General features: G+C 36.3%; 4 protein-coding genes, 1 long non-coding RNA gene and 1 pseudogene across 9 annotated transcripts; 4 read left to right on the plus strand and 2 right to left on the minus strand.

Moving 5' to 3' along the window:
* Positions 1-1045: 1045 nt before the first annotated feature.
* On the plus strand, positions 1046-19611 carry LOC132311706 (putative lysine-specific demethylase JMJ16). 4 transcript variants are annotated; one of them, XM_059809752.1, is made up of 15 exons: positions 1046-1161; positions 1255-1406; positions 3132-3191; positions 6579-6648; positions 6756-7042; positions 7165-7236; positions 7915-7992; positions 8090-8617; positions 8768-8992; positions 9905-10066; positions 13490-13858; positions 14177-15665; positions 15780-15883; positions 17853-18050; positions 18957-19611. In XM_059809752.1, the coding sequence occupies exons 5-15, from the start codon at positions 6761-6763 to the stop codon at positions 19278-19280; spliced, it is 3831 nt and encodes a 1276-aa protein (XP_059665735.1). In that variant the 5' UTR covers positions 1046-1161; positions 1255-1406; positions 3132-3191; positions 6579-6648; positions 6756-6760; the 3' UTR covers positions 19281-19611. The 4 variants fall into 4 exon arrangements, with proteins under 4 accessions (XP_059665735.1, XP_059665736.1, XP_059665738.1 ...); XM_059809753.1 differs by lacking the exon at positions 3132-3191; XM_059809755.1 differs by lacking the exons at positions 1046-1161; positions 1255-1406; positions 3132-3191 and adding an exon at positions 2260-2466.
* A 947-nt stretch (positions 19612-20558) lies between these two features.
* LOC132311707 (tubulin-folding cofactor B) lies at positions 20559-36977 on the minus strand. Its single transcript, XM_059809757.1, has 8 exons — positions 36823-36977; positions 34257-34408; positions 32869-32987; positions 28631-28692; positions 28299-28340; positions 26623-26756; positions 23324-23393; positions 20559-20995 (listed from the first exon to the last, which is right to left on the minus strand). Exons 1-8 carry the CDS (start codon positions 36922-36924, stop codon positions 20948-20950), a joined length of 729 nt encoding a protein of 242 aa, XP_059665740.1. The 5' UTR covers positions 36925-36977; the 3' UTR covers positions 20559-20947.
* A 6257-nt stretch (positions 36978-43234) lies between these two features.
* LOC132311708 (uncharacterized) lies at positions 43235-46037 on the plus strand. The gene is made up of 2 exons (XM_059809758.1): positions 43235-45162; positions 45650-46037. The coding sequence occupies exons 1-2, from the start codon at positions 44548-44550 to the stop codon at positions 45746-45748; spliced, it is 714 nt and encodes a 237-aa protein (XP_059665741.1). The 5' UTR covers positions 43235-44547; the 3' UTR covers positions 45749-46037.
* Positions 46038-54998: 8961 nt separating this feature from the next.
* LOC132311709 (uncharacterized) lies at positions 54999-59222 on the plus strand (annotated as a pseudogene).
* Positions 59223-65429: 6207 nt separating this feature from the next.
* LOC132314199 (LRR receptor-like serine/threonine-protein kinase EFR) lies at positions 65430-78917 on the plus strand. The gene is made up of 6 exons (XM_059813092.1): positions 65430-65573; positions 66280-66417; positions 76994-77729; positions 77784-77996; positions 78093-78311; positions 78613-78917. Exons 1-6 carry the CDS (start codon positions 65430-65432, stop codon positions 78915-78917), a joined length of 1755 nt encoding a protein of 584 aa, XP_059669075.1.
* Positions 78918-83505: 4588 nt separating this feature from the next.
* On the minus strand, positions 83506-114754 carry LOC132311710 (uncharacterized). 2 transcript variants are annotated; one of them, XR_009483083.1, is made up of 6 exons: positions 114233-114754; positions 113278-113325; positions 107233-107280; positions 105386-105432; positions 101525-101657; positions 83506-83914 (listed from the first exon to the last, which is right to left on the minus strand). It is a non-coding gene; the product is annotated as an uncharacterized LOC132311710 (long non-coding RNA). The 2 variants fall into 2 exon arrangements; XR_009483082.1 differs by lacking the exon at positions 107233-107280 and having other exon boundaries at positions 114233-114752.
* Positions 114755-144179: the final 29425 nt, after the last annotated feature.

Genomic DNA, 144179 nt, shown 5'->3' on the forward strand with positions numbered 1-144179 from the left:
CTGCTCCATTCCTGAGATAGGGTAAGCCCCTTCAACAGCAGATCTCGGGTACCATCGTCCAGAGTTTTGGGGGCAGAGTTTTCGCCATTGCTTTGCTAAATCGACAAAGTGACGAATCAAACCCAAAATCAGCAAAAGAAGGGCTTGTGCTTTAGCGATGGCTGGCTGCTATGTACAACCAGAATCTCTTGGCAGTATTATACTATCCGATCCACCCGATGAGACTGACTCCCTTATTATAAAGGATAATACCATTCTCTCAAGAATTCTATTTTCGTGTTACCCTTGAATTCATTAATGAAAAATTCAAACAATTGATTAAATAATAGGCATATTGATTGTATTTTTTTAAAAAAGTATATCGTAAATTTCTTAATTTTTAATTTTCAATTTAACGCTTAACCAGACCCATCATCAACTCCTCACCGTGTACGGCCTCCCAAAGAATCTTCTCTCAAACGATGTCAAGTCCTACACTCTCCTCCAACACCATGTTCATCATCTAATTTTTAATTTTCAGTTTGACGCTCCACCAGATCCATCATCAACTCCTCGTCGAGTACGGCCTCCCAAAGGATCTTCTCCCAAACAATGTCAAGTCCTACCCTCTCCTCTAATGTTATGTTCATCATCTAACTTCATGTTATGTTCACGTTTTTTTTTTTTTTTTTTTCAATATATATTTTAGCTCTTGTATATATTGTATCACTTTTGGGGATTTCTAGTTCAATTGAATTTTTCTTCATAAACTGTGAAAAGAAGAATGATTGAAAGGGTCGATCTAAAATTAGGAATGATTTAGTTTTATCTTTGGTATCTTTAGCACACAAATAAAATGTTAATAATTTAGGTAATTATGTGATAATGTAAGATTTGGAATAGGTGTAGACCAATTGATAGAGTATCATTACTCGAATATAAATATTATCCATTAAAAATTAGTTGTATATTTATGATTGCACCACGCCACCGTACCTACTTACCCAGTGCTAGATCTGTTTTGATACGCAAAAAACCACGCTTCTAGTGTCTGCAGCAACCAAGTCGGTCCTAATTGGCAGGTGACTTGGCCCCCATAAAATTCAACGCATGGTCAGAAGTTGAAAGACAAAAAAAATGGGCCATATCCATTTTCACGGTTAACCCGAAAGAAGACGATCCGTAAAATTCATTTCATCTCATTCTCTTAGTTTCTGCGATCTGATTAAATTATGCTTATGGTTTGATTTGCGATCTGATTAAATTATTCTTCAGGAAATTGTAGCTTCGCCGATTCGATGAAGAAGACAATCAGCGGAAGGAGAGCAGCGCCGGTACTGTGAAACTTTCGAAGCACAAGGAATCCGGCAAAGTTCGGCTTGTTATGCGGCAATCGAAGACTCCCAAGATCTGCGCCAACCACATCGGTATGAAATTTTCTCTGGAGAGAGAGATATTAGCTGGTTGGTTAGACAGAGAAACACAATTATCAGATCTACTGAAGAGAGAGAGAGAGGGAGAGAGAGATTTTCTGGTTTGGTAGGGAGTGAAACACGAGAATTCTGCTGGGGGAGAGTGATTTGCAGGTTGGGGTGTCTAGTTCGAGGGATTTTTCAGATTTGCTGGAGACCGACACGGGTTATGGTTCTACGGGTTAACCCGTTAAAAATAAGTTTGAACCATTTCTTATTTTTATTATTTTATTATAAAAATAGTAACCCTACTAAACCGATAGGGTAGTACTAGATAGAGTCGGGTTGAGCGGGTGGCTTAGTTGTCAGCGGTATTCTTCTTTTGAGTGGAAGACGAGAAAAATTGCGTAACGGGCGCAAATAATGTACCGTACAAAAAGAAAATTTTCTCATATTTGACTTATTATATCTTCTGATAAAAAATATATATATATATAAATACGGTCCCACAAGCATTTTTTTTTTTAAAGAATTTAATAAAATTTCTATTTCTGAAAATGATAAAATTTATGAGTCATAGATTTGAACACTTAAAAAAATAATAAAAAAGCTATTTTTATCCATTACAATTAAAAATCTTTGTTAGAAATCTATTATAATTAAAAATCAATTGGTTCTTCTCTTTTAGGTGTATCTCAAAGATGGTGTTCATTTATGATATCAATTACGGAGTATAAACTTTATCAATTTTTTAATATTATACAAATTTTTATTATATAGAAATATAATACTAATAGGAGTCACATTCATACCTATTTATATATTTTTAAAATTGAAGCAAATTCATACCCATTTATATATATTTTTTCTCCCATATTTAAAACATTACCATATAATCCAGAGTCCATTGGTATACACTGGAATTCACGCTTTTTAGAATCCAAACAAAAGAAGACCCAACCGTTCTTACCTTTCACGCAACTTTAAAAGCAACGCATTAAAGGACACTTCCAAAATATCTCCAATATCTCGCGCTTTTTCCCAAATTCTCTTTCCAGATTGACCACTCTCACAGGTGATGTATTCTTGAAACACCATTAGTAATCTCATTGGTCCAAGATTGTCCAGAAAGATGAAACAAAACCAATTTTAAACCAAATTCTGATTTGTTTTAGAAATTGGGTTTTAAATATTATTGAGAGAAACATAAATAAGAATAACCATAAAATTCAGCCTCATGGTCTTTAATGAAAAGGGTACCCACATCATATTATATGTATCTTGTCTAGGATTAGGGTTTTCTAAAACACTTTCTGATTTGGTATTTTTCAATTCTTGTTCCGAATTCCAATGATTTTATCATAGGTGTCTTATCCAAACTTCATGTGAATTGGGCTTTTGGATTTTTTTGCCCCAATCTTCTTTTCAATTTGGGTTTTTTTGACCACTTCGCTGTAAGATAATTCTAAATAGGCTAGAAAGTGGTTTTGGGTCAAAGGATTTGTGGGTTTGGTATATGGTTTTATGGGTGCCCACTAGGTCAGTTTTTTCTGTAACAAAAGGTGATTGGTGGGTACCATCTTCTTCAGACATCTGGGTTTAGGATCAGATCTGCTGAATCTGATTTTCAATTTATTTTTTTTCTTATTTGCTTTATTTTTGAATTGAAAAAAATACCCAGGATTGGGTTTTGCTTTAGGTTCATTGAATTTGCTTGTTTTAATCAATATCTGTTTGTAGTCATTGGAGTTTGATCTGCTTTAGGTCATTGGACAATTCAGATTCTTGGATCAAGAATGTGTAAGTCCATTGATTTTTCTTTAATAATTTAATTCAAATATTGTCATTATTCTATTAATATTTTTTCCCCTGATAGTTATGACTTTGCCAGTAAAATTGTTTTTTAATGCCTTATCGATCATTAATTATGTTGAGAAATTGCTTGATGATGTTTAGTTGTTCCTGCTGATATAGGCTTTTATACAATTTTCTGTTTTTTAATCAAATCAATGACTGTAGTCTCGGTTTTGAGGTTGAGAGATGAATTAATTTTAGGATACTATATGGAGAGTTTGATGTTATTCAATGAAAAAAGTTATATTATTTCGTGGAGAACAATTCTGCACCATGTCTGATGAATTTTTAATATAGCTGAAAAGTTAATTCTGGATCTGCAATCTGTTTTGGTTTCTAAGAATTTATTGACGCAGAACCAAATTATTGACATGGATAAAGCTCATCTAATAGGAAAAAAGGAGTTGCTCACTCTGATTCTTAATTAAAGTTGTTAGGATATTTACCTTTGAAAGAACCAAAAACTTTTACTATTGATTTGTCAGATATCTACAATTTTATGCTTAGGCATATAATAAGAAGCCTAGAAAATACTGTCAATTATTTTTCGTTTATGTGCCAAAACATGTTGACCTAAGTATAAGTTGTATAACATTATGTTAACTAGTTTGTTGCTGCGTACACTGGGAATATCATGATATTCTGTGTATTTTGTCATCATCAAATGCAAAAATGTTGCATTAGATAATATTTTAGATATCTAATGAATCTTCTGTGTACATTTATTTGACATTCTAGAAGGAGAGTTGAGCTTTGGGCATTTTATAAGAAGTTAGTTTCAAATTATTTTCAGAATGTCGAGGCAAGTTTCGAAGGCTTATCATGGATGTAGAGAGGCACATAGGTGTAGATGTTAGGAAAAAGGTATGGTGGGAGATTGGGATGTGGACTGTAATGATATATGGGTTGGCTACATTTTATGGAGGCAATCTGATTAGTGCGGATCTAAGGCTTGGTTTTTGTCGTTTTTGTAAAAGTTTTCATAAAACGTCGAAATTTTGGAACGCTTTTTGAATGTAAGTGTAAAATTAATTGGAGGAGGAGAAGAGATATGTGATATTGTGGCCCGAATTTGGTGCCGGGTCGCATTGTGACCCGCTTATGACCCGACGACCTGTTGGATGAGCTTTGTGTGGGCCCAAGCCCACCAAAATTTGACACGGTTCTTGCTCATGGGTCGTGGACCCTAATTATTCTCTTGTAGCCCGATATACAAGGGCGCTTAGGGTTTGGAGTGGTGGACAAGAGAGACTCTGAAATTCATACAGAAATAGAGTGAGGGGCTGAAAACTTATAATCTCTGATTTTACACATAGTGAAAACTTTCGCTGGATCCCAACTGTGGACGTAGGCTGTTGCCGAACCACGTATAAATCTTTGTGTTCTTTGTGGGGCGTGTTTACTTTTCTATTGTGATTCTTGATTCAACTTGAGTTCGTTGCGTTTGTCATAACAAGATATTATAATTTTGTTCATCAAAGTATCATTCATATGTTGACATGTTCTTGTGTGTTTTTGTCAATCTCTTATACCCTCATTGTCTTCTTTCTTTTAGTATTTTGTATTGGCATGTCCGTAGCGGATATAATTGTCTGACTAAATGCATTAATGCAACATGCATAACGACATTCGCACAGGTGTTAGTGTTGAAAATAGGTGATACGATACCTTTCATTTTTGTTGAAGCAGTATGTAGCTGAAATTGAATATCTTTGATGTCAGTTATTGGTATTGTTCAGCTTTTAGAAACAACCTGGCAGCTCCCTTTGAGGAAACTTATTGTGGAGAAAGATACTAAGATAAGAAATGGGGTTTTCAAGAAGGTAGGCAATAAAAGGAGAGAACTTGTCGTGTTGTCGTCGTCATCACCATCCTTGTGATTTCACCACAGGAATCGGTTTGGTCATGGAATTATATAAGCAATGTCTATTACAAGGCATGTCTCCTATTATATTTAGTTTCTTAAACTCATTCTTAATTACTTTGTCCCATGTTAGTTTTGGTTGTTAGGATATTAGCACTTAGAATTGGTAAATTCCATAACAAAAGCCAGATCTGTAACTTTTTGTTCTATTTATTAAACTTTCAGAAGTTGGTTTAATTAGCTAGAGTTGGAATTCACCTCAGATCCATGGACTCTGAAAATATCAAACTTGTCTGCTGGCTGATATGGTCAACTGTTGGGATTAAAGCATGTGGCACTGCAGTCTTTGCTATGTTTCTGACTCAACTGTCAAAAACCATCTAAAGTTTTGGGTGTCGAGAAGGCACAACTGTAGTATTATGTATAAATACGCTTTATACTGTCAATAGATGTTAAAGGCGTGCCTAGGCTCCAAAAAAGCCCCAGGCTTGTCAAGGCTCAGCTAGAGTGCCTCAACCTAGTACAGCCCAGGCCCCTTCAGTCTGGCTCACATAAAGCCCTCAAGCTTGCTCTTTTTAGTAGGTTCTAGGCTTGGAAAAAAGCGCACTTCTTATTTTTTTAGTGATTTATTTGTAATATTTCTTTTTATCTTATGACTACTAAATTAGAATGTTCTAAATCATATCATGATCATATTTAAAGGATCATAATTTTCAACCTTATATGAAATATTTGACAAAATCCATAAATTTATGATTCACTACTTACATTAAGTGCATTTAGTGCTCGATTCTGAATATTTATGATAATAGATGTTTAAAGTTTTGCATAATCATAGTTTTTAATTTTTTTCAGATTTATAATCACATTTAATTTGGTTAAACTCATATGCATTTGAAATGATTTATGAGCATTAATTTACCTGATTTTCGTAGTTGACATATCAAAAATCCCATTTTAAAAGATTTATTTATTATTTGTGTCACATATCTTGAATTTTTCTGATTATACATTGATTTTACTGAATTTACATGCAAATAGAAAAAATATATGTATGTTGATTTAGCTAATTTATTGAATTGATATGTTGAAAAAATTTCTTATTTTGATTTGATAAGTTTGTGTTGCATAGTTTATTTATTCTTTATATACTTAACATTAATATGCATTATGATCACACATGCGCTCTCCTTCAGTCAGGCTTGCGCCTTGCGCTTAGGCTCCAGAAGACCTTTGGCGCTTTAGTGCGCCTTGAGCCTTTAACAACTATGTCAACTGATTCTTTTATCATAATGATATTAAATTGAGATTGTACCTTTTGATCGTGTTCTCTCTCTCTCTCTCTCTCTCAATTGGATGCAGATAAAACCTTTTTATAACTATTAATAAGGTGATTGGGATATTGAGTAAGTTTTTTAAGAAGATGACAATGGTAATTACATATCCTGAGTTCAACTGTTTACCTGCAGGATTCATTGGACAAAAGTTGCATGCACGCGCCCCTCAGTAGTTGTTTCTATCATTCCATTTAGTCTTCTGGTGAGGATAGTAGGCCCTGAGTAATGAAATTTATATTTAACAAAAAAATTGAACACACCATGTGAAAAGCTGTTTATAATGTATTTTTATTTTTTCTTACTTTACAGTATTGATGGGGACAGAACTTGTTAGACCTTGTGTCAAAGAAGAGAACATGGATATTCCATCAATTCCACCAGGTTTTGAGTCACTTACATCCTTCACCTTGAAGAGGGTCGAAGATAATGAAACCATGACTAGTTGCTCGGCCTCTGTCAGTGCTACCGAACCACAGTCAGAAACTGAGTTTGATTGTAGTGATGATGCGAAGATTATGAGGTCTCGTAGGCGTAGACCTTGGATAAACTACAGCCAATTTGATAACAGTTCTGGAGATGAGGGTGACATTGAGCAGGTTGATCAATTTTGTGTTCCATTTTCTTAAATGTATATTTTTCATACCGGATATCGACATTATATGGTTTCAGTATAGATGATGGGATACTATAGTATCTCACATTTCATTTACATTTGCAGAATCTCCCTCTAAGGCCCCGCCTCCCAAAAGGGGTCATCCGTGGATGTGAGGCATGTAGTGACTGCCAAAAGGTTAATCTTTCAAATTAACCAATCTCTCCATTTAAAACTGTTCGCTGGGCCTGATCCAATTGGCAGGGCTCCTTTACCCACATTCTACCAGTTTTGCAGTCATCAAGATTCTAGCTAATCAAGTGCACTATGTCATTGTGCATAACGAATCACTAAGGCTACGTTTGGCTAGATGGAAATTAGTGGTGGAAATTAAAAGTAAAAGAAAGTGAAGTGAATGAAAAGAAAATAAAATTTTCATTGTGCATTCGATTATGAGAAATTACCATTTTATAGTTTGAATAACAAGGAACTTACCATAAAAGAAAGGGCATTATTGTATCTTCATAAAACTCAAGAATTCAAAATTTTCTTGTGTTTTTTGTAGGAAAGATAGGCGGTTATGAAAAGTAATTTTCCCTCAAAATTTTCATTTTCTTGCTAACAAACTCCGGAAGTGTTCAGAAAATTTCCATTTCCTTCATTTTCTTGTTATTTCCATTTAACCAAACAAAGCCTAAGCAATCCTAACATTTGCAGAACAGCAAAATGGCTGAGTACAACAGACTAGTGATTGCAATGATGTTAAAGGAGCTTAACCAAATACAATCCGTATATGATAATTCGTTATTATGCTTGCTTACTTAGCACATCTTTGTCTTTTGATATGTTTAAGTGATATATGAATTTTTGGAACAGGTCACTGCTAGATGGCATCCAGAAGAGGCTTGCAGGCCTGATCTTGAGGATGCTCCCATATTTTATCCAAATGAAGAGGTTCTTATTTTCACTTGTAACACGATTTATTTTTTCCATTTTCTTATTTCCCTCATACATTTAGATTTCTGAATGATCTAATCAAGTTTATATCCAGGAGTTTGAAGATACTCTAAAATATATAGCAAGCATACGCCCTAAAGCAGAAGCATATGGAATTTGTCGTATTGTACCTCCTCCTTCATGGAAACCTCCTTGCACTCTTAAGGAAAAGAATATATGGGAGAAATCAAAATTTACTACCCGTATCCAGAGTGTTGACAAGCTTCAGAATCGGAGGTCCATGAGAAAGTTGTTGAGGGTTTATAATCATAAGGGGAGGAAAAGAAGACGATGCATGAAAATGGGGTCAGATAATGGGAATGGTAGTGGAGAGATTTTGGGTCCTGGTGGAAAAGGAATTTATGAGGCCGAGAGGTTTGGGTTTGAACCTGGTCCAGAGTTTACACTGGATGCCTTTAATAAATATGCAGATGATTTCAAGGTCCAGTACTTCAGGAAGAATGAAAATAATGCAGATTTGAGAGGTAACATAACAATGATACAAGAGCACTTGGAGCCCTCAGTGGAGAATATTGAGGGTGAATATTGGCGGATTGTGGAGAAGCCTACTGAAGAAATTGAGGTATGATGTGAGATGTTGGTCTGCTTGTGGAGATCTTATTTATCTTCTTCTGTAATTAGTTCATTTCATCTTAACGTTGGTTCTATGCTCTCTTTCTCACTCTCGCTTTCTAGCTCTCTCCAGCTTAAATTGTGTCGTCTTCTATCGTAGGTGCTTTATGGGGCTGATTTGGAAACAGGGGTCTTTGGCAGTGGGTTTCCGAAACTGTCCCATCAAGTTGCTTCTGCTTCAGATGGAAAGTATGTGAAGTCAGGCTGGAACTTGAATAATTTCCCCAGGCTTCCAGGTTCTGTCCTCTCATATGAAAGCAGTGATATATCTGGTGTTCTGGTGCCATGGTTGTATATAGGAATGTGCTTTTCATCATTTTGTTGGGTAAGACCAAAGGGCCCTTTATCAGTTTCATAGAATGAATTGTTGATCCCTTTATTAACTTTGCATTATTCGCCTTTAAAGGTTGAATATTTAGATTCTGCATGTACATTTAGATTTGTGCGTGCCGGCATGGTGCATATGTGATGATTTAGCTTAAAGGGTAACCTTGTGAGGACATCTTTTTGGAAATTATACATTAAATAATTAAAAGTGATATGTATAGTCGAGAAATTCATAATAAGATTAATTCACCATATAGATTGTTCTAGTTCTCAATTGAGTCAGTCCATTCCATTTTCACAAATCAATCAAATTAAGACATTTCTCAAGGGATGGTAACTAGTAAGTACATTATTAGAAAAAGTTGGTTTTGTGTCGTCATGACTTTCATGTTTATGATCCAACATGGTATTTGAAGCTTACTGTTTCAGTGAAACCAAAAGAAATGAATGGATCATACACCAGGAGAAAACAGTAGTATTTAATGATTTGTTTGGTTGTGTTAGATGAGCCTACCCTTTAGGGTTGTTGCTTGATGTAATGGTAAAAGTTTGGACATCCAACTGTGATAGGTTTAAGTTTGAGAGCAATCAAATTATGCATATAATGCTAAAAGTTAGGTATATAATTTATCTTTCCCATAATGTTGTTCTGGTTGGGCCACTGCTGACAAGCCTCTTTAAATGGATATAACCGCTTTAATCACATGAATTGCCACTTTCTGGATATTGAATAGCATTAAAAAATATTCCTTAAATTGTGCATTGGATAGTATGAGATAATTATTCTTCCTCTCTCTCTCTCCTCTATTTCGGGGAAATGAGAATTTTTTTTTTTGTTACTAATTGCTGATTTTTTTTTTTTTTTTTTTTTTTTTTTTTTTTTTTTTTAAAAAAAAAAATTTGAGAACAGCATGTTGAAGATCACCACTTATATTCATTGAACTATATGCATTGGGGTGCTCCAAAGATTTGGTATGGTATCCCAGGTAGAGATGCCCTTAAATTGGAGGCAGCTATGAGAAAGCATTTGCCTGACCTTTTCGAGGAACAGCCCGATTTGCTTCATAAGCTGGTGAGCAAATATTTCTGCATGACCAACAATGTCATTTGATGTTTTGAAACTAGTGTATTTGGCTTTGCTATACCAGCTTTTGTTGAAATATGTCAGATTGTGCAGCCAGTCAATTTTGCTCTCAATTCTTAGTTGTATTTAAAACATGATATGCTTTCCTTTGATACAGGTAAATACACGTTATCATGAATCTTCATTACCATGTTATGTTATTTATTTGTGGGTGTGTGTCCCATTAGGGGTCGTTGCTTGGTGCTGTCATAAGAGTTTGAATTGCCAAGTGTGATAATGTGGATCTGAGTTGAGGGCAGCGGCAGCCACTTTGTGCAAATAACGCCAAAGGTTAGGTGTACCAAGTCTGCCCCTTCGTCAGAGTAGTGGCATTTATTATAAGTTTGTGTCTTATACTGGGGCTTGATTTTTAGGGGTGGCAACTTGACGCGCCCCAGCTGGTTTCTGCTTCTAATGGGATGGAAATGGTATTTCTTTAAACGGGTTAGGGGTGGGTATGAGATTAAGCTATGTAACCTGAATGGGTTTGGGGCAAGGACGGATACATGGATAACCTGCCCCGCCCTGATTATATAGAAAAATTACATTTATACCTTTTTTTAATTTAGTATCCCTTAAATACTCACACACACACGTGTGTGTGTGTGTAATATCTCTTACGAGTTAGGGTTTCTTATTTTACATCCTATTCTAGCACAATCGCCGCCGCCCTCCCCATTTGGCAATTCCCTAGAGACCATACAACTCGTTGCTCGCAGGCCACTCCTTCCGATCAACCACCCTGGCCATGGCGTGTGTGTGTGTAATATCTCTTACGAGTTAGGGTTTCTTATTTTACATCCTATTCTAGCACAATCGCCGCCGCCCTCCCCATTTGGCAATTCCCTAGAGACCATACAACTCGTTGCTCGCAGGCCACTCCTTCCGATCAACCACCCTGGCCATGGACCAGATCATTTGTACTCTCTCTCTCTCTCTCTCTCTCTCTATATATATATATATATATATATATAATATGTATGTGCATACATATAGATGAAGAACTCTCTCTCGCTCTCTCTCTCGCAACTTTCATGGGCTCTCTATTTTCACCCACAACTGAAACTTCTTTCTCCCTCTATTCTCTTTCTATATTTATTCATCCATATATCTATGTTGTCCTTATAAAAAAAATTCTATATCTATGTTGTCTTTCATGTTTCTTTGTTCACTTCTCTGGATCTCCTTATTGTTCTTGTGTTTTTTTCTTTCATGATTTTTTGGTCAGAACGGGGATGGTATTTGTACTTCCAACCCGTTCCGGATTTATAACAAGGTTGGGATTAAAAAATTATTATCTGGGCTGGGTAGGGTTTAGTCAAAACCGTTCCGAACAAACCCCGTTGCCATCCCTACTGATTTTTGTTTGTTAAGTCTAGTTCTTGATGTCCTCTGAAGAAGGAAAAAGAGAATCTTGTTCTTCATGTCTTCTGAATCTTTCTTCTTGTTTTCTTACTGATTTTTGTTTGTTAAGTCTAGTTCTTGATGTCCTCTGAAGAAGGAAAAAGAGAATCTTGTTCTTCATGTCTTCTGAATCTTTCTTCTTGTTTTCTTGCTCTGTTTCATTTTCAATTTTGTAGTTCATTATATATATTTATTTTAATTCTCTTAATGGAGAATGCAAGAAATCATTTTACAATTTACATTGTCCTTGAAGATCTAGACCTTTCTAAAAAAAAATTTGGTACAAAACCAGAGTTATGTTCTTCCCCAATATCCTGTACGACTTTCTTCTGCATTAACTTCTAACTAAGTAAAAAATATAGGAAGATTTGATTATCTATTTATTGATATCATAAAATACTAAAAGAACTGCTTTCTCGCAATTAAATTGGTGTCACTCTAGTCTTCGTCTCTTTTACCGTTTTATGTTGGTTATATTAGTAAATTTTGCTGTGTAATTCCATTTGGAATGAGGTTCTCATTTAATCCTTCCAATTGAAGTTCTGAAATTCGTGTAATGAGTAGCACACGTGCACAAATAATACTTGGCAATAATGTACGTTGAATACTTTCAAATTGCATTAATTTATGTCCCTTGTTCTTTTATTTGTACTAAAAAAAATTTGCACTAATGCTCATCTCTTCCATCGTCGGAATTTTGAATAGGATTCTACTGTTTTGCTTTTGGCATTTAACTGGAACTTAAAACCTGTTCTTACTGGATTTTTTTGTTAGTTTACATTGTATTTTTTTCCCAAACTTGAATAAGTGATGCACTTCAACATGGTGGAGATTGGAGACAGACTTACCTATTATAAGTGGTTGATAGCAATGTGACCATGCCACTCTCCACCCCTTAATCTGCTGGTTGCCTCCCCAACTTTTCCCTGAAATCCTTGATAAAGGTCTAATGAACTGCCAAATTGTTAGTTGATTAAATTTTTTAATCACTGAATCTGCTTTTGTTCTGTCCAATTGCTCGGCATTACTAACACTCTAGCCAACAGAGCTTTAATCCCAACCACTTGGGTTTGGCTTGTTTAGCATTAATAATGTCTGCAATAATTTTCCAAAGAACTCTAGAATTATCTTATTCTATTATTGTTATTATTCCAGAATTTTTTTTTATGTGTTACAGGCCCACTTTTGTAAATTATTTCCTTAATTTATTGAGGATCACTTCTTTTTCCCTTTAAGAATTATCAAGTACATATATGTCTTGGCTTTCTGATATAACTCATGCAAAAGAGAGAAAGATACTTTCTCCCTTTGTTTCTTACATTTATTACCTTTGAAATGCTGGGATTGATGTCAATCAGTAACCAATATGGCTGTGCATTATGTGTGACCTAATCAGGACTCATCAAACATTTTCAGTTCCTGTAACCAATATAGAAGTCATCTTTTTTGCTTTCTGAATCAACTAATTTGTGTCAGAGGAGTGATTTTCACAAATTAAAAATATTTTTGTGAATTTGCTTCCCATTGTGACTTTGAGTTTCTGAAATTCCTTTTGTAATTAAAATAAAATTTATATATAGAAGAGGTTTGAAAATAGAATGTAAAGAATGCAAAGCATTCAAACTTTTATTTGGTTTCTCATGTAAAATCTTTGCTGATATAAAATCAAAATGGGTTGCTTGTTTCTCTCTCTCTCTCTCTCTTCCCTCCCCCCTCCCCCTTTTCTTTCGATGGGGGGTTTGGGTTTGATAGCAGGGGCAAAAAAGTTTTTGACTAGACTGGATCCGAGGATTTTTGTGATAACATGATTATATGATTTTTTATTAGGTTCACTTCATGTAAAGTTGTAGTTATATCTGGAAATCTTATGTTGGCTGGTTCAGATTAGGAAATGTGTTTCTTTCCTCTTGTATTTATCCTCATATGCTATTATAAATTATTGTTTATGATCAGTATATTATTGTGTAGGTCACACAACTTTCCCCCTCCATACTAAAATCTGAGGGAGTACCTGTTTATCGGTGTGTTCAGAACCCTGGAGAATTCGTTCTGACCTTCCCTCGAGCGTATCATTCGGGGTTCAACTGTGGTTTCAATTGTGCAGAAGCAGTAAATGTAGCTCCAGTTGATTGGTTGCCTCATGGGCAGAATGCTATTGAACTTTATAGTAAACAGGGCCGAAGGACTTCCATTTCTCACGATAAATTGTTGCTTGGGGCAGCAAGAGAAGCAGTGAAAGCACATTGGGAACTTAATTTACTGAGAAAGAATACTTCAGATAACTTAAGATGGAAAGATTTCTGTGGAAAGGATGGGATCTTATCAAAAGCACTCAAGGTAAAGTCTTGTGTCTTTCATCACTTGTCTTAATGTGTTCAGGGCTAATACAAATATTCAGTTCTAAAATTATTCTGGCCCATAGTTAGTGTGTAGCTGGATTTTTTATTTATCTATAAAAAATTCAACTGTTAAAAGATTATATGATTAATAAAAAAGATGAATACAATTAAACTCCTAAGAACCGTAAATTATTGTAGTGCTTGAAGCAATGCAATAAAATATGCGCTTCAACACCGAAAGTGTGTACAGTTATATCCTTGGTGCCTTCTATTGCTGTGTTTTCTTTGACTTTGTTTCTATATATATTTTACCTAGGCACGCATTGAAATGGAGCGGGTGAGGAGGGAATATCTTTGCAATACTTCAAAGGCAGTGAAGATGGATAGTAGTTTTGATGCCACCAGTGAGAAGGAATGCAGTGTATGCCTGTTTGATTTGCACCTGTCTGCTGCAGCCTGTCAGTGTTCACAAGATAGGTTTACATGCTTGAATCACGTGAAACAGTTGTGTTCATGTCCTTGGAGTACCAAATTTTTCCTCTTTCGCTATGACATCGGTGAATTAGATATTCTGGTTGAAGCTTTGGAAGGGAAACTGAGTGCAGTATACAGGTGGGCAAGACTAGATCTTGGACTGGCCCTGAGTTCTTATGTATCCAAAGACAGTTTACAGGTCCCTAGGCATTTTGATAATTTATCTAATTCCTCAGAAGGATCAGCACTGAGAGAATTGAGTTCTTCAACACCAGTTACTTCTTTGAAAGAGATGAAAGGGAAAGAAAATACTACAGAAATCCCACATTCAACTGGGATAATTGACAGGGCAAGTTTACTACAAAAAGAGAAGCCAGATGGAATTGTATTAGCTTTGGCAGTTACGAAGGCATCATCTAGATTACCCAAGTCTATGCATGACATTGAGGTTGCAAATTATGGCTCTCAGTTCAAGAAAGAAGGATCATCATCTTCCTTACCCAAGTCTTCACATGAAATTGAGGTGGCACATGATCGCTGTAAGAAAGAAGGATCCTTTCATTTGGCTCCTGCTCTCAAAACCTCGTTGTGTAACTTCTCTCAAAAGGATATGTCGCATACTGACAGCTTGGCTGCAGAGAAAGCTGATCTACAGAAGCCTTCATTTACGGGGAATGATAATGTTATACTCCTCAGTGACGATGAGGGTGAGGAGTCAAATGTGCCACTTTCAGAAAGAGAAATTAGAACTTCTGTGAAACACACTGAACACTCTGAGAGATTGGCAGGTCCTAGTAATATGGTGAGTCAAGGTAATTGTACAACAGATCCAATCTTAGCAACCCCCACGACTAATGCGGCTGTGATCGGTGAAGGGGATGCTAGTATGTTACCCGATGGGGAAAGGAATATTTATTCTAGATTAGAGTGTGTAAAAAGTGAAGATCATCAAGAAGGTGAATTGGTTCTTGGATCCAATCCAAAGAATCTTTCACACCTGGGAGTTTCTACCAATGCAGATTTTGATAAAAATGTGAACACAGCAAATGTAGGGAGTTCCTTTACACATGCACAGCCATGTGATACTGGAAAACCTAACAATGAAGACAGACACGTGGGTTTGAATGCCAGACCAAGATTACCAGACAATGTACAGATGGCATCAGGAAACCCATCTTGCACTCAAAATAATGTGGACAGGTATTTTCGGCAGAAGGGCCCTCGTATTGCAAAATTAGTGCGGCGAATCAACTGCAATGTTGAACCATTGGAATTTGGGGTTGTGCAGTCTGGAAAATTATGGTGCAACAGCCGGGCCATTTTCCCTAAGGGTATGATGCATATGTATCAATCACATAGCTTGTATTTTTTAGGTGGATATTTGACTCGAAGCATAAGCTAGAGGAACATAATTTACTTCATATTGTTTTTTCTCCTTAATGCAGGATTCAGGAGTAGGGTAAGATACATAAGCATTTTAGATCCAACAAATATGTGTTACTACATTTCAGAAATTTTGAATGCTGCACGTGATGGACCTCTGTTTATGGTAGTTGAAACTCTTCTGTTCTTTTTATTTTTCAGTTATTTATGGTTTATACCTAGTTCTTGTCTCAGTATATACACTGTTCTATTTTTGTCTTATTAAATGGTATCATTATCTTGTTACTACTGCTTCATCTTAATCCCAAATTATGTGCACACGGATTAATTCCTTGTAAAGTTTGTCGATGCCTTGACAAATATATATGCATATGTATATAATTGACTTGTTTGCATTTATTGATTTTGCTTGTTTACCAAGTTTGAAAAACAAGTTTGTTTTGAACATTCTGTCAGTTTTCTGCCTCATCATCACGATTAATTCGTGATAATTGACGTATAAAACATGCAAGAACAAAGAAGTTGAATAAATGTTTTGAGATATCTAAGCTACTTCTGACTGTTGAATCTTACCATGTATCAAAGGACAACATATATACTTTAGTTCTGTATATTGGTTTTGATCCCTGTTGAAAATTTGAACCTTTATTTTCTGTTTCTTTTGACATAAAATGTTTTGCAGAAATTTTTTCCTGCAGTTTTAGGCGTTTGATTGCCTTTAAAGTTTTTTTCAAAACTTTTGGAGAAAATGATGATAATTTTCAAAACCTGAAAATGACTTGGGGATTTATTCCGCAAGTCATTTTTCAAATATATAATTGGAACTAATAAAAAATGTAAGTTTATATATATACCTGTTTTTGTAAATACAACATATAGTGTGTCTTTATATTTTACACACTCACACATGCAAATTTATATGCTTTGCATACATAAATACACACACACACACACACACACACACACACACACACTCTTATATGCATATTTTCATTTATACTTGCTTGCATGGATGCTAGCAACTTACATGTATGCTAATGTTAAACGCTTAAGTTCTTCTATATGTACATGGGTATATAAGTGAAGTGACTATCATGCATTTTCTAAGAATCGGTAAATTATTTTTAAAATTTGAACCAAATTCCAGAGAATAAGAAGGAAAATGATTTAGTTTTTCATGCAAAATATTCTACATAATTTTTTTATTCAGTGTAAATATTTTACATCAAAACATAGGGAGCAGTGGGGCCATTCTCTTTTGGCTTTAAACATCTCATTATAAACTGTTGATATATAAATAGGATGTGTTTTCGTTAAATGATTTTCTAGCGTAGAAGAAATCATTGTATGTATTTGTATTCCCAAATGAATGCATATTTATGAATTTTGGAAAATGTTGTACCTGTAAGATTGATATTGTCTCGAAAAAACCAGACATGTAGAAATACATTAACTTTAAGGGACAAAGAAATTTAGAAAAAGCATTTGGAAGGGACTAGTAAATTTTCAGTAGACTGCATTTACTGTTACTTTTTTGGTAAGACACGCTTCAGAAAATGTGATAATTAGAATCTAGTGGTGACTTCACTTCTAGACAAAGTGTGTATAAACCGTTTGAATGTTGACAGTTCATTATGTGCCAATATTTTCATGTTGTTGTTAGCTCTATGTTGTGAATCTTAAATACCACATGTCAGGGTGTTAACTTGTGGCTACTTAGAGTAGATGGTATTGATCAGTTTAATTTAAGGGAATGGACAAAATTTTCTATCATTTGTAATTTGTTTTGTTGGGGTCAGGGGAGAGACTACTCCTCTCTTGAGGAGATTGTTGACTTTATGAGTTCTTTGAATTCATAGGCTCCGTTTTGTCTTTGTATAGTTTGGGTCGCGTTCCCCTTTTTGAACGCTTTTAATTCAATTTACTTATCAAAAAAAAAAATTTAAGGGAATGGACAAGGGGAAAAAAAAAAAGGGAAAGAGGAAAAGAATATCAATAGTGAATTTAATTGATATAAATATAGTCATGTTACATTAAGATATGCAAATTGTGACGTATTTGTATTAATTATCGTCTTCAAGAGTAGAGCTCTGATAAAATGATGCTTCTTTTTAACACATTGTTGACTTTTTCAGGTTTCTCTAGAGCAATGTCCAAGTGAGGTTTTTATTCATATTTCAGCTGCTAGATGCTGGGAAATGGTTAGAGAGAGAGTAAATCAAGAGATCACAAAGCAACACAAATTGGGAAGAATGAAGCTGCCTCCTTTGCAGCCTCCTGGAAGTCTCGATGGCCTGGAAATGTTTGGTTTTTCTTCACCAGCAATAGTGCAGGTAAACCCACCCTCAGAATTAGTGTGAATACCTCAATGCATTTCTCGATGGAGAAATTATGATTCTTGTTTGAGTCCCTTGCACCTAATTCCCATGCATCTTTTACGATGTGCACTTAGTAGTACTTCCAAGATTTTATTTCCTGATTAGATTTGTGTAGAATATAGTTTATATATATGATGGAAATTTTATTTTTATTTTGGTAAATATAATGGAAATTTTATTTCCTGGTATTTTAAAAGAAAATTTGCTCTATTATTTTTATCTGAATCAGAAATATTTAAGTTATATTTGAAATATTAATGTGTCAAACTCATCCTTTGTAAAGTAACTACCTGAATTTTTTTCTTTTAATAAATAATTGAACATGCACTAAAAAAAGATCGTTTGAGTTGGAGTTTGTTGCATATATTTCTGTTTTATGTGATTTCGATAAGAAAAATCATACAATCAAAAAATACAACTGAGGTTGGAAGAAGATTGTAAAAAAAAAAAAAAAAAAAAAAAAAAAAAACCACAACTGAGGCTGGAAGGAGATTGATGAACCCCCTCAAGAAAACAGGTGTCATCCCCTTTATTCCTGAATTGTAATTTACAAGAACAGATATCTATTTAGGTTGGAAGGAGATTGACTAACACCTCAGAACAAAACAGACCTTCTTGTCATCAGAAACTGGAATCCCCTTTTTTGCTTACTTCCTGTGCTTGTGCTTTTATGTTTTTATCCTTTTTTTAAAGTGAAATTTTTTTAAGTTCTGCCAGTAGACATTCCGATTCTTCAGACCATTGTGAATTTTGAATTTCCTCTCTCACACGGCAATCTTCTCAATAACGGAGAACTTTTACATGTTAAAAGAATTATGTTCCATTCCTTTTTTTTTATTATTATATATATTTCTTTTATAGGCTATTCAGGCAATGGATAGAAATCGAGTCTGTACAGAGTACTGGAAATCTCGACCCTTAATGCAGATTCCACAACATTCTCAATCTGAAGATGATGGAGCCAATATCATTGTGAAGTCTGAGATATCAAATGATGCCGAGGACAGGAGGAGCAACCCTTTGCCTACTGGAATTGATACCATACTCAGTGGCCTATTCAAGAAGGCGAATCCAGAAGAACTACACTCACTGAACAGCATTTTAAGTGACAACAATAGACCAAACACTGATCAAGGTCTAGTGAGTCGGCTCCTTAATGAAGAGATTCACAAGCGCCTGAGATGATTCATACTTTTGGTCTCGTGATTTTTGGGACTGGACTTACCATGACAGTTGCGATTTTGTAAATGCCGAGAGCCCTTTTTTCGGGTCTCTCATATACATCTTCCCACCCAGGGATCTCATAAATTTTGTACCATCTTCTTGTAGCAGAAAACCCAGAAATTTCTTCTGGTTGATACTCCCACCTTTTTTTCTTAGGGTGTCCACATTCATTTAGCAGGGGCAACCAATTAGTTCCATTTTTTTAATTTTTCTACAACAGTTGTATAAACTGAAGTGCAGTCTCACCTTTTGTTCAATAAATCTGAGATGGGTTAGAAGATATTTACTTGAATTTAGCATCGACTATGAATTTGCATTATGTTTAGATTAAAAAGATTGCAATATGTGGGGATCGGATTAGATGTTTACAGAATTGTATACAAGTTGACGTTCATATTATAAGCTTTTGAGTAATCCATGTCCTGATTTTGAGTTGCCGTAGCAGTTTGTGCCATGAGCTTATCAACGGTGAATAGAAGTGGTTTTGGGAGTGCCAAACTTGAAGTGTGGCTGATTTTTTTTCGATAACCGGGATGTCCGGAGCTTTTGTCCCCGACTAATCCACAGGCCACGCAAGGCTAGTGCTTTAAATTCTCTTGCCCAAAATACGGTATTGGTCAATAATGACAAATTTAAAAGTCATTTTTAGCCCCAATTTTAGAACCGTTGTGAAATTTATCTACAAATTCACCCTTTTTGGTAAGCATCCACAGACTCCCTTTAATCTTTCATATGAAAAGAAATATGATTAAATTGCCTAGATATGGTTTCTGCGTCATGTTATATCTAACCAATTGGTAAAACTTTGAAGTACCATTTTTCCTCAAATTAGTCCATCCAATACCATCCTCTCAAATAGTAGCACTTGTGTTTTGTGAACTGTGAAGATTAAAATTGGTTTCATCGTTCAAACATTTCCCATTTGTTTATCTAAATACCCAGACAGCTGTTTTTTGTTTTTTTTTTTTAATTAATAAAGTTGAAACAGTTTCTGTTTGTTGTGATTTAGGTTCTACAACAAATCACAGCTCAAAAAATGGATACCTGTACTTATTTATTTATTCGTTTCATTTTCAATGCACACTTTTACCATTATGCTACAACACTTAGGAAATGCTCTTCCTCCACCTGTATCACAACACACACACACACACACACTTATAGACAAAAAAACCAGGGCTTACCACAACTGGTGCTATCAATCAGCTATTTTCCTACTTATGGGAACACAGAAATCTCTAATGCAAAAATAGCAATCTAATTTACAGCATAATGGTTGGTTATATCATCAAATCTTTTGGCATCCATTAAACCCTCAATCACAATCTTTGTTCTTCTACAAGGAAGCGTGTAGCAAATATTATCAAATACTGGTTACACGCTTTAGCAAATAGTTGTATAATTTCTCCCACGCTTCAAACACCTCAAGGACTCCTACGTTTTGTAAAAAAAACTACTTGCGTCATCCTCACAATTGGAAATGTGAGGTTCCAGCCACACAATGGCAAAGCTGACTCAGCCCAAATATCATTGCTTGTGATGAAAAAAGGGTCACTGTTTGAAGATGCTACAAACAGTGGCAATATTCATGTTCAAAACAGCAACTGCAACAGTTTCTTCACGACTTCTTATATTTCCTCTTCCTCAAAGGGATCTCGTTCAGGGTAGTCACCAACCTGGGAAATATTCAGATTGAAACAACATTCAAACCACTAAATAACTAAGTAAAATAATACAACCAAGCCGCTTAATTGGGGACACTTTTTCTTTGGCTAAGGGTATTGGATGTAACAACATGGGGTGAACAACCAAAAGTATTGATGACATAAAAATATTTTTAAAATATATATAAAGAAAGAAAGCATACATACCAGCTGCAAACTTAAATTGCATTTAAAAGTTAAAAGAGCAATTATGTGAAGTATAAAAACGTGTATTTTCTCACCACCACAGTAATAAGAGCGAAACATCTCACAAAGAAAAATCAAGAAACCTTTAAATACAGCGTATGTCTAAAACTTATTGTGAAGTTACTCCAACTATATCATGTATGTGTTGCCTATAGTTCAGAGGAAATTTAACCTATAATTAATGGACAGGGCTTCACTCAGTTGCACTCTCACATATAGACAAACAATTCAAAACATGAACTTTTCCTTTAAAAAAAGGCAAACTTGTGCTTTCTTGTGGTGTGCCGTGCTAAATTGTGTACCATTACTGACGATTGTATATTAAAATACAATCATACTCTCATTTTGTTTTTATATATCTAAAATTCCCTTGCCAATATATCTCTTACCTAGAGCGGGTTGCTCCATTGTGACCTGAAAATCACGGGATCAAAATGGGATGCAGTCTCTCCACATGTTGAGGTAAGATGACGTACGTGTGACCCTCCCCAAACCCCACAATAGTGGAAGCTTCATGCAATGGGCTAGCCATTCTTTTTCTTTTATATATATCTCTTACCTCACATTTCCTTGGAGAACTAGGGTTCCTATTTCACACAGCCACCACCCCCCACCCCACTCCACTCTTACTTTCCCCCCTTTCCCCTCACTTCACTCACGTTTCTCAAGCTTTCATCCATTAGTCTACCTAAGATGACCACTACAAAGAAATTAACGGGCACTAGAATGGTCCACCTGCCTATCAAACCAGTCTGGCCTCTAATGACACCAAGTCCTGACTATGTCATATTAGGAAACAGGCACTAACAAAGAAAGGAGAGGATAGTTTTAACTGTTTATCGTGTTTAAAAGATTAGAGAGAAAAGAAAGGAAATCATAATGGTAGTCCTTCATCGTGTTTGAAAATGATGGTTGAGAGAAAAGAAAGGACTGGTTTATTTTGAAAGTAGTAAGAAAAAATATAAATTCATTTGTTTTAAGAAATAGGGGCAAAATAGGTAAAGCACACTAGGTCTCCCATCTTTTCTCTCCAAAACAGTCCACTTTAGGAAGGATAGCAAAACCATTATTCAAAGGGTCAGGGTATCCCTCCTAATTCTCTCATTTCCCTTCTCATTTTTAAAACAACCACAAGAAAAGTTCTCCCGCTTTATCCTCTCATTTCTTCTCTCTCCACTTTCCTAGAGGAAGAAATAATAATAGTACAGATTAAGCAAAACAAAACAAAAGAGCCAAAATATGTACTCCATCAAGTCTCAATCTCCATCATCATCTTTGTTCAGATTAACTACATAACCAAGAAAAAAAAAAAAAAACAATATATATCATCAAGTGTAAATGCACACATTAAATTGCAAAAAGACCAGAATTTAAGTAGATGAAGGATCAAGCAGAGCACAACCAATTCAATAAATGTTCAGAATAATTTCACACCCATGGGATCTATTCCAATCATGCAATTTATTCATTATTAACACAAACTGATGGATATCCAAATATTATAAAATGAAATAGGGTAGAACTCTGATTTCATCTAGAATTAAAATGTGTCAGGTGCATGATAAGAGATCCCTCAAGTTTCATAAATTTTTTTTTTTTTTCATTTTAAGGAATTCATATAAAGATTCAAAATATAGAACTTAAAATATATTTGTTATGCAAGCCTCAGGCGCGAAAAAGCAACCATTAAAAGTGCAAGATGCATTTTGTGCATTTCAAATGGAAATGATAAGGATGTACATTATTCCATTTCATCCTAAAGGAACAGTTCCAATAACCATAAGTCATGGAACAAAATTTTAAAAACTAGCCTCAGTTTTAACGCTGTCACTGGTTGCTGCCAATTACAATTTTCATAAGTTAATTTTGGACTTTAAAGTATTTGAGAGCTTCAATCAATTCATTTCAGTCAACCAGTTCTGCTTACCGCATGTCAATTGCACTTTCTTATATCTTAAAACAGTATGTTAATAAGAATATTTTTTTTTTCCAATTTAAACATGGTCAAATCAGATTATAATTTATAGTGAAAATTCACAAAATTAAGTTATATCTCCCAGATTTAAGAAAGAGATGAATTTGTTGCCCACAAACCTTTACTTTGTCTGGTCTGACCAGTGCACCATGAAGTGGAGGACAATCAAAGTAACGTGTTCCTTTCACCCTGCAATATGATTGAAAGAATTTCACTAATGCACAACTCAACAAACATGACCTATGCAGAGAAAAGAGAGAAATTTAACATGTCTAGCACTAATGAAAACAGTTGCCACCTCTGTAGACGTCAAGTAGCAGTGTAGCAGACCTTCAATGTAGTTTTGGTTCAAACAACTTAATGAATCATAGACTATTAGGTGATGCCTGGTTAAAATTTCTATCCTTAAAATGATATTAGGTTGTTTTTTGTTAATGCAATTTTTCAGGGAATGAAGAATCCCAAAAGCAATAAATGTAAGAATTTCCTCTGTTGTAGTCCCAATCTGCAGACTCATAATAGATGCAATACTTGGATAAGAACAAGGCATGGAAAGACCTTCTAAGTCAATGACATTGCAGTTTCACTTTGAAGCATGAGGACTTTGCGATGTGTTCATGCTAAGAATTAAGCTGCTAATGATTAAAATTCCAATGAGCTTTTTTTCCTCATGGTCTAGGTTTGCAGGAAGATATATTACGGTAGCAGATGCTTTGATGAAGTACTCTCACTTTGCAGAGGGGAATCAAAAATTTGATCACTAAAAAGATGTTCCATTTGCAAAGGGGTTCCCTTCTCTAACTATTCTAGAAGATAGACTTATGTGTCCTTTAACAAGTTTAAGGGGATACACCTGGTGTATAAAATTTTAGTTTCAAAATTGATTGTGATATCCAAGATGTTAAATCTCATTGAGTTAGTTTTTCCACTTCTCTCTCAGTGAAAACTACAAAGATAAGATTTTTTGCTAATCAGATTCATTATGTGACTCCCACCATGATTCAGTAGTTGTTCTATAAGTTTGTTCCTTGTATCCACTTCCCAATCAGTAACCTTACTTCACCAAAAAAGAAATATATATTGTGCTGTTGTGGCCCGAATTTGGTTCCAGGTCGCACCTCGACCCGATGATGGAAATTTTTTTAACAATGTTTGTTGCTTCAGGTCGTGGATCCTGTTTAGTACACTCCTGTAGCCCGATATATAAGGACGTTTAGGGTTTGGAGTGGGATTTTTGAGATAGACTGAAAACCGCAAAAAAGAGGGTGAGAGCGAGGGTTTGGGGATTCAAAATTGTAATCTCCTGTTTTTCGCATAATGAAACCTTTCGTTGGGTCTTCACCGTGGACGTAGGCACAACTTGTGTCAAATCACGCTAAATCTTTGTGCTTTTTGTATAAGGCATGTTTACTTTTTCCTGTCATGTTTCGTGATTTGTTCTTTGTTCGCAGCATTTGTCGTACATATAAACAAACACACACATAATTACAGGATATTTAATGCAGAATCCATTTCCTTTCAGATATTTCTCGCATTGGATTGCTTTCTTATATAGGATATTTAACGCAGGCCCAATTAATATGCAAGGGAGATAAGTTTGTCGATTGCTGTCTATTATGTGTTGGAAGACCATCTCTTTCTTTCTTTCTTTCTTTCTTTTTTTTTTTCCCCCCTCGAATGTAGAACTTGTATGTTTTCAGTTTGGGAGAACTGAGGCTTCACCTCATCTCCCCCTACTAGCTAGCAGCCTCGCATGGTGAAGCCCTTGACTCTTTCCTCCCCCCCCAAACTCAAATCTATAACTTATACGTTTTCAGTTTGGGAGAACCGAGGCCTTCCCTCATCTCCCCCTACTAGCTAGCAGCCTAGCACGGCGAAGCCCTTGACCTAAGAATTGGCCCTCTACTCCACTTATAATGTCAATGCAGGAAAAATAACAGAAGAATATCTTATCAAATTTTAAACAAGCTATAAAGGTGTGGAGTGAATCAAGGACCTCACAGATATTTGGGCATATTCTATAGTCTTTGTGAAAGTTTCTTGGCAATTATGTTGATTGATATTATCATTGGCTATCAGCTGTTCCTTTTGTTGCTTCTTTTTTATTAGCAGTCATCCTTTTGTGCTCTTTTAGGCTAGAGGTGACCTCCAGCTACCCTTTCCCAGAGATTTCTTTATATAATTTGCCTTTGATAGAAAAGAAGTTCTCATGGGTCCCTCATAAACTCTTCAATTGGATAGGATAAGTCAAGTCCCTGAAATTCGGGGTGGGTGTGTGTGTGTGTGTGTGTGTGTGGGGGGGGGGGGGCCGGGGTGTGTGTTGTTTTGTTTAGAATAGGTTAACCTCTTTTAACATAAAAAATAAGCAAGTAAATTAGGCATAGTGCTGAAATATAATGCATAGAAAGCATCCAACAAGAACATCTAATTTTATGCGGAAAATTCCTTCGAAAAAAGGGGCACCTGGTTCAAGTAGATCACTAAATCCTAGAATCACCAAATGTTCCTCCACAAACTCTCTATACTTGATTAACGAATCTGCTCCTCAAGTGATGCCCTTCAACTTGTGTTTGATCTCCTCTTAACAGCTTCTAATCCTTGTAGGTTGTCTGGGATTTTCTATGTGTGGAACTATTTGATGCACTGGGATTAATCATAGATCAACACTCAAAGACACTCACCATCTAGATGATATGATGGTGAATGGAAGAAACAAAATTTAGCAATTAGATTGCTAGGATGCATTCTAAAATGCCTCTTAATGCTTAATGATGCTCTCTCTCTCTCTCATAAAGCATAGGGTCCTTTATATAGGAGATTGAGGCTGAAAGAATTAGGGTTTTAGAGTTTGAAACCTTTTTGGAAATTGCTATTCCACAGAGTTCAATATACCAAAGATCAGGTTAAATCGATCACCTAGTCCAGTGAGGTACAATTGATCCTCCTATCAATCGAACTTCCCTACACTTAAAGTTTTTTATTCAAAAACACATGCATTTGAAAATAAAAATGTAGTGACCAAAACATGTAAATTATAATCCCTAATCATGTTTAATATTGAGAATGCATGATTTTGCATGTTTTCATCCACACGAGGCTAATACATTTAAACTACAAAATAACTCAACAATGCATTGTGCATGGATAAAAAATTGTAACAAATGAATTATTCTATTTTGGGAGTGAATGTCCATGTTTCGTGTGCAACACTTCATTGGCTACGAGATTGCATTTCTGTATCAACTTATTAATGAACCACCTCAGCAATTAAAGTTTAAAAAGTTGCTCTTTACTTGTTAATACTAACAACAAAACAATATAGTTCAGTGAATGATACTAGGCACTATAAGCAGTTGAGTAGACAAATTCCAAAGTTAATAAGGAACATCTAGAAAATGAGAATTTGGAGCAGACATACATGCCATCATGTTTCCCCAAAGGTTCATCATACTGTACTCCAACCCAGAAGCCAGGTGCAAGAGTTTCTGCTCTGCCCACAAATTTAATGACACCTCTTTTCTCCCCTGGTTCAACTTGACATCTATCTCCTACCTTAATTGGTGAAAAAACCGAAGTTACAACAAAATAATGCTCAATAACAGTGGTCGGGTCAAATAATAGATAAGAGAACAATCGCTTAATGTAGGAGAAAAGAATGGCAATTAAGAATACTTTTCACTCTTACTGCATATAACAAAAGAAAATTGATAGCTTAAATATCAGATGTGCCCACATACACATGAAAAGTTCAAATTTCCACTTGGTGTAAAATTTGAGTTACGTTACCCCCATTGATGGGGGGAAAAATTAACGACTGGTATATCAGGGAAGTCCTAATTGCAACAGATGAATATACCATACAATATAACCATGGAAAAAAAACTAGTATTTGCAGATGAGCCCAAATTCAAAGAGACCATTCTAAATGGTTTTAGCTTGGCACATAAGTTCTGAGTGTCAAACTTACATTATATGGTAGTAAATGCTCTAAATTATTAACTGATTGCTCCGGAAGCAATTGTACAATCTTTAATGATGCAGTTTTGCAATACGAAGTAAACCTAGTACCACAAAGAAAAATACTCAATTACTTATTCATCACCTTAATTTCAGATAGTGTTCTGTTGCTGTAGATTATCCCAATTAAGGTTAGGAATAACTGAATAACAGGTACCCCAAGCATTTATTTTTTCAGGCACATTTTTAAGCAGCAAATGGGATTGTGTAACCAACAGGGTGCTGAAAAGGCACCCCATACTGGAGGTTTATAACTTAATCATGTCCGGCGTTTGACACCTCTCATTCGGTCCCTCAACTCCCTCTCATTGTTATAAAAAAAAAATTACCAAGTCAGTCCCTCTGTCACTGTTGTCTGCCGTTTATTAAACAAAATCAGCATATTAAACCCAATTCTATGCTGACGGAAACAAACATATTCTGCACTAGACTGACAAACATATTGCAGTAGTCTGGTGCTATATTAACCTAAAGTGGCACAAAATGGTCCTAATCAATTTCTAGAGGCCATAGTTCTGGTTGAGCCACAAGCCTCACTGTCTTTCCTTTATGTTTAAACCCATGTCAATTTGGTCTTCGTGCTGCCCAAGCAAAACCATGATGCCTTGCCTTATCTTACTATATAAGCTCCAGTCAATGTGGACCATACCTCTCTTATTATTGGTTTAGTTAGTAATCATCATCGTGCATGACTATTTCCCATATTAAGAGTTAAAAAACACCCAAGTATGACACATGATCGTTTAAAAGGTTTTATCATTTATTTTTCACAAATTAAGAGGCGCTAAAAAACTACAACTACAACTACAAACTAGGAATAGTGCATATGCACTCTTAGGATATAACATAGCTTTCCATTGAGTTTAGTGAATAAGATTTCTAAACACCTTCAGAGAAGCTAACACCGAAGATGATGGTAGTCGCAGTGCTGATTTTCACTCAGTATTAGAAGATTGTCTACCATATAATAAGGTATCAACATGGTCTTTTTTTTTTCGTTTTCCAGCAATACAAATTTCAAAGGCCAGGCCCAAAAAAAAAAATGTGTTTCAGTCAAAATAAATGAATTAAACAAACCTTGATTTTTGAACAAAGGTCTTCCATGTAGTTGTCTGATATCTGTTTCAGAAGGTTGAAGTATTGAGAATAAGTACAGACCCATTTGTAAATCACAAATAAACAATACGCAGACAATACTTCAAAACTTAAAATAACCAGACCCCCCCTCCCCCTCCTCCAAAAAAAGAAAAAGATAAAGAAAAATGAAAAAGGAGAGCCAAAAGTGAAGGATGAACAGGGCAGCTACGGATCTAATCAACTACAAATACTAGATAGTGTCACCAATGGGAATTAAACAAAACTATCCACCTCATTAGTAGAGTATAGCAAATAAAATATGAGAGGCTTACTTTAGTCTCATGAGCTGAAGGATTTTGGTGTGCCAATTTTTCTTTAAATTTTCTAAAAGTACCTGAAACATGAAACAACCTCTTAGCCGGAGCTACTGACGTGATTAACTACATTACTTCAATCACTAAGCACAGCATTTGAGCAAGAACAAAATCCTGCCCTATTAAATTAATCTGCATTCACATCATAATGAACTAGTTGTTGACTTTAAGATATAATCAAATCAAGAGTAAGTGATAAAGAAGAAGAAAAAGAGAAGAAAGCAGATGAGAGAAAAAAAGAGAGAGATGGGGAAAGAGAGAAAGAATGAAAAAATACTTTCATCCTTCCACCACATTCTATTTATAATAACAAGTTTTAGAAATTACACATAAGCCCCAACATTATATAAGTACTAACAAATAAGCCTCTAACAACACTCCCCACTCAAACTGGTGCAAAGATATCTATCATGCCCAGCTTGACTAACATATTTTGCAAGCAAGTCTTGCTTACACCCTTAGTCAAAACATCTGCAACCTAATCATGTATGTTGATGTATGGAGTACAAATCAGCCCAAGAAGAAGCTTTTCCTTGATGAAGTGTCGATCGACTTCAATGTGCTTTGTCATGTCATGTTGAACTGGATTGTGGGCAATGCTAATAGCAGCCTTGTTGTCATAATACAACTTCACTGACTAGCGAACAAGATAACCCAACTAACCCAATATCGTACGTAGTTATAACAACTCACAAACTCCATGTGCCATGGTTCTGAACTCAGCCTCTGCACTAGATCTAGCTACTACAAATTTCTTGCTTCGCCATTAAACAAGATTACCTCCAACAAATGTACAATATCCTGAAGTAGATCGTCGAACTATCATAGACCCTGCCCAATTAGCATCAGTATAGGCTTTAACATGCAAGTGGCCATGACTGCCAAACAATATCCCTTTACCAGGTGAACCCTTGAGGTAACGAAGAACACGATGAACTGCCTCAAGGTGAGGTGTACGTGGAGCATGCATAAACTGACTAATCACACTAACATAGGCAATATTCGGACGCGTGAGAGATGAGTAAATCAGTCTCCCACTGTACAGGATCCCGAGCATTGGAAAAAAAAGGAACAGACTTAAAAAATGTAACATCCATGGAGACAAAGCAACGATGAATGGTAGGTTTATAACACCGATACCCTTTTTGAGTGGCGGAGTATCCAAGGAAGACACATCGGGTTGCCTTAGGGTCCATTTTGTCCTTGCGATGATGAATGTGAACATAACAAACACAAACAAACACTTTCGGAGGGACAATAAATAAGGCAGTGTCATGGTGTAAGATAGAGAAGGGGGATTCATAGCTAAGAACCTTAGAAGGCATGCGATTGATAAGGTATGCAGTTGTTAAGGTTGCATCAGCCCAATAAATTTTAGGCACTCCCATCCTAATTAGAAAAGAACGGGTCACCTCCGTAATATGACGGTGTTTTCTTTCAGCTACACCGTTCTGTTGTGGTGTATCGACACAAGAGGTTTGATGGACAATCTCATAATCAGCAAAAACGGGGGCAAGACCACCATACATAAAGTATCAGATCGAAGGATTTTGAGGGGACAACCAAACTAAGTACATACCATCCGATGAAAGGTTTTAAAAATGGAATGAACTTCATCTTTGGCTTTTATAAGATAAAGCCAAGTAAATTGACTAAACTCATCAACAAACATAACAAAGTAACGAAAACCAAGTACCGAGGTAGTAGATTTAGGACCCCAAGCATCAGAATGAACAAGCTGCAAAGAAGCTGTACTTTTATTAACACTGATAGGATAAGAAACACGACATTGTTTGACAAGAACGCATGTTTCACAATTTAACTCAAAAGATTCAACAAAAGCAAACTGGAGAAGCACACGCTTCAAAATAGGAAGAGGTAATTATGCCATCGCATTAACAAATCTTTATTGACATTACTATTCCTAACACTAGATTGATTTGCAACATAATAAGAAGTTGGCCTAACATTCAACAAAGACCAGCCATTGTCCTCAGGTCCACTTCCAATCGTCTTCCCCGTGTTCACTGGCAGATCCAAGGGGGGGCTTGGGTGTGCTCAAGCCCACCCAAAAAAAAAAAAAAATTTATTACTAGTATTAGCCCACCCAAAGAAATATTAGCCCACCCCATTGACAATTTCTGGATCCGCCCTTGCTCGTGTCCAAGTCCTGAAACACACAGTGAGATGGAAAAAAGGTTACACTACAATTCAAGCCTTTTGTAATGTGACTGGCAGAAAGGAGGTTATTGGTAAACTTTGGGATATGAAGAACAGAGGATAAGGTAAGATTAGGAGAGGCAAAAACAATGCCCTTCCCCGCAATGGAGGTGAAGGTGCTATCATCCACTTTAACCTTATCCTTACCAGAACATAAACTGTACGAAGAAAAATCAGATGCCATACCAGTCATGTGATCAGTGGCTCCTGAATCAATGATTCAGGGTGGCCCACCAGATAATGTGGAAACCTGATGTGCCGAATGAGAGGTGCCTGTCTGAGTGAAGTTAAAGGTGGAAATGGAGGAATGTTGTGCTAGTAGATTTTGGAGAGCATCAAGTTCAGCCCCGCGTAAAGAACTCAGTGGCCCTAAGGAGGCATGACAAATAGAAGCAGTCTCACGCTCTGCAGTATGTGCCGTAGATAACCCCCTAATGGATCTGCGGGACATGTGGATATGATTAACATTACTTCCTTGCAAACAAATCCCATATTGGAATCTCTTCAAAACCCTTCACACCCACTAGGGTTTACACAAACTTGTCCTAGGGTTTCAACTACACACCTAGAGCTTTACAAACCATGCTCTGATACCATGTTGACTTTAAGATATAATCAAATCAAGAATAAGTGATAAAGAAGAAGAAGAAGAAAAAGAGAAGAAAGCAGTTGAGAGAAAAAGAGAGAGAGAATGAAAAAATACTTTCATCCTACCACCATATTCTATTTATAATAACAAGTTTCAGAAATTACACATAAGCCCCAGCATTATATAAGTAATAACAAATAAGCCCCTGACAACACTAGTTTCGAAGCAATATTATTGCATTAACAAGCAAAAAGTTTACAAGATTTACATATACTTAGAAATATTTTTAGTTTTAACCCCTAGACCCAAAAAACAAATATATGTATTACAATGAGAAAAGAGAATGTACAATGAATTAGGGAAAACAATATGACTCGTCTTGAATCCATGCAATTTTTTTTACCACAGAGGACCAAAATACAACATGAGACATAACCTCCCTAATCCAATTGAAGACTCCATGCTGTTTCCAGTTGGATCATAAATTTTGGTTCTGAGCAGAGAAAGGATGAGGTAGTCATTGTACCACAAACTCTGTAACATGAATTGTAGGTGTCTCTGTCACCATTTTTTTTTTTTTTTTCCTTATGAACTTGTAACATAATAAAGCCAAACTCATATGCATGATAATTTTGCAGTTCCTCTTTTACTTTGGGAAATGTCAAACACTGCATTAAAGTAAATGACAGAAAATGCGAAAGAATTACAGCAAGATGAAAAATACTATATTTGAATTAATTATGGACAGTACTTGTCTCCTATTTACATGTGAGTTGGCCCTTTCCCTTGCCTCTTTTATTTTCTAGGAATTTCTGCATTTACTGGGTTTCAGTTCATGACATAATATATATTTTTAAAACATTAAATAGAATAGGGTTATTCTGTAATTTTGGTATTTAAAAGGGGCAAATTGCACTTATATCCCAGGCCTATCCCAAACCCAGTTTGGGTCTAAATTGAACTACCAAGCCTGCACCTAACCCTGTTTATAGCATCCCATCCCTGTCCCATTAGGGCACAATTGTCATCCCTAGTCTAACCAACTCTAAGAAAGTAAATATTTGACCAAATGAAATATTAAAATGGAGATGTTTATCTACACAAGTTCCTGCCTTTGGTATGCAAAATAAAATTTTATAAAGGTGTGCCGTCCAGTTAAATTGAAATACCAAAACCACACCCTAACCCTCTTTATAGCATCCCATCCCATCCCATTACGGCACAATTGTCATTCCTAGCCTAGCCAACTCTAAGAAAGTAAAAAGTTGACCCAATGACTTTTATACTCTTAATAAGCCAAATGAAACATTAAATTGGAGATGTTTATCTACATTCTACACAAGTTGCTGCCTTTGAGTATACAAAATAAAGTTTTATAAAGTCTTACCATCCAATTTATCATAGGCTTCTTCAGATATTTGGTACTTCTCCACTAGTGAAGTGTCTTCCAGCCAGCCACCAGAGGTCACTGATGATGGGTCGAGATCTATGACATGCAGCCGATAGCTACAATAATAATACTAATAATTAATAAATAAATAAACAGAGAAAGAGAGAGAGAGAGAGAGAGAGAGAGAGAGGCCTATCAACAAAAGAGAAGCCAAAAAAAAAAAGTATATTGACAAGAATGCAACAAAGATATTTTAGAAAAGAAGAAGATACAATTATCATTAAAAACAAGGAAAAAGCTTTTTCACTGTATGGAATTGGGAGTTTCTCTCGTACTTCAGTTTTGCCTTCGGACAATGTTAAATGGTAACAAATGAGATTGTGATGCAAATGATAGATTGGGGTTGATTGAAAAATGACCAGCTTAAAATGTTTCAGTTCTAGTCAAAAGAATGGTGGATTTTCAATCAGAAAAGTCTACAAAAGGACCTATGGTGTGTGTTTTTTGTTGATTATATAGTTTTAGTAATTTTCTCTAAGAATTATTTAAGTTTTATTAGATGTAGCAACTCTAGATCTGTTGTCGGATTCAAGACAATGTGCTTTAGAATCATAGCATTTTAGGATAGTCATGATTTGAGGATATATATGTTTTTCATTCAGGAAACAAAAAAAAAAAAGAAAGACCATTTCCTGGGATTTATCAATTGGAAGGAGGAGAGATCAATGACTTTGTTGTACTTGGAACTAAAGCAAATGGATCAACTTGATAAATGCTTCCAAAGTGTTATGTAATCAACAAATAATTTTTTAAAATTAAATACAGTTACAAGACAGGGAATTTGCGGTACTAGAAATTGTTCTTTTAAGAAACTGTCCATAAAACAATCATTTAAAATAACAATGATGAGATGGATGACCGGCCAAAATATATATATATATATATATATATTTAAGAAGATGCCATGGTATCACCAATGGAGAGCAAGATGAGAGGCAGCCAACTGAGGAGGTTTAGCAAAGAGCAACAAAGAAAATTTACTGCACTAGTATGATATTAATGAGGCATAAGTCAAAGGTGATACAAAGACGTGAACGAGTTAAAAAACAATGCAAGTTCAGAATTATGAGATATGAAATGATACCCTACCATTTAACTAAAGCTATCACCTTAGATCCTAACATGAAAAAGACTAGTGAAAGTTGTTGAGATAAGGCCCTATTAAGTTGAAATGACACAGGCTGTTAACTGTCAAATAGGTGTTCCGGAGCTTTGAAAATATCTACATTATTATTATTAATATTATTATTATATTTTTATTTTTATTTTTTTAACTCCCCATCATATAGGACAGAAAGAGAGGTCTAAAAAAAAAAAATACTAACCCATCTAGTGGAGAATAAAAACCCAAGGGCTGCAAATTATCAGTTAGATCCGAGATTTTAGCACCAGTGTCATCATAGAGTTCAACAGACATTGAATTAACAGAAGTACCACATTTTTTCCACAGCTTCTCCTTTACGGCTTCCACAGACATCTGAAAGCAACAAGACCAAAAAAGAGGTTGTCAATCATAACATAAATATCGTGAGGAATTTGAGTTTCACACGTTAAGCATTTGACTTCCTTATAATAAAGGCACACAATTAAAAGCAAAAAATAAGTAATGTTGGGGGAGAAATCCACACAGTCCGATACGACACCGTTTTCCTGCAAAGAAGAGAGTAGAAGATCGATGAATCTTGACGGCACCGGTGTGGTGCCTGCCAAGAGCTCTCCGACGATCAAGTCAGTCACCGGAGGTCTAAAAGAAAGGCAGGGATTTAATAATCGTTTTTTTGTCGTACCTTTATTGACTGGTAGGATCTCCTTCTTATAGTCGCTCTCCCTCAGTTCATTTGCGGGATCAGAGGAGATCCGCTTGTGCAAGATCAGAGGAGATCCGTTTACTGCCAGATTTGTCGGGGATTTGATTTACCCCTTTTACTTCCTCAAATTGTGCCAAGGTTATCCTTACCTTGTTGAACCACATCTTATTTCATTATCCTTGATAATAAAATATTATCATTCTACTGGTCAACACTTAGTTGCCTCTGTCGTCAGGTCAAGGTAGGTTAGGTTTATTTTTCCCTATCAAGTAACATGGCTATACTTCAACAGATCAACCATAATGTGTTCCAAAAGATGCAACAGAGAGGAAAATGAGAATGGTATAATCCAGAAATCGATATAGTAAAGACTGAATGGTACCTATAGACTTTATTGCACAATAATGCTTTATGAATAACAAACTTAATCCCTTTAGTCATTTAATAGGTGGTATGGGCATATTCTACACCACCTATAGATGCACCCGCGAGGAGAGGAAGATTGGTGTGCATAGAAAGCAAGAGACAAAGAGGTAGACCAAAACTAACATGGAATGAAGTGATAAGAAATTATTTTTAAGAATTAAATCTAGTAGGAGATATGGCTTATGATAGGAAAAGTGGAAAAAGAGAATCCATGGGGCGGACCCCATTTGTACGGGATAAAGGTAAGGATGATGACATCAGCATCATGCCATTGTTAAAATTCAACAAACTTCTCTAAATATAACTCAAACATGAACTGAAAAAAACCAAACATAAATAGCAAAACTCTATGGCTTAGATCAAAACCCATTAAAAAGCATAGAAACTCAACTCTTACTATTTTAACCTAATATATAAAATATTATGTTTTAGACATGAACATTTCTAAAAGAGCGTGGATTTCAATATTGATTCAAGAGCAACGGTCAATATATGAGTGACCTGAATATTAGAGCAGGGAGCAGTAGTTGATTGCAGTTTCTTACATCGAAGCAATTTTGGCATTTACAATTTTATAATTCAATAAGAACGCAATTTGAAACATATGCAATAATGCAATGGGAATGTGTTTCAGTGTGATGCGAACTCACATTGCGTGCGCACACACACACACAAGTAGAGGCCAATGACCACACAAGTAGGAACAGTATGAGGTCCAGTTAAAATTGAAAGCAAGAAAAAAGAAAAGGCATTAGAAAACAATGGTCAAGGTGGTGAGAAATGACATGGTTGTCCACGTTTTAACATGGATATAGCCCAGGAGAGTACATGGAAGACAAAGGACTCTGAATTTGTACATTATATTTTCTACGGTTTCATTTAAGTATTTGATAATATTATGAAAGTACATATTCAAAAATAATATGATTGCCGAGAATGACGACACTGAATAGCAAAAGTAACCCCACTCTTCCCAGCTACCACATTCAGCACACATGGAACCTAAAAAAATAATGCTCTGCTCATCCCAGCTACATGGACCATGAGAATGACCACACTGAATAGCTAGAGGGTTATATTGCCTTCACACCACGTTTAGGATCAATTTGAGTTGTACATTCTATAGCCAATAGAACACCCACTTTCCATCATTTGATCCAATCATGCAGTACCAAGGAAAGGACTAATGCCTTTTTCCCAACAAAACAAGAAAAGCCCAGTTCTTTTAAATGCTCCCTCTCTGAGTAACAAAATAATAATAATAATAATAATAATAATAATAGAAGAAGAAGAAGTTCAGAAACCATGTTACAAATTGGCACCAACTAATCATATAAATTAAGCAATATAATCAATGTTTTCTAAGAACTCAATGAACATCGGAAGGGCTAGGGTTTCCTCTTCACCTTATCACTGAAAATCAACAGTTGAACTAAATCTGATAAACACTTCATTTCATGCTATTGAATCTTCCCAGAAACTGAATAAATTACTTGCAACATATATATGTATGTATATATATATATATATATATATATATATATATATATATATATGGATTGAAAGGACCTAAAATTTGAATGTGCATTGAGACATTTGAAGCCTCGTGAAATCATAAATTGAGTTGAAAGTACAGTTTAACAAAGAAATTTCGTACCTGAAGTGAGAAACGAACATCAGGAGAAAAGGACTTGATATTAGAGTGAGTTATACGCAAGAGAACTGAATCGTCACTCTGAATCTGTAACAGAGACGCCATGGCCTTCCGAATCCGACCCTGCTTTAGTTTTTGCGTCTTTTTCTATCAATATATATATATATATACACACACACACACTGATATATTTATTTATAATATGTATAAGACATAATTATGATAGCATTTGTTCGAACAAATTACATTTCAAATTCGAAATATCCTCCATTTATGTAAACAATAATAATAATAATAATATTTTTTTTACATTCAAATTCGAAATTACATTTGTAAACAATAATAATAATAATAATAATATTTTATTTAGAGTGGGTTTGGACGGGTTTAAAATGGGTTGAATATGAATGGATCACTAATCCATTCTCAATTCATCAATAATGAGTCATAAATAAGTAAGGACTTAAATAGGCGAGTCAAAATGAGTTAACCCATTTCAACCTATTTTTATTTATTTTATTTTATTTTTTATTTTTACTTTTACAAATTTTTTACTTTCCTACCATCCATGGCTAAAAAAAAAAAAATTAATAATTTGTTCTTACATTAAATTTTTTATTTCAAGCATTACAATTTTTTTTTTTCCTTTTTTCCTTTGGAAAAAATCACTATATAACTTAATCAACAATATTAATTAATTTTTTGATATCAAGAGTTATAATATATTTTTTGAAATTTATTTTGAGAAAAGTCACTGTACAACTTACTCAATAACATTAATTACATATATTTAAAAAAAAAAAGAGTTTTGAGCAAGAATTTCAATTAATTGTGGGTCATTTATTTTATACAATAAAATAAAATTTAAAGGAAGAGAGAGAGAGTGTGTGTGTGTTATTATAGGAAAAAAAGAAGAAGAAAAAAACCAACGAGGAAAGGGAATGCAAGAAAAAAAAAAAAAAGTAAAGAAAATAAGTAGTGAGGTGGGAGAACGCAAGGAAAAATAAATAAAGGGTAAATTGCAGCGACATCCCCTCAGGTTTACCTAAAAGACACGTAGATACAACTTAAGTCATTTTTGGACAGTAACACCTTCCAGGTTTGCAAACTTAGACAATGACGCCTCATTCTATAAAAAAGGAGCCAAACACAGCCTTAATTGACATGAAATGTCTAATATGCCCTAAAATATATTTTAATTCTCTCATAAAATGACCAAACTACCCTTTCCTTATCTTTCTCGTTTCATCCATTTTTGCCAAACACAGATTCGTCGTTCCAATCCAAGAAAAACAAAAAACACAGAGAGAACAACCCATTTACAGTCCATCTTGCTCGCCAGCTGCCGTCTGAAGCTCTCTGCCATCGCTTTTACAGCCCATTGTCCTCACCGTTCAGCCATCGCTGATTCATTCCGAGTCACTGATTATCACCGCCTCATCGGAATCGCGATTTCTTTAGTAGTGGATTCGCTGCCATTTCGGACTAGCTGTTTCCACTGGCCGAGCACACCGCCGTCCATGTTCTGAACACATAGCCGTCCACAGTTCACCGCTACCACTACTCCACCGTCGAACCGGGCTCTCCACAGCCCATCACCGATCAGATCATCCACGGTCGAACCGTCCTTGTCGCCACCGAGATCTGATGTCGGACAACCTCCTCATCGCGACTGTAATATCCCTAATTTTAAAAGGATATTTCTGGTATTTAATCTTTGATTTAATTGCATTTTTATTTGATTAATTGTTTAATTGTGGTGATTAAATTGAATTAATTGAGTTAATTATTAATTGGATTTAATTAATTATTTGAATTAATTGGCTTATCTGAGTTAATTGTATTTTTTTTATTTAATTGATTTATTGGTTTTAATTAATTATTTAAATTAAATTAAGTGCTCAATAATATGTAACTTGGATTAATTACTTGTTTAATTACTATACTTGTTTAATTGTTTTACTTAGTTAATGTAATGGTTTTTTTTTTCTTTTTTTTCTTTTTTTTTTTTTTTTTTTTTTTTTATGGTTACAGTTATAATTACTATAATTATAATTCACGTATAGATGAGCTGCCGTAGGATTAGAACTGAGATAGTTTCATGGGCCGATTAGGATGGGGATTAGGGCTTAGTCTCTGATTATTTTATGGACTAGGGTATTAATATACAGCTATTAATATAAAGCAATACATGGTTTAGGGTTTGGAAAACAGAAACACATAAGTCTGTAAACCACAAATAGAGCCTCTAATCTTGTAGTGAAAACCAGAGAGATACAGAGAGAACTGGAGTGAGAATTTGGGTGGTTCACAAAGCAGAGTCAAGGAGGGAAGTTTGGTGTGTGTTACTGGACTACAATAGGAGCAGTAAGGGTGGTTTAACACAACCAACATTGCCAGAGAAGATAGAGACAACAATTAGAGCTTTTTATCCAAAGTTTCAAAAGGCAAGTCTCTGTTCTTCTCTTTCCCTTTAATTCGTGTTCTGTGCATGCCTAGTTAGACTTCAGGGATTTAATTAAGGCTAAAAAGGATTTAAACCAACATAATAACATGTCTTTTATGCATACATGAATTTTGTTTAATCTCGTGAATTAACTGCTTTAAATAATCTTTGATGTTCTGCTATTTATTTCTTCTGTGGTTTACGATTAAGCTTTGCTTTAGTTGAGATTAGTAATGCGATTAGATGCCTTGAAACTAATCTGGGACTGAGTTTGAACCCTAGAACAAGTTCTTAGAATAGTAATTAATTGCACTAACTTAGTCTGAATTAATTTGTTGTGACTTGCTTAAAATTTTCAAACGGAGGTTTTGTAATCGTTGCTTTAAAACTTGTGTTCCATACATGTTCTAATTGGACATCAGTGGTCTAAAATTTATTTAGGATTAAGATTGAACCCAGAATAAGAATTAGAACACATTACGGAGGTTCTGTAAATCACTGGAGTTGAAGCAGACGAAGCTAGAATGGACGAGGGCTGCTAAGAGGAGGGAGAAAAGGCTCCCAAACCTCTTAGAGCCGGCTCCCAAAGGGGAAAGTCGGCTCTTGGTGTCTTGGAGCCGACTCTAGGTAGAAAAAATGGAGCAGGCTCCCATTTTAAGAGCCTGCTCTCTTTTGAAAACACAGTAACGTGGGTTTTTAAGGACTGTTTGGTTTTCTGGGTTTATGCACTTGATTTAAATTGTTTTAAATGATGTGTAGGACTGTATAAGGCTGGTATTATGGTGGAAAAATATAAATTCATAATTGGATGGAAGATCAGAGTAAGAAAAACCTAAGAGAAAACTGGTAACTTGAACATTGTTTTGTTAATTTTATTTACTGGAATTTAGCAAGGTTTTTATATATAATCTAATTATATATAAATATATATTTTTCCAGTGTTATAAGTATGGTGAATTAATTATATTTAACTGTGCCTAGTTTGGATTTAATTGATACATAAATTGTCATAATTGTATCGGTTTATCGACTGTTTTGGAGGATTGGAACGCTATGATTTATTTTAGCAGATTAAATAATTGGAGCTTGATTTTTAGGGTCTATAGTGAATACCTAAAGTCGTTATATATGTAGTAAACTGTACTGATGCATATTTTGGAGAACTGTCGATAAATTAATTAAATATTATTTTTATCAATTATGTGGATTAGAGGACTGTATGCACCGGTATGGGACGGTGGCATACTAAGGATGGATTAGTTCAGATACTAAGTCCTACCTAAAATAAATTAAGGTGTGGAATAACCATAGAGGTTAAGTCCAACCCTTATTAGTGTCAGGTCAGTAAGTAACTGAATAACATAACTTGGTTTCTTGGGATGGATCGTAATACATATATCAAGCCACTACAACAATTGGATGATATCTTGTATTAAGATGAACACAGACTTTATATACTTATTATATGCTACCATGGTATGAGCTTGAGTCTCAGGACCATGGTTAGGGCGCGTATATTGCCTATGATGGATAACTGGACATAGGTGTTGTTCCCTGATAGGTCTAGGTACACATGACCACGTAATGTGCGATTTGCATGGTATCTCTACTCAGGCTGAGACAGACCTATTGGACTAGTGAGCGTCCTATAGTGTGTAATATATACATATATGGACTACTTTAGATATTGTTGAGTCTATCTAGGATGTATCTGCGTATCGGATTCCTGTTTGGATTGTATCAGGACTTGCATGTGGGCCTGACCCATTCTTTTATTTTTCAGGTGCTTGTCAGTTCCAGGGTTAGAGCTTGGTCGTGCAGAGCAGATTCAGACTTTTATTCCACCGACTACGTAGGACTGCTTACTTTTTAGCTTTGGATCGTATTTCAGTTATTTCATTCACAATTAGGATTTTTATTAGGGGTCCACTAGATGGATTCCCAAGTTGTTAATTAATTTGAGGTTTTGGAGTTTGGATTTTAATAATTATATTTTAAGGATTTTCATTATAATTCAATTCAACTATTTTTTATTTACTTCTTATTATTTCATCTTGTATTATGTGTTCATTAAAATATTAATTATTTGATATTTCCTTCGGGTTTGGGCCTGGGCCTGATTAACTCGTGTCTCGGATCTGAGGGGTATCACAATGACAAAGGCGATTTAAAGGTTGCGGATTTCAGACTCGGTGCGATCACGAACCAGATCCGACCGCGGTTCATTCCACACCCGTAAGTCCTGTCGGTGTCATCCTTGAACATCGGCGGTAGGTTCTGTGCATCGTGGGTGTGATAGGGTGGTGGTTCATTTAGGAGTGGTTGTGGACGGTGGTGGTGGGTCGAAATTGGTGGTGGGTTCATTTGGGCATGGTTATGGACGATGGTGGTGGGGCAAAATTGGTTATGGGTGTGATGGGGTGGTGGCTGGTTCATTTGGGGGTGATTATTGACGGTGGTGGTGACTGGTGGGTTGAATATGGTTGCGGGGGTGGTTTTGGATGGTGGTGGTGGGTTGGATATGGTTGTGGGTGTGATGGGGGTGGTGGGGTGTGTGTAAGAAAGGGGATTAGGCCTAATTTGGGGGGTTCCTAGTTGTGGACGGTGGTGGTGGTGGTGGTGGTGTTTGGGTGTGATAGTTGTGAAGTGATCCAAACACAGAATTGAGGGTCATTTTGGTCAATTCATAGGAAATTATAAAATTAATTTATTCAACTTTGAAGTCAAAGTATAAACATGTACTTTCATCACGTTTTGGGTGTCTTTGTTCGGTTTAGCAAACTTGGGGGGTGTCGCTATTCAAAAATGGCCTAAGTTGTATCTACCTGTCTTTTAGGCAAATCTAAGGGGGTGTCACTGCAATTTACCTATAAATAAATAAGAAGAAGCAGGGAGAAGAGAAAAAAAAAAAAAAAAAGGAGGAGAGAGAAAAAAAGATGAAAAAAAAAAGAAAGATAAAAGAGAAGGAAAGAGGCAGAAAACGGAAGAGAGCGAAATGAAGGAGAAAAAAAAAGAGGGTTTTGTTTCAATGGGTTAAGATGGGTACCCACTCTTAACCAATTATTGATCATTGAATTGTATGGGTATCCATTTTTTACCTATTGTTACCCACTCAATTAAATTTGGGTGCCCAAATGATTTAGGTGGGTCTGGGCAGTTTAATGGGTTTGGACTTAAATTGTCACCCCTAACCACCACCAATAATTACTTCCGCATTCGGTAATAAATTTACACATACATAATTACTAATAATTCAATAAAAATAAATATAAATAATTGAATTTTAGTAAAACAAAATCTAATTAGAGAAAAAAATATATAATTTATTTAAGTGAATATATAACAACAATTCTATATCAAAATATATCAATAAGTCAATTTCGGTATTTCAGTATATTAATTTATTTAATAATATGGTAACAGGAAATACTAATAATAATAATATAGTAGTAGGAAATATTGAAATTCAATAAAATGAAATCTAATTAGAGAAGGAAATATGTAGTATGAAAAAATTTATTTAATAAAATAGTAGTAGGAAATAATAATATAATAGTAGTAGGAAATCTAATAAGAGAACAAAATATAGAATATTTAAAATCAAAGTTACTAAAATTCAATAAAAGAATATCTAATTAGAGAAGAAAATATATAATTTATTTCAACAAATACATAACAACAAGTCTATATCAAAATATACCATTAAAATTCTGAATTAAGAGTTCTATATACAAATTATTTTTATATTTAATTTTTTATAATTTATTTTAAATTTTTATAATGTTATTTATTTCAATAAATACTATTATTTATATATTCTTATATATATTTTTGACCATTTATAAAAAAATTTATTAATATTATTATTTTTTTTACGTGGGGTAAAATCACATAACCCCCCTATATTATCATTTTCGTGCAAAAAACCTCCCATGAAAATTAAACACCTCCCTAAACTATAAAAAGTTAAGTTGGGATCAACTCCAAGAGTCCCAACATGTCATATAATATAATAGCGCTTTTGATTGTGAAATATGTATAGGTACTGTTTCTGTCTGCATATACGTGTATTTAAATGTTTTTATGCACGTGTATTCTTCAAGTTTCATCTGTATATACGTGTTGTATGGACGCATGAAAAATCACGTTATTGGCCCAGTTACAAAAATCCTATTTTCCTGTCCCAAGTCATTCTTGAGCCAAGTCTTCAGTTTAATTTGTCATTTAATAATTAAGTTTCGATATATATATATATGTATGTATATAAGTTAAGTAAGGGCTTAACGTGCTATTAATGTGCTATATCTCACCTCATCCCGAATGGTATCAGAGCCTAAAAGATCTATAGGAATATATAAGTTTATCCAAAAAATTTAAATATTTAACTTACTATTTGGTTTTTAACTTTACCACTAGGATTTGGTTCTCGACAGTTCTAAAAGCTATTGTCTTGAAGTCTAGGAATATATAAAGATTTAGTTTTAAGTTATAAAACTATATATATATATATATACACATACAAACTGAAGCCTTGCCTAGTTGCCAAGAATTGTGTTTGGATTGTCACTGTAATAGGTTTTGTGGGTTCGGTATCTATGGAGAAAATAAAGTTTTAAATGAAAAAAGGCAGCCACAAAGGTTAGCTCGAAGCTTCTCATTGGTGCAAAAGCCAACAAAGTCCTCCTTGCAGAAGCTGGAAAAGACTTTGATGATTTCCTCTTCAACCTACTTTCTTTGCCATTTGGAACCGTTGTCAGGCTCCTTGCTAACGAAACCATGATTGGCTGCATTGGAAGCCTGTACCAAAGTATTGAAAACCTGTACCAAAGTATTGAAAACCTGAATGAAGCTTACATGCAGCCCAACCAACGCAAGGACTTGATCTTGAAACCCAATGGACCAACTCCTATGGCTAATGTTCCGCTTTTGTTGCCCAACTATTGTGTACCCTCAGCGGCTAGATAAGTTCTTTTGGTTGAGATTCCATCTATCTTGATGAATATGATCAATCTTCATACCTCATTTCTTATTTCTTATGGAAAGTTGAAGGTGCATTATAATTTAAGCACTGCTATTTGTTTTGTCAGGCAACTGTCGCAACACTCCGGCCTCCTTGTAGGGCAGACCACTCATGATGGGACCGGAAATGGGGTTGTGAGTGTTGTGACAGTCGCCTGAAGTTTTCAAGTTACATCTAATTGTCAATGTGAAAGTTCTCAATCTTAAGCACCTACTCATAAGTAGATTGGCTTGGGACACTTTTGTTCTAAACAGTTACAGCCATGGCAGCAGGGAAAAAGGTCAGCTTGAAGCTTCTCATTGATCCTAAAGCCGGCAAAGTCCTTTTTGCAGAAGCTGGGAAAGACTTTGTCGATTTTCTCTTCAACCTACTCTCTCTGCCGGTTGGTACCGTTGTCAGGCTTCTCACTAGTGACACCATGGTTGGTTGCATTGGAAATCTATACCAAAGTGTTCAAAACCTGAATGAAGGTTACATGCAGCCTAACCAAAATAAGGACTTGCTCCTCAAACCCACTGCACCAACTTCGGTACCTAATGTTCCTCTCCTGTTGCCTCGTGATTGTGTATCCTCAGCAGCCGGAAAGTTCTACAATTGTGGAGGAGGTCACTCGTACATGACGAACAAAGCAGGGACAAGGTGTCCCTCAAGTAAACATGGCATGTCAACAGAAATACCATTTGTTGCTCCAGCTAATGAGGAGGTGACTTCAACTGGTGAGGGTGGTTATGTTAAGGGCTTAGTTACCTACATGGTGAGCGATGATTTGTCTGTGACGCCAATGTCTATGATATCTGGCGTTTCCTTGCTGAACAAGTGCAATGTTATGAAAATGGATGAGCTTGAAGAGAAGGTGGTTGAGTTTGGCATGGATGAGGTAAGATAATTCTCTCTATAGTGTTCTGTCTATTGGTGGATATATAAATATATATATATGATGCTAGAAACATAGATCACTAGTTTTTGCACCTAAGGATTGAAATTGTCTCTTGGCACAATTCATTGAGAAGAATTTTGATTTTTGTTTTTGTTTTTGTTTTCTTTTCTTTTTTAAGCATGTTATAGAAAGTTAAGGGAAGGTGCTATCTCTGGAGCTTTGGTTGCTTCAACAGGGTTATTTAATTAAAAAATTTCTGTCAGCTGCTTTTAAATGATAATATAAGCATCCTAAACAGCTCTTTCTTACCATTTGAATTCAAAAATCATTATTATGAAGAAAATTTCTTATAATTTTATCATGATAAGTACCTCATATTTGTTGGAGTTACACTGACAAAAAAATTTTAAAATTTGTTTCTCCTCTGACATGTGAGATTTATAATAATCCTAATTGTATTTTTCATTTTTTTTTTTTTTTTTTTAAGGCTTTGGATTTGTTGAAGGGTTCTTTACAGTCAAAGGCTGCGCTCACTTATGTCTTCCTTGGGAACAAGGGGGTCAAGGATACTGGTGGAGCTAATTGATGCAAAGCTGATATGGAGTTTTTTTTGGTTTTTTAGGCTTTTGGAGGTAGTTTAAACAGAGATCAAGTCAAGTTGATTTTATTTTTCTGGGCTGTATCTATGTTTTTTTGGCTGTATAGTTTACACAGCAAGAGATGTTCATACTCTCTTTCAGTTGAGACGATAAAAATATTAAACAATTTCTCCTTCGCAAGTGATATATTAGGCTCGACACAAGAGTTTCATTTCTTCACCTTATGGGTGTAGATTGATGGAATATATGAATTTATCAAAGTTTTGATTTGATTTAGTCTGCTAAAGATTTTGAATTGACAATTGGTTGGGTAGGAGGATAGGAAAAACAATATTTTTATTCTTTTTTTCAAGACTACACGAGTAAATATGCTGCATTGAAGAAAAAATCCTCAAGATTTTTTTTTTTCTTTTTCCTCGGCTTGTCAAGTCCTGCTTACACAATATCTAACATGCCTTTATTGACATAAAAAATATGCTGCATTGAGGAAAAATTGCCTTTTTTTTTTTTCTCTTTAAGTTTGGACTATGTCTGCAGGTGTGGCAAAAGAATTATTTGCACCTAAGAGAAATAGATAATGAGACACTACAATCCAAATCTAAAGAATTATTTGCACCTAAGAGAAATAGATCATGAGACACTACAATCCAAATCTATTCCAGCTAGGCCAACCCCTTGGTTTCACTGCTCTTACTCTTTTCATTGCAATAATACTGTTTCTGTTGTTCCCAAGGCAATTAGCCTTCAATCTATTATTCCAATACCCTCTCTCTAATATTGGAATTCATGCATTAATTTTTCTTGTTCGGCACAAAATAATTGAGCTGTTGATTATAGTTTTGTTTTGTTTGGGAGTGTACTGAATTTATTCGTTTCAAAACAAATAATGGAGCCTATTTGTTACAGTTTTGTTATATTTGAGAGTACGAATAGGCATATTGGAATTAGAATTGTAGGAAATTTAGTTGAAATCAAACATTTCTTTTATATAATTGTATATGCATGATTTTAAAGCCCACAAAGTCCTTTTTGCAGAAGCTGGGAAAGACTTTGTCCATTTCCTCTTCAATCTACTTGTTGGAGTTGTTGCACAATCAACCGGATGTTTTGATACCAATTGTTGTGGCGAAACACGAAAAATAAATAACGATATTTGAAAAATAATCAAGCAATCACGAAGAATAAAAAAAATCACACACAAAAAAACAAAATATACATGGTTCATCTAAAATTTAAGACTAGATCCATGGAGCGCACCGAACAAATTTCACTATGAAAAATATGAAGAATTACAATGGAGAATTTTCTCTCAATTGCCCTCTCTTGTGTTAGTACAAAGTAATCAATCATACAACAAGTATGATTATCCTCTCTTTTTTTCTTCTCACTATTTTCACCACACCCTAAAATCTGATTAGAGTTGATATATATAGTCCCAAACAATTTATCCTACAAGAAATTGTCTTTTGCATAGTCTAAAACCAATAAGGAAGTTAAAACAGATCGGGAAACTAAAGTTACCAAAGATTGGCTACCAGTTCAAGATAGCCAGAGAAGATTCCTTCAGAGATTGGCTACCTGATCAAAGATGGCTACCGGTTCTCAATGGACAGAATAGAAAAAGTCATAATCTTCAAAAGTTGAACCTGTTCCTTGATTGACTACCAGTTCAAATTGGGAATAATGTAAACTTCCTAAAAATCTTTCACAATCAGACTCCACAAAACCACAACAATCTCCTTTGGAGGCTAGAGCACTTGTAAACTGATTCCATCTTCTTTTCATGCATGTCCCATGCATGTCGGTGCGCTTATCTCTGTCTTCAAGCTTAAAGACCGATTAAAGCTGGGCACAACTTTAGTTTCTCTATGGTCACTGTCTTGGTCAATATATTAGCCGGATTCTTAGTGCCAAGTATTTTCTGTGTTAATACCCCATTTTCTAACAAAGATATGATGAAGTGATACCGAAGTCCTATATGCTTAGTCTTTGAATGAAATGCTGAATTCTTTGCTGAATTCTTTACCAGATGTACTATCATCGTGCAAAACATTCTTCACCTGTTTGAATCCCAACTCTGTCAACAAATCTTGTAACCAAATCATCTCCTTGTTGGCCTCTGTCATCGCCACATACTTTGCCTCTATAGTAGATAACGCTACAATCCTCTATATTTGCGAAATCCAACTAACTGTAGTTGTACCCACCGTGAACGCATACCCGGTAGTACTTCTTCTGTGGTACCTCGTAGATATCTCAATATCCACTTCACTGCTTCCCAGTTTAGCTTGCCCGGATCTTTCATAAACCTGCTTATTGCTTCCACTGCATATGCAATGTTCGGTCTTGTGCACACCATGACATACATCAAACTTCCAATGGCTGAGGCATATAAAATTTTAGCCATGAAGTTTTTCTCATCCTCTGTCTTCGGACACTGATCTTTAGATAATCGGAAGTGACTAGCTAAAGGGGTACTTACCGCCTTAGCATTATTTATGTTGAACCTCTTCAGAACCCGTTCAATGTACTCGGCTTGAGACAACTGTAAAGTACCTTTCTGCTTGTCTTTATCAATCCTCATTCCAAGAATTTGTTTCGCTGCACCAAGATCATTCATTTCGAATTTACTAGACAACTGTTTATTCAATTTGCTGATTTCTTCAAAATCAGAACCTGCCACTAACATGTTATCAACATAAAAGTAGAAGGATAATGAAACTTGACTTAAACCTCTTGAAGTAGTAACAATGGTCAGCAGTGTACTTGTTATAGGCATGTCGCTTCATAAAACCATCAAACTTTTTGTACCACTGCCTCGGGGCTTGCTTCAAACCATACAAGCTTTTATTCAACTTATATACTAGTTTCTCTTTCCATTTGATTGAAAAACCCTCTGGTTGTTGCATGTAAATCTCCTCCTCTAAGTCACCATGGAGGAAAACAATTTTGACATTTAATTGCTCAAGATATAACCCCTCTACTGCAACAATACTAAGAACTGAGCGAATGGTACTCAATTTCACAACCGGAGAAAAAATGTCTGTATAGTCAATGCCTTACTTCTGCTGAAAACTTTTGACCACCAATTTTGTCTTATATCTCTTGAAACCATCGTGTTCCTCTTTTATCCTATATACCGATTCAATTTTTGACAAGGCACAAAATAATATATGTGCTTAATTGATATGTGTAATTTTATATATTTGAGATTTACCTTACAACCTCATCTATAGAAGGCATATTTTAAAAGAAAAAGTAACGTTGTCATAAACTCTTCTTTAGTAAAACATTAAAAATCAAAGTCACATTTATTTATTTTATTTTATTATTATTTTTTTTCTATCCCTAAAGTTCAAGCAAGGATTGCCTTAGCAGACTTTAAACACTCAACCTTTCTTTTAAAATAGATAGATTATAACATCAGAATCGGGGCTAACATTCAAGGAAACAATCACATGATCGTGTTGCTTGTATGAAAATGGTCCATCATACAGGAAAAATATATATTTAAAAAAAAAACAGAAGACATTTCCAAGCTATTAAAAGATGAATTTCAACTAGGGTGGTAGTCTAATGATACTTTTTCATTTTTTAAAATAGAAGATATCTACTAGCCAAAAACAGAAAGAAAGAAAGATGAATATTCAGTTTGTTAATTTGATTAAAAATAATAATAATAAAACATAGAATGTAAACTTGACTGAAATGTATCATTTTACAAGGTTTTGAGTCTGAAATTTCTGTTGTAGCGAGTATTGTAACAGCCGCACAGTCCGAATCACTTGCACATATAACATGATCACACTTGTGACTAATCATCACGGTCCACTCTGGACTACAAAGTTGTATGCAGAGGGTCTGAGCTAAGAAATTTTCATTACAAAATTCAACAATGTGTATCAATTACAAATTTCTTTTTATTTGACAAAAAATAATATAAAAAAAATCGAAACAAAATTTGGTACAACTTCAAACTTCTACGACAAAGTCAAAGCCCTTCCGCCATCAGTTAATCCAGTTCGAAGAATAGCAAATGAACTGAACATCACCATAAAAATAATAATAAAAAATAAAAAATAAAAAATAAAAAAATGACAGAACTTCAAGAGAAAACACCATTCAGTTGATTTGATTAAAATTTTAGAAGAAATCTGAACCCTATATTAGCAGTGAAAACATTGAGAGATAAATAATAATAAATAAATAAAGGAGATATAATGAGAGATTTAGAGAGAGAAATGAGTGAAAAACTCAACTGTAGAAGATGGTCTGCATCTTTTGTGACTTGTGGATTCAATTCGAAATTACGTGATTCAAACGAATTATTAACTGACGCATAAATAAAAGTGCCTTTGTATTGCTGTTGTAATGATAAAAACATTTTTATTAGTATAGTCATCATAAAAGTTCTATCACTAAAAAAATATGTTAGGCTTAAGCGTTTGGTGATACATTATATAAAATAATTTTTATATTTAAAGTATTTTTAAATATATTTAGTAATAATAGTACTTAAAGTACTTTTATTACGAGTACTAATTTTAGTATATTATCCGTACAGTAATAAACATGTACATTACGCAAATATAAATAAGAAAAAATTACACTTACATAGAATTAGGAGCCTTAAATTACAAAATGGTCTATTTTAAAAGTTCATTTTTCACTTTGATTGAATTAAGTAAAACAATTACATATGCATCAATAACTATTTTTAGGTCCAAATTGTCCTCCAAACACTTATTCCAAAATATTAAAAATTGTTCCTCTAAAATCAAGTACCTTCTTTAAATAATTTATTTCCTTTAACTTTGAACCATATTGCTACAACTTTCATATATAAACACACACGAGAACTTACACCAATAATAAAAAAGATACCAATTGGTCCACCGGTATCACCTTTTTTTTCCTAAAGTGGAGGTCGAGGGTTCGAACCTCAGTGGAGATAGGATGTGGGTAATTGCTTTAGCTTACAAAAAAAATAAAAATAACAATAATAATTAATTAATAATAATAATAAAGATTAAATACATAATCGTCTTTACTATGGTACATGCTTTGAGATGATCATCAATTTTTTGGCTCAATTAATTATACTTGTTTTATAAAATAAAAATAAATAAATAAAAATTTTGATTTCTAGTGATCTCTCTCGTGCGTGTGTAATGTATGTGTGTGTGTGTGTATATTTATAGGAAAATTTTCACATTTACAGGTTTATATTAGTATGACTTAGAAGATATGATTAAAGTTATCTGCAAATAAAATTATATATATATATATAAATTCTATATATAATGAATTTTTTCTAAATTATTTGTATATTTTTAAATTGATATTTGTAGGTTTGAACCATATGGATTAGGAGATATCGTTAAAGTGTTTTGCACAAAATTTATAATATATATATATATATATATATGTATGTGTGTGTGTGTGTTTTTTTTTTTTTTTTATTTTTTTTATTTTGGTAATATATACACTATATGCAAAAATGTCAAGTTGAAAGTCAACTCAGAAATATTATTTTTCTAAATTTTATGAATGAAAGAATTAATTGATTTATGAAGGATATTTTTGTATTTTGAAATAAGAATTTAAAGGATATTTTGAACCTAAATAATAGTTTTTAATACATATGTAATTATTTTACCTAACTCGACTAAATTAAAAAATTAACTTTAAAAATAGACTGATTTGTTATTTAAGACTACTAAACATATTTAAACATATTTTCCCTATTTAAACATATTTAATGAACATTAATTTCTATTTGATATAAGTTTTTTTATAATAAAATATGCATATTTACACATGATATTTAATAATAAAATTTAAAAAAATAAATTTTTTTAATGGTTATGCGTATGTATACCTATATGCAAACCGTAATCATGATTCATGACCCATATAATGCATCTATCTAATCGTTTTTGACCTAGATAAATTTGTAATTATAAGAATTAATGAGGAATTAGATTGAGAAATTTCAATTTTCAATTTTTTTTATATTAAGCCTCTACTCCAGAAACACCACTAAAACGCTATTTTTTAAATTGAGCTTTTGAAGGCTATAAATGCATTCCCAAATGGGCTCTAAATGTAAATTTTGTATTTTTGTATTTTATATCTCTATATGAAACTATGAGAACCAGATCACTCATTCAATATGGACTACCCTGAAACAATGAGAACTAGAGAGAACTCAGAGTCAGAGGGATGTGACCGGGTGAAAGGAAAAGGCCAATAGGCAAGTACAGAAAAGTGTGTAGTGTAGGCAGTAGGCACTTGATACTTTACCTAGTAGACTCCAAAAGTAGAGATATGAAAGGATCCTCCCATCTACTAATTAATGGTCACACACACATTTTCTATTGGAAATTGATATTGTGAAAAAAATACTCCTGTGAGAGCATCTTCAATCCAAAACTAAAAAAATTGTCATTTCTAAAATATAACAAGGATATGTAAAAGGGATTCTCTAATACAATGTTAAAAGAGTTGTTAATTTTTATCTTTGCCAAAAATTTTGTCAATTGTAACATAAGAAATAGCTATTGCTATTTCAGAAAGAGAGAGAGGGAGGGATGGAGGGGTTCTCAGATTTGGTATATATATATATATATATATATATATATATATATTTAAAAAGATCATAAAAAATTTCACCAAATAATATTTAGTTTGCAACCTTGATTTAAAAAGTAAACAAAAATCGAACCTCTTTCTTAATGGGCTTGGTGAAGAGATTCTCGGCCTTTGATGTCAACAAGGAAGAGAGCAGAGGTTGTTCCTGCCAAGGATTAGTTGATTTAGAAAATAATTACAGAGAATTACAGAGCTTCATTAGTTGATTTAGAAAAAAATTTAAATCAAAATCCATACATACAAGTTAGCAGTTGCACAGAGAGAGGGGGGCAAGCTTGAGAGTTGAGAGCTAACAACTGAAGCTTGCGAACGACGAACCTGAACTGAAACAGTGAGGGGGCAATTTCAGAGCTGAGAACGAGAATAGAGATGGAGGCGATTGGAGAGGTTGAAATGTTTGCCCTAAAAATATATATGGCTATTTGGGAGACTGAAACGATTTGCCCTAAATATATATATATTTTTAATAATAATATAATCAAATATATATAATATACATATATATATATATAATATAAATTTCTTAAAAAGAAAAAGGAATTATATAATAATATAATCAAATATATAAATTTATATATATATATATATATATATATATATTTTTTTTTGGGTCCTTTTTTGATTAAATATTTTAGATTTTTTATTCTTTTTAATTAATTTAATTTTAGTTTCCTTCTATTGTTTATAACTTGACTTAGAATGTGTCTAATATTAACATTATTGATCCAAATATATATAGCGGGAATGGTAGTTGAAAAAGAATAGTGGTTATGTTAAAAAATAACATTTTCATCATTCGATCAGAATTGCTAAAATGTAGCATTTTTGCATTAGAGATGCTCTGAGTCACAAATGCCAAAGACCACACTTGATTCGGGACGAAGGGAGTACTATTTTCGTCCTATTTTAAATGACGTATTTGAAAATCTGCTTTCAAAATCGAAATATAAAATGGAACAGAATACGTAGTACGTACTTACAACGTTGTTAGAATTCGACCTTGGTTGAGAACCCTATTCGACAGCCGCAGCAAATTCAGGTTGGCGTCCTTTGTTCTTCGATTTCGATTTACTCTAGAAATTTGTGCTAACCTATGGATCACTCTCACTATGCATGTGTTTTTTTAGATCTGTAGTTCATGTTTGTTATATTTCTCGGTTACCTTGTTCGAAAATGATTCAGATTTTTTTTGGAGCTGTTGAAATTGACTGGATATTGAAGCCATTTTCAATTTCAAGTTTTAACGATGTTGATTTTTTTGGTTGTGATTTGACTGGTTTAATAAAGTTAGCTAGGTTGGGCTTGTATAGCAGTGATCACCAATGGCTCCTGCTAAAGGTTGAAGTAGTGTTTTAAGAGGTGAAGGATATATAAGACGAGCGTCGTAATAGTATTTTTATAAGCAATTCATTGTTTTGAGATAATTGATTGCACTTACATGATCAGCAATTAATTTCTAAGTTTAGTGACTATTCATTTTACATTAGTGTAATAGTCCTGTACTTCTGTTACTTGTACTCTTGTTCTCATTGTATAGATCATATTACCGAAATTATCATGTTTAATTTAGCTTCTCATTTCCATACACATATGTATGTACTGTCGGTCTGTAATATGTATATTTCATGTTTGAATGGGTGTGCATACTCTCCTCTATATTATCCATGTACACATGTATATATATGTGCAAACCTAAGCTTTGTTTCTTTGCCAAGAATTTGATTGGTTTTGGAGTCTATGGAGATGATATAGTTTGAAATGCACAAATTGCAGCTAAATATTTTCTCTTGAATTTCTGTTTCCATAAACTCATGTTGTGTTTTGGAGCACCAAACTGGTGGCCTTGGATTTGGGATTGGAGAAAGTTTAGTTCAAAAGTAGTATTAAATTTTTTTCAATCCCAAAACCAAGACGCCGAATCGGTACAGCCAAACATAGCATCAAGGTTTTCTTTGACTCGTGTTCTTCATCGTTAGGTGGATGTGATTGAATTTTTTTATTTGACTGTTTCAGTGGAAATGTTTTTTTTTAGGAATTACCCCACTATGATGTAATGTAAGTTATATTTCAAATGTTAGTTGTTATCGAAGTTTCATGCCTTATGTTTAAGTATTGATCAAAGATATGTGGACACATTTTAGAACTTTTTGTTGGGATGGAAAATTTTCCTAGATAAGTTCTTTTGGTTGAGATTCCAACTATCTCGATGAATATGATCGATCCTCATACCTCATGTCTTATTTCTTATGGAAAGTTGTAGGTGTGCTTGGTTTTACTTTCTGAAAATTGAAAAGTACTCTTACAAAATTGAATCTAGAAGGCCACACTTTTGGAGTTTTTTTTTTTTGGAGAACCATATGGCATTATAATTTAAGCACTACAATTTGTTGTGTCACGCAACTGTCGCAACACTCCCGACCTCCTTGTAGGGCAGACCACTCATGATGGGCCCGAAAATGCGTGGGACTGTGAGTGTTGTGCGGAAGTTTTCAAGTTACACCTAATTGTCAATGTAAAAGTTCCCAATTTTAAGCCCCTACTCATAAGTAGATTGACTTGTAACACTTTTGTTCTAAACAGTTGCAGCCATGGCAGCAGCGAAAAAGGTGAGCTTGAAGCTTCTCATTGATCCTAAAGCCCACAAAGTCCTTTTTGCAGAAGCTGGGAAAGACTTTGTGGATTTCCTCTTCAACCTACTCTCTGCCGGTTGGAACCATTGTGAGGCTTCTCACTAGTGACACCATGGTTGGCTGCATTGGAAATCTGTACCAAAGTGTTCAAAACCTGAATGAAACTTACATGCAGCCTAACCAAAATAAGGACTTGCTCTTCAAACCCGCTGCACCAACTTCGGTAGCTAATGTTCCTCTCCTGTTGCCTCGTGATTGTGTATCCTCAGCTGCCACAAAGTTCTACATGTGTTCGAGTGGTAGTTATCACAGGTATGTGACGAACAAAGCTGGTACAAAATGTCCCTCACCCTCATGTAACTACTCCATGTCAACAGAAGTGCCATTTGTTGGTCCGGTTAATGAGAATGCTACTTCAACTGTTGAGGGGGGTTATGTCAAGGGCTTGGTTACCTACATGGTGACAGATGATTTGTCCGTAACGCCAATGTCTATGATATCTGGCATTTCCATGCTGAACAAGTGCAATGTTTTGAAAATTGATGGGTTTGAAGAGAGGGTGGTTGAGTTTGGCATAGATGAGGTAAGGAAATTTTTTCTCAATTGCTTTATATGACAGTTGGAAACTTAAGTTCAAATTGTTAATTAGCAGCAACTATCCTTCTATTGGTGAATGTTAATGGTTCCAAAATCTATTAGTCAGTAATATTTGCACCTAATGATAATTATTGTGTCTTTTCATAATTTATTTATAAGATTTATGTCTTCCTAACTGTATTTTTCCATCATTGTTTTTTTTTCCTCCGTGTTTTTAGGGGTTGAAATTGTTGAAGGGTTCTTTACAGTCGAAGGCAGCCCTCACTTATGTCTTCCTTGGAAAGAAGGGGGTTATGAAAGCCAGTGGATCAAAATCATCTAACTGATACAAAGCTGATATGGAGTTCTGATAATTCTTGGGCTTTCTGGAGGTAGTTTGATGAAGAACATCAATTTCAGTTGATTCATTTTTCTGGGCTTAATCTTTGTTTTGTTTGTCTGCTATAAACTCTTTATCAAATTATGCAAAACAGTTTTTTTTTTCTTTTTTTTTGAAGGTTTTATCACAACATGCAGACAAGTCCCTCTATAACAAGGGACATGAAACAATAATAACCTTTTTCTCACAGCGTCAAGTTAAAAATAGTAATTGATTTCATTGCTTCTAATATATCTCATTATCTCCTAATGTACATCAATATGCATAGAAAGAAAGGAAGAAAATGGAAGAGTTTTATAAATATGTGCATATTCTTTCGAAGACCATCTTGAAAAAGATAATAAATAAAAAAAATTGGCAAGCTAGAAATCATATAATGCAAGATCATTGCCAATATAGGTTCAGCAGATGGCACTAAACCTAATAGTTAATAAGCAATACTTGTCTAACAGTTTTCGAGAATGGTAAATTTTAACAATTCATTGTTTTAATGCACGTGCACTTAAAGGGTCACTACTGAGCAATTAAATTTTAAGTTTGATGAAGATTCATGTTTTTGCGACTCTTTAATCTTTCCCTAAGCAAAACTCATTTGCACTTGGAAAACAGCAAGGAGACTCGGAGACTTGAGTTTGACAGTTAGAGCATTTATATCTATCTATCTATATGTATGTATATTTATGGGAATTTTTTTTTATAAAAAAAGTGGACATTGGGATGTTTTATTAGTTAGAATTGGATTCAAAGTCTTAACACTTTTCAAATTCACGTCCTTTGATCAAAATCTCATGTTGACATTAAAATAGACTTTTTATTTACCCAAACTACCCTTAGTATCTTCGGATACCACTTTTGTGTACAGAGGTACCACTTTTTGTGCACAGAGGTACCACTTTTTGTGCAAACCAAATAATCAAAATGCTATACAGAAAAAGTGATACCTTTGTGTACAAAAGTGATACTTATGTGCACAAACATGGTACATCTGTACAAAAGTGATACTTACCTACATTAAAGTGATACATATTTGCACAAAAGTGGTAATTCTGATCACAAGAGTGGTACATTTGATCACAAAAGTGATACTTGCATGTACAAAAAGTGGTACATCTGTGCACAAAAGTGATACCCAAAATTAGTAAGGATAATTTGGACAAATGAACAATATTTTTCTATATCCATTTTGATCAAAGTTCATTAATTTGACAAGTGTTAGACTTTAACTCCATCTTTAACTAATAATAAGTCCACTTTTTTATAATTTTCCATATATATATATAAAAGTATATACTACTATTATGTCCTCATTAATATTTAATGAGTAGGCTTTTTTGGCTTTTCGGAGGTAGTTTGATAGCAGACATCAATTTAAGCTGATTTTATTTTTCTGCGCTGAATCTATGTTTTTTTGGCTGCTATAGTTTACACAGCAAGAGATGTTCATACACTTTCAGTTGTAACGATGAAAATAGTGAACAATACCTTCTTTGCAAGTAAAATATAAGTCTCAACACACAAGAATTTTATTTCTTGACCTTATGGATGTGGTTTGATTGAATATATGAATTTATAATGTTTTAATTTGATTTAGACTGCTAAAGCTTTTGAATTGACAATCTGTTTGGTGGGAGGATAGAAAAGCTTCTTCTTTTCTTTTCTTTTCTTTTTTTAAGACTACCTATGTCAATCTCTAACATGCCTTTATTGATTTAAGAGTTGTAATCAACTTGCTATTGATTATTACATTTCATTGCATTCTTATAGTTTCAGAAACATGTATCACTGCTGATCTTGTATTTTATACTCGTTCTAATTTTCTAATCAAAATTTGCCTTTTTACAAGTTCTTACTCTTTTCCTTGCTGTAATATAGTTCCTGTTGTCTACCATTCCAATTCCCTCTCTTAACTCTGTTATTTGCATTCATGCATCATGATGTCTTCTTGGGCTAAATTTAATGGCCTTCTGTTTGGGCTTGACTCTCGTATTATGCGCTAAATTAAATAGAAATGTAGTGTTATTTTCTTCAATTGCACTTTACTTTTCCTTTTTCTTATAAAGGAAATGACCAAGGAGGTGCCTAAGTTCATTAATGCATCATCTCTTATTTTATACTATTATCATAACTACCCTTTATACATTAAACTTGGAACTTTTTTTTTCTTCCTCTAGTATTTTTTTCTTTTTTTTTGGTCCTAGATAATTTATTCAACAAAAACAACATGCATAAGAAATAGAATGAAATGTTACAATGCTTAAAAGGGGTTGAATGCACAAGCAAAAGAAAAAATAATCACACAGATTAAAAATTGGGGAGAGAAGAGGCAAAAAAATGTCATTCCATATATGAAAGGATAGTTGTGGTATTTGAAAACAAATAATCACACTTGTGAAGTCAGGGTTAGAAGTGCCATTTAAAAAAAAACAAAAAAAACTGAGAGTGCCATTGTGATACCCTGAATTTTTATTTAGGCTATTTAATTATGCTTAGTGGGTTGATTGTTTTTTGATATAATTACTCTTCTAAGATGGTGAAATTATTGTTTTGGCTGGGAATTAAGATGAACTGAGATGATGTTGATGAAACTGAATCCGAAACGTAGGGCTGCGGTCCCAGGGTGAAATCCCTAAAGAGGCAAGTAGCGTCTGAGTTATCCCAATTATAGAAGCACTGTGTTCTGTTTTTAACTTGTGCCTCAAAGATGTGTGATTTCAGTTTATAAGCCTTTTGAAATTGTTTATGTTTTACAACAATGCCCCCATTCTCTTTTATATCACTCATGTTGCATTCAAATCCCATTGCGGTAATTGTTAGACTTCTCTACTGGTGTCATCTCACTCCTTAACAATTTCAGGTGTTGAGACCCGTGGTGGTGATCAAGTTGGTGCTATGTGAAGATTTTACTACTGCGTTGGCTTGTAGTTTTTGTGTAAAGCATGAACCTGTGATTAAAGGTGCTGAACTCGTCTTTTGTATACCAATGTTTTGTTTCTTTGTATGTCATGAGTTCAGGGTTGAATTATGTATATAATAATAGACTGTAATCTATGCTGTAATCCTATGTAAATGTTCTGTTGGCTAGACCTGTAGATAGAAGACTACCTGGGTATTTGCTATTATTTGTAATAGGTACTTTGTATTTAGTTGGTTTGTACCTCTTGAATGTTGTTAATGAAATGAATCCACCTGAATTCTCAATTTATTTATCATATGTTGATGGTGCTCTTGAGATTTTGATTTTTTTTTTTTTAATGCTATTGGAGTGATTTCGGACTCATTTTTTCTTAGTGTTTCAATTTTCAAAATGTTATGTTCTGAAATTTTTACCCATGTATATTTATGTATCTAGTTATTTTATGCCAAATTTCATTGTCCTTAATATTTGTTTAAAAAAACATGACATCACATGCTGCCCCTTTGTTTAGCCGGTTGCTCTTTGGATTTTGGTTAATTTATTAGAATGGATTTTAGACCCTGGAAGATTATGAGAATTTCTAGATTTGTTGCATTCTAAGTCTAGTTTTTCAAAGAATTTTTATTTTTATCATTCCGTTGAATTTTATATAAATTTTTGAACGTCTATTGTGCAGATCTGGTTTTTTATAGAGGCTGTTGTCCCAATTTTCTTTTAAATTTTACTATTGTTTTATTTCCTTTTAAATCTTATTAATCACATCATTGGGTATGGGGTGTGACAGTAATCATAGAAAAATGGAGTGTGACCTCTCAAAATAATTTACCGCGTTCTTAATTTATTGGCGTATATTATACTTGTAATTAAGTAATATACTATTTCAAAACAAAATGAGGGATCTAGTCTGCATAGTTTAAATACTTGAGGGGGGGCCAAAAATCCATTTAAAATTTTTTTTTTATACTTAATTTGAGTGTTAGAATAAAAGGGGTGAATAAAAATTTGAGTCTAAGATTTTTTTATTTTTATTTAAAAAAAAAAACAACTTATAGAGGATCCAATTCCATACATTAGAAGGGCTCTAAATTGCATCATGTTGCATATTTTTGAATCCTTTTCAAGCTTTTTTCCCTCATCATTCACTGGTAAGAGCTCATCACATCTATCATTTTTCTTAGGATAGGTTTGTGCATGAAACAATAGCATAGTGGGTAGTGAACAAGTGATGATCTGGCATATTACTAATTGTTGAATTTAAGTTTGTAAAAGCTTGGAAATGATCCGTTTTATGCATATTCTTTGAATTCAACAATACCTACTAAAAATAACTAAACAAAAATGATATATATATATATATATATATATATATATATATATATATAATTCAGTTTATTAATTGATGAAAGATAAATTTTAATGTGTTTAAGAACAAGAATGCATTTTGATACACCAATTATAAGTTAATCATGTGTCTTATATGTGTACACACCAGTTTTAATGTCTTATTTGTGCACATGTTTTGACAAAAATTGAAACATGAAACATAGAAAATAATAATTTGCCCGAATGTGAGGTGCCAATGCATAGTTTATCATTGAAAAAAAAAAAAAGAAAAAAAGAAAAAAACAAAGAGATTATAAAATTAAACTGCAGTAAAGGAAAGGAATTTCAGGCTAACAAAACCAAAACAGATGTAGCTGCACAGGTAATGTTGTAGGAGTGAAGTTTAGAACTACACATGCTTGACTAACATGACAACCAAGTTAGTCATGAGCTGTTCTAAAGCTTTTGCAGTAGATACATTCGATTGTCATCAGCAATTCCGAAGGGCAGGATCGGAACAAAATCGGTTATAAATTTGTTACATGAATCATACTTTTCTATCAAGATTGGGGGATACTTTTCTATGAAGTGTGGTGAGGATGGGATGGATCATATTTTCTATTAGGTTTTTCATCACGTGAGATACTTTTCGTAAGTTTGGTGGGTAAAAACATAAAGAATAATGCTTAGCTACTCATTGGTGCTTAGCTACTCATCGGTGAGTAGCTTCATCTTACTCACCCCTCATGTGTTCCAATAACAACATACCACATCAACTTTAATAAAAAAATTATTCAATGGTTGATTTGAGAACGAGTATTACACAAATTTCTCTAAAGTGTGATATGTGGTTTAAATGTGAATATGTGAAGAATTATGGCATGGAAAGGCATGATACATTCATGCATAGCATTGGGCAAGAAAAATGGGAAAGAAATGTTTTGAAATAAAAAAGGAGTGTTGGGAAAAAAAATTGAAAAAAAAGAATTTTGTGAAAACCCGGACGCCAAGGGAATACCGAGGGTCCGTGGCGTTAATGTAGCCTAGAGGGACCTAGGGAGATCGACCTAGCGTGGTTGAGTTATCTGGGCCCCAAATGATGCCGCGGGGGTACCAAAGGTCAGGAACAGTAGCCAATCCTTCTCTCCTCGCTGAGGGGTTACATTAACGGTTTGAAAAGTGAAAAATGGAAGTGATTTTAAGTATGGGAAGCGACATTCATTGCAATGTTACCGACTTTTCCTATTTTTTATTTTCGGAAATTTATTTGATTTTTCTGGATTCTTTTAATCCTTACCTCGTTTCGCGTGCCACGCTGGTCTTGAGGGTCGTTTTGGTCATTTCCTTAAGCCGAGGGTTTTGAAAATTTATTTTATTTTTTTATCATTTTGAGTCAATTGGGAGTGACGGTACCATTTTTAGAATTTTTCGGAAGCTCGAACGATTTTCGGACTCAGGAACTTCTCCCGGTTTTCTCATTTAAGTGAAGGACATTGTGGTCTTTTTACACATTTATGCATACACCTATATCCTTGCATTGTAGAAGATATTTATTGGGACATGGAGGAAGTTTCAATGATTATAGATGGGTAAAAGAGTAACTAACCAAAAAATTGCAACACACACCTTTTGACAAGTGGCACTCTTAGGATTATGGAATTAATTTCATAAAAATCAACCCAATTCTCCTTCTCTTCAATTCAGCCGAGGCTTTCTCTCTCTCTCTCTCACTAGTTTTATTTTCTCTTTCTATATTTATATTTATCTATATTGCATGATGCTTCCAAGCCATTTTTAAAAGATTTAAGCTATGTTTTTGGTGATAATCAAAAGGAGAGAGTTGATCCACTTGGAGAGGGCTTCCATTTGATATCAATCTTGCTAGGGCTTGGAAGGATTTCGAAATTTTGGAAAGCGTAGGGCTTGTTTGGCTTGCTTCCTTGAGGTAGGGGTTCCTAAACCGTAAACCTTTGATTTTAGTGAATTATCTCCTATGATGTGGGTATAACATGAGAAAATTCTGAATTTTTGTTATGGTTGTTGAAGTTTTTCTATGAAAAATGAGTTGTGTGTTCTTATGTGGTAATTGTGCTAGTTTCTTACCAATTTAAATTATACCTTACTTGTTAACATGTTTTGGTTGTGTAGTTGAGAACATGAAAATTGTGGTAGTATTTGATGGATAAGGCATGCTATTAAGTTCGTGGTATAACTTATGAGTTTTTATGGTAATGAAGTGTATGTGGCATTCATGCATTAGCATGGGCAAGAAAAAGGGGAATTTGGTTTGCAAACAAAGGAAATTGATTTGGGTAAAGGCTTTAGAAATGGGAAGAGACATCTCATTTCATGGACTTGCATAACATTGCATTTGTGATGTGTGGATTATATGTGATGGTATATTTTTTCCCAAAATAAATATGATCTCTCTTTCTTTATGCCATTCTTTGTTTGGATTCACGGGGTCATTAAGGAATGCGTTTTAGGCACTTTCTACTGGGCCGTTGTGTTCACCCCATTATTATCATTTTTTAGGGCATGACCATGACGTGGTTGAAGAAGGGTCTCACAAATATAGTAATGAATGGCGGACTACAATCCACCGTAGTCTTAGCCTGGAGTAGAAGAATGTCTCTTTTGCTATCTTTTGTATTTAGGCTTGATTTTGTATGGTGTTGACTCAAAATTGTATTATTTTGCAACATGTGAAATATTTAAATTTATTTTGGTGTATAGCCATTGGGGAAATGTAATTAAGTTTTAATCACACTAAATCCTTCAGTGTATTTTAAGTAACGTGTTGTAAATTGTGTTAACAATGTGGTGGTGTTATTGTATTAGGTGTTGAAATGTATTTAAATATATACGTGAGTGTAGTGGTGTAGGTGGTTAGTTATCAAAGTTGGTGTATTTCGGTTTTCTTTAGAGAGTGAGCAATTGAGTGTGGATAACCCAAAACCAGTCGACGTGAAATGCGTCGACCGAATGAACTGAACCAGTGTAGCTTCCCACAGGTCGACCGATATCTTGGCAGTGAGCATTTCTACTGTACATCTTTAACCAGTCGACGTGTAGCCTTCCATTCGTCGACCGGTATCCTGGCAGTGGGCTTTTCCAGTGTACGCATCCCAAACCAGTTGACGTGTGATATATACACGTTGACCGGTTCTTGTTACATACATTTTTTAGTTAGTTTCCCTAATTATTCCTTACCACCTATCTAAAGTTGTGAGTATTTACTTTATGACCCAAATAAAATACATTAATTATATTTTAACTACAGAAATGACTGTTTGGCCCCTGGATTTTTACCTTAATTATTACGCGACACAAGTAAATGACTATTATGTCTTTGGAGTCTTAAACCACTAGAAATGTGACAAATGACCATATTGTCCTTGTTGGACTCTAAAAATATAAATTTAACGTAAAAGGACCGTGTTACCCTTGGATGATTTTGGGTCGGGTAAGGACCCGATTAATGGTCCGGATCCAGTGGATTTTGGTTGTTACAAAATTGGTATCAGAGCTTTAGGTTCGAAAACCTAAGGCGAAGGGTAGGGTTGACTTAGTGGGGTTAGAGTTGGATTTGACAAGATTGCACACTTATGCTGTTGTTGCTTGTTTAGTTTGTTTAGTTCAAAAGTATGATTAATTATTATATGCTTGTATACGAGTTAATTTTTATAATTTACAAACTCACGAATAAAATAAAGCATGCTACATGATAAGGTGTTTATTGTTATTAAGTCGTTGATTGATTAATGTAAAAGCATGCCTATTTGCCAAATGTTTACGTGAAATTATTTATATGATTAATGAAATGGTTATATTTGTTTAAAACATGCCTAATTGTATGACGTTAAATGTTTATGTGTAACTGATTATATGATTAAGTTTACTTGATACATGTTTGATTCGTAATGTGGTTAATTGCTGACTGTTACTGTTGATGAAAGCATGCTTAGTTGACTACGTGCTTAACTGTTAAATGTTTTGTATTATTAATAGCATGTTACACAAGTTCTTATTACAAGTAGTTGGGTATGATAGTTATGATCCTGTTCTGGGACGTAGTTGCACGCTTAGGTTCACGTTGTGGTCATTCATCCACTAAGGAGTGGACATGTGCATGACTTATTGGTTTCATTGTTGACGGGTGTGGGTGTTTGGGACAGTGTTGTATGTTGAGTTGCGGAAGGTTTTGATCCACGTTAGTGAGGGGTTTGATCACTTCTACGTTTTTGAATGTTTAGATCTTATCGAACGATTGGTGTGAGCACTGTAGCTCGTGGCCGGATTGAGCTATGTTATATCCTTGTTTTGATCATTTGGTTGTCATTGTAAAATCGTGTTTGAAGACCACATGAAGTGATGGATCTGAATGAAGTTGGACAGCGAGCAGGTGAAGGGCCATCCCAACCAGACAGGGTTTCAATGGGATAGGGCCGAGATAGAGAGATGGATAATGATCCACAAGTATCGGAGGATGAAGTTTTAGTAGCTAGGGCTGTAGCCTCAGCCTTTCAGAAATTAACGAGTACCACAATTCCTCAAGTGGTATCACAACCGGCTATTCAGCCATATGAGACGGAGATGGAGCGGAATCTTGAATATCTGCTTCAATTTAACAAACTCATGAAAGTAACATTTGAGGGAGGTCCAGAACCGTTGGTAGCGGACGATTGGTTAGATGAAGTTGAAAAGCATTTCAGGGCAATAGCCGTGCCCGATGATCAGTTGAAGATCACCTTAACTACGTACAAGTTTATTAGTAATGCGGCAGCATGGTGGAAGACCATGACAAACGCGCATGATATTGACAGTATGAGTTGGGATGCATTCAAGAGTCTTTTCTTTGAAAAGTATTTCCCGTATACTAAGAGACGGGAATTGAGGACGCAATTCGATAGTCTCAAGCAAGGTGACATGTCAGTAATAGAGTATGAGAATAAGTTCACTTCTCTCTCACGTTTCGCTATGGATGTGTTAGGGAACGAGGAGGAGAAGACATGGCGTTTTGTGTATGGCCTAAATCGTTCTATTAGGGGTGACACTTTTGGGATTAAAGGAATATTCAGAAGCTGTCACGAGAGCACTGATGGTAGAAGCAGAAGTTAAGGATTGGCAAGAAAGGAGTGGTACTGTGGGCTCTCGGGAATGAAGTACGAATGTGGGTACTTCTTCTAGGAGTCAGGACAGGAAGAGGCACAGGGATGTTTCATTGTTTTCTCGGGAGCAGCGGACGGCAGGTGCTACTCCTATTGTTGGTGCTTCTTCATAATCTTCTAAGTGGAGTGTGGTGTGTTATCACTGTAAGCAGCTAGGACACCGCAAGGCAGGGTGTCCTTTTGATAGACCTAGTTTCGGAGTTTGTTTTCGGTGTGGTCAGTCAGGCCACATGAAGAGGGATTTTCCATAGAGGAGATGAGATATTATTGCGATTGATTTTTATGTAACGGGGGATACCTGTGAGATTAGGCAGATGCCTGTGCACAGTTGTGCTGGATGTAACGAGGGTTACCTATGACTGTGATGTAACGGGGGATACCTGTGAGTTGTGTCGTGTTGTAACGGGGGCTACCTATGAGTCATGTTGTGTTGTATGGTCACTTGTGAGTCGTGTTGCATTATTGTCTGTGAGTCGTGTTGCACGGTAGTTTGTTAGTTATGTTGCATAGTTATTTGGGAATCATGTCGCATTGTCACATGTGTGTTTTGTCATGTTGTTGTCAGTGCATCGTGTCGTGTTAATGGGGGATACCTGTGAGTTGTGTCGTGTTGTAACGGGGGCTACCTATGAGTTATGTTGTGTTGCATGGTCACTTGTGAGTCGTGTTGCATTATTGTCTGTGAGTCGTGTTGCACTGTAGTTTGTCAGTTATGTTGCATAGTTATTTAGGAATCATGTCGCATTGTCACATGTGTGTTTTGTCATGTTGTTGTCAGTGCATCGTGTCGTGTTAACGGGGGATACCTGTGAGTCTGGTACAGTAACGGGGGTTACCTGTGACTCTGTAGCGGGGAATACTTGCGAGTTCTGTAGCGGGGGATACCTGCGAGTTTGGGTGTGACAGGAGATGCCTGCACACAGTTGTTCTGGTAACGGGGGCTACCCGTGAGCTTGGACAGATGCTTGTGCACTTTGTGCAATGTCAGGTTCATCTATGCCCAGATGGTGGACGTATCCCGTAGTGTGGTTCCGGACCAGGTGATGTTGATGATGCTTGGTGTGAGCCCTTGGGACAGGATATAGATCAAGAAGTTTTTTATGAGATTTAAGTTGTAATGATGTACCAGTTGCGATTATTGTGTAATGAAACAATGATGTATTTGTAAGACTATATGAGTATTCTAGACAGTTTTATTAGATAATGATGTGTTTTTTGTAGGCAATTGAGCTATTATGTAATGATTTTGATGATGGATTGATGACAAAAGAATTTTTAACGATGTTACTTTATAGGTTATTGATGTAGTGGTCAGCATTACCTAGTTGTTTATACGAATGGAAGGTTTAGAATTTCACTTGTTAAGGTTTTTCTTCGGGCATGATGAGACGCGATGTCTTAGAATTCGTTGTCTAGCCCTAGTGTTTTAGAAAGGGGCACCGTTCTTTATTACGTGTGGATGTTAGGTGTATGAATTGCAAATTGAGTTGTTCGTCTCAGTATAGTTCCTCATTCTCAGCATATCATGTGCGAGATATCGATAAGTGTGTATTCTGTTCTGTTGCGGTAGAAGGACTTAATCTTCCTTCTTTTTATGTTGGTCCTAGCAAGGATTTTGTCATCTGTGAGTTTTGTATCTCCACATAGGAGTTGTGCGTGTCAGCAGGTGAAAGAACTTTTTAGAGTTCCCTTCCTTTGTTAGGATTTTGAGTGAGGGTTTGTTCTGGATCGTCCGACTTATCTCCATGGTAGGAGGTGAAGTCCTTTGCTATGTGGGAATTGTTCTGAGAGGTTATGACTGATGCGATGTGAGACGTGATTTGTTTACTGGTGTGTATGTTTTCTTAGGGTCTCGGAGCTAACAGTAGTGCCTGGTAGTTGTGACTTGATTCGTGTGTTGAGGAGGGTAGACTGTGTGTCTAGAGTTAGACGTAGAAGTTGGTGTGTAGGTGTACTAGAGGATTGGACCTGAGGACAAGAATGACGTTGGTGTTAAGGTCAGAGGGACGATGAGAATGGCCTGGCCAACCATTTCTCTGAGTCAGTCTTTCCTTAGCATAATGTCGGATCAAAGGTCAACGATCATTAATTTTTGTATGTTCAGTGACAGTAGGAGTGCGGTGCTGTACGTTGTGTATGTGTGGTAGTACGATTCCATCTTGAGTGAGTCTCGTTTGGGATTGGTGATATTCTTTGTACGTGTTCAGGCGACTTGTCGTGGATGGTGGCATACTCGGTATGGGACTACGTGTCTAAGGAGTTTCAGTTGTTGGATCAGTGGATCCCTGAGCTATGCTGGTGGGTTATTTTCCCGGGTACCTGATGGTACATTTGATAGGTTGGATGGTTCTCTTGATTTTAGTCGTGGGTGTTAGGCTATGATGTAGTTTTGAAGGCAGTAGTTGTCAGATACGGTTTTAAGAGTTTATTTGGGATCACAGGTTGAGCTCGCGTGTTGGCTCGTTGAACGGTTTTGTAACCACTGTTTTGTGGGCCTTAGGGCTTTTAACGCGGATTGTGTGAGGCGCTGCTGGTTGGACCTACTGTGCATGGGAATCCAATAGCTTTTTGATAGGATGTCTTGTGTGGACCGCGTTAGTGCGATTTCATGTATCGGATTGGTTTTAACCTAGGTTGAGTGTCGTGGATTGAAGGATTCTTTTCGTTATGCGTGTCTTTGTGTGAGTTAACTGAAGTCGGATTTAGTATCGACTAGTGGTGTGTTCTGGTTAGAAGGATAGCAATCCTAATGGTTCTCAGTGGTCAGGACTCAATGGAGTCACGGAGTTTTGTTGGGGGCTTGTGCCTCGTGTGCTTATAGATGGTGGTAGAGAGTTTTGTTCGGCACTGTAGTGCCTTTTTCGTTCAGTTAATTGTTGTGGGTGATGTGATCAAGTGTGGTTGTGGTCATTGTTCGATCGAGGTTGCGTTGGGTCACAAGCACAGGGTTGCGAGTGATATGGGACGGGGATTCTTCGTGTTGAGGTTATCGAGGTAGCGTGTTGCGTGAGGTACTCAGAGACGTACTCTGTTTTTGTGTCCTTTTGTCTTTTTCATGTGAGGTGGGTTGATTTCGGGGACGAAATCTTTTAAAGTTGGAGAGATTGTAATGTTACTGATTTTTCCTATTTTTAATTTTCGGGAATTTATTTGATTTTTCTAGATTATTTTAATCCTTACCTTGTTTCGCATGCCACGCGGGTCTCGATGGTCGTTTTGGTCATTTCCTTGAGGTGAGGGTTTTGAATTTTATTTATTTATTTATTTATTTATTTATTTATTTATCATTTTGAGTCAATTAGGAGTGACGGTATCATTTTTAGAATTTTTCGGAAGCCCGAACGATTTTCGGACTCGGGAACTTCTCCCGGTTTTCTCATTTAAGTGAAGGGCATTGTGGTTTTTTAACACATTTATGCATACACCTATATCCTTGCATTGTAGAAGATATTTATTGGGACATGGAGGAAGTTTTAATGATTATAGATGGGTAAAAGAGTAACTAACCAAAAAGTTGCAGCATACACACCTTTTGACAAGTGGCACTTTTAGGATTATGGAATTAATTTCATAAAAATCAACCCAATTCTCCTCTTCAATTCGGCCGAGGCTTTCTCTCTCTCTCTCTCACTAGTTTTATTTTCTCTTTCTATATTTATATATATCTATATTGCATGATGCTTCCAAGCTATTTTTAGAAGATTTAAGTTATGCTTTTTGTGATAATCAAAACGAGAGAGTTGATCCATTTGGAGAGGGCTTCCATTTGATATCAATCTTGCTAGGGCTTGGAAGGATTTCGAAATTTTGGGAAGCTTAGGGCTTGTTTGGCTTGCTTCCTTGAGGTAGGGGTTCTTAAACCGTAAACCTTTGATTTTAGTGAATTATCTCCAATGATGTGAGTATAACATGAGAAAATTCTGAATTTTTGTTATGGTTGTTGAAGTTTTTCTATGAAAAATGAGTTGGGTGTTCTTATGTGGTAATTGTGCTAGTTTCTTACCAATTTAAATTATACCTTACTTGTTAACATGTTTTGGTTGTGTAGTTGAGAACATGAAAATTGTGGTAGTATTTGATGGATAAGGCATGCTATTAAGTTCGTGGTATAACTTATGAGTTTTTATGGTAATGAAGTGTATGTGGCATTCATGCATTAGCACGGGCAAGAAAAGGGGAATTTGGTTTGCAAACAAAGGAAATTGATTTGGGTAAAGGCTTTAGAAATGGGAAGAGACATCTCATTTCATAGACTTGCATAACATTGTATTAGTGGTGTGGATTATATGTGATGGTATATTTTTTCCCAAAATAAATATGATCCCTCTTTTTTTATGCCATTCTTTGTTTGGATTCACTGGGTCATTAATGAGTGTGTTTTAGGCATTTCCTACTGGGCCGTTGTGCTCACCTCATTATTACCATTTTTCTGGGCATGACCATGACGTGGTTGAAGACGGGTCTCACAAATATAGTTATGAATGGCAGACTACAATCCACCGCAGTCTTAGCCTGGAGCAGAAAAATGTCTCTTTTGCTATCTTTTGTATTTAGGCCTGATTTTGTATGAAGTTAACTCAAAATTGTATTATTTTGCAACATGTGAAATATTTAAATTCATTTTGGTGTATGGCCATTGGGGAAATGTAATTAAGTTTTAATCACACTAAATCCTTCAGTGTATTTTAAGTACCGTGTTGTAAATTGTGTTAACAATGTGGTGGTGTTATTATATTAGGTGTTGAAATGTATTTAAATATGTATGTGAGTGTAGTGGTGTAGGTGGTTAGTTATCAAAGTTGTGTATTTCGGTTTTCTTTGGACAGTGAGCAATTGAGTGTGGATGACCCAAAACCAGTTGACGTGAAATGTTATACGTCGACCGAATGACCTGAACCAGTCGACATGTAGCTTCCCACAGGTTGACCGGTATCTTGGCAGTGAGCATTTCTACTGTACATATTTAACCAGTTGACGTGTAGCCTTCCATACGTCGACCAGTATCCTGGCAGTTGGTTTTTCCACTGTACATGTAACGACTCGGTCATTTGCCTTCCTTTTATTTTTCCTGAAATTTTACGAATGAATTTTTTTCATTTAATTTTCTTTTCTGAGCTCTATTTCGTGTGGCTTAATGTCATCTCGAGTGCTTGAAATTAGTTTCTGAGACTCTTTCACGTGGATTGACAACTTCCTTTGAGGACCGAGTCATTTTCACATTTTTCGTTTTTCGATACTATGCGCTATTTCGTCTTTTTCCCTATTCTGTCTTATTCCCGTTTGTCAGTTTTTGGCACAACCTCACTTTTCATGCTCGGAGTTAGTTTTTGACTTCATAAATCTTGATCTTGCGTGGTTTCCACGAAATACATATCTTCACTTTTTCAAGAAAGTACTCTGGTTACTCCCGGTGTCCATAGGGGTATGGATGCAAAGTTCTTTGAAATTATTTTCTTTTCTTGGGGTGTTTTTCATAATTATCTTTTGAAGATATTTTATTTCAGGGGTTTTTATGAAAATATTTTTGGAAGATATTTTCATTCTGGGCCATAAGTGCAGTTTTCACTTTTTGGAGGGGCCATTGTGCAATTAATGAAAGTTATTGCAAAATGTCTTATTTTGAGCCTGGATCCTCGTACAGGATTCATTTTCACATTTCGTCAAGTTGTGTACTCTTGGAATTTCCTCCTGGTCGATGTTTTCCAGTTTCAGGGTTTCTGGCCCCGGTTTGCGCTAAACTTGTTTTGGGCATAACTTTCTGGTCGGGACTCGGTTTTTAACTTCGTTTCTTCACTTGTTCATAATTTATCATTTTGAATCTTTTTTGTTCACAAAGTTTTGCCATTTTAGCGCGTTTGCTCAAATTTTACTTTTTCGGACTCGGTGGGGCCCGTTTGGGGCACTTTTTGAGATTTCTATAAAAGGTGGGTGAGATATTTCATTTTTCATCTTCTCCCCTCTTCATGCACGACCTGGAGCTCCCATGGCAGCCTAAGGGGTGCTGCCATCTTTTCTCTCCTCTTTTGGTTCACTTTTCCTTGATGGACAGTCTTCGGCCTTAACGTTTGTTGTTCCCCTCGCCGTGCTCTACCTTTCCCCCTTATTAGAATTTAGTTTTGACCATTTCTTGAGTTTGGTTTTGAGGTCAAGTTATGATTTTGATGGGGGTTATCTTCACGGCGTTGTCCCCGACAAAATGTAGTAGTTTTGTCGGATTCGGAGCCGTTCCGTTTTAATGGCTTTTGAGGTTTTCATCTCAAATTGAGGTAGGGGATGTTCTAGGTTTAAATTCTTATTATATAGCATGCTTGTGATGCTTATACTACTTGTTTGCATGATTAAATATAAAATCTAGAGATTTCATTATTTATTTTTTTGTACGGGATCTAATTTTTCCGGTTGCTCATGATTTGGTTTAAACATGTAACATGATTTCATATTGCCCCTTGATATGCTCATTGTCGTGTATTAAAATTGGAACATTGTCGTGTATTTATTTTAGGTGAAAGATTAATTCACATGGCCTTAACTAGTTTGAAATCAATATGCGTTAGCATATTAAATTAGGCCTTAGCATGCTCTCCAATATAGTTGAATTTGAAAGTGATTGGAGGTGTTTTGAAAATTAGTAATTATTAATTAATTTGATTAATTAATTTGCCCTGAGTGCACTATTCACTCTATTTAAATTCCGACTTGATATTTTTGATTTACATGCCATATAGCTTCACATATATTTGATTTGGAATATTTGGTTAGGTTTTGAAACCTTTTATTTAATTAAATTCCATGTTTAAGATTAATCATCATGGTGATATACAACTTGAAATTGAAGTGTGGCATGTTAGAAAATTAAGCTTAGGTATAGTTATTCACATATATTAAATTGGGATTAATTGTATGAGAATTGTAACTTTTAATTATATTTTACTTTAGTGAAAGGTTAAGTCACATGGTCTTAAATTGAATGAAATAAATTTGTAATGTGATATTAAATTAGTCCTTGACATATTCTCTAAGATATGTTAAATTGAGAGCATTTGATTAAGTTTGAAAATCAAGAGATTTTAATTAAAAGAATTAATTAAAATCTATTTTGTGGTCCCATTAGCTTAATTAAGGTTTTAACTTGATAGTTGTATTGGCCATGACTTGTTTACTAGTATATATTAATCTGGGACTATTTGAAGTTGTTTTAGAACCTTGGAATTTAAATTAGCATGATTTAATTAAAGTTCTACTTTGTTGTTCTAACAACCTAATTGAGTTTTAGAATGGATATAGGTGATGACCTTGTCATGCCCTTTAACATGTATTAAATTGAGGTTAATTGAAATTGAATCGGAAATCTAAAGAATTTAATTGTGTTTATCTATTTAAATTCTATCAATTTGCTCCATGATCTAGTTGTGTTTTAGAAGTGATTTCTATATTCAAATCATGGACTTAAACTTGTTGTATATTCATTTGGTTATGTTTTGAACATTGGATAGCATAGTTGCTATGTTTGCATTCGTGATAATATGTTTTCCTTATTGAATATATTGTTGCCTTGTGTAATGATTCGCACATTTCATATTTAACATCTTTCATGCATAACGTGTAACGAATCGCACACTGAAGATTCGACATTCATCATATCATATTAGTTGTGGATTTAGAGCATGTATTGTATAGGTTTCCAAATTTGGATGTGCTTGGTAGATAGTTGATTATCTTGCATATTCTTGTTGATATATGCGTTGTTGCATAACTTGTTGATTTTGGAAACTTAGGGATGTTGTTGTTTGACTATGGCTAGGATGTGGTTCTAGTACGGGGGATAGTCCCTCTATATAGTCTAGTGCGCACATAGGGAGGTTACCCATGGGCTAGTAACCCTAAAGTAACTATGTTGTCGGTCTGATCCGGCGTGACGTCCGAGTATCCACTTTGTTTGATTTCGCATTTCATTTTCAAGTTGATAACTAGATGATGTTGTAACTTGTTGTTTCTTATTTGTCGTTCCATTTTAAGTTACAGGATGTTAACTTTGTGAAATTGTGCTTTATACGTTGTATTGGAAGTTCCAATGTTGGTTAAATTGCATCGATATTGAAAATCGTGTTTTGATATTCTCATAAAGCTTAGGATTGATCCTATTGATTTATTTATAACATAGACGTTAAGTGGCATGAACCACTACTGTTATTTTGTGCTTTAGATTCTAAGTTGATGGCTTTGAGAACTTAAACCTTATTGCATTGTATAATATGCTCTTTTGTTGTTGAATTGTATAGATAATGTGATTCTTGTTAATTTGTATTCAAATATGCTTTTGTCATGTTGTATGGATTACTCTAGACCTAGTTTAATTGTATTGAAAATGCAATTCATGTTAATCTATGCTCAAGCATTCTTCTTGTCGTGTTCTTTGGATTATCCTAACCATGATTCGTTTCATACACGTATGTATATCATGATTCTTGTTGCTTAGACTCTAAGGTAGCTTAGGATGCTCCCCAAGTCTCACTTAGACATAGACGTTAGGTGGCATGAGCCCCTTTAACATGTTTCACCTTAAGGTGATAAATTTGTAAAATGCTAGGTCGATGCATGCTCATCTCCTACGAGTAGCTTTATATTACTCACCCCTACGATACTAAGGCATATTTCAGGTACAAAGACTTGGTTCGTGACACCTAGCATTCCTTGGATGTCGTATAGCTTTCAAGTTTCCATTTCATGCAAATGTTAGTATGAAATGTCATTTTGTAGACTTATATGTCAAAATATGTATATTTGATTCCATGTATGTAATATGTACTTAAGTACACTTCTTTCACTGTATTTGATATGTATGAGATGAGGCCGGAGGCCAATGACCATTATATTGTATTCTATGTACTTTTTAACTTCATGAAATATTGTGAAAATCTTGAAAAATCGCAAGTCAATGCTTCACCATGGTTGCATCGGGTGTGGGAATTCTATTCTCATTCTTTCATAGGGTCTTATTAATCTTATATGAAGTGTGGCCAAGGACCAAACGGTCATTTGACTCCATTTTGTATTTTTAGATTCCGAGTTTTCATTCCAAGTTCCATTTTTGCCTTTTTGCCCATTGGGGGGTCAGATTTTGTATCGGTGGTATTTTTAAGTCGTGAACCATTGTAGCACTTCCAAATAGGTAAGTTACATTTGCGTGCATAGTCGTTTCCGGGCAAAACCTTATCATTTGTGTTTTGAGCCTCTTGTGAATTCATTTTGCATTTTTTTTGCATATTCTGATCTAGGGGCATTATGGACCTTTTACGGTAGTTTTATTTTCTTCTTTCAACATGGTTGAATAGAAAACATGATTTTAGGGGGGGGGGGGGTTTCTTTTCCGTATTTTTCCAGAAAATGTTGTCTTGGCATTGGAAATCGCTTACGAAGTTCAGCTTTCAGTTTTCTATATAGCAGCTTTTTCGACCCTCTGGACCAGATTTCTTGGGAGGGAATTTTGGGTATTTTACATTGCTTTTTTTTTTTTTAATTATTTGTGAGTCATGTAGAAAACTCAATTTTGAGGGGGATTTATTCTTTGTGTTTTTGCAAAAAAATTCATCCAGGCCTCCAAATTCAGCCTCTGTTCTGGATTTTTCTGGAAAATAAGCACATAGCAGCTTTTGGGCTGCTGGCAGCCGTGTGTGCGCCCAGCGCGCGCGGGGCGTGCATGGGTGTGCGCATGGGGGGCTGTCATGGCCCCCTCATTGGGCCGCCGCGACGTCAATTCTTCTTTTGGGCTTTTCTCCTTCGTCCGGACTCCGATTCAAGTGAATTTTTTTTTGAACTTGACTAATTTTTCGCTGTTTTTCCAACAGTGTGCTCGGTTGCACCCAGTTCTTCCTGGATAATTACCTATTTACCCTTTTTACCTTAAGTGCTCGTTTTTCTTCGTCATGCCATTTCTCCTTCGTCCGGATTCTGAATCACGCGATTCTTGAGTCCATCTTGATTAGTTTTTCATTGTCCTTCCAGCGGTGTGCTCAGTGGCACCCGAATCTACATTTTTCATAAATGACTATTTTGCCCCTGGGGGCTTATTTGTCATATTTTCGATCTTTGGCTTCCGCATCAGTTCTTGTTGAGTTCCACGACCTCATGGAAGGTCAATTTGACTTCTTAGGGTCTTGTTTTCTGTTTTCGCTTCCGCATATCGGATCCGTTATCGGGTCAAATCTTCGGTTCATCACAGGACATGCTGGTCTAAAAACCAGGGTCGCCACAATACACGTCCTAAACCAGTTGACGTGTGATGTATACACGTTGATCGGTTCCTGTTCCATACATTTTTTATTTAGTTTCCCTAATTATTCCTTACCACCTATCTAAAGTTGTGAGTATTTACTTTATGACCCAAATAAAATACATTAATTATATTTTAACTACGGAAATGATTGTTTGGCCCCTGAATTTTTACCTTAATTATTACGCGACACAAGTAAATGACTATTATGTCCTTGGAGTCTTAAACCACTAGAAATGTGACAAATGACCATATTGTCCTTGTTGGACTCTAAAAATATAAATTTAACGTGAAAGGACCGTGTTACCCTTGGATGATTTTGGGTCGGGTAAGGACCCAATTAATGATCCGGATCCAGTGGATTTGGGTCGTTACATTCATGGCATCACATATCAAGGCACAACATTGTTATTTTTGAAATTGGATTTAACGTTGTATGCTTTCCCGGCATAGTATGATCCATATCCTCTATTTCTATTCATTGCTTGTATTCACGTGGTCACAAGAGGTGTGTCTTAGGCACCACTTACTGAGCAATTTGCTCACCCCTTATATTTAATATTTTTCAGGGCACGGATGGCAAGTGGTGGACGACGCTCCTCCACAGGGTTCGATGGGTTAGTAGACCATTTTGATATACCTTGTAGCTATAATCTTATTTTATTATTTATTTATTTGTTATTACTTATTTTTTTATAAATCCGGAATGACACGTATAATATGTATTGACGTAGGAAAAAATGGTGTTGTCCCTATCTGACCTCGGTTTCAATTAAGGACCCGGCTAATGGTTCGGACCTACGGGCTTAGGTCGTTACAGACAGTAAATTCTCTATTGTAAATCTTTTTCATAGTGAATTTCGAGAATTACAAATTTGGATAATTGCGACCATTCGTGTTACATCCGCGCAGGACCTCAGGTCTGGAAGTCTATTCGGGCTTGGAGAAAATGCGGAATGGACTTTTTAATTAAGCATTGCATCTCTCTAATTTGTGGAATGGCAGTCGAGTCTTTCAAAGATGGAAATATTTATGGTCAGAATCTCATATTTGCACTAAGCAATTTCTAAGACCTTGAAGAAAAACTACCCTCATGGAGATCATTGGTCACCTGGAAGCCAAAAGTCCACCAAAAGTATCCCATCCCCCACGTAATATTGTTGCACTAATGAACCAAATTAACCAAGTAACTAGGGATATTGAAAATAGTTGTCTACATATTACTCCCAAAATTGTTTGTATAATAGCTTTCTCTGTTGTTGTAATTCAATAAGCTGTTGTTTATTCTCAACAGTATAGTACTTGGGCCATGAGCATGGGGAAACACCAATCATTTGTTCCCTATGCTGCTGTTCTCCTCTTGTGCATGCACATGCCTTTGTTATATAATGCTTCTCCCACCACCCCCATGTTTGAAAGACGCGAGGCAGATCGGCTAGCATTGCTTGACATCAAGGCGAAGATGACTGATGATCTTATGCTGCAGGTCACTAGTTCATGGAATGACTATCTCTATTTCTGCCAATGGCATGGTGTTTCATGTGGCTGCCGCCATCAAAGAGTCACCGTCTTGAACTTGCAATCCTCCAATTTGGTTGATTCCATATCACCTTCCATTGGAAACCTTAGTTTCCTCAGAATTATAAATCTCTCAAACAACACCATCCACGTACGAATCCCTCATGAAATCGGTTTATTATTTAGGCTGCAAATTCTGAATTTGGCCAACAACTCATTGGAGCAACAAATTCCAGCCAGCCTCTCACTCTGTTCTAACCTGAGAGTTCTTGCTATAGGAAACATCAAGCTCATAGGGAAACTTCCGGTGGAGCTTGGGTCCTTGTCTAAGCTGGTGACCCTACACGTCTTGTCCAACAATTTGACAGGAGCCATCCTACCTTCTTTTGGGAACCTTTCATCTCTTGAAGCTCTTCAAATGGGAAACAATATACTTGAAGGAAGTATCCCTGACTCGCTAGGCCAACTGAAAAGTTTAACACTTATTGTGATAGAGGGGAATGAGCTATCTGGTTAGATCCCACCATCTATCTATAGTCTCTCAACACTTACTGCGTTCACTGCAGCGAATAATCAACTTGAAGGAAGTCTTCCTCAGAATTTAGGACTCACTCTTCCTAATCTTCGACGACTTAGTATTTGGGAAAACAAATTTAATGGATTCATTCCAGCTTCACTGTCAAATGCTTCAAATCTTGAATTGCTAGAAATCTCTATGAACAGATTTTCTCGTGGGATGTCTATCAAATTTGGAAAACTAAAGGTCCTGCACTGGCTTGGTATGTATGACACTCTTGAGGGGAGTGGGAAAGCCAATGACCTGAATTTCATCTTATCTTTGACTAATTGTACCAAATTGAGATTGTTATTTCTAGGCAGCAATAATTTTGTAGGGGCGTTGCCTAGTTCCATAGCCAGCCTGTCAAACAAACTCGAATATTTTTCAATGGGAGGAAATGGAATATCTGGAAATATTCCAACAGGCATTGCAAATCTCCAAAGCATCAGGTTTCTAAATATGCATCACAATCAATTAGAAGGAAATATTCCAGCCTCTATTGGACTACTTCATAAAGTACAAGAAATGGGTTTTGGTAACAACGAACTGTCAGGGGAAATCCCTTCCTCCATAGGAAATCCAACTCTATTAAACCTACTCTGGTTAGAAGAAAATCATTTTCAAGGAAGCATACCTTCGGCTCTCGAAAATTGCAAGCGTTTTGCATCTATATGACAACAAACTGAGTGGTACCATACCTCCAGAAGTTAACGGTTTGTGATCTTTAGCAAGATCCCTGAACCTTGCTCAAAACCATCTCAGCTGTCCCCTGCCTTTAGAAGTGGGTAACTTGAAAAATCTTGCTGAATTAGATGTTTCCCACAATGAGTAATCAGGTGAAATTCCTAGCAGTCTTGGTAGCTGTTCAAGTTTCATACGCCTTCTCATGCACTATAATTCCTTTGAAGGAGCCATTCTAGGGTCTTTGAGTTCTCTGAAAGCCATTGAAGAATTGGACCTTTCACACAACAACCTCTCCGGTGAAATTCCAAAAGATCTAGGGATCATTCGCTTGTTGCGGAATTTAAATCTTTCTTTCAATGATCTTAAGGGTGAGGTACCTACAAGAGGAGTTTTAGTGAATGCAAGTGCGATTTCAATCTATGGAAACAAAAGGCTTTATGGAGGCGTACCTGCATGACAGTTGCCAGTATGCTCTACTGATAAACCAGGGAAGAAGAAAACATCCCTTTTTCTCAAGGTAATAATCCCTACATCTTGTGTAGTTATAGGGATTATTTTAATATTTTTTCTACTCCTTGTCAAGAAGAGAAAGCAACAACGCCAATCTTCGTTTTCGGTATTAGAATTCATGCCAAATGGGAGTCTTGAGACTTGGTTGCATCCAGTACTTCCAGAAATAGGTCACACCTGATCATCAAGAGCCAAAGAGGTTGAACCTTCTTCAGCGATTAAATGTAGCTATTGATGTGGCTTCTGCTTTGGATTATCTTCATAATCATTGCCAAATGCCAATTGTTATGAAAAAGGATCGAATAGGAGTTTATAAGAACAAGAGGAAAATAAATGACAAGAAAATAAATAGCCACACACACAAACGAGACAAGAATTTACGTGGTTTGGCTATGCCTACATCTACGGGGAGAAGACAGAACAATATTTCACTATGGAAATTAAGAGATACAAGGCAAAGTGGCTCACACCCAAAACCCAATTACATCAAAACTCTCTCACCCACTAACTGATATTACAAACTCACTCAATTGATTTGGGATGCTTCAACACCATGGAGGGCAAGGCTATTTATAGCCAAAATGGGACACCAAAATGAGGCTACTTGGTGACCACTCAAAAGACTTGCTGGGCACACATTCTTGGAGGCCAAGAATAAAGCTTAATGAACACATATACTTGGAGGCCAAGAAGATGATGTCATGGGTGATGCAAGCCTCAAATTGAGCCACATGTTCAACACCAATCATTCATTGCGATCTAAAGCCAAGCAACATTCTTCTTGATAGCGACATGATTGCGTGCCTGGGTGATTTTGGTTTGGCAAGGTTCCTACAGCAACATCACAATGAATCTTCTCAAAATCAAACCAACACCTTGATGGGTGCTTAGCCGTCCTACACTATAAGCTTAAGAGTGTGCATTAAGGCGAGGGCCAAGAGTTTTACATTTATAGAAGCCACTACTACCTTTCACAATAAATATAGCTAGGGCGAGTAGGGATCGTCCCAAGGGGTTGGAGCCGTACTTGATTGTGGAATCGCAATTAGGGTTAGTAGGTCGAGTGATCAAACAAATGGTTGGTTGGTTAATTAAGCTAGAGAGAAACTAAGTTAAACTAAGTAATTGAATGTAACAAAGAGTAAGTAAGAGAGAGAGAAATCTTGGGGTTTAGAGGTCACCACCAAGCAATGCTTTTTTACACTTCTAACTAGTGACTAATGAGGGTAATGTGTGTTGCAATATTGGTGAGTGTGTGTGTTTGGTTGATTCAATTAGAAAGGGTGACCAATTAAGCATACATTGTCTAATCAACAAGTGAAAAGCACAATATATCTAGCAATTAAGTATATATTGTCTAAATAGCATGTGAAAAGCACAACATATCTAGCAAGTCATTAATCCTTTCATTAAGCTCACAAGCCAAATACACCACAAGGTTAGAGACATATGGTACTTGCATTCAAAAGTATGAAACATCTAACAACTAGCATAGATTGTCATCTCATCTAACAACTATGCTATCACTACACTACAATTAAACTAATAACATGAAATTAAACTAATTAAGCTAAGGAAAAGGCATAATCTATCAAGAAATGAGCATGGACCATCTAGAAAATCACAAGAGCATTATTTTAAGCACAATGTTTTGACAATCCCTAAATCCATAGCATTAATACACATAGACATGCATCAATAACAGAAGAAATAGAGGCAAACACATGAACATCTATTATAGTAGACATAGACATATGGATAGAATGAAATGATTAATCGGAAGCATTAAACCACATAAATCATTGAATAAACAAGATCTATATATATCAAAGTGTCAAAACATTAATTACAACACTAATCCCTCAATAATACATAAGATTAAGATATAGAAAGCATGCTTGGGGCTAACTCTAGCCCCAAGAGGATGTTTAGCCACTCATGGTGATGTTGCTCCAACCTTCAAGGGCTAACTCCATGTAAGAGATTTGCTCCTTGGTTGATGAAGAGTCTCCAATGGTATCTCTAGCCTCCTCTTCCATGCTAAGCTTGCTCTCCAAGAGATAATATGAAAATGATATTGGCTCCCCCTTATAAAAAGCAATCCTTATCCTTCTATAGGTAGGTCAAATGACACCCAAAATATGCTGGGGTCGTGCACACAATATTCCCTAATGATTGCATAAAGGACAACTTTCAATGAGATGAAAATTTAACTTTTTCGCACTGGAGGAAGTTCGATCGATCGAACCTTGGACTTGGATCGATCGAACTGGCTGAGATCCATCGAACTTAGGCTGGATCGATCCAACTGGTTGAGCTTTTTGGGAAAAGACAAATCCGAGATATTTTGGGAGATATTTTTGGGAAAAGGACAAAAGTGGTTAGTGGGTGGTACAGCTGTGGATAGGATCAATCATTTGAATAAGGACAAAAGTGTTCGATCGATTGAAGGGTGGTGTTGGATCGATTAAACTTTTGGACTTTATGCTTTTGGGCCAAGACTTAGATCTATCTTGAAGTGCTGAGATCGATCATTGTTCGATCGATCGAACCTTGAAGTTGGATCGATCGAACTTTGCTGCTTCCCACCTTTGGCTTCATTTGCTTATTTCTTTCTCCACTTTGTTCCTTTCTTTGTTTAATCCCAGAATTGCTTCAATTAAGCTCTTATTTGGCTGAGTTAGATTATTTTCAGGATAAGTGCCTGAAAATGGAAATAATACGAAATCAATCTAAAATGGTAAAGTAAGATAGATAAAGGTGCTAGAATGCTTAAGCTTAAGGGGTTTAAATATGCACTTTTCAGCGCTCATCACACCCCCAAACTTAAATATTACTAGTCCCCAGTAATGAACTAGAAAGTAAATGAATGATATGAATAACTATACAACTACAAGCTACAAAACAATAAATGGATAACGTTACTTTCGTAGGGAACACAATTGCACTTAGCACATGCAACAAGCCTTTTAAACCCCTAGGTTACCCCTAATGGATGAGTGAAGTCTCGTGAGGGTTTGCAGAAATGATACCCACAAACATTAAGCTCATTCTTTCTAAAGAGACACTAATATTGCAAACAAGCATTAGGAGAAAACTACCTCAAGTATGCAATTTTTCAAACATTTCCAAGCAATCTCCCAAAATCTCAACATCAAGCAAATAAGTATGGTCCTCCACACATCAAGAAATGATCATGCAAATAAAAACAACTCTAGAATTCTTTTTGAGTGGACTGGCATCAATTATGTTGCTATCTTAGCCAACTAAAGAGATGATCACATCCTTACCCTCAAATTAGCACACAAATCTAGTACCGAACATCAAAACAAAAAGTGGACCTTTTATTAAAGCTTTACTGTTCTAAGTGTGCTTATTCTTTTCACTCGATTTTTTATTTTTTATTTTTATTTTTTATAGGATCAAAGATGGAAGCATGGTACAATGTGTTGATCTATTAAGCTTTCTAGTGATTCATGAGGTCGAGAGTTAGGTCAATGACTCCCAAACCAAATGGCTTTAGGGCATTAGGCATTCAAATACCCCTACGGACTTACAAGCTCAAATCAACTAGGCTACAAATCAAGACAACAACCATCTAATCATTTCCCACTTCTCACCTTTTGGGAGAAGTTCTCACTTTTGATTGCTTTTGTTTTTGCTTTTTTTTTTTTTTTTTTTTTTTTTTTTGAATTCAATTATTAACCTAGAGTTTGGGCCCTCCACCTTTCGGCGTGAGAAGTTCAATGCTTGATGAGGCTAGAATCCCGGTTACTTAGTGAAAAGGGGTTGTTATCCACCTTTATCAAGAATGAAAGCTTTCAATGCATTACTAGCCCAATTGGGATATAACCAATTCAATAATCAACAAAGCATGTACCCCACAAATGAATGCCAGTGTGCGCCGATGCTAGTATAGAATATTAGAATGAATCTCAAAGCAATCACAAAATCAAGATGATGTGGACCACAAGTGCAAGCAAGATATCAATCTTGCGAAAAATTTACTCCTAAATGGTATCCATAAGGCATACAAGGAGTATTGGACTCTCAAGTCAAGTAATTTTTAAATTTTAAGCAATATAGTCCTCAAAAGATCAAGATCATAGCTAGATGTGGACCAATCATAGAAATATCCCTCAAATACACAAGTCATGCTCAAAATTTTGAATTTAAAACTAATACTGTAAAACACCATTCCCCCCAAACTTAAATGGCACAATGTCCTCAATGTGTAAAGAGAACAATGGAAAGAGTATACTAGTGCAACTAAGGCATAGAATGATCGGGACTGAAGGATCCGAAGTGGGTGGCATGGCACCCCCCAAACTTAGGATGAACTGTGGTCCTGAAAATTGGCACTTGGATAAACTCATCAGATGACAAAACGGGATAATTAGTGCACAGTGGATATGCAAGTGTAAATGGGATAAACTAATAAAGAGATGAGAGAGGTATAAGGGTGGTCCTGAAAATCGGGTAGCATTCTCTCACTGAAGTCACTGTGATGCACCTGATGGAGTTAAAAGGACAGATGTATCAATAAAAGCATATGACATCCATTATAGATAAAAATAACAATAAAGCGCAATACATCCAGTGTAAAAGCCGACAGACCCGGTTACAAAAATAATAGTGTCACAAGTGTAGCAGACACATAACATAGATAGAGAACATAAAAAGATAAAGAGACTGGGAGTCTCAGGCAGAAGGAACTCCGCGGATCTCCCTGGCTAAGTCATCAATGGCAGTCAAGATCTCCGTACGGAGGCGAGCAATGTCAGTTTTAATGGCAGCCATCATATTCAGACGAAGGGTGGCAATGTCAGCTCTAAGGGCAACCAGCATATCCTCCAAACTCTGAAGGTGCTCCTCTAAGCGACATATCTGATCATGAGCCTCAGGTGTGGCTGAAGTAAAAGAACTGTCATTCTTAGTCATGGTCTGCAAAAAGGAAATCTTGCAATGAGATTAAGTGCTAGAATAATGAATTGAAGGCACAATAGAAACATGTTTGTCAAATAGGATAGACAAAACATATATGACATGAATTTATGCAAGTGATATGATATGAAGTATGCTAAGCAATATAAGGATGAAATGCATCCAATGTGAAATATCACAGGCATTGAGCATAGATATGATAGCATGAAGTGAATACAAGATGAATGAAGTGTGTGTATAAGATATGTGAAATTCGATCGATCAGAAAAACAAGTGAGATCGATCACAAAAGTTGGATCGATCGAAAATAAGTGAGATCAATCTCACAACTTCGATCGATCTGAGACACAAGTTCAATCGATCAAACTATGTTCTGTGAAAAACCAGAAGTCACAGATCTGTGACTGTGGGAGCACGGGACCCACACGAACATATTTGTGGGCCCATCAACACAACAATCATCAATCCCAATCACCTAGAATGGCTCACACTCCCAAAAATTAAAGTAACTCATTACAATGGATATGGCATAAAGACGAATATGGACATATAGACATGAAAAGCTTAAAACTTCATCCATGGCCAACAATCATCATGAATATTGGAACGGATCAAACACTTAAAGCATACTCTTAACAAATCGAGGTGTGAAATCAATAATGGGGTCTCGGATCTTACCTTGAAGCAAAGAGAGGAGAGATGAAATGCGAAGAGGAAGAAGATTCGAGAAGGGGGAGAGTTCGACACCTGGTTCACTCTGGAGACCTCGCCGGAGATGAAGGAAATGGGTGAGGTTACGGCGGCGTAGGAACTAGGGTTTGGAAATGAGGGAGAATGAGATCTTATCCTCTATTTAAAAACTGTCGCTCATAAGTTCGATCGATCGAACTAGAATCTCAGATCGATCGAACTTTAAATGATCTCTTCACAAAGTATTTTGGAATTTTTTTTTTTTTTTTTGTAAGCAAGATGAACTGAAATAAAAATAAAATAAAAAAAATGAAAATATTTTTGGATTTTCGAAATTTGAAAAGTCAAAACAAAGTCAAAATAATGAAATGAAGAACTGAGATCGATCGAAACAAGAGTTCGATCGATTAGACATAGAGCAAAAATATGCAGGTTTTTGGTTCAAAAATTTGCCTAAGTGTTGAATCATGAGATCGATCGAACTTGGAAGTTGGATCGATCGAAGGTCTCTTGATCGATCTAAGAATTGGTTCGAATGATGGGACAGAGAGGTGATTGGGATGCAGGTTTCTGCAGGTTGAAAATTTTTCTAAGTGTTCGATGCAGAGTGGAGTTCGATCGATCGAACTCAGGTTTGAGATCGATCGAACTATGCAGAATGCTCAATAATGACATGAAAGCTCATGCAACCCTCACCAAAGTTCCTTTCAATGCATATAAGAACCAAAAACAAGTATCTAGACTTCGCAAGAAATGAAATTTAAGATAGAAATGGGGGAGGAATAGGGTTTTGACACCCTACGAATGCCTTTGCTAGTCGTTAACATCTCTAGCAAGACGTTGGGCTCTTTTAGCCCAGATCAAAGATCTTGTTATGCATCCCCTCCTTATTGGGGTGATGAATGGTTCTTTGAACTTTTCCCAACAAATGGTTCTTTGAAGAACTTGTTGGTTTAAGCTCAAAAGGAGCTTTTGGTTCCTTGTCAATGCAATATTCTATGTGCTCATACACCGGGTCAACTAGATGTGCAGCTTCCAAATGTCTTTAAAAGACTTGACCTTCTATGTAAGGTTTTAACCTTTGACTATTAACTTTGAAAATGTTCCCCTTCTTCAAGTTTTTAATTTCAATCGCCCCATGAGGTGCAACAGAGATGATTTCATAAGGACCCTCCCATTTGGTTCTCAATTTCCCAGGAAAGAGTTTCAGTCTAGAGTTAAAAAGCCAAGCTTTTTAACCGGGTTCTAAAAACTTTTTCACATTATACTTATCATGAAAGGCTTTAGTTCATTCTTTGTAGATTTTGGCATTATCATAACCATTGTGTCTCAACTCTTCTAATTCACTCAATTGAAGTAGCATATTCTCTCCAGCTTTATCAAGGTCAAAATTGAGCTTTTTAACTGCCCATAAGGCTTTATGCTCTAACTCAACCGGAAGATGGCAAGGCTGTCCATTTACAAGTCTATAAGGAGACATGCCAATGGGAGTCTTATATGCCGTCCGATAAGCCCACAAAGCATTATTTAGCTTTCTTAAAAAATACTTACGGGTGGTGTTAACCGTTTTCTCAAGAATATACTTAATTTCCTGGTTAGACACTTCAACTTGCCTGCTTGTTTGAGGATGGTAGGGAGTGGCTACCTTATGAGTGACGGAGTACTTAAAAAATAAGTACCTCAAGAATTGATTGCAAAAATGTTTTCCTTCATCACTTATTATAGCCCTTGGCATACCAAAATGAGTAAAGATATTGGATTTAATGAATTGAATGACCACGGAGTGGTTATTCGTTTTGGTAGCACATGCTTCCACCCACTTGGAAACATAATCGACAGCAAGAAGAATGTATTGAAAACCATAGGACATAGGAAATGGACCCATAAAATCAACGCCCCATATATCAAAGATCTCAACAACAAGTATACTGGTCAAGGGTATTATATCTCTTCTAGACATTGTCCCCATCTTTTGACATCTCTCACATGATTTGCAAAAATTGTAGGCTCTATGAATAGTGGGCCAAAAGAGCCCACTTTGAAGAACCTTCAAAGCGGTCTTCTTTGCACTAAAATGCCCACCCCATGCAAGAGTGTGACAAAACACTAGGACACTTGGAATTTCACTCTCTGGAATGCATCTTCTCACAATTTGATCCGGACAATATCGGTATAAGACAGGGTCTTCCCAATAGTAATTCAGGATGTTGGCAAAGAAATGATTCTTTTCGTTCTTCGACCAAGAAGTTGGTAGCTTGCCTACTGCCAAATAATTCACAATGTCGGCAAACCAAGGCATTTTTCCATTAGAAATTTGAAATTGTTGTTCATCCGGAAAAGAGTCACAGATTGGTAGACTGGGGAAAAGCTCTATCGATAACCTAGAAAGATGATCAGCAACCACATTTTCGGTGCCTTTCTTGTCCTTGATTTCAAAATCGAATTCCTGAAGAAGCAAAATCCATCTAATTAGCCTAGGTTTTGTTTCCTTTTTTGTCAATAGATGCCTCAAGGTGGCATGATCAGAATAAATAACAACCTTGGACCCTAAGAGATAAGAACGAAATTTATCAAGAGCATATACTAAGGCAAGTAATTCTTTCTCGGTAGTGGAGTAATTCAATTGAGCTCCCGAGAAAGTTTTACTTACATAGTATATGGCACAAGGAAGCTTACCCACTTTTTGTCCCAAAATTGCCCCCATGGCATAATCAGAAGCATCACACATGATTTCAAATGGCAATGACCAATTGGGAGGTTGCATGATAGGAGCAGATGATAATAATTCACGCAATTTATGAAAAGCGTCTGGGCATGCTTGGTCAAAGACAAAAGGAGTTTCCTTGGCAAGAAGGTTGCACAAAGGTCGAGCAATTTTGCTAAAGTCTTTGATGAAACGGCGGTAAAAGTCAGCATGACCTAGAAAGGAGTGAACCTCTTTCATCATTGAAGGTGGAGGCAATTCAGAAATAAGCTTGACCTTCGCTTTATCAACCTCTATTCCTCTCCTTGAGATAACGTGACCCAAAACAATAACCTCTTGAACCATGAAATGGCTCTTTTCCCAGCCAAGTACAAGGTTGGTTTCACAACATCTCTTAAGCACTAGATCTAACTTTTTGAGGCATGCATCAAATGAGGACCCAAAAATCATCCATGAAAACCTCTAGATACTTTTCCACCATATCCGAGAAAATTGACATCATACACCTTTGGAATGTGGCGGGTGCATTGCACAAACCAAAAGGCATCCGTCTATAAGCAAATGTGCCGAATAGACATGTAAATGTGGTTTTCTCTTGGTCTAATGGGTCGAGGGCTACTTGATTGTACCCTGAATAGCCATCAAGGAAGCAATAATATTGTTACCCAGCCAATCTCACTAGAATTTGATCAATGAATGGTAAAGGGAAGTGATCCTTTCTAGTGGAAACATTTAATTTATGGTAATCAATGCATACACGCCATGAATTGGCGGTACGCTTAGAGATTTCCTCACCCTTTGCATTCTCAACCACCATAATCCCCAATTTTTTTGGGAACTACTTGAGTTGGACTCACCCATTTGCTATCGGAGATTGGGTAAATGATTCCGGCATCCAAGAGTTTGACAACTTCCTTTTTAACTACCTCATTCATGTTTGGATTAAGTCTCCTTTGGGCATCCCTAAAGGGTTTTGTATCATCTTCCATAAATATGCGATACATACAAATAGAAGGGTCAATTCCCTTAAGATCCGCCACACTCTATCCTATGGCTTCCTTATTTTCTGTAAGCACATTTAAGAGAGCATCTTCTTGGTCTTTTTCAAGACTTGAAGAAATGATAACCGGAAGAGTCTCTTTTGGTCCTAAAAATGCATATTTGAGATTGGAAGGTAGAGTTTTAAGCTCAAGAATTGGTGGAGAGACTAAAGATGAGACCAGTGGAGTACTAGAGAGTGGAGGAAGAGGTTCTATTGGAGTTTTCCAAGATGGAAAATCTAAGCTTGCAACAGATTCCATGAGATTGCTTACTTCATTCATTGAATTTTCATCATCAAATCCACAACTTCCATGCATTTCAAGAAGGCAAGAAGCTAGAAGATCATCGGATAAAAGAGATTAAAGACTATCCTCAATTGGTTATTTCATTAACATCGTTGGAATTGATTCCTCAACAACCTCATCTAATACATCAACAAGGCAACACTCATCTTTATCTATAGGATGTCAACTTGCATGGAAAACATTAAGTTTGATCATCATATTGCCAAAAGAAAGATCCATAATCCCGAATCTACAATTAATTGTTACATTTGCGGTGGCAATGAATGGTCTTCCCAATATGATTGGGATGTGGTTAGAGGGATTAGCAACCTGTTCGGTATCAAGAACTACGAAATCAACCAAAAAGTAGAATTTATCCACCTTGACAAGAATGTCCTTAACCATGCCCCTAGGTGTTTTGACAGATCTATCGGCCATTTGAAGCACCACCGAGGTTGGCTTCAATTCATTCAACCCTAATTGGGCATATATGGAGTAAGGAATCTAGTTGACACTTGCACCCAAGTCAAGAAGAGCTCTACAAATTTCATGAGTTCCAATTACACAAGAAATAGTCAGAGCACTGGGATCTTTGAACTTAAGTGGAGTGTTTTGTTGAAGAATGGAGCTTACTTGCTCCGTGAAGAACACTTTTTTAGGGCTTGGTCCCTTGCTCTTCCTCTTTTGTGTGCAAAGATCTTTCAAGATTTTTGCATAAGGTGAAATTTGCTTAATGACATCCAAAAGAAAAAGATTGATGTTGACTTGCTTAAAAACTTCCATCATGTCATGTGTTTTCCCTTCTTGCCTCCCATAAGGTGAAATTTCTTTTTAAGTATAAGGGAATAGAGCTTTTGGCTCACAAGACTTTGCAATTTGAGAGGATGATGGAGAATTTCAGTTGGAACATTTTCATTCAAAGGAGTAGGAGTAGAATTGGGAATTGGATGGGTGATACCTTTAGGTTGCACCGATTCACTATCTTACTTTGGTAGTTCAACCCTATTGTCCACTTGCTTACCACTTCTCAAGGTGGTGATGGCTTGCGCTTGAGCTTGGGAAGAACACCCCGATGTAGGGTTTGCTTCCACACAAAATTGGGCCTTTAGATTACTCTCAGGTTGACTAGGTAATTTCCCAATTTCTCTGGCATTCAATGCATTAGCTATGGTCCCAATTTGGGATTTAAGCTTTGATATGGATTGAGAGTGGGAATGCAACAAGTTGGTATCCTTTTCTAAGCTACCCAAGGCCATCAAAACCTTGTCTTCAAATATGGAATTACTAGAAAGTGCTAAAGGATAATGGAAGCCAACTTGGGAATCATACATTTGAGGATGTGAGAAGTCATTCATTCTTTGATGATGGAAAGAAGAAGAGACGAACCCTTGAGAACCTCCATTTCTTTTATGAGGTGGAATGTATTTTCTTTGAAGATTTTTAGCTTGATAAGGGCTTTCATTCCACAATGGAACATATTCTTTTGAATAAGGGTGACCAAATGTGGTATTAACTTGTTCAAAGTGTTCATTAACAACATGTCCATGGGGACAATTGAAAGTAGTATGCAAAACACTTGAACATGTCATGCAAGGCTAACAAAGATAAGTTGTATGATGAAAGGGAGATGCATTGATAGCCGGTTTTTGATTCAATAATAATTGATCAAGTTTTTTAGAAAAAGTTTTAACCTCGGCTACAATTTCCCTTGAATTTTCAATTTGACACACTGTTACACTTTTCTCCTTTTTACTAAAACCATGATCAAGCCGAGAAGTGTAATATTTGTGCAAAGAATTTTCACTCATTTTTTCAAAGAGGTGCCAAATGTTATCTTCATGTTTTCCAAAATATGAACCTCCACATGAGGTATCAACTATGTCCTTTTGCATGTCGGATAGGTTTTCATAGAAGTATTGGATAACTTGCCATTTTAGAATACTATGGTGTGGACACTTTCTTAGCAAGTCATTCAATCTCTCCCAAGCCTCATGCAATAACTCTCCTTCCCTTTGAGAAAATTCTCTAATTGAAGCATTCATTACATTGGTCAAACTTACGGGGTAATTTTTTTTAAAAAACTCATTTTGCATTTGTGCCCAAGATGTTATTGAATTTACCCCTAAAGTATGGAACCAATGCTTAGCTTTATTTTTAAGTGTGAAAGGGAAGAGGAGTTGAAGATGCAAGAAATTCGTCCTTTCTTTCTCTCTCTAGAATTCTTACATTTCAACCAAAAATATCTCCCCCTGCTCTATCCATTACTTCTCCTATTTATAGATACTTACAAATATTAATGGACTGCTAGATCTAGGCCCGTTCCTCTGTGAGTTTTGGTCATCTTTGATGGGCTATTCGCGTTCGGCCCATATGGCAGTGTCTTTCTATGGGCTTAACCCATCTGTACGGACCGGATGTCGCGTTTGAGGGTCATATCCGGCCCATGTCACTTCGGGCCTCCTCAACTGCCCCCATAATTACCCCTTGTTTAATAAGGGGGTAATTATTGAAGGCGTCTCATCATGATGTTGACGGCTCGAGAAACCCATATGGGGGAACGGATGGTCAGATCCGGAATCAATGTTCCGGGGCTCGATGAATTTCTCGCCTTCCTGACGCTTCGGCCCTCGGGTTCACCTCGCCTTTATAAGGCTCTAGAATGCCACTTCATGCCTTTTTACCGTCTCCATCATCAGTCAAATCTCTCGCTCATCTTTTTAGAACAGTGCTAAATTTCTTCCGGTGAAATTCTTCAATAGTCATTCTTCCAGCGATCTTGCAGTGCTCTTTGTTGCTTTCTACCTCAGAGGTTAGTTTTGTTCCTTTTTACTTTCGGCAGACTTCTTTTTACCCTTTTAGATCCTTCAATCGCTTCCACCATGGTTGTAGATCTAGATGTTCTTCGTATGAGACTTAGACTTCATGACAACATCCAAGTTAGGGTTTGCCCTAAGGATGTTAATATTATGACCGGTGCCGGCCTTCTTCCCGGCGAAGTTTTATTTACAAACCTTCAACTGAATGTCGTTAGGTTCCCTCTGCACCCCTTCTTTAATTATGTCTTCAATAGACTAGGGATATCCCCCCTGCAGGTAAACCCCAATTTCTTTAGAATCATATCCGTTATGCTACTGTTGATTCGTGACAGAAGTCTGGACCTTGACCTCATAGATCTTCTTCTGTGTTATAAGGTCAGTAAGATCCGAACTAACGAGCCATTCTACCACCTCTACCCGATCGACAAGATGTCCATATGTACGGATACAATCAAATCTGAAAAGGGTTGGAGTGATAACATTGTGGGTGTTAGTGGGGCCTGGTCTTCGCCGGCTGCAGAGGATTACCCAATCCCGAGCGCCTTTGGCGTCTGTTCTGTCTCCTCATATAAGAAATTTAAATCTCATAAAAACGATTGTCCCTGCGAAACATGTGTTCCTCGCTTTTGTACTTTCTTATGTCGCTCCTTAGGCATACCTTGTGATGACTTGAGCTACAGTGTTTGCAGGGATAGGAGTAATTACTTGAAGAAATACGTTCTGAACGATATTCTTTCTTGCTCAGACCTCCTCACTTCAGACAACCTTCTAGCGCTCTCATCCCTCGGCTATACCATGAGCAGGCTTCAGATTCCATCCTTTGGTAGGAGGAAAAATACTCCCCCAGCCACTTCTGCTGCTGGAGCAACCTCCTTTCCTGCATCAGCCTCTTCCTCAGCCACCATCTCTCACACCATCCCGAGTATGGTGGCTATTGATCCTGTTGTCAGCACCCCTGCTACTAACCCGAGCACATCTCCACAAATCACTACTACCCCTGCTGCCGCTAGGGGTGCTCGGGACAAAGAATGAGGTAAAAGGCCTCATCCTGACGGTGGAGTCAACCTTGAGGAAGAACCTTTTATAAGAAGGACCCGAGTCTCTGGGCCGAGTGCTCTCTTGCATCGCCTAGTCAGAGCTCCTGCCCCCTCCGGGCCTGTTGCAGCTGGTGCCTCTGCTTCTGCTTCCGCTTCTCTTCCTGTTTTACCACCATGGGCTCCTCGGTACACCCGAACGGATGGGACGTTCGTGAAGCCGAACGAGACCATGTTAAAGGATGGCCAGACCGCCATGGCGTATTATAGGAGCATGTGGACTCCGAAAGACCTTGAGGCGGCGAAGAGTCTGTCCCAAAAGGATGTGTTCAGCCGCTTTCCCCAATCTGCCATGGAGGTGACTTTTATTTTCTAACTCATGAATCCTCTCATACTATTTGGTCTTGCCTTCGTCCGACCAGGCTATCGGTTTAACCAGTATTCATGTATATCTATGCAGACTTTGTTCAGCATGATGGCTATGCAGAAGCAGGTGGAAATGGGGAACGCCAGGGCCCGTAAGTTCTCTGATAGCCTGGATGTGGCTAATGAGGAAAACGACCTTCTCGCCAGCAAGAATACCGAGGTATTGGCTCGGCTTGAAGAAATTGAAAAAGAAAGAGATGTTCTGAAGAAGGAAAACGACTCTCTTCAATATGAGAAGGATGCCCTCCAGCTTGAGAAGAGTGTCTGGCAGACTGAACGTGATTCAATCAGAGACGAAAAGGCAGAGCTCCAGCGCCTTCTGGCTGATGAACAGTCTGCTCGGATGGCTTTTGAGAAAAGAGCTCTGGACGAGCGCAACACTCTGATTGATACCATCAACAGAGTGAATGGTGGAATGCTGGCTCTTCATGCTCGGTTCTCAAGAGTCGGAGCTCTTAGATATGCTCAGGGATTCCGAGATGGTTTCTCCGACCGAGTTCCGGCCGAGGGACAGACCAGCTCAACTCCGGATGAGATTGATAAGGATTTAGGGATTGATCCTCTGGGGGTCTATGTTGACCCAGAACCCACCCAAGCCGAGCACATATTTGATGAATGTCAGGAGATTGCTTCCTCTAGGATCACTACAGCTCCTCCTACCGTTCAGCCTCTAACCGCTCTTCATTCGTCAACTGTGGTATCTCCCATAGTCACTGCTGACGTTGGCCCCCAGCAGAATGACTCTGTTATTCATCTTGATTCCCCATCTCGTGAGGGTGAGATGGCTGACGGGACCGAGGAGGCGGATCGGCACAACCAGGAGGCTGTCGGCACTGAGGCAGCTAGCTAGGACTCCTCCAGACTCTTCGATTCCATATGAATGAGATGACAGAACTCTTTTTTCTCTTTTTTCTTTGTGCTACGCTCTGTTCAAACCCATTTTCAATATATATATATTTTTTATATTAACTTTGTCGTGTGCGTGTTTTTGGCAAGTGCCTGGTGTTCGGCTTATGGTGCCAGCTGCCACTTATCTTGCTTAAGTGCCTGGCGCTCGGCTAGAATGCCACTTGCCACTTGGCTTTTCATTTTTTAGCAAGTGCCTGGCGTTCGGCTTATGGTGCCAGTTACCACTTATCTTGCTTAAGTGCCTGGCGCTCGGCTAGAATGCCACTTGCCACTTGGCTTTTCATTTTTTAGCAAGTGCCTGGCGTTCGGCTTATGGTGCCAGCTGCCACTTATCTTGCTTAAGTGCCTGCCGCTCGGCTAGAATGCCACTTGCCACTTGGCTTTTCATTTTTTAGCAAGTGCCTAGCGTTCGGCTTATGGTGCCAGCTGCCACTTATCTTGCTTAAGTGCCTGGCGCTCGGCTAGAATGCCACTTGCCACTTGGCTTTTCATTTTTTAGCAAGTGCCTGGCGTTCGGCTTATGGTGCCAGTTGCCACTTATCTTGCTTAAGTGCCTTGCGCTCGGCTAGAATGCCACTTGCCATTTGGCTTTTCATTTTTTAGCAAGTGCCTGGCGTTCGGCTTATGGTGCCAGCTGCCACTTATCTTGCTTAAGTGCCTGGCGCTCGGCTAGAATGCCACTTGCCACTTGGCTTTTCATTTTTTAGCAAGTGCCTGGCGTTCGGCTTATGGTGCCAGCTGCCACTTATCTTGCTTAAGTGCCTGGCGCTCGGCTAGAATGCCATTTGCCACTTGGCTTTTCATTTTTTTAAAACCCTTTGAAAAGGAAAGTTATTTTTATAAATTTCAGGAATTTGCACATTCATACGTACTTGATTGACAACAAACAACACCCAATAAAGCCGAAACTTAGCTTTTATTGGTAGTACCTCTTCAGAGACGTAGCATTCCAGGGCTTGCTGACCAACCTTCCCGCCATGGTCTCTAACGTATATGCTCCATTCCCTATGACTTCTGCAATTCTGTATGGGCCTTCCCAGGGTGGCATCATTTTTTTGACTATCCCCACCTTTCTTTTCAGAACCAGATCGCCAGGGGCAAAATCTCTATGTTTCACTCTTTTGTTGTGACTATTCGCCAATACTTGCTGGTATGATGCCAACCTTATTACTGCAGCGTCTCTCTTTTCGTCTATCATATCGAGGTTCAATCTTAACATTCTGTCGTTCTGATCTTGACTCCATGCTAAGCTTCTGATAATTGGGACCAAGTGCTCAACCGGTATAACCGCCTCGGTACCATATGCCATTGCAAACGGGCTCTCCCTAGTCGGCCGCCTTGGGGTGGTTCTGTAAGCCCATAGGACGTTGGGAGCTCATCCAACCATTTCCCTTTATGGTCCTCCAGCTTCTTCTTAATGCAGGCAAAAATTGTTCTATTTGTAATTTCTGCTTGTCCATTGGCCTAGGGATGACTTACTGCAGCCAACTTCTGATTAATTCCATACTCCTCCAGCAGCTCTCTTACTTGCTTGTTGTCGAGGTTCGTGCCATTATCCATGACTATTGACCTTGGAACGCCGAAACGACAGATAATATTGCTCCAAATAAATCGTCTCACATGAGTCTGAGTCACGCTTGGATATGGTTCTGCTTCCACCCACTTAGTAAAGTAATCTGTGGCCAGTAGCACATACTTATTCTGAGCTCTTGCCGTTGGCAGAGGACCGACCACATCCATCCCCCATTGCACGAAAGGCCATGGCGAGGCCATTACGTGCAATTCCTCAGGTGGTTGGTGGATTAATGGTCCATATCATTGGCATTTATCGCACCTTCGAGAGAACTCCTCCGCATCTCTTGACATGTTCGGCCAGAAATACCCTTGTGTCATTGCTTTATGCGCTAACGATCTTCCCCCAGAATGATTGCCACATACGCCTTCATGAATAGCTCGCAACACCTGCTGCGACTCTGCGGGGGTGACACACTTCAAGTATGGGCCAGAGTAGGACCTTCTGTACAGCTGGTTATGCACGATGGCGTATTTTGCAGCATTCTTTTTTATTTTCCTAACTTCATCCCTTTGCATAGGCAAAACGCCATCTCGAATATAAGTGATGATGGGGTCAATCCAACTCGGTTCATACGGTATGACATTGACTTGCCAAGGGTCAGAGTCCAAAGGTTCTTCGAAAATAGATGGCTGGGTCAATATTCCTATTGGAATCACCCTCGCCAATGTTTCACCAGAACTCGAAGCACTACATGCTAACCGGTCCGCATCTGCGTTCTGTTCCCTCGGTAATTGTATGAATTCAATCTTTGCAAAGTCCTTGGCTTTACGCAGAACGGCAGAACGATATGCCTCCATCGTGTCATCCTTGGTCGCGTACTCACCATTTACTTGCTGAACAATCAACTGTGAGTCACTATAAACAGTCAAACTTCTGACCTGTAGCTCTCTGGCCAACTTTAACCCATTCAGCAACGCCTCGTATTCCGCTTCATTATTGGTGGCTCGGAACTCAAGTCTGAGTGCTTGACTCAAAGAAGTACCCTCTGGGGTTTGCAGTTTAACCCCAATTCCTGCCCCCATCTGGTTAGAGGAGCCATCCACATAAAGTTTCCATGAGACGCACCTAAGGTCTTCTTCCGTATCCTCAGAGTCATATTCTAGCAAGAAATCGGCTACCGCTTGTCCTTTGACAGCTGTTCTCGGCTCATACGTTATGTCAAATGAACTTAACTCTATGGCCCACTTTGTCATTCTGCCCAAGAGTTCTGGCTTGTGCATAAGCACTCTGATTGGAAAAGTTGTTAGAACAGCTATAGGGTGGGATTCGAAATAATGCCTCAACTTTCTTTTTGCGTTTACAAGTGAAAGTATCACTTGTTCGGCCTTCGAGTATCTTCGTTCTGCCTCGGTCATTGTTTTACTGACATAAAATACCGAGTGTTGCACCCCTTCCTTGCAACGAATCAGAACAGCACTTGTCGCAACACTAGATACTCCAAGATATAGAAATAACTTTTCTTCTAGATCCGGGGCTGACAGGACTGGTGGCTTCTGCATATATTCCTTCAAATGGGTCAATGCTTGTCGTTGCTCGTCTCCCCAGACCTGTCTTCCATGACTCCGAATCGTGTCAAAGAACGGCTTGCAGCGATCCGACAACTTAGAAATGAATCGACTTAATGCAGCTATTCGTCCTGTGAGGGCTTGCACCTCTCTGATCGTCTTTGGCTTGGCATTCTTAATCAAAGCCTCTGCTTGAGCGGGGCTAACTTCGATGCCTCTGTGGTTGACCACGTGTCCCAAAAACTGACCGGAACTCACACCGAACGAGCACTTGGTTGGATTGAGCCTCATCCCATATCGCCTCAGCACATCAAATACATCTTGCGGATGTTTTAGATGATCATCCTTCTTCCTACTCTTTACCACCATATCATCAATATAGGCTTCCACAATCTTTCCTATTTGATCCTTGAAAATTTTGCTAACAAGTCTTTGATAAGTTGCTCCCGCGTTCTTTAGTCCGAAAGGCATAACTTTATAGCAGTATGTCCCTCGCTCGGTTACAAAAAAAGTTTTTTCTTCATCTGCCGGGTCCATAGGGATCTGATTATAACCTGAATAAGTGTCCAGAAAGGTTAAACGCTCATACCCGGTGGTGGCATCCACCATTTGATCAATCTTTGGCAGCGGGAAGCTATCCTTCGGACAGGCTTTGTTCAAATTGGTGAAATCAATGCATACTCGCCATTTCCCATTCTTCTTCTGCACGACAACGACGTTGGACAACCAATCAGGGTAGTGCACTTCTCTGATGAATCCCGCATCAAGCAGCCTATCAACTTCCTCGGCTATGATTTGGTTACGTTCTGGAGTAAATCTTCATTGCTTCTGTTTTACTGGTTTGAAATTGGGATTGACATTCAAGGAATGACAGGATACGGAGTGATTAATTCCAGGCATGTCTAGGTGACTCCATGCAAATACATCGGCATTGTGAGACAAGAAGTCAATTAGCTCTTGCTGCTCTTCCCTGGTCAGTCTTACTCCTACTCTGGTAGTTCGCTCTGGCCTGGACTGATCGATCTGTACATCCAGAAGGGGCTCTTTAGTCAAGTCAACTGACTCCTCTACCCTGTTCTGCTTGGGTGAAGGTTCCTGTAATTGCTATCTGGGGCTCGCCGATCGGACGGGCGCCTTCCCTTTCCCAGCATACTTTAGTGTGACGGAATAACACTCTTTGGCTACACCTGATCCCCACGAATGTCTATCACCTTATTTCCATCGGGTCCGAGGCACCTCATGACCTGATGCAGAGTTGAGGGTACACCTTGGACTCTGTGAATCCATCCTCTTCCCATCAGGAGATTGTACGAGGGGTGAATCTCCACAACCACAAAAGTTTCCATAAGAGCTCGTTCTGCAGCTTGAACTTCTACTTCCACCATTCCGACGGGCTCTACCCTCTTGTCATCGAATCCTAACAGGGGATTTCCAGTGGGCTTGAGCCTCTCTGGTTTAATCTCGAGCCGATCAAATGTGTCCCTCGGCATGACATTCGCACTGCTCCCGGGATCGATCAGAACTCTGCGCACCAGGCAGTCCGCCACTGTCAAACTGACTACCAACGGGTCTTCATGGGGGACTTGAACACGCTGCAGGTCTGTCCTGTCGAACTTTATCTGTATCGATGTGATCTGTTGGTGTAGAGTATTCACACTGCTGACCATTTTCTTCATCTGCGCCTGCCGTAGGCGCGCTCGGAGTAGCTCATCTGAATTTTCGCTGGGCTCGGGTCGACCGTGGATAGCATTGATTATACGAACTGGTTGTGAATTGTAGGAGCTTTGTTTATGACTCCTTTTTATTTGCTCCATCGGTCGATTCTGCTCTGTCGCCGAGCCTTGAACATAACTCGCGCCAATTGAAGATGCAAGAAATTTGTCATTTCTTTCTCTCTCTAGAATTCTTACATTTCAACCAAAAATATCTCCCCTCTAGCTATCAACATCTCCACTTGCCTTCTCAAATTCCTGCATTCGTTAGTCTGATGACCGAAATCGAAATGGAAAACACAATGTTTAGTCTGATCCCTCTGTTCGAGGGGTTGCCTAATTGGCAGTGGTGGATGAAACTTATCTTTGTTCTCCTGATATAGCCTCGCCAGAGTGACCTTCAGCGGAGTGATCAGCTCTTCCTCCCTGGACCTTTTTTCTGCCTTCCAGGAGGTCTGACGTTGCGGCTGAGCCTGCTTCTGCCTGATCTTTGCCTTGGACTTTTCCTCGGTCGACACGACCGACGCTGTCCGAGCATTGGCTGCCTCCTCTTCTTCTAGGCGCACAAAGCCATCAGCTCTTTCATTGAGTTCATCCATAGTCGTCGTTATGTTCACTACCAGGCTGGTATAGAACGGAGTGCCACGTGTCATGGCTAACTTGAAGGCTTGAACCGCTGTAGAAGGGTGGCATTCGATCACCATACTCTTAGTGAGATTAAACCTGGTGAGAAAAGCCTGGAGACGTTCATCTTTGTGCTGTCTCATTGTGAATAGGCTCGAGATGTCCTTCGGTGGACGCTTGTTCCCATAGTACTGGCTTATGAACCGATCGCACAGGTTTCGGAAGCTACCAATGGAGCTCCTAAGCAAGTTCTTGAACCAGCTGAGCGCCGGTCCAGCTAGGCTTGTAGGGAAACATTTGCACATTAAAGCGTCGTTTTTCGTATTCAGGGCCATCTTCAACTGGATATGGTACACATGATCGATCGGATCGGTTGTTCCGTCAAACAGAATAAAGACTGGCATAGCAAACTTCCTTAGATGCGGGGCATTCAGGATCTCGTCAGTGAATGGTGAATCAACCGTCCGAGCCGCGGATCGGAGTGCTTCATTCTCTCTCTGGAGCCCAATGGTAGCTCTGTGAGCTACTGTTCTGCTCTCCGAACCGCGATGAGTGATTGTAGCCATGGAGGGCCGGTAAGACGGATCGAATGACCGTTCCTCTATGAGCTCTCTTTGCTAAGGCGACACAACTCGGTGGCGATTAACCTCTATCACTTCCTCTCGGTTGAACCTTTCCCGATGCGGATTGAAGGTCATGGCTTCGTTCTGTCTGATCTGCTCATGTCGCGGATCAACGTGAGTCGATCCTTCATGATCCTCAACTCGACGAGCATTTGGCGGCAAATCGTCCATCCTCCTTTCATCACGGTGGAGAGCTGACTGATTGTTCTCGTCCTGCTCGCCTTGATGCGTGATATTAGATTGAACACCTCCTTCACCGGCCGGAAGTGAACGCGAAACCGCGGGTATTTGCTGATGTTGCATTTCAGCTTTCAATTGTGCATTCTCTTTTTTGAGAGCTTCGATCAAGTTCATCAACTCCTCAAGCTTCGTTTGCTGGACAGCCTCCATCGGATTGGAGCTTTCACCTATCATTATTCCTGAACGGAGTAAAGGCATTAATCTCAAGTTCGTGAGTAGATCTGAGCTTCGTGAGTGCGAATTTTTCAGATCTGGTTTCGAATTCTCTGAATTATGCTTACGGTTGACGAGATCTGAATTGTCCGAATTCTAAATCCGTTAGATCCTGCCACAATCGAACAACTCGTTGTTGCGTAAATCTAAAGCCACTTCCGCCAAAGCAACAGGAACTAAAATTCCTCCAGAGTAGGTCACAATCGCTCAGATCTGGATCCAACTCCCAAAGATCGAGTTTCGTTCCCACGAATTGGTCTGAATCCACGCGATATCGATCAATGATCAATCAATCTTCAACGTTTCCCACAGACGGCGCCAATTGAAGATGCAAGAAATTCGTCCTTTCTTTCTCTCTCTAGAATTCTTACATTTCAACCAAAAATATCTCCCCCTGCTCTATCCATTACTTCTCCTATTTATAGATACTTACAAATATTAATGGACTGCTAGATCTAGGCCCGTTCCTCTGTGAGTTTTGGTCATCTTTGATGGGCTATTCGCGTTCGGCCCATATGGCAGTGTCTTTCTATGGGATTGACCCATCTGTACGGACCGGATGTCGCGTTTGTGGGTCATATCTGGCCCATGTCACTTCGGGCCTCCTCAGGAGTAATTTAAGAACTTCCTCTAGGACATCCATGCACCTCACGGTGGAACATAGTTCAAGAAATTCATTAAGATGGCTATATAGTTCCTCTTCATCCAAGCCATAAAAGAGTGGACACATTTGAATGGTCTCAGGCTTGATTTCATATTGATTAGCCTCAAAATTAGGCAACACAATGCAAGTAGGTGCATGGAATGCATGAAGATTATAATGATCACGAAGAACCATTAGAGGAATTGGAGCTTGAACTCCAAGGTCATGTTGATTAAGAGGTAGGTTGTGCATGAAATGTGGGCCTAAGTAGCCAAGATTACCCTCTAGATTTTCTATGTGAAAGCCTAAAATGAATAATATGACAAAGTCTATACAAGACTACAAATGACACACAAATCACAACAAAACAAGCAAGCACTCCTCCTTCCCAACAAATCAACAATCAACAAACTTCCTCCACATACAATGTTCCCATACTCCCATGCTTTGATAACAATGCAAAGAAAAGTAAATTGCCTCCACGTGGGCTCACGATTTATCTAAGAAATTAAAAACTAGCCTCCACGCATGCCGACGATTTAACTAAGGGATTGAGTAAGAAAGTCTCACAAAGGTCCTTTAGTACTTCAACTCCAAATTTAAAGCTTAGCTTAGCAAATTTTTAAAAAAATTTAGCACTTTTCCTTGCTTGCTTAGCTCCTTTACTTGATGGCTCCTTTGCTTGATTCCTAGCTCAATGCTCCTTGTCAAAGATGAACAAACACAATAAGTAATCTAAAGAAAATAAAAACAAAGTAAGACACGATCAAAAGATTACTAATTCCTAATGAATTCCATAAATACGACGTTGCCTAATCCCCAGCAACGGCGCTAAAAACTTGATGGGTGTTTAGCCATCCTACACCATAAGCTTAAGAATGTGCATAAAGGCGAGGGCCAAGAGTTTTACATTTATAGAAGCCACTACTACCTTTCACTATAAATATAGCTAGGGCGAGTAGGGATCGTCCCAAGGGATTAGAGTCATACTTGATTATGGAATTGCAATTAAGGTTAGTAGGTCGAGTGATCAGACAAATGGTTGGTTGGTTAATTAAGCTAAAGAGCAACTAAGTTAAACTAAGTAATTGAATGTAACAAAGAGTAAGTAAGAGAGAGATAATTCTTGGGGTTTAGAGGTCACCACCATGTAATGCTTTTCTACACTTCTAACTAGTGACTAATGAGGGTAATGTGTGTTGCAATATTGATGAGTGTGTATGTTTGGTTGATTCAATTAGCAAGGGTGACCAATTAAGAATACATTGTCTAATCAACATGTGAAAAGCACAATATATCTAGCAATTAAGTATATATTGTCTAAATAGCATGTGAAAAGCACAACATATCTAGCAAGTCATTAATCATTTCATTAAGCTCACAAGCCAAATACACCACAAGGTTAGAGACATATGTTACTTGCATTCAAAAGTATGGAATGTTAAACAACTAGCATGGATTGTCCTCTCATCTAACAACTATGCTATCACTACACTAAAATTAAACTAATGACATGAAATTAAACTAATTAAGCTAAGGGGGGGGGGGGGGGGCATAATCTATCAAGAAATGAGCATGGACCATCTAGAAAATCACAAGAGCATTATTTTAAACACAATGTTTTGACAATCTCTAAATCCATAACATTAATACACATAGACATGCATCAATAACATAAGAAATAGAGGCAAACACATGAACATTTATTATAGTAGACATAAACATATGGATAGAATGAAATGATCAATTGGAAGCATTAAACCACATAAATCATTGAATAAACAAGATCTATATATATCAAAGTATCAAAACATTAATTACAACACTAATCCCTCAATAATACACAAGATTAAGATATAGAAAGCATGCTTAGGGCTAACTCTAGCCCCAAGAGGATGTCTAGCCACTCATGGTGATGTTGCTCCAACCCTCAAGGGCTAACTCCATGAAAGAGATTTGTTCCTTGGTTGATGAAGAGTCTCCAATGGTGTCTTTAGCCTCCTCCTTTTCTAAGCTTGCTCTCCAAGAGATGATATGAAAATGATATAGGCTCCCCCTTGTAAAAAGCAATCCTTATACTTATATAGATAGGTCAAATGACACCCAAAATGAGCTGGGTTGTGCACACAATATTCCTTAATGATTGCATAAAGGACAACTTTCAATGAGATGGAAATTTAACTTTTTCGCACTAGAGGAAGTTCGATCAATCGAACCTTGGACTTAGATTGATCGAACTGGCTGAGATCCATCGAACTTAGGCTGGATCGATCCAACTGGTTGAGCTTTTTGGGAAAAGACAAATCTGAGATATTTTGGGAGATATTTTTGGGAAAAGGACAAAAGTGGTTAGTGGGTGGTACAGCTGTGGATAGGATCAATCATTTGAATAAGGACAAAAGTGTTCGATCGATCGAAGGGTGGTGTTGGATTGATCGAACTTTTGGACTTTATGCTTTTGGGTCAAGGCTTGGATCTATCTTGAAGTGCTGAGATCGATCATTGTTCGATCGATCGAACCTTAAAGTTGGATTGATCGAACTTTGCTGCTTCCCACCTTTGGCTTCATTTGCTTATTTCTTTCTCCACTTTGCCCCTTTCTTTGTTTAATCCCAAAATTGCTTCAATTAAGCTCTTATTTGGCTGAGTTAGCTTATTTTCAGGATAAGTGCCTGAAAATGGAAATAATACGAAATCAATCTAAAATGGTAAAGTAAGATAGATAAATGTGCTAGAATGCCTAAACTTAAGGGGTTTAAATATGCACTTTTCAGTGCTCATCACACCTCCATTAGTATCAAGGGAACAATTAGATATGCAGCACCAGGTAATCAAACTTATTTCTGTGTGTATGCTTTCACATAAATAAATATAGTAATTTGAAATTTAGAAATCATCCTGAACTGGTAATATAAAATGCTTGAATTTTACAGAGTACGGCATGGGGGAGCGAGGTGTCAGCCCATGATGATGTATATAGCTATGGAATCCTTTTGTTGGAAATGTTGACTTGGACAAGACTAACTATTAGCATATTTAAAGATGGCTTTAACCTTCACAAATTCGCCAAGGCGGCTTTGCCAGAACGAGTGATGGAGATTGTGGATCATATGTTGTTTTTGGGTGTGGAAGAAGAGGAGTGACTGTAGCCAGCAGCAGCAGTTCTAGGAGGACATAAGAGTTGACAAGCGAGAAAATTCATGAGTGCTTGATTCTAATACTCAGAATAGTAGCAGCATGTTCTATGGAGGCTCAAAGGGAACGAATGAACATTCTTCATGCCTCTAAGGAACTGAAATTAATTAAGAACGTGCTTTCTCAGAATAGGACTTTAGCCAAGCATGCGTAATAGGTCAGCTCCTACTACCCTGAATTTCTTCACTATGTCATGGGCTTTGATGACTTGTGTTATTTACAATCTTATTTTTCAAGTGACGAGAGCATCGTGCACTAGAATTAATTTTTTTTTTCCCAAGGAGATTGTATTGAGAATGTTGAAAGTAATGAGATTGTGTATTGAATTCATTGAATGAACGGTACACTAGGATCCTATTTATAGGTGAAGCCATACAAGACAAGTGGGTTGGTGAGTGTTATACAAGGCAGTAGTGTCGTGTACAAGAAATTATAAGTATTAGGTAAAGGATATAATAGTACATACATAATAGAGAATATTAAGTGCCCAGAGTGAATCATTGGCCAAAGCATGTAGAAAGACTTGAAGGTTCCTAATTTCATGCATTGAAAAACCCTATTGTGGTTTGTTGTCACGGAGAAATTATTAGATGGTCCTGAATCATTAACACTTGGTGAACCAATTAAATATAGATTCTCGGATTGAGAAAATGGACCCACAAGAGTGTATTAATAATGGGATAAATGTTCTCTCACCCCCTGAGATTTCAGTTTATTGCTCTCATATTAAACCTCAGCCAATTTTGCTAGTACACCCTCACAAGGTTTGGTTTATCTTGCTGTGACACCCCTTGCTTTCAAATTGATAAAATATAATACCTAAATTACCCTCCATGATTTTATGTAAATATAATGACAATTTAATGGACCAAAATAACCCTAACAAATCTTCCATGGCGAACCCAAACACCACCACAACCACATATCACTGGAAAAGCAAAAAACAAATCATGGTCACTGTAACGACCCGAACCCGAGGGTCTGAATCGCTAATCGGGTCCTTACCCAAACCCGAGGTCAACTGAGGACACTACCTGTAATGACCCCGACCCAAGGGTCTGGATTGCTAATCGGGTCCTTACCTAAACCCAAGGTCAACTAAAAACGTTACCGTCCTTTCCTATGTCAATACTTAACATATGTGTCATCCCAAGGTTTATAAATAAAATAAAATAAATAAATAACAATAATAAAATGAGACCATGGCTACAAAGTATATCAAAACAGTCCACTAACCTATCAAAACCTGTGGAGGAGTGTCGTCCGCCACTTTTTCCTGTATCCTGAAAAATGTTAAAATAATGGGGTGAGCTAAACGCTCAATATGAAGTGTCTAAGACACACTTCTTACGACCCCGTGAATCCACATAAGGAATAGAGTATAAATAGATGGGATCATTCCTCAGGGAAAACAAGTAAAACAATGATAATATCAACATATATATATATGCAAGTCGTCTAACCACCAAATGTACAATGTATGCCAATGAAATACCTTGCAATGCCATGTCGCTCCCCATTTCCGAAATAATACCGTTTCAACTTCCAAACCATTAGTGCAATCCGACCTAAGGCACCTCCAAGGCGTCACGAATGGAGGGTTGACTAACTATCCACGACCACAAAGCAACTCCAAGGTATCACATCCGGCCTAGTTAGCTCAACCATATTCCCTTCTAGACTACACTAACAACACGGACCGCTAGCCACCTTCGAGGCATCCGGTTTTCACAAACACTTTTCAAAAAAAACTTTTCCCAAAAACAATTTTATTTGTTTTTGAAACAAACTTTTCCATTTACTTTTCCAATGGTAATGTATGAATTATGCAAATCCTTCAATGCCATGACAATATAGAAATTTCATACATATCATTCACATCATTCAAGCATGTTTAAAACATAAATTTTAATTTAATATCACATTCACATATTTCTAAATCATGGCATTTTACATACTTTCAATTCACAAGTCTAACAACTTAAATACATAAGGCATAAAATAAAGTCATTTATTTTCATAACTACAACATCACTTTTCATAACAATTTAAAATCATAGGACATATAATTACATCAACACTAAGCATGCTTCTTCACCACAAGAATTTAATCATATTCATAAGCTTACTTAACACATAGCATGTCTTTATCACCTTAAATACTAACAACCACAACAAACATAATCAAGATAATTACAATTAAGCATGCTTAGAGTCAAATTAAAGGAAAATTTCACAAGAAATCTAAGAAATTGTGGATTAGAGCACCCCTACCTAAAATTGATAAAAGACCAAATTTTCCCCAAATCCAAGCCCTAGAATTTCGAAACCCCAAGGTGCACCAAATGAGGAATTGCTCCGATCAAATCAAAGATCACGATGTGCTCTTTAATTTGCCGCAAATGGCATTTTAAAACTCCAAAAGATGAAGAAGAGATCAAAGTTTGAATCTTTGATAAGAAAAAGAAAAAAAAAATCAAGAAATGAGGGAGAGAGAGAATACCTACGGGAGAGAGAGAGAGAGAAAATGGAGACCAAACTTAGTCTCTAAACCCTTTAAGGATAAGTGGTGGGTCCCACCATTATTCCTTTCGAATTTATCTTTTCTTTTCAACTTAATTTTCCACCAAACTTAATTATATATATACACACATAATAAAGTACAACCACACATAACACATTAAATAAATAAATGTGATGCAATTGGACTCAACCAAAACCCCTGTACACGACAGTTCTGGCAACGGATTCCACACAGAACCGTCTGGTCCGAAAAACGAAAAATTGTAAAAATGGCAACCTTAGCATTTCGAAGAGTCCTGAACTCAATGAAATGTCCCAACCAACTCTCGAACACAACCGGTACGCCAAACGAGAAAAGACAAGAATGCCCTTGCATGAACGAAAAATTCCAAAAAAATGAAAAATGGTGAGATTCAGAAATATTACATTACTGTCCTTTCCTATGTCAATACATAATATACGTTTCATTCCAAGGTTTTAAAAATAAAATAGTAACAGCAATAATAATAATAATAATAAAAAGATCATAGTTACAAAATATGTCAAAATAGTCTACTAACCTATAGAACCCTGTGGAGGAGCGTTGTCCGCCACTTCCTTTCCGTATCCTAAAAAAAATGTTAAAACGATGGGGTGAGATAAACGCTCAGTAAGAAGTGTCTAAGACACACCTCTTATGACCCCGTGAATCCACATAAAAAAGAGGTAAAAAGGAACGGGATCATACCATAAGGAAACATATATTCTCAACCACAATAACAAGTATATTGCAAATGTCAACCGATCACAGATTTACTACAATACCATAAAGTGCACTGTTATGCAAATGCCACTTTCCATTTTCGAAACAATTCTGTTTCAACAACCAAACCGTTAGTATAATCTGACCCAAGGCAAGTCTAAGGCGTCATGAAAGGGGGATTGACTAACTATCCATGACCACAAGGCACCTCCAAGGCGTCGCATCCGGCCTAGTTAGCTCAACCATACTCCCTTCTAGACTACACTAACATCACGGACCACTAGGCACCTCCTAGGCGTCCGGTTTTCGCAAACACTTTTAAAAATACTTTCCCAAAACAATTCCATTTGTTTTTTTTAAAAAATAATTTCCCAAAAATCAATTTCGTTACTTTTTATAACAAACTTTCCTTTCTTTCCCAATGAGGTGTATGAATGTTACATGCTATAACCAATCACAAAAAAATTCATAACATTCCATCATGCATAATCAACTACAACAACATAGCATGCTTTAATAGAAATTAAAAAATAGCCAACATGCACTCATACAATAAATCCAACATATACATACACAATTTTTGTCATTTAAATACATCTCATCACAAAATAACAATTAGCACATGGCATACTTATTATACACAATAAAATTTCAAATACAACATTTGTATCAAATCTCAAGAGATCTACACCAATTAAGCATGCTAGTATCAAATTAATGAAGGAAAAATTCACCGAAGGCAAAGAATACATGAATTAGAGCACCCCTACCTCAAATTGTAGAAAAACCCTCAAAATGGGTCTCAAAACTCGAAATCCTAGGGTTGGCCAAATGGGAAATTGCTTACATCAATGTGTAGATTTCAACAAGCCCTCCAATTTGCCGCAAATGGCTCAAACAATCTCTCAAAAATGAGGGAGAAATCAAAGCTTGAAGCTTTGAAGGAAATAAAAATAAAAAAAAAATACAGAAAGAGGGAGAGAGAATGTCCCAGCCGAGAGAGAGAAAGTGTGTGTGTGGCCTTAATTTTTTCTCTCTACCTTCCTCTAATTCCTTTATCAAGTTTCTTACTAAATTCACAAGACAGGTACATAAATAGGAAAAAAAATGCACCGACACAATGCAAGTATCAGTCCAAACACATCACAACCCACGTGCTCAGTCAAAATCAAAGGAAATTTGCCAACAGAAATCCTAGCCGTGGGTCCCACCAATCACATTTATCATTTCCTATTTCTACAATTTTGTCCACCTGTGCCTATCTCCATTACACATAAGATATGTATATGTCCATAAAACAAGTCATGTGGGACCCACGTTACATAACCAACTTTCCTTTTTCCTTCTTTCCACTTCGGCTGCTCACCTTCTTTAGCAAATGACACACCATATATATATATACACACACACACACACACACACACACACATTGTAACCAAGGTCAACAATTCCAACCCATTAAAATTATCTTGTGGTAAATCTCCAACCATAATTAAATATTTAATTATGACAACCAAAATAGTAATAAATCAAATTAAATCTAAAAAAAAAGAAGAAAAATTTGGGTTGTCACATTCTCCACCACTTAAAAAGAATTTCATCCCAAAATTCAAATCCAACAGCTTCCGCATACCCGAAAACATCCAATCCCAACTTATCCCTTAAAGGATACACAAAACTCCAGACAAGGAATCCCGTCCGTCGCATAATCAAACTCAAACTCAAATCTACACATCCCTGTCAGACCAAACACTCATTATCCACCGTAAAGCTATACCATCACATAACCGCTCCAGCGACTACTAACTGCACTATATGACAATCATCATACTAAGTAACTTCAAGATGACTAATCAACAGATTTCCCAACAACTACATAATCATGAACCACCAGAACAATGAAACACACTATCATATACCCAGGACACATATCCTCAAAACAAGATTTTTAACGATCAAATAATCGAACCACAATATTTATCGGACACTTAGTCCTCCCTAGCACATCTCATCACCCGAGACAAACCATCTGCATCCACCCTGTCACATCGACACATCGGGCAATACCGTACTCTCACTGTTCCTGATAAATAGAAACAATCAATAACCTTTGACCCGACATCATGCTAAAAAGGGACTGATGCAGGAAAAATAGTTGGCCAAGCCATTCTCATCATCAATTCGGTCTCAACACAGACGTCGTTCATATCCTCAAGTCTAAACCTCAAACATAACCCCATATAGTCCACAAAAACAACCACGAGATCCACTCTCTAATCAATCCATCACTTTACATAACCTCAACAACTATACAGCCACATACTAGCTTTAAAATCCGATTATTCTTCAATCACACAACCCATAACAAGCTAAAAGCGATACGACACCAAGTAACATAATCATCGACCAGCGCATAAGATTTCTGATCTCTTTATAGCACCCATACCATGTAAACAACTTCATGAGATCACTTGATTCAATTCTTACCTCGTCAAAACACGCAATGCGACTGTCTCATACCTAAAATCTCAAAACCAAAGTCAATTATTCTTATTATTCCTCAAGGAATCACATATTCACTTTCTCTAATCACGAAAGTCTAAGGCGACATCGACATTTATCCTCAAGACACTGCTCGAATCAAGCGCCTATAAAAACATCCGAGTGCATGACTCACATCACATCACCTAATCATCCTTGAACGTACAGTTCATGACACATCCTCTAGCCGTCACCGCTAGTACTAAGCACCGGAAACACACAATCCCTATTTGGCAACTCTTGCCTCACACCGCTTATCAAGACCACTCTTAAAACAAGCACCATCGAAACTAAAGACCCTACCTCCCTCCGTGGGAGTGAGTCAACCCAAACAACCAAACCTTTACCGGCGAACTCTAACAACATAACAAACCACACATAGGTCTGTCCACCCACGAACTCGCACAACTCCTAAACGGAGAACAAAACTCACGACAAATGATGCCCTTGCCAGGACTAGAACAAACAGAAAGGTTAATAATCCCCGCTCTCACAAGAAACCAACAACTCGCACTTGAATACACCCAACACCTTGTCACACTCTACTCACCAATCATCCAACCATGGACACCCAATCTCACCTGAGGTGAACTAATTCCTCACACACAAGGAGAAGAACCAACTGAATACCCATATGGAACTACAAACTCAATTCTAGGCGACCTTGCCACTAATAGACCGTCACACCCTATCAACACAGAAACCTCGCAAACGATACCCCGCAACACCCATGCTAACCAAAACTAATCAGATAAGAGCACCAACGCTCATAACACACTAACACTATAAACTATCATAGCCCTTTAGACACCGCATCCCGTTTAACCTAGAATCAGTCACTCCCAAATGACAACCTCTAAACCATAAAAGATACTCCACCACCAATTCAATCTTTTCCTCCCCAGACGATACTGTCTCAATCCCCGTGCACACACGACCCGTGACTTCCGCCATAACAACCCACTGACTCGTCAAAAGAAAAAGTGTTTAACCGGCTACATTGTCCTTACTAACTCTAATGATTAAACCATCTACAATCATCTCAAGTAGTACACAATCCTATCACTTATTTGACAACACACAACAAACAACTCGTAAGCTCTAATCTACCCTTGGATCATATCTTAAACCATTCCGCTCATCAGTACTAAACACCACACCATGACACCATAACATCTCTACTGCCGCTCATTCCAACAACAGTTCAAACCTATCATCCCACCGGACCATTAAACCACTACTAAAGGATTCTTCCTTACATATGCTTAAGATAATACCACCATAACAAAAGAATAAGCATTACTTTCGATACTCCCCCATAATGACCACTATTTACCACTAGAAAAGAACATCCATATGGTAATGCCATGCCGACAAATCCTCAAAACCAAAAATTGAACACCAAAAATCCAAAATACTCAGCACCCAACTATCTCCTTAAAACCATCAACGATGCAATCAATCACTAACGTTTAACCGGTTACTCAAACCACTCATTCTAAGGCAATCAACATGCCCAAACAATAAAACATCACACCCTAGGTTCAATATCATTACTTCTCATCATTCCCCGTTCCTCAGAACACTCTTGGCCCGACAAAAGCCAAATAAGGCTATTAATTAAACCTACAAGATCAACCTCATCCCCATCATTTCAAATCAACATTCCATCTCTTCGAATCCTTAAACAGTAAACACTATTTCCTCATACCCCATGCGCAACGTAAAATTCAACTTTAGTCCACAACTTTCAATTTCAAAACACAATCCATTTGGTAACACAGTACCTACCATCTATCACTTCATCCGCAACCACCAAACACAACAATGACTACATAATACCTGCCTTATCGTCAAATCCTACATTACACAACTAAAATTGTCCACTATACACCACCTCAAGACTCTCTCGACAATTATGACAACCTACAATCCCGCTCATCCACCAAGCTATGCAATCAACTCACCGAGAGTTAATTACCCGCAACACGCTCTTGTAGCTTCCCGAAATAGGAATCACCCTCGATTAACCAGTCTCTAAGACATACTCTTACATGACCACGAAATGATCCACACCCCACAATCGGTCCTACGTCACCCTAGACCTACAGAGTCCAACAAGTCCCCTTAACAATCAAAACCAACATGTTTCTTTAGATCGTACCAAAATACCCGAAATACACATCTATAACCCATAGATTACATTCGTGACTCAAGCAACCTCTGCCACACTCACCTCAAACCAGTTCAAAAAGAACCTCTGCGCCAAACCGTGACCTAAGTCACAAACACTAACCCCCTAAGGTAACACATTTCTCCCACAAAACCATCACTCGCACACCTGACCCCCCACGGTTACAAGAACCTATACACCGATACATGAAACTCACAAACAACACAACCACCGTGCCATGAAATTCAAACTTATTCTGAAGTCGTGCTCTAAGCACCGCACAAATGCAACAAGAAAATCAAAATGACTCCACGAGCTAAAAACCAAACAATTCGTTCGATAAGAACTGGTACCCAACCAACCCTGGAGCAACCAAACTCCTTGCCTACTCAGGTCAAAACTCACATAACCATCAATGCCGTGACAAGTACTCTACTGTACTAGCAACCCCCTCAATACTCAACCGCATAAACATATATGAATATAGACATATACATATACAAAATGAATGAAACCCACAATACTACACAAAACATGTTTGCATATACTATGTTCATTACTTGTCACATTAGCATTTAATTTAAAACTGCACACACCGTACCTACCACTTTTCGTCACCATACTCCTCATACACAATCAACATGCTTTCCTTTTCTTTTACATTTCATATACACGGTCAAATCATCTAACTATTCCTTGTACATGGCTATGTAACATAAACTTTAGTATATAAACATATAAACGTGTAAACACATAGCAATGGAGCATGTCTTTCAAAACCATAAGCACATAAACATGTAAACAAGTAACAGTTAAGCATGTTTTCCAATTAACAAAACACTTTAGCAAATAGCCTCATAAATAATGCAAATAATTTCCCACACAACCCTAGGTAGGCCTCTACGCGTCGTCCTAATGGTATTCGAACCATTGCTTTGATACCAATTTTGTAATAACCCGAACCAGAGGGTCCGAATCGTTAACCAGGTCTTTACTTGAACCCAAGGTCAACTGAGGACACTACTGTCCTTTCCTATGTCAATACATATTATACGTGTCATCACAGGGTTTTAAAAATAAAATAGTAATAGCAATAATAATAATAATAAAAGATCATAGTTACAAAATATATCAAAACAGTTTACTAACCCATCGAACCCTGTGGAGGAGCGTCGTCCGCCACTTCCTTTCCGTATCCTGAAAAAAAAATGTTAAAATGATGGGGTGAGCTAAACGCTCAGTAGGAAGTGTCTAAGACACACCTCTTATGACCCCGTGAATCCACATAAGAAAGAGGTAAAAAGGAACGGGATCATACCATAGGGAAACATATATTCTCAACCACAACAATAAGAATATTGCAAATGTCAACCGATCACAGATTTACTACAATACCATGAAGTGCAATGTTATGCAAATGTCACTCTTCATTTCACGAAACAATTCCATTTCAACAACCAAATCGTTAGTGTAATCTAACCCAAGGCAAGTCCAAGGCGTCATGAAAGGGGGATTGACTAACTATCCACGACCACAAGGCACCTCCAAGGCGTCACATCCGGCCTAGTTAGCTCAACCACACTCCCTTCTAGACTATACTAACATCACGAACCATTAGGCGCCTCCTAGGCGTCCGGTTTTCGCAAACACTTTTAAAAATACTTTCCCAAAACAATTCCATTTGTTTTTTTAAAAAAACAATTTCCCAAAAATCAATTACGTTACTTTTTATAACAAACTTTCCTTTCTTTCCCAATGAGGTGTATGAATGTTATATGCTATAACCAATCAAAAAAAAATTCATAACATTCCATCATGCGTAATCAACTACAACAACATAGCATGCTTTAATAGAAATTTAAAAATAGCCAACATGCACTCATACAATAAATCCAACATATACATGCACAATTTTTGTCATTTAAATACACCTCATCACAAAATAACAATTAGCACATGGCATACTTATTATATACAATAAAATTTCATATACAACATTTGTATCACATCTCAATAGATCTACACCAATTAAGCATGCTAGTATCAAATTAATGAAGGAAAAATTCACTGAGGGCAAAGAATACATGAATTAGAGCACCCTTACCTCAAATTGTAGAAAAACACTCAAAATGGGTCTTAAAACTCGAAATCCTAAGGTTGGCCAAATGGAAAATCGCTTACATCAATGTGTAGATTTCAACGAGCCCTCCAATTTGCCGCAAACGGCTCCAACAATCTCTCAAAAATGAGGGAGAAATCAAAGCTTGAAGCTTTGAAGGAAATAAAATATATATATATATATATATATATATATATATATATATATATATACATACAGAAAGAGGGAGAGAGAATGTCCAAGCCGAAAGAGATAAAGTGTGTGTGTGGCCTTAATTTTCTCTCTCTGCCTTCCTCTAATTCCTTTATCAAGTTTCTTACTAAACTCACAAGTTAGGTACATAAATCGGAAAAAAAAAATGCACCGACAGAATGCAAGTATCAGTCCAAACACATCACAGCCCACATGATCAGTCAAAATCAAAGGAAATTTGCCAACAGGAATCCTAGCCGTGGGTCCCACCAATCACATTTACCATTTCTTATTTCTACAATTTTGTCCACCTGTGCTTATCTCCATTACACATAACATATGTATATGTCAATAAAACAAGTCATGTGGGACCCACGCTACATAACCAACTTTTCTTTTTCCTTCTTTCCACTTCGGCTGCTCACCTTCTTTAGCAAATGACACACCCCCCCCCCCCCCCCCCCCCCCCCCACACACACACACAATGTAACCAAGGTCAAGAATTCCAACCCATTAAAATCATCTTGTGGTAAATCTCCCATCATAATTAAATATTTAATCATGACAACCAAAATAATAATAAATCAAATTAAATCTAAAAAAAAATAAATTTAAATTCAGGTTGTCACAGTCACCCCAATCACCGCAACCACACCACAACCACCTGGGAGGAAAAAAAAAAACAAAAAAAAAAAAACATGATATCGATTTTTTTTTTTTTTAAAAAAAATCAATTTAGTTTCCAAATAAAAAATAAAAAAATAAGTTTAAAGTTAAATAAAGGTAAGGGTATTATAGTAAAATCATTTTTTTCTTATTATAGTAAAATCATTTTTTTCTTACTTTTCATAGGGGTGTGAGAGCAAAAATGGCTGAGGTTTAATATGAGGGCAATAAATCCAACCTGAGGGGGGTGTCAGAGCATTTAACCCATTAATTATAAATTACAAAGTTTCATGATCAGAGGGTCTTTATTGAATTAGTCCACAATAGACCAAATAATTTCTCGTTGTCACGATAAGCTCTCACTTTTCAGCTAATAGACGGTTTTGTTTGCTGCAAGACTTGCAAGAAAAGATGAAGGAAATTAATTAGGGAGTTTTCTTTTTCTTTTTTTTGTCAAAGTAAATTCTCCAGTCACTGTTATATAGAAAAAACTATACTCCAACCAAATTAATAGTTCCAGCTACTCATTGACCCACTGCATATTCTTTGTTCTTTCTATTACCGAAAAACTAAGGACTTACAAAAAAATCACAACATGCTAGAAAGTCGCTGGACAACAAGGGACATGAAGCAATAATAATCCATTTGCTCACTGTTTCATGTTACAAAAGAATTGATTTCGTCACTTCTAATTATATGTCCTAATGTATAAATCTAATTGGAGAAGAAAATTTAATAAAATAAAATCTAATTAGAAAAGGAAATATATAATATAAAAAATATATTTATTTAATTCAATAAAAAAAATATTAATATTAATAATATAATAGTAGAAAATACTGAAATTTAATAAATAGAAATCTAATTAGAAAATGAAATATGTATAATAAGAGTTTTAGAGTAATAAATAATTAGAAATAAAATACTAGTAATAATAATATATTAGTAGGAAATATTGAAATACAATAAATATAAATCTAATTAGAGAAGTAAATGTATAATATTAAAAAATATATTTATTTAATTAAATATAAGAAAATGCAATTATATGAGAAATACTGATAATAATAATATAATAGTAGGAAATACTGAAATTCAATTAAAGGAAATCTAACTAGAGAAGGAAAGATATAATATTAAAAAAATTAAACTACTCAAATTCAATAAAAGAAAATCTAATCAGATAAGGAAATATAGAATATTAAAAAAAATTATATATTTAATTTAATAAAAGAAAATCTAATTAGAGAAGGAAATATATAATATTGAAAAAATTAAACTTCTGAAATTTAATAAAAGAAAATCTAATCCAAGAAGAAAATATAGAATATTAAAAAACTTATTTATTTAATAAAAAAAAAATCTAATTAGATCATGAAATACTAATACTAATAATAATATAGAAGTAGGAAATACTGAAATTTGCCCCGGGGCTTGGATGAGTTGGCAAGGTGAGGGTATTGACTTGCATTGGCAGTGTTCAAGCCTTTCCACCGCCTTTATTACCCTCGACTTAAAATGCTGTTTGCACTGTGTGGCTGGGATGAGTAGCCGATGATTCACCTGGTAGCTACAAATCCAAAGGGCGGGTAGTTGCGAGGGTTCCCACGTCATCAAAAAAAAAAAAAAAAAAAAAAAAAATATATATATATATATATATATATATATTGAAACTTAATAAATAAAATTGTTATTAGAGAATGAAATATATTATACTAAAAAATATATGGGATAATTACACTTTCCTCCCCTGGGGTTAGGGATAATTACAGGCGGTACTTCTTACGTTTAAAAAATTACACCTCCCTCCCTCCAAAATGATCGGCATTTTATTCCGTCCATTGATCATATTAAATGACTAAAACACCCTCTAGTATTTTATTAATATCACATAAAGAATATATATTTTTTGAAATTACCATATTGTCCCTAATATTTTATTAATATCACATTAAATTATTTTATTATTTTTTTTTCTCAGAAAGTATTTTATTATTATTATTTTTTTATTTTATTAATATCACATTATATATATAATTTTAGGGCAAATCATTTCAACCTCCCCAATCGCCTCCATCTCTATTCTTGTTCTCAACTCTGAACTTGCCATTTTTCTCTACAACTGCAAACCACAAAATCTATAAGAATCAGAAGTTCAAAACCCATATATTTCAGTTTATCGGTCAGCAAGAATCAAAAGTTCAAAACTTATTACACATATCAAAACCCATATTAGCATATCATTTCAGATTGTTCAAAAAATCAAAACCCATATCTTTCAGTTTCCATCGTCCGCTGTTCCAATTAGGGTTCGCCGTTCGCAAGCTTCAGCCGCTGTCTCTCAACTCTCGGCTTACCTCCCTTTCTCTCTGCAACTGTTAGCTTGATGTTATGGTGTGATTACAGGCAGGAGAGAGAGCGCAGTTCCACCTTCTTCAGAGTCGAAGATGGAATGGACCCAATTGAGGTCGGCGACAGAGGACTCGAGGAGGTTTGAGGCCTTGCGGAAGTCGGCGGCGGTGGTGATAGCGAACACCTAGCGGAGGACGCAGCCTCGCCGGTACTACCAGGCTAAGGTTAAGGCCCTCTCAAGGTTCTTTATCACGTCGGCGACGATTCGCCTGATGGGTCGCTCATAGAAAGGCTGGGTTAAATCAGCGAGTTGGACGGCGGAGCCGAGCATTTGGCGAAGCCGTTCGACGAGCTTGGCAAGTTTTCTGCATTCGAGTTTGGATGACTCGGCTACTTGGGTTGTGTTCTTTGGTGAGAATTATAGAGACGGAGAGAGGAAAGAAACGGAGAAGGAGAATTCCAGTTTGCCATTCGCAAGCTTCAACCTCTGTCCCTCAACTCTCGGCTTGCCCCCCTCTCTCTAGCATTTTTATCTTTTTAATCTGGGTAAGGGCAAATGTGACCAGTATATATATCTATATAGAGAGAAGAGCTAGTGTGGGCTTATAAAGATATCATGCAGGGCTTTTTTGTCTTTTTATTTTGGGTATATGGGTTATTTTAATACAAAAGTAAGGGTTAAAATGTCTTTGCAAAGATAGTAAGGGCAAATGTGATATTACAGGGTTAAAAATAGCTGATGTCATCAGAAATCATCATTGACCGGCGTTGACTTTCACTGGAGGGGGCTAAGTGTTACGACGGAGCAAACCTTGAGGGAGAACAGTGTAATTTTTTAAACGTAAGAGGTACCACCTGTAATGACCCCTAACCACAGAGGAGGTAAGTGTAATTGTCCCAAAAAAATATTTAATAAGATATTGGTAGAAAATACTAATTAGAAAATAAAATATATAATATTTAAAAATAAAATTACTGAAATTTAATAAAAGGAAATAAATATAATGTTGATGCAAAAATCCACACGGTCCAGAGCCGAGGGTCATTCCTGCACGACAAGAGAAGTGATGACCGGCGTGATGCCGGTCGGGTGCACTCCAAAGGTCAAGTTAGTACTTGACGATTGAATATCCGATAAAGGATTAAATATGGAATTTATGGCATACCTTTCGAGTTGCCTGACTTTTTGTTTATAGTAGAATTAACAATAGTCGTGTCCACCTAAGAAATTGGTTCCCTTTACTCCTCCACCAAGGATTGGGAGAGTTACTCCACATAGAAGTCGTTACTCTCTCATTTACGTGTAGTCTATCCACATTTCTTGGGCTTTAATTTCGATTAGACTTTCATATAGGCTAATATTCCTTATCGATCAGTTGCCCCCCATTCCCATGTTTACATGCCAAACTTAGGGGGAACGTGAGCCATTTCCGTCCTTACTTTATTTTCAACCCAGTTTAGTTATGTTTTCAATCAATTACTTTGTGTGCTTTGAAGATACAACTTGTTGATGTGTGTTCGTGAGCACTGTTTTGAAGATCGTATATATAATGTCCTTAACCAGTGTGCGTTATTCAGGTAGTATGCTTGATTAGACGTTGGTCTTAGCACGTAGTATTCTTTTTTCGAGAGTTTTTTCCTCAACCCTTTAGTAAGGGGTAGTTGTCTCGCATTCTTTAATATGAGCGATGGCTTTCACTGTAATGTTTCTGATTTTTTTTTTTTTTTTTTTTTTTTTTTATCATTTTCCATTTTCTGAATTTTTTCTGAATTTTGAGGGTATTTCTGTCTTACCTTGTTTTACGTGAAGGATGCTATGGGGTGTGCTGAATTTGTCCGAGAGTTGGTTGGGGCATTTCCTTGAGTTCAGGACTCCTGGAAATGCACTGGTTTTGGCATTTTTCTATTTTTCGGACCAGAAGGTTCCGGGTGGGACCCGCTACCAGAATTATTATGTACTGTAGTTGCGTCACGGGTCCATTACATTTCATGCATTGTTATTTTTACACAATTTCATGGTGGTGTATTAATTTGTGTGGTTGGGATTTAAAAAGATATATATACATATGTTTTGTGGTGGGAAATTAAAAAAAAAAAAAACAAACAAACTTAGTGGAGGGACCAACCCCCCACTTATTTTTCTAATGGCCTCATTATCTTCCTCTCCCCCTTGATAGTTTCTCTCTTCCTCCTCACTTTTTTATTTTTTATTTTTTTTCATCAATTCAAGGCTTGATTAAGCCTAACTCATTGGGAATTTGGTAGTACCTCTTAAGGCAATGTTGGAGAGCTCGTCGAGGTCATCGATTTGATTGGAGCAAATCTCATTTTGGCCACCATTGGGAATTTCAAAAATTGGGCATAATTTGGGGCTTTTTGCATTCTTTGAGGTAGGGGCGTTCTAATACCCATTTCTTTGAGCTTTGTGAGTTAATCTACTTTAATTGATGTACAAGCATATTTATATTGTGTTAAAGTCATGAGATGTGATTTATAGATCGTATACATGATTTTTACATGGTGTAGAAAGTGTGTGATTTTGTAATAGTTGTCTTGTTGAAATGATACATGCTTAAATGATTTTATTCTATACTTTATGTATTTAAGTTGTTGGATTTGTGAATTGAAAGTATATAAAATGCCATGATTTAGAAATATGAGAATGTGGTATTGTGTGAAAATTTATGTTTTAAATATGCTTAGATGATGTGGATGATATGTATGAAAATTTTATATTGTCATGGCATTGAAGGAATTGCATAATTCATGCATTGCCATTGGGAAAGTAAAAGGAAAAGTTTGTTTTAAAAACAAATGAAATTGTTTTTGGAAAAAGTTTTTTAAAAGTGTTTGCGAAAACCGGACGCCTAGGAGGCGCCTAGTGGTCCGTGGTGTTAGTGTGGTCTAGAGGGGACTAGGGAGAGACTCTAACGGGTTTAAGCTAACTAGGCCGGATACGACGCCTTGGAGGTGCCTTGTGGTCGTGGATGGTTTGCCAATCCTCCTTTTGTGATGCCTTGGAGGTGCCTTGGGTCAAATTGCACTAACAGTTTGGAAGTTGAAACAGAAATATCTCGGAAATGGAGAGCGACATTGGTATGTCATTGCATTACATTGATATGCATTGTATACATATGGTTGGAGGACCCATTTTGTAGTTTTTGATGATACTGTTGTCGTTGTTGTGTTTTTCACCCTGATTGACATGATCCCGTTTACTTTAGTCTATTCTTTATGTGGATTCACGGGGTCACAAGAGGTGTGTCTTAGGCGCCTCCTACTAAGTTTATGCTCACCCTATCATTTTAACATTTTTCAGGTTCGGGAAAAGAAGAGGCGGACAACGATGTTCCACCACAGGCCTAGTTTGGATTGCATGGTCGTTTTAATATTTTGTATCTAAGCTATATGAATCTATTGAACCTTAGTTTGTTATATTTGGTAACGAGAGCTGTGGATTTTAGTAAATTGTATTTTACTTCATGAATTGTAAAACTTGATGGCATTGACTTTGGTAACCTCGGGTTCAGGTAAGGACTCGGTTAACAGTTCGGCCCTACAGGTTTGGGTCATTATAAATTTCAAGCTTTAAAGCCTTTCATGGCAGTGTAGAGTGAGTCGATGTTCGTCTTGAGTCGAGTATAGTGTAAAGTGTACCAGCTGGTTTTAATCTGTTATATTTTAAATTAGTACCCTCATAGGGTGGTGAGCATTGGGTTACAATGGCAGTGGTTTTTGATTACCCGGTGACGTCCGGTGTCAAAGACAATAATGTTAGTGAGTTCATGGTCTTGTAGTTTTATGGGGTGTTTCTCGAGGAGGTTTATGTTGTGGATCTCTTTCTTTTAGGAGGGTAGATTTCGAGGACAAAATCTTTTAAGGAGGGTAGATTGTAATGTTCTTGATTTTTTTTTTTTTTTTTTTATCATTTTCCATTTTCTGAAATTTTTCTGAATTTTGAGGGTATTTTCGTCTTACCTTGTTTTGCGTGCCGAAAGCCGTGGGAAGTGCCGGATTTGCCCGAGAGTTGGTTGGGGCATTTCCTTGAGTTTAGGACTCTTGGAAATGCACTAGTTTTTATTTTGGCATTTTTCTATTTTTCGGACCGGAAGATCCCATGTGGGACCTGCTACCGGAATTATTGTGTACTGGAGTTGCGTCACGGGTCCATTACATTTCATGCATTGTTATTTTTGCACAATTTCATGGTGGTGTATTAATTTGTGTGGTTGGGATTTAAAAATATATATATGCATATGTTTTGTGGTGGGAAATTAAAAAGGAAAAGGAAAAAAAAAAAAATCCTTAGTGGAGGGAGCCACCCCCACTTATTTTCCTAATGGCCAAGAGGCCAATATATGGCCTCATTATCTTCCTCTCTCCTGACAGTTTCTCTCTTCCTCCTCACTTTTTTTTTTTCAAGGCTTGATTAAGCCTAACTCATTGGGAATTTGGTAGTACCTCTTAAGGCAATGTTGGAAAGCTCGTTGAGGTCGTGGATTTGATTGGAGCAAATCTCATTTTGGCCTCCATTGGGGATTTCAAAAATTGGGCATAATTTGGGCCTTTTTGCATTCTTTGCGGTAGGGGTGTTCTAATACCCATTTCTTAAGCTTTGTAAGTTAATCTCCTTTAATTGATGTACAAGCATATTTATATTGTGTTAAATTCTTGAAATGTGATTTATATATCGTATATATGATTTTTACATGGTGTAAAAAGTGTGTGATTTTGTAATAGTTGCCTTATTGAGATGATACATGCTTAATTGATTTTATTCTATACTTTATGTATTTAAGTTGTTGGATTTATGAATTGAAAGTATGTAAAATGCCATGATTTAAAAATATGAGAATGTGATATTATGTGGAAATTCATGTTTTAAACATGTTTAGATGATGTGGATGATATGTATAAAATTTCAATATTGTCATGGAATTGAATGAATTGCATAATTCATGCGTTGCCATTGGGAAAGTAAATGGAAAAGTTTGTTTTAAAAACAAATGAAATTATTTTCTGGAAAAGTTTTTGAAAAGTGTTTGCGAAATCCGGACGCCTAGGAGGCACCTAGTGGTCCGTGGTGTTTGTGTTGTCTAGAGGGAACTAGGGTTAGCGTGGTTGAGCTAACTAGGCCGGATATGACGCCTTGGAGGTGCATTGTGGTCATGGATGGTTAGCAAATCCTCCTTTCGTGACGCCTTGAAGGTGCATTGGGTCGGATTGCACTAACGGTTTGAAAGTTGAAACGGAAATGTTTCAGAAATGGGGAGAGACATTGGCATGTCATTGCATTACATTGGCATGCATTGTATACATATGGTTGGATGACCTGTTTTGTAGTTTTTGATGATATTGTTGTCGTTGTTGTTGTGTTTTTTCCCTGATTAACATGATCCCGTTTACTTTAGTCTATTCTTTATGTGGATTCACGAGGTCACAAGTGGTGTGTCTTAGGCGCCTCCTAGAGCTTATGCTCACCTCATCATTTTAACATTTTTCAGGTTCGGGAAAAGAAGTGGCTGTAATACCCCTAATTTTAAAATGATAGTCTCGGTATTTATTTATTTATTTTTATTGTATTTTTTTTAATTGTTTAATTGATTATTTGACTAATTGTTTATGTGTTTAATTGAATTAAGTGTTACTTGATTAATTGGCTACTAATCTATGTGTTATTTGTCTTTTGTCTAGGTGTTATTTGTATTATTTGTTTAATTAGATTGTGTGCTTAAATGATGTATTTGATTAATTGTAATTAATTGTAAATTAAATGATTAAATATTTTATTTTATTTTATTTTATGGTTATGGTTAGTGGTAATAGGCTAACTAATTGGGTCCCATAAACTACTTGGATAGGAAGTTGGATAGGTATAGATAATTACCCGTGGATAGTTGTTTATGTATATATATAGATATATATGTATATACATATATATAAAAAGGAAAGTAATTTATTAATATTATAGTAACTTTAGTATTAATAAATAATCTGATGTATATATTTTATATATTTATATAATAAGGATATACATATATTTTATACGTAACATGTTTTAAGTTACCTTTTTAATATTATGGTAACTTTAGTATAAATAAATAATCTGATGTATATATTTTATTTATTTAATGAGGATATAGATAGATTATATACGTAACATGTTTTAAGTTACCTTTTAATATTATGGTAACTTTAGTATTAATAAATAATCTAATGTATATATTTTATTTAATTAATAAGGATATACATAAATTATATACGTAATATATTTTAAGTTACCTTTTTAATATTTTCATTTTTTTTATTTTTCTTTATTAAGTTGACTTGGATTGGAAAAAGGAATAGGGTTATTATTTAGCCTATAAATACACAACTATAGGTTGAAAAAAGAGTGAAAATATATCACGTAATATATTCTAGAGAGAGAGAGAGTTAGAGAGAGAAAGAGAAAGAGGAAGGAATGAGGAGAAAACCCTTTAGAGAGAAGATCAAGGAAGAAGAAGTTTAACTTTCAGTCCGAAAATTTAAGGCAAGTTCTTCTTCTATCTCTTTCCCTTTGATTCGTGTTTCTATACATGCCTAGGAAATTTCAGGATTTATTAAACACATAAAATTAAATAATTATGCATGTTTAATTGGATTAGAATATAGGTTTTATGAATTTGGTTCATATCTGTTCTTGTATTATGAATTGATAAATGCATGATTTTGATTTGATTTCCGGTGTGAATTTTTACATGTTTAAATTATGTATATTTCCTATCTGTGGAATGATAAAACGTAGAAACATGCCTAGGATTCCTGAACATTAAATAGGAACTAGGTTTGGGTTTAAATAAATTTAAATAGACTCAATCATAATGATGCTTGCTTTTTGAATGTTTTAAACAAACGAATGAATTTAATCTTTTAATATGTTTTAACAATTGAGATTAAATATGTAGGATGAATTGGATATGGAGAATGCTTATTTGACGGTATAATAAAATATCATCATATGTATAAGATTCAGTTTATGTAGGACATATGATATAGGAAACTTAAATAAATAATAAGTCATTCCTATTTTGTGATAACTTGATATCATATTATCATAGTTATTTCTGGATTGTTTAATGTATTTCCTTAATCGTTACATCAATTGTTGAATTGTGTGATTTAATGCACCGGTATGGGACGGTGGCATTCTAGGAACGGATTAACTTATCAGTTAAGTCCTACCTATTTTATATAAGGGAATGGATTAACTAAAATGTTAACTCCTACTTATATGCAAGTCAGGTCAGCTGAACAAGTTGAATGACTTATGGATGATTAATTTATTATATAAGGGAATGGATTAACTAAAATATTAAGTTCTATTTATATTCAAGTCAGGTCAGCTGAACAAGTTGAATGACTTATGGAGGATTAATTTATACCGGATAGGATGGTTACTAGATTTTATATATATAAGTATGGTGCCATGATATGAGCTTGAGTCTCAGGATCAGTGGTTAGGGTGCATATATCGCCAGGGATGTGTAGCTAGATATAGTGTAGTTGTGTACCCTGGTAGGTCTAGGTATTCATGCCCACTATATGTGCGTTTTGCATGTTGCCTACTATTCAGGTTGAGACAACCCTATAGTTTAGTGAGGTTCCTTTAGTGTGTATATATATATATATACGGACAACTAGTTACTGTTAGATTGACTAGGATGTATACGTGTATCGGATCTCTACTTGGACTGTAGTAGAGTAGAACTTGTTTGTGGGCCTGACTCACCATTATTTTTCAGGTGTTCGTCAGGAGTAGAGGTTGTTCGTGCTGAGCAGGGATTAGTTTACTTCATTCTTCCGATGCTACATAGGAGTTCCTTTATGATTCAGTTTCCTGATTTAGACAGTTATTGCTGTCATTTGTTTAGTTTGGATTTTCTAGGGGTCCACACAGTATGGATTCCCAAGTTGTATTTTGGAGGATCAGTTGTATCAGAAGAGTTTATTAATTAATGGAAATATATTCTGAGGTTTATTATTAGATTATAATTTTAGTTTCGTGTCAGCATTTTATTTATTCTTCTTTATTCTTTTGTACTCTGTGTTCGTTTATTATCAATTTGTTTTGATATCCTCGGGTATTCGGGCGTGGGCCTGGCCAACCTGCATTCGGAAATCCAGGGGGGTATCACAGTTGGTATCAGAGCACTCCAGGTTCAAGTGTCCTTAGGAGTGTCTTTCGTTATGTGACTTCCGCGTTGCGTCTCTTAAAACTTAGAGCCCGTATTAGGATTCATTGTACTCTATTTACGGTTCGTTAGGAGGAGCTGATGTCAATTATATTCTGTAGTTACAGAATGGTTGGCACTAGAAAAAGGATGGGGTCTAAGGCGACAGCGATAAAGACCCAAAGGAATAAAGGAGTACATTATTGATTTCTTTGCCCAAAGGCAAAATTAGGGATCGAATGTTTAGATTCGTTTGGAGCTACTTTAAAGTATAAGCCAAGGAAGGATTTAGATGTGCATGATAGGTCACCGCATATCGGGGCCAACACGACTTCAGTTGATCTCAAAATGGAGACAAGCGGGGATTAGGAGTCCAAAGAGGATCCTAATGGAGGAGATTTCAGCGTATCCAAGAGAAAGGGTACTACATATGGAAGATGGATGATCGCGCGAGGGTGATCTTATTTGCTGGTTATATAGCGAATGTTATTTGTAGAATTGGTATTGATCAATCTATGTATAATTAAACTGTTTTATCATCTCTAAAAGAGATATATAAGAAGTACTCTTCAGAAGATTGGGGATTTGATGGAGTTCTTATCAGAACGAAACGTATTATTTTGTATCACATTCAGGAAGGTATTGGTATTATGTTGTAACGTTCTAATTCGCTTTATAAAGCCAAGTTAGATAGTTTACATTCTGCGTATAGGGAGGATGAGGGTTAAGCCCTTAGTATTTGCTTAGACAAACATATGTTGCTTTTAAGCTATGTTTAAAGGATATGTTTCGAGGTTGGATGATTACCTACGAAACTATAAAAGGAAATTGTGAAACAATTTGGTAGTGTTGATTTCAAATGAGACTTTCTTTTCTAGAAAGAACGATATCCTAAGTAGGAGTATATTTTGTGCTAGTGTGTTTGTCATACGTGTTTTATTTTCGTTGATTATTTCGGTTAATGGTATATGGTTTAGTTGGGGACACAAGTATGTGATCAGCCAACTATTGTTGTTAATAATATAGAGTAATAACGCTATTTACGCTAGATTTGTGAGCATGCGGTCGTAGGATATGGTAGATACACATAATTCTAGCCAATCTATTAGACCTGGACATGCATCATTCTAGTATATTGTTTGGGATGGGATAGTTAAACCATCACTGTGAGTCAAATAATCTAGTATGATTAGTTTGATTTACTTTACTCTAGGTATGGATTTGTGTCATATTACAACGCCATGATAATGGTGGTTGTTAATATTTTGGGATGCGTGAGATGATAGTAAATAAAGATCACTGTAACGCCATGATGATTTATCTGAGGTGCCAGATTTGCTGAACATCTTCTTGAAAAATTCCAGAAATTGTTGCTAAGTCGAAAGGAGGATTTAGTACGGGTTTAGGTACTTATTAGAATGACACCGATTGAGGATAGTAGACTGAATAAATATTCATCAGTCTATTCTTAATCAAGAATTTTATTTGTGAGGGCGTGTCATTAGGAGGAGTTGCCGGTGTTACACATAGAAGAGGAAACTAAGTCTTATTCACTTGCATAAATAATATGGAATTTTTTTTTTAGGTCACAATTTGCAACAATTAGCTATTGCTAGGAAATTGATAACTTATGTAGAAGATGGAATGATTTCATATTCTTTTGAAGTTAGACAAAGAAGTCGGATTGTCATTAACTTGTTTTAAAGAAGCAGGGTGTGTCAAAGACAAGATGGTGAGACCAAACACCTTTATAAAGATGAGGTGCATGGTATGCATGGAAAGGTCGTAGTTTGTTGACTTTCGTTGAATTAAAGTCATAGTTGACTATTAATAAATGGAATTACTGATTGATTTTCAATATCGGCAAATTTATCACGGATCAGTGGTGGATAGATTTAGTTACAGAATTCGCTTTTGAAGACGCTCCAATTTAAACGTTGGGTACAGACGAAAGCTGGTGGTACTAGACTAACGGTACTTTCTATAGACAAATTGGATGGAGGATGCACGGACTGAGTTTCACAACTTTTAGTTCTTCTAATATTTATTAGATAATAGAGATGGACCATCAAAGATCACTAGATCCTTTGCAGCCATTTCCTATACTAAAGTGGAAATGAGAGAGCATTTTACAGATTTAGTTGCGGGATTTCTGATTTTACAAAAGGGTCAGGATTTTGGATGGGATATTGGTTGACTGATACATTAGGTCAACTTGATTCTTATCTATTTCGAACTGGTAGGACTTTAGTTTATACGAATAGAATGGATCATGAGACGGTTTAGATGGATTACAGTGGTGATTCACACTTTATATCAAGTTCCATCTGGTGGAAGCAATGATGTAAATGGATACTCTCAACTAATGATAGAATATTTAAATCTTTCGGTTAGTTGTTGAGTTATTAGATGTATTTATAGCAGGTGTAATAATAACACTTGTTATTACTACGGTAGTTGAGAAGGTCAACTTTGAATATTGGAGCTGACCTTGAAGACGGTGTTACCTTACTCAGATGGAGTTTAAGGTACTCAAGGAGGATTTCGTAGTTTCTGTAAATAATGATATGACGGTCGGGCGACTGAGCTATAAAATTTATAATTTTTCTTGGTGTGATCAAACGGTTAGAAGGTACATCATGACATCAAATGTCGATTTTGGTGAATAGATATAGATAAGGATGCATATACAATTGCCCTAAGTATAAAACCAGCTACAAAGGTGGAAAGTTGATCATCGGATATCGTAGGAATCTTTAGCCACTTCCTATAACAAATATGGAAGTTGAATTAAATAGGAGTGACGGTCGATAGGAAGGATCGACATTGATTTGGAATTTCAATTTTCCATATGGAATCTGAGTGGTAGATTGAGAAAGATCGCTTGAGGACATAAATTTGAGTGATACTTATTTTAGAACTTCATAGTAGTTCTAAAGTTCAGTGATAGTGGTGTTATAACATGTGGATGTCCATATTAGTGGATGCAAAGTGCTATTTCAAAGGAGCTTTATGAAGATTTTGGAGCAGCAGCTCTACTTCATATCTATAGACAGATGAATTAATCGAGAGATTAAATTAGACCATAAAGGATATGTTTGAGGTGTATATCCTAGATTTTCATGGAAAGTTGGAAGTGTTTACTTCACTTGTCGAAATTTTATTTGTGATATTGTTGGCACAAGGAGGTTAGTGTGACAACTTTGGAGGTTTTGTATCTTTCACAATGCATACCTCTCATTTGTTGGTTGGAAATGGAAGTATGGGTTGTACAATCAGACCTTGACTTCATTTAAAAATATGTCGGAAAGAGATACTTCCCTTTGTATTGAACTGCGCGCGGTTGGGAGGCAACAGTAGGATGTTGTAAATAGTTGAACTCGTATACTAGAGTTTTTCTATCAGGGAGTAGTTTGCTCGTTCTGTTTTCTATGTAGGAAGAAGGCGATTTTTGGAGAAAAGTAAATTTTACTTATTACATTGACTTTTAGAAGATTGTGTTTCGCAATTGAGGCAGTCGCCTCTGAATTAGCGTTACCAAATTATTAGCTCTGGGTGCATAGGAGTTTGTGTGTATATTCTATGGCACTTGGAGGTATGTAGATCATTCCTTTGTCGACATGGGAGAATTACGTTGTTATTTGATACAACCTACGCATCGTATGATTATTGTGTTTCTTAAAATATAGGAACCCTGTTTACCACTTGGTATATTGGAGTTAAGTGGAGCCCTTATAGTGAGGTTGCGTCTACTTGGGAATAAGAGGATGTTTTTCGCTCACAATTTCCAAGCATAATGGAAGAATAATGGAAAGAAGTAAGGACGAATTCCAAGGATGGAATTCCTTTTGTTAGGGGGGAAGAATGTAATACCCCTAATTTTAAAAGGATAGTCTCGGTATTTATTTATTTATTTTTATTGTATTTTTTTTAATTGTTTAATTGATTATTTGACTAATTGTTTATGTGTTTAATTGAATTAAGTGTTACTTGATTAATTGGCTACTTATCTATGTGTTATTTGTCTTTTGTCTAGGTGTTATTTGTAGTATTTGTTTAATTAGATTGTGTGCTTAAATGATGTATTTGATTAATTGTAATTAATTGTAAATTAAATGATTAAATGTTTTATTTTATTTTATTTTATGGTTATGGTTAGTGGTAATGGGCTAACTAATTGGGTCCCATGAACTACTTGGATAGGAGGTTGGATAGGTATGGATAATTACCCGTTGATAGTTGTATATGTATATATATAGATATATATGTATATACATATATATAAAAAGGAAAGTAATTTATTAATATTATAGTAACTTTAGTATTAATAAATAATCTGATGTATATATTTTATATATTTATATAATAAGGATATACATATATTTTATACGTAACATGTTTTAAGTTACCTAATATTATGGTAACTTTAGTATAAATAAATAATCTGATGTATATATTTTATTTATTTAATGAGGATATAGATAGATTATAGGGAAAATTACATATAAATGCAGCCAAAGTTCCATATTTACTTAGAGGTTGAGTCAAAGTTCCATATTTCTCTAAAATGGATTGCTGAGGTGGCACATGGTTTTTTACTGTTTAGAAATTGTGGTGCCTAAAATACCCTTCTGCGAAGGTATTACTTTTTCTTCGAAGGTACTACTTTTTTGAACTGAAGGTACTACTTTTTGGTGTCCAGGTACCATGTTTTTTAAACACCCGCGAAGGTACTACTTTTTCTCCGAAGGTACTACTTTTTTGAACTGAAGGTACTACTTTTTTGTTAGGGAAGGGCATTTTAGGCACCACAATTTTCTAAACAGTAAAAAACCATGTGCCACCTCAGCAATCCATTTTAGAGAAATATGGAACTTTGACTCAGTCTCTAAGTAAATATGGAACTTTAACTCCATTTATATGTAATTTTCCCTAGATTATATACGTAACATGTTTTAAGTTACCTTTTAATATTATGGTAACTTTAGTATTAATAAATAATCTAATGTATATATTTTATTTAATTAATAAGGATATACATAGATTATATACGTACCATATTTTAAGTTACCTTTTTAATATTTTAAGTTGACTTGGATTGGAAAAAGGAATATGGTTATTATTTAGCCTATAAATACACAACTATAGGTTGAAAAAAGAGTGAAAATATATCACGTAATATATTCTAGAGAGAGAGAGAGAGTTAGAGAGAGAAAGAGAAAGAGGAAGGAATGAGGAGAAAACCCTTTAGAGAGAAAATCAAGGAAGAAGAAATTTAACTTTCAGTCCGAAAGTTTAAGGCAAGTTCTTCTTCTATCTCTTTCCCTTTGATTCGTGTTTCTATACATGCCTAGAAAATTTCAGGATTTATTAAACACATAAAATTAAATAATTATGCATGTTTAATTGGATTAAAATATAGGTTTTATGAATTTGGTTCATATCTGTTCTTGTGTTATGAATTGATAAATGCATGATTTTGATTTGATTTCCGGTGTGAATTTTTACATGTTTAAATTATGTATATTTCATATCTGTGGAATGATGAAATGTAAAAACATGCCTAGGATTCCTGAACATTAAATAGGAACTAGGTTTGGGTTTAAATAAATTTAAATAGACTCAATCATAATGATGCTTGCTATTTGAATGTTTTAAACAAACGAATGAATTTAATCTTTTAATATGTTTTAACAATTGAGATTAAATGTGTAGGATGAATTAGATATGGAGAATGCTTATTTGACGGTATAATAAAATATCATCAGATGTATAAGATTCAGTTTATGTAGGACATATGATATAGGAAACTTAAATAAATAATAAGTCATTCCTATTTTGTGATAACTTGATATCATATTATCATAGTTATTTCTGGATTGTTTGATGTATTTCCTTAATCGTTACATCAATTGTTGAATTGTGTGATTTAATGCACCGGGATGGGACGGTGGCATTCTAGGAACGGATTAACTTATCAGTTAAGTCCTACCTAGTTTATATAAGGGAATGGATTAACTAAAATGTTAACTCCTACTTATATTCAAGTCAGGTCAGTTGAACAAGTTGAATGACTTATGGATGATTAATTTATTGTATAAGGAAATGGATTAACTAAAATGTTAAGTCCTATTTATATTCAAGTCAGGTCAGCTGAACAAGTTGAATGACTTATGGAGGATTAATTTATACCGGATAGGATGGTTACTAGATTTTATATATATAAGTATAGTGCCATGATATGAGCTTGAGTCTCAGGATCAGTGGTTAGGGTGCATATATCGCCAAGGATGTGTAGCTAGATATAGTGTAGTTGTGTACCCTGGTAGGTCTAGGTATTCATGCCCACTATATGTGCGTTTTGCATGTTGCCTATTATTCAGGTTGAGACAACCATATAGTCTAGTGAGGTTCCTTTAGTGTGTATATATATATATATATATACGGACTATTAGTTACTGTTGGATTGACTAGGATGTATACGTGTATCGGATCCATACTTGGACTGTAGTAGAGTAGAACTTGTTTGTGGGCCTGACCCACCATTATTTTTCAGGTGTTCATCAGGAGTAGAGGTTGTTCGTGCTGAGCAGGGATCAGTCTACTTCATTCTTCCGATGCTACATAGGAGTTCCTTTATGATTCAGTTTCCTGATTTAGACAGTTATTGCTGTCATTTGTTTAGTTTGGATTTTCTAGGGGTCCACACAGTATGGATTCCCGAGTTGTATTTTGGAAGATCAGTTGTATCAGTAGAGTTTATTAATTAATGGAAATATATTCTGAGGTTTATTATTAGATTATAATTTTAGTTTCGTGTCAGCATTTTATTTATTCTTCTTTATTCTTTTGTACTCTGTGTTCGTTTATTATCAATTTGTTTTGATATCCTCGGGTTTTCGAGCGTGGGCCTGGCCAACCCGCATTCGGAAATCCGGGGGGGTGTCATAGTGGCGGACAATGACATTCCACCACAGGCCTAGTTTGGATTGCATGGTCATTTTAATATTTGCTATCTAAGTTACATGAATCTATTGAACCTCAGCTTGTTGTATTTGGTAACGAGACCTATGGATTCTAGTAAATTGTATTTTACTTCATGAATTGTAAAACTTGATACAATTGACTTTGGTAACCTCAGGTTAGGGTAAGGACTCGGTTAACGGTTCGGACCTACGGGTTTGGGTCATTACATTTACCTTGGAAATAGTAATCTCACCCTTTTAATAAGGAAGATAGTTATCTCATCCTTTTAGTAAATGAAGCTTTAATTGACTTATCATTCTCTATGGAAGTAGTAGTTGTCCTTTCATCCCTTAAATGAGGGAATGGGGTGAGTTATTGGGCTTTACCCAACCATTTTAGTATGGGGATGACTGTGATACCCCTCGGATCCGAGACACGGGTTGATCAGGCCCAGGCCCAAACTCGAGGGAATATCAAACAATCAATATGTAACCGAACACAGAATACAAAATGAGATAAGAAATAAAAATAATAAACTGAAGGAATGCTAATTTAAAATCCTAAAAATATAATTATTAAAATTCGATACTCCAAAACTCCATAAGTTTAACAACTCGGGAATCCATCCAGTGGACCCCTTATTAAAAATCCCAATAGAAACTAAAACATCAAAAATAGAATCTAAAGCTAAGCATAGAAAGGATTCCTATTTAGTCGGAGGAATGAATATCTGTATCTGCACTGTACGTCCAAGCTCTAACCTTGGAACTGACGAACACCTGAAAAAATAAGAGAGTGGGTCAGGCCCACATGCAAGTACTATTCTACTATAATCCATACAGTAATCCGATACGTAGATACATCTTAGATTGCCTAACAATATCTAGAGTAGTCCATATGTATACATAGTATACACTATAGGACGTTCGCTAGTCCAATAGGTCTGTCTCAGCCTGAGTAGAGATACCATGCAAATTGCACATAATGTGGTCATGTGTACCTAGACCTACCTGGGAACAACACTTATGTCCAGTTAGCCATCCTAAGCGATATATGAGCCCTAACCATGGTCCTGAGACTCAAGCTCATACCATGGCACCATATAATAAATATATAAAGTCTACACTCCTCCTAATACAAAATACCATCCACTTGTGTAGTGGTCTGATATATGTATAATCATCTGTCTTGAAGCCACATTAAGTCATTCAACTATTTTGTTGACATGACACAAGTAGGTGATGGACTTAACCTGTATGGTTAATCCATACCTTAATCCAAATTAAGGAAGACTTAGTGTTTGAACTAGTCCATACCTAGTATGTTACCATCCCATACCGGTACATACAATCCTCCAGTTAACAAAGTTGACAAAACAGTAATAGATACTGTTGACCTTAAGGATTTCATCCAAGGACAATCTAGTTGTTTTGATGATAACAAACCATTAATGGTGTTTAAGGACTAATGTTTACATTGAGTGTTATATAGATTATTCACATTCAAAGAATGACCTCAACGAAACTATAAAAATCATTCCAAGTATTCCATTATTCAAGATCACATTAATGAAAGAAATGGATACAAAGAAGACTTGAAGTTGCAAGGAACCAAATGTAAAGTCCATCCAAAGATAGCTTGGACTACAACGAGCAAAGAAAGCAACTCAAAGAAAGGAAGAAAGTGAATCCACCTGAAAGCCTACACGATCATGGACAAAGCGTGAAGAAAGGGGTAGATAGGATGGTGAGTGTTTAGGATTCAATGTTAAAGTATTTATGAATCCATTTGAAGCTCATCTCTATAGGACCATGCATATCATATCATCATTCATATGCTCCTATAACTATTAGCAATAGACTATGCACTTCATTCATATACAATTGCACATGAAGTCATTGCTAAAGAGTGAGTTAATTCAAGCTTGGATAAGCTTTGAAAGAACTCATCATTTGTGCTAGAAATGCTAAGACCATGCACATCAATCATATAATTCATACTGGTCAACAATTAAGGCATGAAAAGCCTTCATTACCATGAGTTGGTAACAGACATTAGGACCCCAGAATGCGCGTCATGAAAAACTGTGTTTTTGGCTAAATGTGAAAAATGGATTTTTGAAATAATAATTATTTCAAAATAATTTTTCTCGGTAATAACTCTTTATACTTAAACTAGCCTAAACTGATTTTATCAGAATTTTTGACCAAGTCTACATTAGTCTACATAAGGATTCAATTTTACCAAAACTATCGGAAATCCAAATTTGTACTAAAACTAAATTTTTACATTTTGATTTAGTTGGATTTCAATTTTCTAGTATTTTTTATTGAATCCAAATGGGGGGTACCTCCTTATTTACATTGTAAACTTAAAGTAAATGGATATTTACTTAAATGTTTTCAATGGAAATAAGCTGTGTGCAGATGTCCTGTACTGAAAGTCCTATGCATAAGCTGTCATCTGTCAAAACTGTTAAGGTTTGATGCATACCTCGACCGGTTTGATGCATACGTCGACCGGTTTGTTACATACGTCGACCGGTATCTAGGCAGTACTGAAATTTCAGGAACATAACATACGTCGACCGGTTCCTGTTGAATCTGTAGTTTTCAAAATGTAACGGCTCTTTTCTCCTCAACCTTTGTGCATTTAACTCTTAACAGCTATATTGAGCTTGCAAACTTTATAAATAGAGTGTGAAATGTCTTAATAATCAAGAGACATCATTTGAAAGCCTTCACATTGCATTAAAGAGAGCTTTTGTTCTCAAATCTTCTCTTCATCTCTCTCATTCACTCATATTCAAATCTTGAGATATTTAATTAAGCACTCAAAGGGCTTTTGCTCTTGCTTTAATCTTCATAGAGTTTTTGCTCTATTAGACACTTGAGAGATTATAAGAGCTTACATTCTTCATTTATATCATCTCCTCTCATTCATTTCATTCATAGAGTTTGAGCTTCATTTATATTCATCAATACTCTAGTTGTGAGCTGAAAATTGTACTACTATCTTTGAGAGATCTATTGTACTTCATTGTTCTTGCTACTATCTATTGTAAGGGTTGGATTGACCCATCGGGTTGGTGTGACCCAAAGGAAAACTAATAGAAGGTTGTTCTTTTAGCAAGGAAAAGAAGCAAGGTCTTGCTTCATGTAAAGGTTTGCTCTCCACCCGTAAGGAGAAGCCATAGTGGATTGGGAAGTCTCAAGAGGAGTCTTGAGCCGAGGAGTAGGAGTTTCCGAACCTCGCTAAAATCGCCAAGTCAATGTTTACAATTTCTCTTCCCTATCTCTTTTACTTTTATGCTTTGAATTGATTATCAAGTTCATTTGGTTATTGCATAATTATTGTAAGAGACTAGTTAGTAATCATATTTATAAATTGCAAAAATTGGCCATTGACTCTATTCACCCCCTCCCCCCCCCCCCCCTCTAGAGTCAATTCTTGGGCAACAGATACTTATCAACCAAACTCCAGAATTAGCATAAATATAGTCTAACATGTGTATGAAAAATTATGCATCCAATATAAGATTTAGAAATCCTGTTTCAGTCTTTCAAATTTACAAAGTAAGACTACACATTTAACACCTCCAAACAATACCATAACTAATGCATTTAAACAGTATATTTAAACATTAATTAATTCCATCCAAGCATATTTATTTTTTCCAGATAAATAACTATATACTTATAACACAGCTGAGACATGATTAACAATTTTAAATCATGCAAAAGAAATCAAATTGCTTTAGAAAAATAGTAAGCAGTTTCAATGTATAATCCAACTTCCCACATACAGGTTTATTGTTTAACCTTATACTACTTCCTGCTTCAACATATTAACATCCACATGTTTCCCAAGAGTATTTACAAGTCTGTAACAGGTAATATTCTTCATTCATAGCAACTGGAAGCATTTAGAAACAACCCCAACTGTCCAAACCTAACCCAAAACACGAAAAACCAAAGAAAAGAGGGTTGAGCCGCCTCCCAAACTAAAGGAGCCGGCTCTCCCCTTGGTGGAGCCACCTCCACCTCATGTGAAGCCGGATCTACCCCTTATAGAACCGGCTCTACAAGGCTCCCTCTTTTAGTGAGCCAGCTCTCCTCCTTTGAGAGCCGTATCCCCTAACCTGTTCGTCTTCTTCACCTCCGGCGAAGTTCAGGGTCACTGTATAGTTTTTATAACTTATTTCAGGGTTCAATTGATGTCCTAGAATTAATTTTAAGTATGCATCCAATCCCAAAAATACCAAGGTTAAGCAAGATCAAAACCAATGCAAACAGATTCTTAAGTGAGAACAACTTTCAACACAAAACAGATTTATGCAACGATTTAAAAGTTGATTCAAACATACTTACAAGATTAATATTAACTTTAATTTAATCTGTTTTAATACTTGATTAATCCCTGGAGTCTAACTAGGCATGCATAGAACACGAATTAAAGGGAAGGAATAGAATAGAGACTTGCTTTAAGTTTCAGTCTTAAAACTCTAAACCACCATCTCTGAAGCTTCCGTCCATGTCCGAGACTCCAGTTCCACATCTCCGGTGCTCTTGGTTCAACCCAGAAGCACTCCGTCCAATTATCCTTGAACCTTTCTGGAAATCTCTCAAAGTTCTCTCCGTCTCACCGTAGTGAATATGGTTTTGTTTGTAACCCCAAACCAACGTATAATACTGTATTTATAGGATTTTGCACAACCCTAATTCTAATACAAAACCAACCCTAAGTCGGCTAAATCCCTCATATGATTAATTAAAAACTAAAATAAAACCCTACATCTAATATACATAGCAACCAAAACACGGATAACAATTAATTTAAAAAAAAACAATTTATTTAAATAGCCACATAAGCACATAATTAAACCAGTCACAAATTAATTAAACAAAATGCCAGTTAAAAAAAAACAAATAAATAAAACACACAATTCAATGAAAAATAAACAAATAAAAAATTAAACAAATAATTTGGTATAAACGTACTTAAATAATTAAATTAAATGCCATAACTGTCCTTTTAAAATTAGGAGTATTACAATGATAATTACTAGTTTCACTCAGTTTGGAACCTTATAATACGGGTTACTTTGATTTTGATACCTTATAATATGGGGTACTTTGATTTTGATCACTCAGCTCGGGCCCTTATAATACGAGGCACTTTAATTTTGACCCCTTTTAATACGGGGGATAACAATTACGAACTTTATTCAGCTCAGGCCCTTATAGTACGAGACACTTTAATTTTGACCCCTTTTAATATGGGGGACGATAATTACGAGATTCATTCAACTTGGGCCCTTGTAATATGGGACACTTTAATTTTGACCCATTTTAATATGAGGGACAATAATTACGAGCTTCATTCAGCTCGGGCCCTTATAGTACAAGGCATTTTAATTTTGACCCCTTTTAATACGGGGGACGACAATTACGAACTTCATTTAGCTTGGGCCCTTATAGTACGGGCCACTTTAATTTTGGCCCCTTTTAATACGGGGGATGATAATTACAAGTTTTATTCAACTCAAGCTCTTATAATATGAGACACTTTAATTTTGACCCTTTTTTAATACGGGGGACGACAATTACGAGCTTCATTCAGCTCGGGCCCTTATAATACGGGATACTTTAATTTTGACCCCTTTTAATATGGGGGACGATAATTAATTGCGAGCTTGGGCCCTTATAGTACGAGGCACTTTAATTTCGACCCCTTTTAATACAGGGGACGACAATTATGAGCTTATTCAACTCGGGCCCCTTATAGTACGGGGCACTTTAATTTTGGCCCCTTTTAATACGGGGGACGACAATTACGAGCTTCATTTAACTTGGGCCATTATAATACGAGACACTTTAATTTCGACCCCTTTTAATACGGGGGACGACAATTACGAGCTTCATTCAGCTCAGACCCTTATAATAAGGGGCACTTTAATTTTGACCCCTTTTAATATGGGGGACGATAATGACAAGCTTCATTTAGCTCGGGCCCTTATAATACGGGACACTTTAATTTTGACCCCTTTTAATATGGGGGACGACAATTACGAGCTTCATTCAGCTCGGGCCCTTATAGTACGGAACACTTTAATTTTAACCCATTTTAATACGATGGATGACAATTACGAGCTTCATTCAGCTCGGGCCCTTATAGTATGGGACACTTTAATTTTGGCCCCTTTTAATACGGGGGACGGTAATTACAAGCTTCATTTAGCTCGGGCCCTTATAATACGGGGCACTTTAATTTTGACCTCTTTTTTATACAGGGGACGATAATGACAAGCTTCATTCTGGTTGGGCCCTTTAAAAGGGGGGTAGGTTCTCCTAAGGTTCGTGATCTCATCTCTTTAATAAGGGAGACTAATTTTCCTTAGCTTTGTGAGCTCATCTCTTTAATAACGGAGGCTAATTTTCCTGAGCTTTATGTTGCTCATACACTCTATAAGATTTAAAATCCTATATTAGGTGCCTCCATTCCCAAGCTTGCTTGTTATGCGTAAGTAACGCCAAACTTTCTATATTTTCTCCTATTTACCAAATTAGCAAAACAATAACAGAGAAACGGATCTATAATGTGAACATATTAATAAATGGTTGTACCAGAGTAATCACATTAGTATGTCAATTAAAATAGGACTAATTATTGTAAATGTTATAGAAGACGGGCAAAAATAAAACTTGCACGATTTATCAATTTTTTTTATTTATTTATTTTTTTTTGAAAACAACCATGACAATTTGATTTGTCCACTAATCAAGAAAAAAAGAAGAAAATATACATTACCCATGTTACTGTAACAATATTTACTCTTCTAAACACATATTTTCATTCTACTTAGAATGTGATAGGAAACACTTTCAATGGTGTGTATAATGATTTGCAATTGCAGATCTTGATGCCCCACTGAGATTGCTTGGACATGGCCAACAAACTTTAAAGTAAACAAACAAATAGAGATCTCCCGCAACTTTTTTCGGAGGTGTAACCTCAAAATTTCAATAACATATCAAACTAAGCAAAAGTTTAAGTACCACGATAGAATTTTGGGTCTTTCAAAATCTAAAGATGTTAAGGAATGAACCCAACAATATAATCCCAATCAAATTTGTAGATAAAAAAAGTGTTAAATCGTTTCAACACTTAATTTTTTTATTGACCCTATTATTATTTCATTGATTATATTTTCTTTGTCAGTGAAGGAAATCAATCACACTTAAAGCAAAAGAGTTACTTGTCCTCTTGACCAAGAATGTTTTTTTTTTTTTTGAATGGTAGAGCAAGAATGTTGTCTTGTTCATTTTAGGGATAGAAGAAAGTAGTGAAACATAATGCATTTCTTCTGACAAGTTGCTGATCTTTTAAATGCGTTGCCTAAAGTTACTCTAAATTCAATGTTATTGAGAAGCGTGGCTTTTTCTAATGGCCATTTAATTATCAATGTTGATGTCAACGAAGTACTGCATAACTAGTTGCAAAAATTGCTTGTTCATAAGAAAACCATGACTCGAGATCTATGTTTTGCCAAAGTTTCAACACAAGGTTGAAATTTTTGAATAAAGGCCACATATAAATAGGACAGTGACACTAAAAGTATTGATTGAATTATTAATCATGTAGTGTCAATCGAAAGAATGATAAGTATTTCACAACCTAATCAACATTTATAGCTCTTTCTCATAAATAAATTATATTATAGTTCCCAAATGGCCAAATGATAAGAGCACCTATGGACCAGAATTAGCTAATTGCATGGCTCAATGTAACAATCATTAAGAGAAATATATAAAAAGCTATGAGCTCTGAGATAACAACATAACTGAGCTTGAGATATCGACTTTTTCTACTTTAATGAATATTTTAAAAGGTTATATAACCAAACCATCCCAGCTACTATTGACAATATCAGTATCCAACAATAGTAGGGGAAAAAAAAAAGAGATCGAGGAAAGAAACCATGCATGTAATTTATTAAAAACAAGTATGAAAATCACAATGACAGATTAAATAAGAATAAGAAATTTCATGGCAACTCAATTGTTGGCCATATAAATTTTTTCATTTTGTTTCCATAGGCTCAGCGAAAACAAGAAGAGAAGAAAAAGCATTCAAAATTTTGCATTGCCATTTAGACACAAACATTGTCAAGTTGACAAAATATTACCAACGAATCTTTGGATCTGGTACAAAAAATGGGTTGTTGAACATGCAATTAATGAGTTTGCTGGAACTCAAAATAGATTAGGGCAAAATGTGAAACCAATTAATCGCACCGCTTCGCTTCTGTGAAGATTGACCATTTTCTAGATCAGTTTTAGAAAATGGCTACTCTTGAATGGGTAGAAATTGGTGTTATTGATATAGTTTTATGGTTAAAGAATCTTCTTGAAAAATTAGAAAGCAAACTAACAAACAATGGAGATGGTTTGATTAAATTTAAATAGCATGCATACATTAATTAATTAAATTTAAATAGCATGCATAATTGCATACCTCTATGTCCTTGTGCATGGTGTCTATCTCATCAATATTGATGGAATTTACAACTCCAGTTTCGGATTACTACTCCGTTGTACAAGTTATATCCGTTGCCTCTTTCTTTCTTCTTTTAAGTCAGCTAATTGCATTCCATGGCTATTCTAGTCCATAGACTTATCTTTATATAATACTAGGAATGGGTCTTTCAAACTAATTTCAGGCTTCAGTTTGTATTCCTTTTTTGTAAAGGAATCAATCAATAGGGGAAAGGTGTGAATTGTGATACCCCTCGGATCCGAGACACGAGTTAATCAGGCCCAAGCCCAAACCCGAGGGAATATCAAATAATTAATATTTTAAAACGAACACAGAATATAAAAAGATTTAAGAATTAAATAATGAAACTGAAAGAATTACTAAATATAAAATCCTCCAAACTTAAAGATTTATAAAATCCAATTCTCCCCAAACCTCCAAGAGTACAACTCAGGAATCCATCTAGTGGACCCCTAAATCAAATCCCATCTGAACATAAAATACTGGAAATAAAATCAAAACTAAAACATGGAATGAAATCCTACGTCGTCGGTAAAGTGAATGATAGTCTCTGCTTAGCACGATCAGGCCTAAGATTGGAACCGTTCGATATCTGAAAAATATAAGAATGGGTCAGGCCCACGAACAAGTTCTAATCTAACTGCATTCCATACAGTGACCCGATACGCAGATACACCCTAGACATCTCACAATATCTATCTAGTCCATATATACATATATATCCACACTAAGGGACATTCACTGGACTACGAAGGGGGTCTCAACCTGAATAGAAGGCAACATGCAAAAATGCACCCAAAGGTGGGCATGAATACCTAGGCCTAACAGAGTACACCTCAACCAATCATAGCCAACTATGCATCCACTGCATATACGCGCCCTAACCATCGACTATGAGACTTAAACTCACATCGTGGTACCGTAATTATATATTTAAAGTCCGTCCAAAACCATAGTATGTCACTCAATTGTTCATTGATCTGACATACGATTCATAATCCAGTTAGTCACTCAACTTCTTCAGTTGATTTGACTTAACTACAACCAACAGTTAATCCGGGTAATCACTCAACTTACTCAGTTGATCTAACCTAAATATAAGTAGGATTCAATTTTTACAATCCATTCCCTTATTCCAATAGGGTAGGTTTTAGCATTTTGAGCTAAACCATCCTAGTATACCACCGTCCCACACCGGTGCATACGATCCACAACATCCATATAAATTACAGAACCTAAATAAACAATTCAGTAATTTAAATCCAAATCTACAATCTAGTTCAAAACCATAGACCAAGTAATTGCATAATAGTGTAATATTTCAGCAATTAAAGTTCGAAATCATAATCCAGTTAACTGCAGAATGATGTATAATATTTCAGCAATTTAATTCCACAACCATAATCCAATTCAAAGCCATAATCCAGTTAATTGCACAGTAGTGTGTAATATTTTAGCAATTAAATCAAATTCTTAATTCATGTAATTGCAGAAATAAGTTTAATCTTTCGGCAATTAAAGTTCAGCATATGCATGAGTCATGTTTGGCTAACAAACAACCTTACTGTGCATCAAAAATAAGATTTAAACTCATGCTATAATCCATTAAATTGCTAATTTAAAAATAGGGAATTAAATCTTTTCCTACCGTAAATAGCATGCATAGTTGTTTAATTTCATACTGTTCGTTCTATTCGCATAACTGTACAAACTATGCACTGGGAGCATTTAATAACACCTGTAATACATGTTAAATACCCCAGTCTACTTCCAGAACGGTTCAAGACTCCTAAATCGTCCAAACAGTGCACCCGAACAAACCCAGAACGCACTAAAACATGGGAGCCTGCTCTTAAAACAACAGAGCAGGCTCTGTAGAGCATAGAGCCGGCTCCATAACTCTTGGAGCCGTCTCAGGAGGGTTAGGAGCCAGCTCTGGACTCCCCAGAGCCAGCTTTGAAGATGAGGGAGTTGGCTCCCTTTTCCATGGTGCCGGCTCTCTCCCTCTCTGAGAGCCCTGGTGCGTTTCCGACCGTCTACTTCGACTCCGGCCAGTTCCAACCTTTCTGTTTGTTTTTAAAACTATTCCTAGGAGTCCTAAGTGTGTCCAGTATTATCCCATACCATTACTTATACCAGTTTGCCTTATTAAGAACCTTAGAACACTTATCGATTAAACATGCTTAAGAAATCAAACACTGTAACAAAACTTGCAAGAACAATAACTGAATTAATTCAACGCATACAGATATTCAATTTAACATATAATAAACATGCACAATTCAGTTAATGATTCATTAAAACCCTAGAGCCTATCTAGGTGCACAGAATATAGGCCAACGGGAAAGAGAAAAAAAAGAATTTGCCTGTGATTTCAGTTATGAAATCTCGGCGTCGTCTCTAAGTTTCTGGCAATAATGAATACCGTCAAGCCTCCTACTACTCCGGCTTTAATCCACAATCAACCTCCTTGGTCCTCTCTATTTTTCTCTCAAGCCGCTCTCTATTTCTCTCTGCCTCCAGTACGTGAATAGGATCCTTAACAAAACCCTTGGCAGACCCCTACTGTTTTATATATAGGCTGAAGAAATAACAACCCTAATTCTACTTTAATTGTAGAGACGGAAAACAAACAATTCCTTACATCCCTAAGGTAGCTCTATTAAAACGTGACCTTAAAGAGAACAAAACCCTAATAACTATTGGAACAATTAAAACGAGTTTAATTAAACAACCCACTTAATTTAAAACAAATAAATAAAACAATTAAATACATTTTTCCACATAAGCATACATTAATGAAAATAATAATACAATTAATTCAATTAAACCACCAATTAAACAAAAATGTAATTAATACATAATGGAGCAATTAAATAAAAGACATAACAAAACAATTAAAAAATTTAGCAAATAATCAATTAATCAAACACAAATGCAATAAAACCATAATTAAAATACTGAGACTATCCTTTTAAAATTAG

Source organism: Cornus florida, unplaced genomic scaffold (genome assembly GCF_030987335.1).
Source record: "Cornus florida cultivar Cherokee Brave unplaced genomic scaffold, ASM3098733v1 CherokeeBrave_3.0.0_Hap2_Chr06, whole genome shotgun sequence".
NCBI classification, from domain to species: Eukaryota; Viridiplantae; Streptophyta; class Magnoliopsida; order Cornales; family Cornaceae; genus Cornus; species Cornus florida.

What these genes read in the sequence shown, in the direction of transcription:
- LOC132311706 (XM_059809752.1), top strand. Translation starts at nt 6,761, where the DNA reads ATGGGGACAGAACTTGTTAGACCTTGTGTCAAAGAAGAGAACATGGAT. An exon ending in CATGTAGTGACTGCCAAAAG is followed by an intron (nt 7,237 to 7,914) that starts GTTAATCTTTCA and finishes TTTTTGGAACAG; the next exon opens with GTCACTGCTAGATGGCATCC. An exon ending in CCGATTTGCTTCATAAGCTG is followed by an intron (nt 10,067 to 13,489) that starts GTGAGCAAATAT and finishes ATTATTGTGTAG; the next exon opens with GTCACACAACTTTCCCCCTC.
- LOC132311707 (XM_059809757.1), bottom strand. Translation starts at nt 36,924, where the DNA reads ATGGCGTCTCTGTTACAGATTCAGAGTGACGATTCAGTTCTCTTGCGT. An exon ending in TTGGGGAAACATGATGGCAT is followed by an intron (nt 23,394 to 26,622) that starts GTATGTCTGCTC and finishes ATCATATTGCAG; the next exon opens with GGTGAAAGGAACACGTTACT. An exon ending in TCAGACCAGACAAAGTAAAG is followed by an intron (nt 20,996 to 23,323) that starts GTTTGTGGGCAA and finishes AATATTTCCCAG; the next exon opens with GTTGGTGACTACCCTGAACG.
- LOC132311708 (XM_059809758.1), top strand. Translation starts at nt 44,548, where the DNA reads ATGGCAGCAGGGAAAAAGGTCAGCTTGAAGCTTCTCATTGATCCTAAA. An exon ending in TTGAGTTTGGCATGGATGAG is followed by an intron (nt 45,163 to 45,649) that starts GTAAGATAATTC and finishes TTTTTTTTTAAG; the next exon opens with GCTTTGGATTTGTTGAAGGG.
- LOC132314199 (XM_059813092.1), top strand. Translation starts at nt 65,430, where the DNA reads ATGTGGGTACTTCTTCTAGGAGTCAGGACAGGAAGAGGCACAGGGATG. An exon ending in GAGTGTGGTGTGTTATCACT is followed by an intron (nt 65,574 to 66,279) that starts GTAAGCAGCTAG and finishes GTGACTCTGTAG; the next exon opens with CGGGGAATACTTGCGAGTTC. An exon ending in AAAGGTCCTGCACTGGCTTG is followed by an intron (nt 77,997 to 78,092) that starts GTATGTATGACA and finishes TGTTATTTCTAG; the next exon opens with GCAGCAATAATTTTGTAGGG.